At 39.9% G+C, this 121,896-nt stretch overlaps 12 protein-coding genes and 2 pseudogenes across 20 annotated transcripts; 10 read left to right on the forward strand and 4 right to left on the reverse strand.

Moving 5' to 3' along the window:
- Positions 1-1,768: 1,768 nt before the first annotated feature.
- Positions 1,769-5,719, reverse strand: LOC135596843 (RING-H2 finger protein ATL7-like). Of its 4 annotated transcripts, none has more exons than XR_010481052.1 (4): positions 4,481-5,719; positions 3,315-3,412; positions 2,109-3,035; positions 1,769-2,011 (listed from the first exon to the last, which is right to left on the reverse strand). XR_010481052.1 is itself a non-coding variant. In XM_065089051.1 (3 exons), the coding sequence occupies exons 1-3, from the start codon at positions 4,640-4,642 to the stop codon at positions 2,714-2,716; spliced, it is 582 nt and encodes a 193-aa protein (XP_064945123.1). In that variant the 5' UTR covers positions 4,643-5,719; the 3' UTR covers positions 2,046-2,713. The 4 variants fall into 4 exon arrangements, 1 of the variants encoding a protein (XP_064945123.1); XR_010481053.1 differs by lacking the exon at positions 1,769-2,011 and having other exon boundaries at positions 2,046-2,316; positions 2,426-3,035; XR_010481054.1 differs by lacking the exon at positions 1,769-2,011 and having other exon boundaries at positions 2,046-2,348; positions 2,426-3,035.
- A 4,398-nt stretch (positions 5,720-10,117) lies between these two features.
- LOC103970296 (protein DETOXIFICATION 49-like) lies at positions 10,118-11,973 on the reverse strand. Its single transcript, XM_009384016.3, has one exon. It carries the CDS (start codon positions 11,823-11,825, stop codon positions 10,218-10,220), a length of 1,608 nt encoding a protein of 535 aa, XP_009382291.2. The 5' UTR covers positions 11,826-11,973; the 3' UTR covers positions 10,118-10,217.
- A 3,541-nt stretch (positions 11,974-15,514) lies between these two features.
- On the forward strand, positions 15,515-23,755 carry LOC135596844 (COP9 signalosome complex subunit 1-like). The gene is made up of 6 exons (XM_065089052.1): positions 15,515-16,096; positions 17,037-17,357; positions 18,701-18,817; positions 18,919-19,004; positions 22,974-23,208; positions 23,375-23,755. Exons 1-6 carry the CDS (start codon positions 15,518-15,520, stop codon positions 23,549-23,551), a joined length of 1,515 nt encoding a protein of 504 aa, XP_064945124.1. The 5' UTR covers positions 15,515-15,517; the 3' UTR covers positions 23,552-23,755.
- A 1,254-nt stretch (positions 23,756-25,009) lies between these two features.
- Positions 25,010-27,810, forward strand: LOC108951733 (uncharacterized). Its single transcript, XM_065088593.1, has 3 exons — positions 25,010-25,448; positions 26,967-27,351; positions 27,442-27,810. Exons 1-3 carry the CDS (start codon positions 25,180-25,182, stop codon positions 27,535-27,537), a joined length of 750 nt encoding a protein of 249 aa, XP_064944665.1. The 5' UTR covers positions 25,010-25,179; the 3' UTR covers positions 27,538-27,810.
- A 2,232-nt stretch (positions 27,811-30,042) lies between these two features.
- On the forward strand, positions 30,043-32,672 carry LOC103970298 (protein IQ-DOMAIN 22-like). The gene is made up of 4 exons (XM_009384020.3): positions 30,043-30,626; positions 31,323-31,517; positions 31,615-31,692; positions 31,770-32,672. The coding sequence occupies exons 1-4, from the start codon at positions 30,192-30,194 to the stop codon at positions 32,457-32,459; spliced, it is 1,398 nt and encodes a 465-aa protein (XP_009382295.2). The 5' UTR covers positions 30,043-30,191; the 3' UTR covers positions 32,460-32,672.
- A 204-nt stretch (positions 32,673-32,876) lies between these two features.
- On the forward strand, positions 32,877-37,717 carry LOC135596845 (probable pectin methyltransferase QUA3; annotated as a pseudogene). Its single transcript, XR_010481055.1, has 7 exons — positions 32,877-33,316; positions 34,353-34,557; positions 34,643-34,853; positions 34,951-35,211; positions 35,332-35,703; positions 35,994-36,086; positions 37,231-37,717. The product of XR_010481055.1 is annotated as a probable pectin methyltransferase QUA3 (transcript).
- A 6,931-nt stretch (positions 37,718-44,648) lies between these two features.
- On the forward strand, positions 44,649-49,901 carry LOC135596846 (homeobox-leucine zipper protein ROC5-like). The gene is made up of 10 exons (XM_065089054.1): positions 44,649-44,698; positions 44,816-45,551; positions 45,628-45,848; positions 45,928-46,045; positions 46,142-46,846; positions 46,938-47,039; positions 47,138-47,353; positions 48,110-48,278; positions 48,368-48,738; positions 49,198-49,901. Exons 2-10 carry the CDS (start codon positions 45,384-45,386, stop codon positions 49,534-49,536), a joined length of 2,409 nt encoding a protein of 802 aa, XP_064945126.1. The 5' UTR covers positions 44,649-44,698; positions 44,816-45,383; the 3' UTR covers positions 49,537-49,901.
- Positions 49,902-53,175: 3,274 nt separating this feature from the next.
- LOC103970301 (E3 ubiquitin-protein ligase At1g12760) lies at positions 53,176-59,587 on the forward strand. The gene is made up of 5 exons (XM_009384023.3): positions 53,176-53,850; positions 56,405-56,524; positions 56,616-56,748; positions 58,020-58,181; positions 59,198-59,587. The coding sequence occupies exons 1-5, from the start codon at positions 53,315-53,317 to the stop codon at positions 59,369-59,371; spliced, it is 1,125 nt and encodes a 374-aa protein (XP_009382298.2). The 5' UTR covers positions 53,176-53,314; the 3' UTR covers positions 59,372-59,587.
- A 254-nt stretch (positions 59,588-59,841) lies between these two features.
- LOC135596847 (protein unc-13 homolog) lies at positions 59,842-85,951 on the forward strand. Of its 3 annotated transcripts, none has more exons than XM_065089055.1 (26): positions 59,842-60,093; positions 60,181-60,245; positions 62,083-62,350; positions 62,523-62,589; positions 62,697-62,838; positions 64,311-64,478; positions 64,562-64,660; positions 64,836-65,036; positions 65,136-65,237; positions 66,926-67,153; positions 68,011-68,094; positions 69,946-70,032; positions 70,113-70,295; positions 70,405-70,560; positions 71,172-71,264; positions 72,259-72,330; positions 76,430-76,547; positions 79,392-79,564; positions 81,256-81,322; positions 82,235-82,369; positions 82,833-82,939; positions 83,091-83,168; positions 83,237-83,332; positions 83,924-84,019; positions 84,093-84,276; positions 85,542-85,951. In XM_065089055.1, the coding sequence occupies exons 1-26, from the start codon at positions 59,940-59,942 to the stop codon at positions 85,709-85,711; spliced, it is 3,393 nt and encodes a 1,130-aa protein (XP_064945127.1). In that variant the 5' UTR covers positions 59,842-59,939; the 3' UTR covers positions 85,712-85,951. The 3 variants fall into 3 exon arrangements, with proteins under 3 accessions (XP_064945127.1, XP_064945128.1, XP_064945129.1); XM_065089056.1 differs by having other exon boundaries at positions 70,408-70,560; XM_065089057.1 differs by lacking the exon at positions 59,842-60,093 and having other exon boundaries at positions 60,193-60,250.
- Positions 85,952-86,143: 192 nt separating this feature from the next.
- LOC135596848 (mitochondrial inner membrane protein OXA1-like) lies at positions 86,144-93,454 on the reverse strand. Its single transcript, XM_065089059.1, has 9 exons — positions 92,802-93,454; positions 92,586-92,676; positions 90,572-90,613; positions 90,312-90,370; positions 88,432-88,507; positions 88,140-88,271; positions 87,741-87,848; positions 86,762-86,816; positions 86,144-86,662 (listed from the first exon to the last, which is right to left on the reverse strand). Exons 1-9 carry the CDS (start codon positions 93,263-93,265, stop codon positions 86,409-86,411), a joined length of 1,281 nt encoding a protein of 426 aa, XP_064945131.1. The 5' UTR covers positions 93,266-93,454; the 3' UTR covers positions 86,144-86,408.
- An 8,771-nt stretch (positions 93,455-102,225) lies between these two features.
- Positions 102,226-104,640, forward strand: LOC135596849 (short-chain dehydrogenase TIC 32 B, chloroplastic-like). Its single transcript, XM_065089060.1, has 8 exons — positions 102,226-102,612; positions 102,681-102,912; positions 103,015-103,094; positions 103,171-103,327; positions 103,425-103,506; positions 103,634-103,721; positions 103,796-103,842; positions 103,920-104,640. Exons 1-8 carry the CDS (start codon positions 102,489-102,491, stop codon positions 104,145-104,147), a joined length of 1,038 nt encoding a protein of 345 aa, XP_064945132.1. The 5' UTR covers positions 102,226-102,488; the 3' UTR covers positions 104,148-104,640.
- A 2,738-nt stretch (positions 104,641-107,378) lies between these two features.
- Positions 107,379-109,577, forward strand: LOC135596850 (laccase-6-like). 2 transcript variants are annotated; one of them, XM_065089062.1, is made up of 5 exons: positions 107,379-107,510; positions 107,614-107,765; positions 107,847-108,091; positions 108,162-108,290; positions 108,357-109,577. In XM_065089062.1, exons 1-5 carry the CDS (start codon positions 107,391-107,393, stop codon positions 109,415-109,417), a joined length of 1,707 nt encoding a protein of 568 aa, XP_064945134.1. In that variant the 5' UTR covers positions 107,379-107,390; the 3' UTR covers positions 109,418-109,577. The 2 variants fall into 2 exon arrangements, with proteins under 2 accessions (XP_064945134.1, XP_064945133.1); XM_065089061.1 differs by having other exon boundaries at positions 108,162-109,564.
- LOC135596852 (uncharacterized) lies at positions 107,643-115,206 on the reverse strand (annotated as a pseudogene).
- A 3,902-nt stretch (positions 115,207-119,108) lies between these two features.
- Positions 119,109-121,164, forward strand: LOC135596853 (dof zinc finger protein 1-like). Of its 2 annotated transcripts, XM_065089064.1 has the most exons (3): positions 119,109-119,344; positions 119,860-120,020; positions 120,102-121,164. In XM_065089064.1, the coding sequence occupies exons 1-3, from the start codon at positions 119,321-119,323 to the stop codon at positions 120,820-120,822; spliced, it is 906 nt and encodes a 301-aa protein (XP_064945136.1). In that variant the 5' UTR covers positions 119,109-119,320; the 3' UTR covers positions 120,823-121,164. The 2 variants fall into 2 exon arrangements, with proteins under 2 accessions (XP_064945136.1, XP_064945135.1); XM_065089063.1 differs by having other exon boundaries at positions 119,860-121,164.
- Positions 121,165-121,896: the final 732 nt, after the last annotated feature.

Below are 121,896 nucleotides of genomic sequence, written 5' to 3' on the forward strand. Positions count from 1 at the left end.
ATGTTTTTATTTTTTTGAAATATGTACTTTAATTTTTAATTATTTTTTATATTTTGATTATGATTATATATATATATATATATATATATATATATATATTAAGGACTATAGTTAAATGGCCGTTGGTTGTCGACGGGTACCGTCAACTTCCGATGGTCAAGCGATTGATCACCTCGATGTGAGGTCTGATCTTAACGTGCTTCCCATTTGAGCTGTCTCCAGCGCGTTCCTCAGACACAGCGGTAGGACAATTGAGACACGGCGCGGTCAATAATACCAGAGAGAGAGAATATTTCAGATCACTTAATCCATAATAATAATAATAATAAATAAATAAAATAAAATAAAATAAAATAAAAAAATAAATAATAATAATAACAGGAGTTCATAACGAGAATGGGAATGGAATTTTTGTTAGTTCCAGAACTGCCCCATCAGTAGCAACTGTAGGGGATGATGCGTGTTTGGTGAGATGAGACTCGCGGAACTCCACATCGGATGTGCCGCTGATCTTGAGGTGGCTGCTTGCGAGTTACCACCCGGTTTCCAGGTGAGACGCAGGCGGCCGAACAGTGGTTACAGCGACGGCTGCTCGGCTCGCACTAGCCTGGCTGGCCGTCAACTGCGCTCCCACGCTTTGCTTTGCGCATGGAGAGGTAGCCGGGAACCTCACATCGTCACGTCATGCAGGAACACTAAAAAGGAGTCTCTCTTCGTCCCCCCCCACACGAACGGAGATGAGCGCTTCCGATCGATCCCTTTCCCCCGATCGCTTGATGTCTTTGATAGCGAATAAGATTTTCAAAACGAGGAAATTTCGCTGATAGGAACATTTTTACATGTATAAATAAATATTATATTTAACTAATTTAAAATGTATTTTATTATTATATTTCAATTTATCATTGTATCAAAGTTAAGTAATCATTGATAATATTGATATTTTATAGATAATCAATAATAATACTTTCCTCTTTTTTCGTTTTCATTAGATTGAAATAAAAGTCGAATACGCCACAACTGAAGTTGAAATCAATTGGGTCACAAATTTGCTAAAGGAACTCAACGTCAGCTCCATTTGTACTCCTACAATATATTGTAATAATGTTAGAGCTATCTACTTATACGTCAATTCAGTATTCTACGAGATCAAGTTGTCGGACATCAACTATGTGTTTCCCTTGTACATACGACTGATCAACTCATTCACAAAACTTCTCGCTCGCAAAATCTTACTGAACAGTTGAAAAAAATCCTCTCTTCTAGCACTATTAGATGAAAGAGAGAGAGACCGCACCAACGAAGATGGTCAAAAGGTGATGTGGCAACTTAGTTATTCTTTTAATTTTATTTTTTAAATAAAAACAACGAGTTGTTTTCTATAATATTTCAATAAAATTTTGTTGCTTCTAAGATGAAATTTTTGTTTCCTACGAGTTGTTTTTTATAATTGATATATGAGTGCATGGTTAAAGGAATGGGACATGTTTTACTATCATTATAATTATAATCATCAAATTACGGTGAATTATAATTAGTGGGGTTTACTATCAGTGCTGTCATGTTTAATTATATTTGTGGATATCTCAATTGGGTTGCACATGAGTTAACCAATAACTCAATTTTGAGCACAATCTAGAATAATAGGCTTTTCTATAGATTTCTCCAAAACAGTGTTCTTAACCTACAAGATTTAATGGATTATATTTTTATTTTTCTTTAAAAAAACTCAATAATATGAGGTAGACCAAACCTGGATGTTAAAATAAAAATGCACAATAATATGAAAATTCATGTGGTGATGTACAAATACAAAACAATTTGTATTGGAAAATATGATATAACAACTTTGTCATCATAAGCCCTTACTAAATTTTCCAGATCTATGCATTTCTGCAAGCTTTCTTCCTGTAGTACTGGTTAAACAATGATGATAACAAAAGCTTGTTGGTGAAGTACTGTACATCATGTCACCTGTGTTCATCTGGAAGGCCAACTTCGATAGATTCCACTATAATAAAAGAACCACATGCTTCAACGCATAGGAACATGAATTGATTGGGTGGGATACATCATTGGCATTCCAACAAAAGGACATCGGTAAGTACCTGTCGAAACATTCAGAATGTCTGATATGAGACTCATTACTCACCAACAGGCATAAGTAATTGTTATCTCATGCGATAATGCATCGATCACTCTTCCTGAACGACATGGTTCATCAACAACTGAACACTTGAAGAAATGAAGTTCTTCCGCGATGCCTCCAATCGTCGTCTAACGGATGCAGCTGAACGCGCCAAGAATTTGGACCACCTAAATTGGTTCTTCAGATAAGCATTAGACCACTGAAAAAACAAAGATATAAAACAAAGGAATGACTGTAAACAATTTCAAAGTAATGTACATAACATAAACTCGAAACCTTTGCGGACTGCACAGTTGCTCATCAGCATTTTGTAATTTCCACCTTCCCATGAAAAGAACGAGTGTACCAATAAATTTATTCTGCTTAGGATTTCAGCAGAACCTCAACATATTTTATCTCACAAATGGATTCGGCCACAGGTCACATTAACCATAAAGATGGCATCTGTTGTCTCTGTAGATGAAAAAATCTGCTGAAATGAAAAAAATTTCGATGAACAAACACTGGGATTCACATATGTGAGCCTTGATTCCCATCACGACCATGTCCTAGGTGCTCAGTCCTCTATGGAACTTCAATTGCCATGGATTCAGATTGATGGATCTCATCGTAATTCTCAATGCGTTCTGAATGTTGTCCACTGGGAAGTGACCATCGGTTGTACTGATCACCAGAAACCTCATGGTTGCCCTCGGTTTGGTCTTCATGTAAGGAGGATGCAGCATGGTTTGCCTCAAGAGACTCATTTAGTGGCAATCGACAAATTGGACAAGTAGTTTGTTTCTGCAGCCAGAGATCTATACAAACTAGATGGAAGTTATGATGACAAGATGGCATGACACGCAGAACCTCTTTCTCCTTGTATTCACCTAAGCAAATTGAGCACCTGATGGAAAAGCAAAACGGTATCAAGGTGTTGGCACAACTTTTCACTCTTCCTCCTTGAGAGGAGAATAGACAAGATTCGATAAAGTAAAATATTCTCAACTAATCCTGCAATTCTTTATGTTACGAGAAATGTAAGAAGGGTTGACCAACTTGTTTCATAACAAAGACAGCAAAACACAGGCCTAAGCATGAAGAGATTTGTTAGGTGTTAAAGTAGTATGTTAAGGCAGATCGAGATATCTAAATAAAGGGAACCAACATTTGCTAAGAGACTTACTGGGCATCTTCTCCGGAAGAAAAAGCTTCACACTTGTACTTCATGGTAGGAATAGCAGCAACAAGAACAGGTTCCAAGCCACTGATTGTGTGCTCTGACTGTTGGCATATTAGTGTCTCGATGGTTATATTGTGAAAATAACTAAGTCAACGGACATGAAAAAGAAAATCCACTTTTTAGTAAAACCCTAAATGTGTATGGGTCTTTGTAAAACATAATTACACGTAACAATTCCTTCTGGTTAAAATCAGAATCATCCTTAATTTCAAAAGCGGATGCAAATCGAGTTGCACCAATAGAAAAAAAAAAACCCACCATTTTTCAGTTTTATTAGTAGCCAGTGCCATCTTCTTTTTTCTTCTTTGCATAAATGTTAAAGCGAGTGTAAAGTTTAGTTGTTATCTTCAGAACTAGTTTGACATTTATCCTATCCTTAAGTGCTTCAGTCTCCCGAGAAAGTAACTAGAAAGCAAATAAAGTTTTAGTTTCTAAATATCTGTGGCATGAAGAATAAAGAAAATTTGGCAGAACTAACTTCCCCGATAACACGATATAGTGTTGACCTCAATCACCAACAGGAAATCCAAGATTAGGTAATGGCAAAAGCTCTCCTACTTTGCAGGTCACATTAAATGACATAAGTAAAACCCTCAATTTTTGCATTAAAAAACATAATTGCAAAAGTTGCAAGAGCAAGGAAGCCACAAGTTTCAGCAGTGTATCTAATGAAATGGTGTGATATATAAAAACAATAACATTATAATTGAAAATAACACAATTTTGTTTTTTTTTTTTTTTGTTGCCCTCCTATTTCTCTCCGGTGAAATTGTTCCCCAAGACTAAAATACAAATTGTTACTTAAAATGCACAATTCGGCCAAACTACTTATTGTGAATCAAGTATCAAAATCACCCATCTCTACAGCTATGAGGAAATCGATCTTCATGTGAATCTATTATCGAAATCTTCTTCTTAGATAGCATATGTCAAACAGCTAATGTTCACTCGTCCTGTGTATTATTTATGCTTTTGTTCCTTTATCTTGCTTCGCTACAGAAAGCGACTACTGACAAAACTAAGCTGCTAGCACTACCAAATATGAGATCTTTTCACCCGCCATTTCAATGTTGGAGAAGAGCCTTTTACTCCGGCGAGGAGCGCCTCACCTGGTAAACCTCGGAGCGGAGCTCGAGGTCCAACGGGGTGGCGCGGGAGTCGGTGGAGCGGATGCAGCGGCAGAGGAGGCGGGTACACACGAACACGATGAAGGTGGCACTCATCCCGAACCCGATCACCGTGGTCACCAGGTTCAACCCCGACCCCAACATCGTTTCCTCCTCCTCCACTCCCGCCACCTCTCTACCGGTGTAGCCGAGACCCTCTACCTCCGCTCTGCTCACAGTCCTTTCTCCACCACTGCAGCCGCCACCACCACGGCGAAGACACGCTTGGGGTGCGATCAAAAGCACGCATCTCGGGCTGGAGGGTTAGCTTCGGGGATGCCGAAGAAGGAAAACAGCGACGACAGAGACGGGAGAGAAAACGTGGGGGCGTTGCCTCGTGCCGTGTCATTCCCCCTCACCCATGCCTGCGGCCGATAGCACCCACCGGTGGGCCCAGAACACGAGGACCGTTAGTAGTGCGTCGTGATTGACGCCACTGTAGATCTGGCGACATTGCATGGGGCCCATGGTACGAGTGTCGCCCCAGAGGGGTCGCTGTTGGCGTGGGCCACACACAGGAGTAGACTTGTGATACATGGGAGGATCTGTGCCTGAACAGAAAAGGCGAGGAGATCGATCCCTCGAAAAAGGTTCGGATAGGGCCATTTTGCCCTCCCGCGAATCGTCAAACCTGCCTTGCCATAATGGGATGCCACAATCATGTTTCGCCAGTTTTATAGAGACGATACAGTGGTAGATGGCACGTTTTGGGGAGACGATGGAATTGGCTGAGTACGCGATTGCCATTGCCATTGCCATGGTATGACCACACATGGAACCACATCGAAGAGGCATTTCATCGAACGACTTATGCTCCTTGCTGATTCCCTCACACCGATCTTTTGCTTGCTACGCATAGCAGGGAACAGAACAATAGCAAAGGGTGACAATCAAGATCACAACAATGATCACATTCTCAACTGACCTTAAGAAGCAGTAGGCGATAGTAACTCAAAGATGTCATCATTCTTCGTCTTCTTCTTCCTCTCCTCGCGGCGCAGCAGCTCGCCGTCCACCAACGCCGTCGTCGTCTGTCGTCCGCAGCGCAGCCGGAGGTGCGCGAGGGTGGCGTTCTAGAAGAGATCCGGTCGCTGGCCTCACATGCCACCGGTGCCAACGAAAGCAAAGAAGGATGCTTCAGAAAACAGTTAGTTTTAGGATGCTTCAGAAAACAGTTAGTTTTAGGATGCTTCAGAAAAAAAATTCTAAAAATCTTGTAAATACCCCTCAAATATCTCTCTCTCTCTCTCTCTCTCTCTCTTTTTCTACGCTTTTAATTAAGTAATCATATAGTAAATAGATATCACACGCCTTTTGAAAATTTGATCGTGACAACTTAAAAAAATCAAGACATTGAGTTGGACATCACAAACATTTTCACGGTATACTTCAAGAATATTCGAAATCGAGTATTTCATTCATAAGTAACTTTTTCTTCTATTAAGCAAGTTATTTCATTCATAAGTAATGAAAGACAATAAGCAAAAAGTTTAAAAGATTTTCAAGGGATATTCCTATTTGATGGAATTCTATATATGAATTACTTAAAGAATCTTTTGAAAATAAAAATTATTATGCACTTTTATTATAAATAATGTTACGTAGGTTTATTTATATCCCTAGCATTGGAATGTATGCGAAAGAATTTAAAGTATTTTAAAAGTATTTAATAAATGCAACATATACTTTATACGGTGTTTATTGTCCTACTACTCATATTTTAAAATTATTTATATTAATATTATTGGTACATTAGACGAATATAAACATGATGATGATTTACAAATGATGATAATGGCTATGAAATTAGAATAAAATTATTTTCTTAAAATTCCATCGATTTATTTAGTTGTATGTGTTTTTTATCCTCATATTGTGTGTGTATGTGTGTGAGATGTAACTTGAAAGTAGATATATTAAATGTTTTATTATGCATTATAAAAATTATTTTATTTATTACTCTTGTAGTTTATATACTCTAGCTTTTAAATATGTCTAAACCATTAATTCTAAGTTACCATAGAATTTAAAATAACCTAATATTAAAGTTTTTGTATATTTATTAATGATCTATATTCTAATTTTGTTACCCTTATACAGAATTGGCCCCTCAAATTTGGGTTAGGTTCATAACTTTGACTCGATCAAGATACGGTCAACTTTTATTGCATTTAAGGGATGGGTTTGATTAGGGTGTATGCCTTGGGTTCAATTAGGATGAGGTCGGGTTCAAGTCAAGTTTGAGTCAACTAGGTGCAAGTTAATCCAGCAAAATTGCACTGATTTGGCTGAGATCAGTCAAGTGTGATCCACTCAAATTCTATGCAGATTGCCATGCAACCTACTATGTCAGCAGTTATGCTGATGTGGTAGGGTCAATGCTAACGTGGCAAATTCTATAGTTGGCCACAATGCAACCTGTTGTGTCGACATTCACAGCACAACGCAACGCTGACGTGGCTCTAATTAGCATTGATGTGGCAGTGGTCAATGCTGATATGCCAGTGGCCAACACTGATGTGGCAATGCAGATTTTGTGTACATTATAGCGTTGGTCTGTTGTGTGAATGGTCACCATTGACCTGACACAACTCGACGATGATGTGGCGAGGTCGATGCTGATGTGGTAGATTATCTAGGTTATACAGCAGCTTATTATCTTAGAAGGCAGCGTTGACGTGGTAAATTATGTGGATAGCTGACATGACAATCGATTCCAATTCAATATATTATTATTATTATTTATTTTACATGAAATAATGATAAAATATCAATATTTAAATTTATCTATCATGGTGAGTAAGGGAGACTCGACGGACTTAGCCCACACGATTTTACGAGGAATTGTCTGCTTTGGATGATGAGGATCAAGCCCACACGGTTTTGCCATTTCGAAGCCTAAGGTTAGGGAAGATCCGACGGACTTATTAACTCTTGATTCCCATACTCCTTAATTAATGTGGGAGTAAATGACCTTACCAACATTCAGATGTAACGTGTGAAATCAATATATGAGATGTGATAATAAAATTAACTATACGAAAGAATACAATGCCTATCTTGATCCTTTCGTCGTTGTCCTCTTGTCTTCTAGTGAAACCCTCCCAAAGACTTATTGATCTCTGTCTCCTTCACCACATACGTGATGTCAATTTCACCATATTCTAATGTAATCATCACCGCCTCTACAAATAAATCAATTGTCGATAATACAATCTTAGTACAATCGATTGTTATGCCCCTTTAATTAAATAAAGAGGTCACTTTTATAACATCATCCTCCCTTTACTACGTATAAGTAAAATGAAAAGATTTCTTCTTTACTTGTAATGACACGACTGCTAAACTTGTTCTTGCTAAGTATTTTATCTGGTTTCGTATGTATGCACAGGTGTTTCTTACACCACGCAGAATATTCTGAAAGCATATCTTCCGTCGAATTGCTAGCATTCTTATCCCAGCATTGACTTTCCAAGGTTGGATTCATCGTCTCTATTCCATCTCGTTGACAATGGAATGATTAGGTTGAAAGAAATGAACGCTTTGAAACGCCTGACAGGTAGTCAGCTCTTAAATTGCTCTGAAAAATGAATGTCAACGCCCTTCAGCTGTGTGGAATCTAAGCATGTCAGCGGCACCAATTCAGTGTCCAGCTCATGCTCCCTTAAGGACACCGTGGACCAGTCCCTCTTTGTCTTGATTAGAATTCCACTCCAATCGAGACACAGGAGTTGGATTAACCTTCCCTCGTGCAATTTATCGTCTTCTCATTCATGTACATGCTGCCGTTGACGATGTACTGCTTGCGTATTTGATTCAATCAGGATCGGGTAAGCTCTTAATTAAATGCTCGTTGGAGCTACGCATGACAGCCAGATTTCTTTAGCAGCAAAGCTCTTCCTGATAGGAAGCAGATGGATTGCTTTAGACGAGGCTTTGGCGACGGGATTACGGCGCAATCCGGGCGTTGACTGCTGCCGAAATGAGAGCCAAGCGGAGGATATCAGGGAAGTTTGCCTGTCGCCGCTGCAACAAGATGCTTTCTTTCTACTTCTGCTTGTTAAAAGGATCGCAGTGATCCTTTGACCACGCTGCATCGGCTTTGACATGAGAACGTCAACGCCCGCCGTCGGATCTATATCGAAGCATTTCTTCGTCGACATCGATCCATCTTCTCCATGGTTGATTCGGATGGGGTGTCGTCTGTTACGTTACAACGAGCTCGCCCGCGTATTTGTTGCAAGTGTGAATCATGACGTCCCGGAAGAGCACATTAGATTTGGTGACTACGAAAAGGAGACGCCGCGAATCGCTTCAGCGATGGATGTGACTTCGCGTTCGAGATTCCGCGACGGAATAAGGTTTAGAATTCGTTTCGAAGGAGTTGACTTTGCATCCGATTGGCAAGACGATTGACTTGTCTTCGTTATATTTAAGTCGGGTTGACTGGATGCTTCATGATGGCTGCTGTCGCACTAACTCCTGCCCTTTGGAGGTCTGGAATGCCATCTTCATTGCGAGGGTGTGTAGGTTACTGCTACTGCAAACGAGTTCGATCCTATTCGTACGGTTGGTCGTAAACAAATCAGGAATGGATGTCAACGTTGTTGCATGGCAAGTACTAATTAGCTTGATGGAAGCCACGCATCAACGAGGAGGCAATGAAAGATAGAGAGCTGATGAGGGTGATAATTACGATAAGACTTGTCTGACACCCGCTGACGCCCTGCGTTTCTGCCAGGCTGACAGCACGTGGCTAACACGGGCCATAACGCCGACCTAGGCCCATTAACGACCGCTCAGACTCGATTCCTCACGACACGCCAACAGCGATGTTAGACGTCATCAGAAGGTACGATCCTGCCCCCTGCGAGCAGGCACGTCAGGTAACACCAAACTCACATATAAATACCCTTGCATCCTAAACGGAAAGGAAGGACAGAAAAAAACACTTCTTCTTCTGAAACCCCCTCCACTATCAACTAACTTGATCGTCGAAGGGGTCGGGCCGAGCACCCCAACCTGACCTTTGTGCAGGTGCGAAGCCGAGGGTCCCTGCCGGACGCGCAGACGAGGAGTTCCTCCCCGGAGGAAACGGTGATCCCATCCCAATCGAGCCATCGCACCAGACTGACCTCGCGGGCTCGAGGAACGCCCCGGAGAGATCCCCATCTTCCGGATTCGAACCGAGCCGCGTCGACCCCGAGACCACGACCCCAAGTTGTTTACACTAACAAGAGCCGCTGTGCCCATCGTCTTATATCCTCGTGGGTTACGACGTCAAATGGTAGAGATGGTTGACGGGGTCTGCACCCAACTCAATGTCAAATCAATCACGACAACGACTCGAAGCCGGATCAGATGAAACAGCAGAAAGTTCCATGAACCGTTCAGATCGTTGGGACCCACAACTTCCAGGAAGATTCCAGCCATTGGTCGACCGGGTCAATGAGTCAAACCACGAAGGCCGGTGGACCGAGTCGTCGACGCTGCCGGCTCTCCTGGAATACTTGTGGACATCAGAAAACGAACGAGAGATTGTAGAATCGCAAAGTCATAACACAATTCATGCGTGATTTCTTTCCTTTTTATTTTTTGTTAATTACAAAAAGAAAAAGACCAAACGGAGAAATAATAAAAAGGGCAAAGGAAAGCGATGATTTTTCAAGTTTGTCGGAACTCATTGCTCAATCTTTACACAGACAACCAAAGTATCGGCCTCGTCTCCTTCTGTTGCATTGATGGTCTTTGGCAATGCTTCTTTGTCAGCCTCGTCGATGGCTGCTCCGGTGAGCTGCTGCGCCCGCTTGGCCTGGGAGTCCCAATCGGTTCTCTGGATGACGACCAGCATTAGCACGACGCAGGTCGCCTGCGCCGAAAGCAGCCCGAGCCAGAGGCCCTTGAAGTCCAGTAGCGTCCAGAAAGCGAGTCCGACGGCCACCGGCATGCCCACGACGTAGAATGAGCCCAAGTTTATGTTGGCGCCGAGCTTCGGCCGGGCCGTTCCTCTCAGCACCCCGCACCCGGTGGTCTGCGGGCAGTTTCCGAACTCGCACATACCGAGGATCGGTAACACCGACGCGGTGAGCTCGAAGATGGCTGGGTCGCCGGTGAACATCCTCGCCCACATGTGGCGCACGGAGAAAGCGAACCCGAAGGCGAGGAGGCCGAGCACGAAGCTACACGACAGTCCGACGGTGGCAGCTCGTTGGGCACGGTCAGGGCTGTTCGCGCCGAGCTCGTTGCTGACGCGAGTCGATACGCCAAAGCTCAGCGACGATGGGAAGATGTAGATGAGCGAGGTGGTCTGGATCAGGATGCCCATGGAAGCAACAGTGGCCTCCGGGTTTAAGAGAAGGCCACATAGAATGATCATGATCTCGTACCACCACCACTCCAAGCACACCGAGATGCAGCTTGGGACGGCGAGATGCAGAAGCGACCTCCATTCTTTGAAGCACTCGGAACTGAAGCTTAGTCCACCGGTGCTGCGGTGGATGCCGGAGAAGCAGATGTAAACGATAAGGAATAGTACGACGTTGAAGTTAAACCAAACAGAGGCCAAGGCCACGCCGCGGACGCCAAGGTGGAGAACTGAGACCAAGAGGTAGTTGATGGGAAGGTGGAAGACGACGGCTAGCCCAGCACACAGAGTCAACGGGAGCGTGATAGATTGGGTCCTGAGGTAAATGCGGAGAGGGTGAAGAAACGACAGGAAGATGAGATCGGGAAGGCAGGCGTGGAGGTAAGAGCTTGCAGCGGCGGCAAGAGCCGGTTGTTGACCGGCTAAGAGGAGCAGAGGGCGGATGTAGTACCATAGGAGGGCGATGGGGACGGAGGCAGCGAGGAGAAGGAGAACGGTTCGGTGGAGGGCGAGACCGACGAGGTGGTGTCGGCGCGCACCGACGGCCTGGCCGCAGATGGGCTCCATGCCCATGGCCAGACCAGAGAGGACCGAGTAGCCAGTGATGTTGGCGAAACCGATGGCGAGGGAGCCACCGGCGAGGGCGAGGTCGCCGAGCCGGCCGAGGAAGAGCATGGAAACCATGGAACGACAATAGAGAAGAAGACCGGTTAAGGCCATGGGCAGCGCGAGGCTCAGGGTGGAAGATAACTCTACAAACGCCAAGGACGCCGAACGGAGAGGCTTCCGCGTCCCGACGGGTACTGCCGGCGCCACCTCCGATTGTCTCTTGGCCGGCTGCTTCTCAGCCACGACGAAGGGGGCGGTGAGGAGCCCCTGGGGATCGTGGTGGTGGTCGCATTGGCATGGCTCAGCCTTGCACATGGTGTTCTTCTTGTTACAAAGAACAAGAACAAGAAGAAGGAAGAAGAAGAAGAGAGGATATCCGGTTAAAAATAAGCGGGAGTAGGAAGGCTTTGTCAGGCTCTATGTCAAATGTTTGTCGTGAGACGGGAGGCCGCACGCACAGCCAACTCACTAATTCGAATCATAGAATGAACAGACGAGGGTGAGCAGTGGGAGTTTATATAGGCGAAGGGTATTCCCTTTGACTTCCTTTTAAAACCCTTTTCCCCGTAATGGTGTGCGCACGCTGCTTCGCTTCCTTTGCTTTAACAGGCGATCTCTCTATCCTAATATTTGACTCGTTGGGAGCAACTATTCTATCCGCTGACTTTTGGAGAGACTTTTCTTCTCTTGCTGTAATAAACCCCAGCACGTTACACCCTCACCGAGGTTTGCTCGACTTCCACGTTTCGGTGTTCTTCTTGAGGCGGATTCGAAGTATTAGCTCTTCCTCGCAAACCTCTCGGACGGTTTATGCGTATCATTATAGTTGTTCTTCATCGGTAGATTTTTCTGCTCTTGCTGTGTTGATGGAACAGTTAAACTTTGACTAGCCAATCCAAATGGGCTGCACCGGGATCAAGTTGTGCTGCATTATGAAGACCATTTCCTTCCGACGGAAACAGCGCCCAGACCCCATTTTTGTCGTCAAGCTTTTGTTCAAGGTCTGCGAGAAATCATTCTGCCGCATCAACGACCGACTTCTCGATCGCAACGCGTGCCGACTTCACTTGCGTCGGTCTTAACGCAGTCTTGTACACCGAACGACGGTCCGAAGAGGTAAACATAGAAGGTGACGGCGATCGCTCTTGGTCGTTCGAGTCAGTAGAAACTTCGAGTTGGGTCAAATCTGTCCGTCTCAGAGAACTACGCTTCGACGATGCTGCAGCGGCATCGATAGGATCTGTTTTACTAAATCAGCGGTATAGTGGAGAAATATACTGTATTTGTGGGGAAGATAATTGAAAGAACGAAGAACGAAGCCATAAAGGCAAAAAAAAAAATATATTTCAATTAATTTGATACGATATCTATTTATACATATTGAAAGAGATGGTTTTTCTTAACGGAGCAGCGAGATTTCCTCGCAGTTAGATTTTACGGTGTCCGATGGCTTCATTTAAAGCATTTTGTTGGAGGGCGTTACATGAATAGTTTACTGATGCCAATATGGAAAGATTTTTTGTTTTGGGGGCGTATGCAACGTACATATATCCAAGTATCTAACTTGGTTCGGGTTGCTCATCCACCTTCCACGAGCTCAATCCGCAGGAGGTTCTGATTGAAATCAAACGGATGCTTAAATGTGGAGTCGAATTAGAATTGGGTCCGCCCAGTTATATGTTGGAGGTTGCAAAAGGAAGGCCGCATTCACATAACAATGACAATGACCACGACAAATGTGCATGATATATGCTTTGTGTTGCGGTAAACAACTTTGAGCCGTGGTCTCGGGGTCGACGCGGCTCGGTTCAGGTCTGGATGGCGAGATCCTCCCGGTGCGGCCCTCGGGCTCGCCGAGGTAGTCGGCTGTGGCAGTTCGATCAGGATGGGGTCGGTCGTCTCCGTCGGAGGGGGCTCCTTGGCTGGAGACGCGCTTCGTCTGCAGTCCTGCACACAGGTCGGGTCGGGGGGCACGACCTGACCCCTCCGACGATCCAGTCAGCAGATGGTGGAGGGGATGGAAAGAAGAAGAGGAGTTTGAGGTGTCTCCCTTGTCTGTTCTCTCTGTCCCCCGTCCGGTCCGTCCCTCCTCCATCATCTCGTTGAGAGTGCGAGGGTATTTATAGGGAAGCTTGCCGTGGTTTTGATGTGCCTGCCCGTGGGAGCAGGATCGTACATCTAATGGCGTCTGACATTGTCGTTGGCGTTGCATGAAGAACCGAGCTGCCGCAGGGCATGGGCGTGCCTCGGTCGTCGTTCTCCTCTGCCTCAGTCAAGCATGTTGGGTCAGACAACGTTGAAGTCGTTGTCTATGAGCGGGTGACGTTATCGTACATCGCGTCGATATTATTGTTCTTTTTGAACAGAGTGTCGTCCAGGCGTGACTGACGTCGCGGCGCGTCATGTCGCCATTATTACCGTCATCACTTTGCACGAGGTCATTTAGTCTCTCTATTGTGAGATGGTCCAGCTCAGCCTAATCGCGGTTGGTAAAGATGTGTTCGGCTAAGGGTACATGAGCTCGTTAATCCACAAAACTCCTCTCTCTCTAGCTTCGAAGGGTTCTACAGGAAGAAGGTTCTCATCTCCTTTACTCTACTGTACATCGATCCTTACACTTCTCGGGTTTCTTTTCTACGTTGATCCCGACCGTCACAGGAGCATCGATGGCCCGTCCTCTCCAGGCATCCCCTTTGTCGACGCGTTGGAGGTCCTGAAACGACAGCTCTGTGCTTGTCTGCGGGAACATGAGCACCATCGAGAGAGCTCGGCCCCGTCCTCGCCAGGCATCCCCTTTGTCGACGCGTTGGAGGTCTTGCATCGAAGCTCCGTGCTTGTCTGCGGGGAGAAGCTCTGTTTTGCTGAAGAACAGGGCTTTCGATATGCTCCAGGTTCATGTTCTTTCTTCCCTTAATCGGTCGATTGGTTCCGATTAGGTTTTCGAATATGCGCTTCTATGATCCTTTTGACTTCCTCGTGTTAAGAATTATTTTTTGAATATATCTCTCGATAACTAAAATCTAATAGTCATTCGTTCGGTCGATCATTGGTGCAATCGGTCGTGAGGAATTATCTACTTTGGACGATAAGCATATCCGTATGGTTTTATCCTTTCGGAACATGTTAACTCTAAAAGACGTCTGTCTCTAAGAATTGGGGAGACCTAACGGACTTACGAGTCATTTGTTCACACACTCAATTAATGTGGAACCAAAGGGTAATAATTAACATGTCATCTACAAATAGTAAGAGAATATATAAATTTTTTAAAAAATATAATCTATAAAATATAAATTTCAGAAATATATCTCATATTATTTAACACTATTTTGCATCTAAGGTTGGTTTCATGCCCATGACTTTTGCAAACCAAGTAGAATTATAACATGTGAGATTAACCACACTATCATAATATATGATAATAGCATCACCATCAAATACAACTTTTTTTTTTCTTTATTATGTTCTTTTGATTGTTTCATTTTTAATATACTACATTTTCTTTTTAGTGCTCTAATTTACCACAATGATACATTTCATTCTTGATGTGGATTTGGATCTTCCTCTTGAGTTGCCATGATTTTTAGAATTATGAGAGTTTCTAGTGCATATCTTTATTAGAAAAAGATTATATATAAAGTCATGAAAGTACCAAAATAACAAACATCATAAATTTTCTTTTATGTGAATCAAACAAGATGTAATTTGATACCAAATACATTATAAATCATTCAATAATATAAGTCAATTAGATTAGTGATAGAATATTAAGTAATCTATATGTTTGTTCTATGATTCTAAATGCATATCTTTGTAATTCCATCTACTTACTAGTAGAGAGACTCAAATACAAAAGAACAGTGCAAAGATGATTGCACATCGCCATCGATCGCTAGCAAAACGGGTCAGAGAAATCCAAAGATGATTTCTATTGATTATTTTCCGAGTTAATTTTTCTAGGAAATTGAACCAAAACGACTTTAATCATCTGTATCTCACGACTATTGATGCAATGGTTGCGCTGTGGATACCGTATCCGACGGTCGATTAAGCTTGACCGCTCGAGGGAGCAAAAGCTTCGATCGCAGCACCCGGCGATTCTGCTAGGGTTTCGTGAAGCAATCCTGTCCTGGAATTCGAGAAGAAGGGTGAAAACGAGGGAAGAGACGATGGACGAGGGCGTCGTCGTCGGGGCACCGATGGGCCACGAGGCGATGTGCTCCAACGGCGGCGCCGTGGACGAACCACGCCGGCCGCCGACTTCCAGGGCGGGCAAGGGGGCCGCGGGCGGCGAGCTGATGGACGTGGAGGCCTATGCCGCGCTATACACCGGCCGGACCAAGGTGGCCCGGCTGCTCTTCATCGCGGAGCGGTGTGGCAACGAGGCCATGCAGCTGGAGGCCCTCCGCATGGCCCACGACGAGATCAAGAAAGGGGAGGACTCCCACCTCCACCGTGAGGTAACGGCCAAGATCGGCGGCAGGCTCGGCCCGCGCTATGCCCTCGATCAGTCCTGGGCGGACACCGTCGATCGCCGCGCCGAGGTCCGGAAGGAGAAGCTCGAGAACGAACTCAATGGCTACAAGGTGCCGTCCGCCTCTTCCTATTCTTGTTGCCGTTGGTGTTGATTACAACTTCCGATCCATTGCTTTGCTTGTGACTCCTCCGTACTCCTCACAACCATTGTAATTGGGCTTTTAGGGTTCATTAATCTAGGTGGTTCTTAGGGATTGACCATCATATATTTGGTTTAAGGAATACGATGGCAGTCGGAAACACGTCATAAAATCTTTTGAGCGAATTATTATTATTCATTATTCATTATTATTATTATTATTATTATTATTATTATTATTATTTTGTGTCGATCTGTTTGGTTCTTCTTTTGATATAAAAATCTTTCTGGCCTCAAAAGTTCTCAGCACACATCCTGAATCCTTCGTAGTACTAGTAAAAATTGAGACTTGCGATGATCATAGATTCAGCTGAGGGTACTTGGAGAGCTTAGGCTTTAATTTCTTTTATTAGAACCTTTACTCATATCATTTCTGATTGATGCATTTCCTCTTTCCACGTCTAACATTATAGTGCAGTGTTGTCACTATATTTATCTAACTGAAAATTGGTATCCTATGTCCAAGTATGTTCAGTGATTCTCAAACCCTCTGTTAGCTTTTTAGTTTGGTAACTTGATCATGATAAATTTGCCTTCTTCAAACTGTCCTTTGCTAATGTTGATACTTATTCAACAGGTTTCTTGGAAAGGTTTACTGCTCATTTTTCTCCCCTTAATGCATATGCATACTAGGGCAGTTCTTTATAATAATAATAATAATAATTATTATTATTATTATTATTATTCATTTCCTTGTGGTGTGGGAAAGTAAGAATCTTTATGTATGAAAGCATTGTTAGATTTTTTTTCGATGAAGGTTGTGCCTCTTATAAGCTTATGCACCACTTCATAATCTTTTGCCTTTGTTTCTTCCCTGATTGTTAAGTATCTTCATGGGCTTTCATGTGCAGACTAATTTGATCAAAGAAAGCATCAGAATGGGGTACAATGATTTAGCAGATTTTTTCTATGATCATGGCCAACTTGGTGATGCCTTGAAGAATTATGTTCGTACTCGGGACTATTGCACTACCTCAAAACACTTAATCCACATGTGTTTGAGTGTTATTCTTGTCAGCATTGAATTGGGCCAATTCATGCATGTCTCCAATTATGCCAGTAAAGCAGAGCAAACACCAGAACAACTGGACCTTGTAACCCATTCAAAATTGCGATGTGCTGCAGGGTTGGCTTACTTGGAAACAAAAAAATATAAGCTTGCAGCTCGGAAGGTTAGTTTATTGCAATATTACATATTTTATGCGTTATTATTAGTGTCACATATATATTTTTTTTCAATTACGGTTTTATGGAACTGTGGCAGCATGTCAGATGACTTTCTGGTACTGTCATTGGAAATTTTACTGATTCTTGGATTTTCAAAGGATTATTGTGTTGATATATTTATGATCCTTATTTCTACATTTACTGTCTGCAAAATGCAGATGTGAATGTCATATAATACAAGATTTTAAAGGATTATTGTGTTAATATATTTATGATCCTTATTTCTACCTTTACTGTCGACAAAATGCAGATGCAAATGTGATATAAAGTATATATTATAATAGTTATAAGCTATTTTTGAACTTGATTTTCAGATGAACATTTTGTTTGGTTGACTATATCAAATTTAACACCGCTAATACCGGTCTGAAGCCCGGATTAAAAAGGTGAAGGGTTGCGTTAGGTCATTGACAATCAACGTAAAACTATGTCAGATCCCATTAACATGAATTTTAACCGACTTCAGTATAGAGCTAGGTCGTCACCCAGAGGTGAAGTGAGGCACCTTCACCACCTAGGTGTCCCAAATTACAAATGATGGGTTAGGAGGATGCTCGAAAGTGGCCAATTTTACAGATCTCAGTGGCGGCAAAAGATCCATATAGCCGACTCGAAATAGTTGGGACTTACGGCTTTGTTGTTGTTGTTGTTGTTGTTGACTAAATCAAATTAAAAAAACTGAAAAATGTTCAAGAGATCATTAATAATAATACTCATTCCACAAAGTAATATTTTTATCTGTGCATATTTCTATTGGTTCATATTTCATACGATTGGTACGATGATTTCTTTTCTTGTATGCTTAAAACAATATTCAAAGATTGGGATGATCTTTTGGTCTAGTTTTTGTGGGAACAAATTATGGTATTCTCTCCCGGTGTAATGATTAAATTTAATTATCCTGTCACAAATTCTAAAATATACTAGAGGGTTGTTTTGCCAACCCATATGTCAACTCTCTTCAGCATCTTGAAATGAATGGATCCTGAAATGAATGGTGTTGATACAACAATAATGACAAAGTCCCAACTATTGGTGGTCAGCTAAATAAATCTTTTTTTCATTTTAAGATATGAAAAGGATATCCTTAGTTATCTAAGTCAAAGAGTATTTAAATCTTTATTCAATAATTATGACAACCCTTCAAAAAGCTAACATTGTGTTTTTGGCTTATCCATGCATACTGTTCATTGTACATTAGTACCAACTCATAGGATCATTTGTTGCTTGTTCGGCCCACTTTTTTGTTCTTTTACTTTCTGATTGATGGTTTTGGTGAATTATTCAGTTTTTGGAAACAGGGCCTGAACTAGGCAATAACTATACAGACATGATAGCACCACAAGATGTTGCTATATACGGTGGACTTTGTGCACTTGCTTCTTTTGATCGAACAGAGCTGAAGGTGTCTACTTGATTCTTTTTAGTTTTTATGATAATTATTTTTGCTTCCTACATGCAATCCATTGAGTATTAACAAAGTACTTTATTTCCTTCCTTTGCCAGAACAAAGTCATTGACAACATTAACTTCAGAAATTTTTTAGAGTTGGTGCCTGAAGTCAGAGAACTTATTAATGATTTCTATGCAAGGTGAGATTGGGCTTTACAAGTTTTTTATTTCTCATATTAAAAAGCTATTCCTTTCATGTTAAGCCATCCCGCATGGTCTTGCTTGTGTTCCAGCTTCATGCTCATAGTTTAACTAATTCTTCTTTTTTATGAGGCTTCTAAACAGTTCAATAACCATCTTTCGTCTCATTCTCAAGTTAATTTTTAGTTCCTTTAAGGTTCTTTTGATAAGTCAAGGGTTGCCATACATAAAAAAATGCATTAAGCTTTGACAAGCCATTATCTTGCTTTTCTGGACTCTGAAATCAGACTGAAAATATGAAACCAAAATTACAAAGATCACTTTTAAGTCACAGAAAAATAGAAAAGTAGATTGAGTTTGGTATCTATATCCTAATAATCCTAACATGTGGGTCACTGTAGAAATCCTAAACTTACTCCCTATGTGCATAAAGTAGCCTTGTTATCATATGCAAGTACTGCGTATAGCCTTTGGTTAATAGCAAGTTTTCTTTTGGTTGTTTTCTTGTAATCTAGTTGCAGATTGTTTCCTTGCTAAGCCAGTTCCTTGAAAAATGTATACGATATCAAGTTAATTTCTACTGGCAGATGGGTTAAGAAATATGTCTTTTAGTTGTGCTGATAAGGTTCATGCTGACTATAAATTACTGATGTTAGGTGTTAAATGATAGTCGCTCATTGTCCATATTTCTTTCATTAGGACATGGGAATTAATAGTTTGTGCCGGACCCAACACAAAACAAATGAGGATCAAAAGAAAATACAAATTGGACTTTGGTAGAACTACTCCTTGCTACACAAATTAGGGACTTTATTTGTTATCGATCCAACTTTGGGTTATTAAAGTAAGGTGGAGGCAAAAGGAAAAAGCACCAAGGAGATAGTTTATGTTGTTGATAGGATGACCGAAAGTCTGCTGGTAGCCATGAAGTGTTTCTTTATGAATGTTTATAGTAGAAAAAAATGATATCGAGGTGTCGCCCAAAAAAAAAAACTCCTGTGAGGATTGAAGAGGTGGGTCATGCTGACTATAAATTACTGACATTAGGTGTTAAACGATAGTTGCTATTTTGTCCATATTTCTTTCATTAGGACATGGAAATTAATAGTTTGTGCCGGACCCAACACAAAACAAATGAGGATCAAAAGAAAATACAAATAGGACTTTGGCAGAACTACTCCTCACTACACAAATTAGGGACTTTATTTGTTATTGACCCAACTTTGGGTTATTAAAGTAAGGTGGAGGCAAAAGGACAAAGCACCAAGGAGATTGTTTATGTTGTTGATAGGATGACCGAGAGTCTGAATGTTTATAGTAGAAAAAAATGATATCGAGGTGTTGCCCAAAAAAAAAAAAACTCCTGTGAGGATTGAAGAGGTGTACTAAATTCTACTAAACTTTGTGATCCTGAGCACCAAAGGACTGTTGGGATTTGTCGCAAATTGATTACTTGTTTACCAATAGATAAAAGTGTTCTTGTAAGGCAGGTTTGCAGAGATCGGATAGAGGCAAGTTGATCCTCTTCCTATACAGGTTTAGTTTGTTCATGAGAGTCATTGGGATTCTGATCAAGTAACTTAAGTAAATTTCTTGCAGTCTCTTCCTGTAGTTCTTTCCTTTGTTATTTTCTATTGCTCGTTGATTTTCTTGCCCTCATGTTTGTGGTGCCACGAGTTAATCCAATTCCACTACTAGCTATCAAGCTGTTTTTCCTCCCTATTTTTTTGTTTGTTTGTTTTTTTTTTGCGAAGGGTAAGTGGCTAAGGCGGGATTCGAGCCCGGGACCTTGCAATATACTATTAAAGTCTTTTACCGGTTAAATTAGCTGACACTTTCAGCTATTAAGCAGTAGTTGTATGATGCAACAAGAAAATATATTGAAAATGAAATGCAAAGGCAAAGAACCTGGATAGTAAAAGGATGTTGAAGCTGGCATATAATAGGAAATAGCAAAGTATATCATACTGGTTTAGTGGACTTTCATAAGATTTTGGACTCCACAATAGAAAATCTATAATTGTGAGGAGGCAACAAGTATGGATGTTTGATAAAAAGTGGCACCTAGAACAATTAGATCACCACCTTAAGAGGGGGCAGCCACATAAATGTCTCTGCTAGGTTCCCGAAGATTTCTCTTAGCAATCATTACCAAGGTGGGCATGTAGGCAAGTGGACATCTCCTATATTGTTTGTCTAATCCAGTTGTTTAATCTTAAAATTGGAGCAATTTTTCATTAGTAACCTATGAATCAATTCATTTCATACGAGCCAACTTCAACTATAAGGTGAAGTGAACAGAGGGTGAACAAGAAAGGAAAGGATGCATCAGCTCTGGACCAAGCGAAAAATAACCCACTTTCAAAACCCTACTAAAGAACAGAGGATACTCCTTGTTCACTTTCTTTTTCTTTTTTAACTACATCGAATAAATTTAAGCTTGATTTAGTGGATGGAATGTGATGCATATTATTTCTTTGACTTTTTTTTATTGTTTATAAGTTTTACATTTCTAGAAATTCTTAGATTGCTTTAGTATATAAGAAGTTGCTTAGACAATCACAAAGCTCTAGACGCTGCAGATGAGGACACCATGATTGGTCTCTTGTACTACAAGAAAACTTAGACATAGTTCTCAAATCAACAACGGAATCCAAACCGGCTATGGATGATATGTTTTGGATCAAAGGATTTGTTGGGTCGGATAGCGAGGATCAGAATTGGTTCACAAATCATTTAAATAAAAATATAAGTTATAAAAAATATTAAAACGTTATAAAAATACTAAGCAAAATTGAGAAAAATAAAATGCTATGTTTAGGAACTTGTTTTGCCTTCATATTTCATAAGATATCTGACTTCAAACAGAAAACATGTGAAACTGAAATGTAAAAGATAAAAAATATTTGAAAGATAATGTCAGAAATAATGAATAATAATTTATTAGAAACTAACTCGTAGTGCCCATAACTTATTCATCCATAGTTTTGAAGATAATGATGGATCAAATGCTTCTCTAATCACGATCCATATTAAGTGTTTGACAATATAAGAAGCTCTAATTTCCATACGGGTGTTGGGGAATGCAAAGATATATAAAGGAAATTTGATATTTGAAGAGATGTCCATGAGATATAGGATAATTCTTGAACCCCGTTACATTTTGAAGCCAAAGTGCAAAAGTTCAAAAATTGTTGAAAAGTTAACCATAATAATTAATGAGTAAATAATTCATTAAAAAATCACTTGTACTGAATAACTATATATATATATATATATAGTATAAAAGACATATAACTTACCCATCCATAGTTTTGAAGATTCACATCTCTGATGCTTAACTAACAATACTTTAAATATTATTATCCCTACTAGGTGTTGGACAATACAAGAAACTGTAATGTAGTGTTGGGGAATGCAAAGATACGTAAAGAAAATATATTATTGAAGCTCATAAGAATTGGGATGATTCTTGAATTCTCTTTAAATTTCCCTACTCGTGGCGACATATTTTTCTTGAGTGGTTATCATATAGGTTAGTATAAGTTCTTTGCGACTGAGAGATGTATTTGAAGTGTTCTTTATTTTTTTGTCATATTTTAAGTAGGATTTTATCAGATGATTGAGTTGTTTTCTTTGACAAACTCCTATGTGTATGACAAGCACATGTGTGAGCGGAAGAGACAAAAAAGGGAATTAAACATAGCTGAGGCGACTTTTGCATGTAAAGATTTCTAGCTAAGTTGCATGGCATCTTTGCAAGATGTAGAATCTCTTGATAACATACGGTTAAAGTTAGCATATCTATACTTTTCCGGCAAGTTATATATATAGTGGTGGATTGCTTTAAAATTGCATAGATTGTCATTTCATCGGATGACTTTATTTCCATCTTCATGAAGTTCTAAACTGCTAGTTCTGGACGAACTGTTTCTTGTTCTCATTCTGAGCACAATGTTCCATTGCAGCCGCTACGCCTCATGCCTGGAGTACCTTGAGAAGCTCAAACCAAATTTATTATTGGATATCCATTTGCATGATCATGTTGAAACACTTTACACTGAGATTCGTCACAAAGCCATTATTCAATATACACATCCATTCATTTCTGTTGATCTGCACATGATGGCCGGTGCCTTCAAAACTAATGTTGCTGGGTTAGAGAAAGAACTCAAAGCCTTGATTACTGATAACCAAATTCAAGTAAGATCCCTTCCCCCCCCTTTTTTTTTCCCTGGTCGAGACTAAATGTGTACGGGAAAGAAATGCTTGCAAAATTTATGATTTTTATAGTTAAAGAAGATATTCAAACTAATACCTTCTTTCCAGTCAGACATCATTATTTCTTTGTCGTATGGTTTGGCTGCAGGCTCGAATAGATTCCCATAACAAAATTCTCTATGCAAGGCACGCTGATCAAAGAAATGCCACCTTCCAGCGCGCCCTACAAACTGGCGTCGAGTTTGAGAGAGATGTAAGGGCCGTGTTGGTCAGAGCCAATCTGATCAAACAAGAAAGCATCCTAAAGGCAGCAAAGAAACCATGAAACTGAGACGCGAACCCATTAGTGGAGTCTTTAGATGTACACCTCCTGTGGATGGATTACTCTGTTTTTTTTTTTTTCTTTTTTGTGGCATTGTACTGTCAAGTCTTTGGTCGATATCGGGGCATTGACATGTATTTTGTTACGGTGGTGGTTGTGCATACTTTAACGATGATCGTTAAACACGTACCGACACATCACTATATATATATTTTTGTTTCTAAGAAGAAAAAGATTATTTATTATTTAATAGAACAAAAATAATCATGTCCCAAAATATCATTCAAAGGAATAACTTGCTGTCAAAACACTTTAAACTTGCTAAACTCTCTTGTCATGTTCACTAGTCAATCAGCAATTATGTTTTCTTCTCTATAGGTTTAAAAGGTATGGACAATTGAGTAATCAACAAAACTTACCAGGGAGGATCACATTGACCATTGATAATGTTAATTAAGCACTTGGAATCAAATTCCACCAAAATCCATTGCACGTTAGCCGCCCTCTTCGACTCCCTTTAGAATAAATACTTCATAGCATAAAATAAAATGATCCAATAAATTCAGCCTCCACTTTATACGAAAGACATAAGACAAAACAATTTCAATATCTAGTCTCTACGAGCTATCAGTTTCCGGGAGAGGACGGTGCCAAAAGCTTCCACCCGAAATTTTAGCTCTTAGGAATGATAGGTCGCTTGCAGCCACTCGTCACAGTATTCGGCAGTGGCAGAGGCAGACTTCATTAGCTGTTCGATAATCTTACCGGAATCGGGTGACATAAATTTAGCGGTGGAGAGAAAGCTTCGCCAACATAGATAGGATGGTTGTACTTCCTTCCACGGTGGTTTCCGGTGAATGCCGAGGTAACCCGAGATGAGGCCAGTGAGTGTGTGGACGGGGGAAGATGTTACCTTTTGTTGGTAAGCTTCCACAAGTGCCAGGGCGCAATTCCCCACGGCTGCCTCGTTGAAAGGGAGCCGTATGTGGACGAACCCCGTGGAAGGTCGAAGCGAAGAAAGAGTCACTTCGGGAAGCGCGCAGCCACCCCTTCGTCCCGTAGTTGGGTCTACGGCTGCCACCTATATCCCTGTCCGGACTTGGTCACACCACATCTGAGTCCATTTCAAAGGAACTTGATATATATAGGAATAAGCTCTTCAATTCTTCTTCCTTCTCAATCTCATCATACAAAGGTTTTAATATATGTCTCCGTCATCTGTTCTTGCAGTCATACAATATGTCCGTTTATTATTTTCCACGAGCTCTGCGGGCGGTAATAGGCTGTCGATCCCCCCCACCCCCCATAATAAAAGAAGTGGACTGACAGGCCGTCGTGTCGGCCAAGCATTGGCGGCGTTGTAAAGCTGTTTCCCCCAGCCACTTTGTAACACCTTAAACACCGACCGGCAAGATAATAATATTACGGCGTCGACGTAAGGCATCGGGACGAGAAAAAGGAGCGAGGATGAAAACTTGGGTCTCCGGGATTTCGAAAGACGTGTGTGCTTCAAACGACAAAGACAGATGGCACGACGAAGCAGCAGAGCCGGCGCCATTCTGATCACGTCTCATGCTGTCTTTATGTTCCAAGACATACCGCCGCCTCGGAGCTCCTGAACGAACTCATCCATGGGTGGCTCCATGGAGGACTTGGTGAAGAGGTTCCATGACCTGGAGGTGAGCCAGGCGAACCTGAGGGATCAGCTGCAGTGGATGCTTGGGGAAGGAAGTGAAGGTCATGGCCATGGGATGCGACGAAGGGAAGATGGCGATGCCGATGCCGATGCCGATCCGTTTCTTCCAGGCAACTTCGCCCACGGTCGCTACCGCAGCGTCCTCCAACACGTCGGCCACGCCCTGCACATCTTTCGCCCCCACACTGGCGAAATCATCTTCTGGTCCGTTGCTCTCTCTCATATATACTCTACCCTGTTTTAAGGGTGTTTATTATCAGTTCCAGACGAGAAGAAGACTTCTGATGTATTGTGTGTTTGGTCCTATGGGTGTTAAGACTGGAATTGCCTGCTTATTTGACTGAACTACTTTCTTCTTCCTACCTTCGGTATCCTCTCATGTTCGTAGTCTCAAGCTAAGCAATAGTTATCCTCCCCACGTCTATATCACATTCGGGAACAAGGCTTCCCAGGACAAGAGCTGACACTAGTGATTTTGAGGAGGGACGAAGCAATCCCATCTGGGGATGGGATGCCCTCAGATGGGTGTAGTTGTCTTCATGATTATTATGAGATGCTGATGAACCATCTCACCCAAGTAGGAAATCATAATTGTGACTCAGCTTCAAATTTATTATTCTAATATCCTAGAGGATAAAAAAAATTAGAATTTGATTCTCTAAGGTTTGGTAGGAAAAATATGAGGATTATTTTGAATACACTTGCCTTGGGTGTTCTCTAATATTTATTTCTAAAAAGGATAAGAGAAAAGGTCTAAATTCTTTTGGTTTTAGGATTTACCTAAGAGGATATATAAATAAATTTAAATTAAAAATCTTGAAATTTATCTCGTATAATCAATAATTTATTTTTTTTTCATAAATATAAATAGGGTAAGTTGATATATTTTTATATTTGTTGATCTCTACATTTATCTTTTAGTTTTGGTTTTATTTTTCTCCTAACAAAATTTATATTATGTTTTATCATTATAAAAAAAAGATTTTTGGTCCTCGTGATGATGATGACTAAGAATTGTCAAAACAATTTATTACAAGAATGAATAGAAAAAAAAATTATTTGTGTTGATATTATACAGGTGGGTGCTTTTTTCTCTCATTAAACTAAACCATTAGGAATTCAAAGGTGAATCCATGGAGTTAGAAACAAAATTCAGTTTTGTGAAGAAAAATTACTGTTAATTTATTGTCGGGATTTAAAGACGAACTTCTTAAAGATTGATGTGTTTTTGTACTACTTTGACAAAAAAAAAATTTAGATGTAACGGGTCAGGTCAATATGATTGAAACATTTGTGTATAGAATTATTCGAACTGTCTCCAAGGTGAAAATATTGAGCTCTCGATGTGCGAACTATATAAAGATCGATGTTCGGAGCGATTTTTCGATCTGATACCTCCAACGTCTAGATAAAAAAAATAACCTCTTAATTATGTGAAGAATGAGCTTTTATATATAGTAACTTAGGGATTAAATGTTTTATAGAATATTATTGGTATATTTTATAGAATATTATTACAACTTAATATTATTAGATTGGTAAGGGTGGAGACAACTAAATATTTATTTTAGACTCGTGTTGGATAAATCGATAAAGAACAATTTTTGCGTCTACGATGATGATTGATCGATAATATTCTCCATTTTCACCCAACAACTTAAACTCGGATTTTGATTCCCTTTAGCTGGTCGTAGAATTAAGAGTTTCTTCTCCCATGAACAGGAATCAATCAGCGGAAAATCTATATGGATGGTTGGAGGATGAAGCCCTCGGCAAAAGGGTCGGAGATTTGCTGATGAACGAAGAAAAAATTCCATACCTGGGAAAGATCATGGACCGACTGCACCGAGGCCAGTCATGGTCGGGTCAGCTTGCCTTCGTGAAGAAGTCAGGCGAGATGTTCATGGCGATGGTGACCAAGAGCCCACTGTACGAAGACGACGATTTCGTCGGCGTAATCACCGTCTCAAGCGACGCCGCGTTGCTCGACGAAAACTGCTCGGAGATGCTGCGTGGAAACCAAGATCAAGCTCATGGTCCGGCAAGAACGTGCAAGCGAGTCCGGTGGCGGCGGCCGCCTCCCATCGCGTCGTCCGTCTCCAATCTGGTGCAGATTTCTTCGAATTGCTTGTGCTTCTTCTTCTTCTTCTTCTTCTTTAGCTCTCTGTCCTTCTCATTGCCGACATCGATCAAACAGGCCTCGAAGGTCTTCTCGCGGAACCGCGCGTGCGGTGACAATGAGCTCGACGAGAGTTGCCAAGTTGGCGATGAGAGCGGAAAGAAGGAATTGTAAGTAAGTTGCAAGCTCCATTTCCTGCCCCTTCTCGAAGGTGTTACGTGCAAGCAGTCATTACACAGAATTCGAATGCTTACAGGCACCGGAAAGAGTTCTAATAATGCATGCGCGGAAGAGGGGCATTGAGGACAACTCCTAAAAGCTTGCAGAGATGTGATGCGCTTCACTCGGTGCAGACAAGTAGTAGTTTTGCGTTGTTCCCTGTTATCATCGCCTGTAAACATGAGCGTCGACGTTGTTGTATCACTATAAGCCGGACTTTTTGCTATCTCTTTTGGTGATTTCTTTTGACTTGGTGTAAAGAGTGACAGCAGGCTGCACAGGTCAACTCCAAACTTGGAGTTCAGAGAAAGGAGAACAATGTGAAACGCAATTCATCGAACACCTCTGTTGCTACTATACTCGACTTCCCTCCAAAACATAATGCAATTTCAAGGATGTTGATAGCGAAAGTAATGATGTAAGCGTTACACTACTGACTCATCCAGTCTAGGATTGTCACTTAGGCGATGACGTATGCGGAAGAACCTGTGCCCCTCCCATGCGGTCGTCGACAGGAGCACAACCCACCGGTCCTTGCCCATCAAGGTCTCTGAGAAGGTCGCACGAGCCAGTCGAATTATGCATTAATCTCTCATACCAAAGCACATCCCTCATTTTCTCTTTTTTGGGTCACTTGTCGCGAGTGACCTGTCCTTGATTATAGAAAGGCTCGTAGGTCCGATGGCAAAGGGCATTAATTCGAGGTGGCGCAGCCCAGTTCTCATTTTTCCTCTTTCAGGACGTTTAGTGCAGGGAACCATCCCCTGTCATCCCAAACATGCTTCAACCCTAACAAATGGTACCCTCGCAATCGTTCTTCCCTAACGTCACCCACAGAGGTGTACCCATCAATCGTCGATATAAATGAGCCCCTGGAGGACGTAAGAGGCACCTTGATCAGTCGTTGGCCTCACTCTATTGGTCGCTTATGTATAAAAGTCAGCCCCCAAAGCCTAAACGGAGAGACTTCTCTATCATGTTTCATCTCCCAATTAACTTTACTATCGAGGGGTCGGTCGAGAATATCCCCTCGACAACCACCATTTGTGCAAGGACATCGACGAGGCTAAGGTGCACCTTGAGATGACACCAAATCTACCTCTAGCAAATAAGCAACACCACAGGATCACTGTTAGTCGGGTTTGCTCCAACCTCCTCTCGTGACCCCCCATGGACCCCTAGGACAAGCTTACGCCTTCGAAACTGAATGAAGCCGTGTGGACCCGACGATCAACGTTATCAAGGCAACAATATACGTAACAAAACATTCTCCTTTGTCAGCAACCTGCTCACCCTATCGTCGTCGCTGAGGCTCCCACCATATTTTGCTGTTAATCGTCATCCTCTAACATGTTTCTTATTGCCGATTGTCGCCTAAGCCTATGCTCTCTATCATCCAATTGATCCTGACAATAAAATGCACGATCTAAATAGTGCGATCATCAAATACGAAGCAAAATAACGTCGAAGGAGAATGAGAGATCGAAGATGCCCTCCTCATGGTTGGACAGCAAGGAGTGAGAAGATGACAGTGAACCACTTGCGGAAGAGTCTTATTGTTAGAGGCAGAGGCAAAAATGGAGCCGTAGGGATAGATCTTGATGATAGAAACAATAAGATTGTGACCCATCAAGATTGTGTATCCTAGTTGAGGAGGAGGAAGAAGAGTACAAGGGTAAAAAAAAAAAAAAAGGAGAGAAATAAGATATTTCAAATATTTGAAAATTTTAAAATAAGATTGTAAATAGTAAAGAGGGGTTATATATATATATATAGAGTAAAGCACTTCATCCTCTTTTCACCCCTTAATATAGTTTTAAGGCACTACTACTTTGGCAAAAAAAAAAAAGACACCTCTCGTCCTTCCGTCGTCGATCTGCGTCCGGGCAGTCACCGACGCAACTGGCCGTCAGTTCGACGAGGAGGGACCGAGACAAACACACCATCTCCCCACCATTCACTGCCCTTCTCTCCATCGAAAGATGCGTCCTTTTATATCCAGAAGGGGAAGAAGAAGCAGAACAAAAGCGAATAGCCAATAAGATGCTCGCCTCTCCCCACCCACCCACGCCTTTCCCTCCCTGCCATCAGCACCAAAGTTGCGTAGTCCCATAACCGGAAGAAGCTGCACGAATGCAAAGCGTTAATGAGACGCTCGACTTCACGCATGCATGCAGAGGGCGAAGCCTCAGATCACAGATCCAACGGCAGGTGAAGCCACTGTCGTCACTGTAGAGTCTGCTCACGTGAAGCCGAAGGCGTGGAAGATGAGCAGCACCGAGTGGTACGGCCAACACAGCGGCCGAGGGGGTGGTGGTGGAAGAAGGGCCATTCCAGTACTTTCACATGGGAACGCTTTCAATATGGGTTTTGGAACCACCACGACCACAACAACAGAGAGAGAGAGAGAGAGGGGGTCATATAAGTGCGAGTCATGACACGCTTCGTCGCCTTACACTCCTAGTCTTCTTTTCCTTCTCTTCCAAGCCTTATTGTTTGCTTGGCTTTCTCCTTTGCTCCTTGGTAGACCTTCTCTTAGATTACAGCGGGCATGAGGGCCGTAACCGGAGGGCTCGACTCACCACGACCGGCGGGCCGGCGGTGAGTGTATGGGGCGAACCGCGAGGTGGCTCCGGGGGCTCCTTCCCAGGAAGAAGGCTGATCCCCGCGAGCCACCGCTGGAACAGAAGGATAAACGGAGATGGGGCTTCGTGAAGTCGTTCCGCGAGAAAGAGCTACGGAGGGGAGAACCGCCTCCGCCGACGCCGCTGGAGGCGTCGCCGGCGGTCTCCGAGGAGCGGAAGGGGTCGTACAGGGAGACACCGAGGTCGTACGTCATGGTGGCCGAGGGGCGGCAGAACGAGCGGGCCGTCGCGGTCGCAGCAGCGACCGCGGCAGCGGCGAAGGCCACCATGGCCGCGGCGCAGGCGGTGGCCGTGGTGGCAAGGTTGACGAGCAGCCGGCTGACTGTGGTGGGGCTCGCAGGCGGAAAGCGGGAGGAGTGGGCGGCGGTCAAGATCCAGTCTGCACTGCGGGGTTATCTGGTTAGCTATCCTTCTCCCCTTCTTTTCCTCCCCTCCTCTGTCGTCATCAATCACAGATTGCAGCAAGTTACTGAAAGCTTCAATTGAGAACGTTTCCCAACAATTGGAACTTCAGAAAATTTTCCTTCTTCCAGAAAGTTAGAAATTTGATACAATTCTACGAGAAAATTATCTTCTTTTTCATATCATTTTTCTTCACCTTCTTCCTCAACGTGTTATCTGTTCAAGTATATATATGAACTAATATGAATCGAGCTAACGATTCATATTTTATGCCTTGTCCTCCTTAAAAGAGGATTCTTTTGGCCTCTGCCTTTCCCATTCCTTTCTTTGTTGTTGTTCCCATCAATTACTTCCTCTCTTTCTCTCTCTTGGTTCATTGATGGTGCTCCGTCATCTTAGCTGTTGCATTAATAGTAGCATGTCGCAGCGGTAATGGCTACCACCACACTTGGATTCATAGCCTCCCTTTCTTCTTCTCTCATTCTTTGGTGGTTTGTGCTTTTGCTTTTGTTCGGTTCCTATGAAGTGTCCACATGTAGAAGGGTTGTTCTCGTGTTAGACATGGTCACTCAACGCCATGAATTCCATGGACCACATATCGAGAATTCCCTTAACCTTCCGTCGTCCACTTTCATTTAGTTCATCGTTTTCTCTGTTTAGTGAGGAGTTGTTGATGGTATTGGTATTATGAAGGCAAGGAGAGCGCTGAGAGCGTTAAGAGGGCTGGTGAAGCTCCAGGCTTTGGTGAGAGGCAACATCGTTAGGAAACAGGCTGCACAGACTCTGCGGTGCATGGAGGCACTGGTGAGAGTCCAGGCTCGAGCTCGTGCCTGCCGAGCCCTTCGCTCCGAGAGGAGCAGCGCTGACAAGTGCCCTCCTCCACGTGCTGTATGTCTTCTCGCTTATCTCTTCGTGTACTTTCATTCACGTCAGGAAACCGAAACCTCATTTCCTGTTGATCATTCCATCACGTTTCTTGCGTTAGGGACCTCCGACTCCCGAGAAATATGAACGAACTGTTCGAGCAAATGCTTCAAATTCTGATAGGTCTTGCGCTCTCAAGGTAACTCTCAGTTGTGCTTCTTGAAGACTAGTGAAGGGGCTGCGGGAATCATCGCTTCATGCTGCTTTCTTCTGCAGAGAAACCCCTCGAACAACGCCGGAAACATCGCTGCATGGAACATGTTCCATCGATGGATGGAGGAAAGGTATTGGAACAGCCGAGAAGCCGCCGCCAAAAAAGCAGGAAGCTCTGCATCGATGGATGACGAGAGGAGTTCTAAGATCCTGGAAGTAGAAGACCCTGCGAAGACACAACTCACTCACGAGAGGAACAACCACCATCAGTGCGCTTGCTCCACCTTGACCCCGGATCGAAAGAGCCATAGCTTTACCGCAGTTCAAGACTCACCATTAAAGGACTTCTCAACCCTTCAACAGTCAGTTCGTAGCCCACCCTCCGTCGCCATGCAGCGATGCCTGAGCTCCATGAGGTTCCCTTTCGAGTCCGTGGACTTCGGTGCAAGCCCACAGTTCCTCTACACCTCATCCCGACGCGGAGACGCGCGGAAGGGTTGCTTCACGCCATCGAAGAACGAGTGCGCTCGGAGCCTGTTCGATGGATCCGCAGACTACCCGAACTACATGGCGAACACGGAATCTTCCAGAGCGAAAGCGCGGTCTCAGAGCGCGCCAAAGCAGAGGCCTGAGAACGAGAAGTCCGGCTCCGGCTCACTCCAGAGGTCATCAGCTCTGCACGCCAAGCTCGCGAACAGCGCTTACGCAGGAGCGGGCAGGTTGGATAGCTTGGGGATGCCCCTAGGAATCTGATGATGAGCTTAAACCGTGGGTGTGTTCTTAGGGGGTTAACTTCGTCTTCCTTTTGGTGTCTGATGAGATCAGGCCAGCGATGTAATGTTTAGCTTTGTGTCTTGTACTCTGTGTGGGCTTATATTAATGGTAAGTTGTGCTGATAAGTCAATCGAGTCAAAGAACAAACTTTGTAGGCGCCATGATGGAGAATTGACTGGCGTTGGTGGGTGACTGCCGGCTGCACTACGTTATCTACATGGGTGGCTCAACCACGTTGTGTGGGACGCACCTGCATACGCACGTGACAGGATGTCGCATGTGCACGTGCATTCCATGCTCGGTTCGTTCTTTGCGTGTCTCGATTTCCACCCTACTTGGCTATTTCTTCGGGCCGGGTTCGATCGGATCGTGTATCCGATAGGCTCCGGCGGGGGAATGGCCCACGTGAACGTCCCGCAGGGCCGGCGTTGGCCGGGGAGGCCGCGGTGGGGGGTCCTCGACCTCGTATCCGCCGCCTTATTCACCGCTGTCTTCGTCCTACTCGTGCTCATCGTCACCTCCCTTGGCGATTCCCTCGCCGCTTCCGGCCGCCGCGCCCTTGCCCGCTCCGCCGCCGGTTCCCGCCAGCGAGAGCGCATCGTCGCCCTCCTCGACTCCCCGACTGCGTCCCCTTTCGCTATCGACTCCTGCCCGGCCGAGGAGGTCGACAACATGCCGTGCGAGGATCCCCGCCGCAACAACCAACTCAGCAGGGAGATGAACTTCTACCGCGAGCGGCATTGTCCGCTGCCGGGGGAGACGCCGCTCTGCCTCGTGCCCCCGCCCAAAGGGTACCGGATTCCGGTTCGGTTCCGTGGCCGGAGAGCCTCCACAAGGTACCTTCGCCCTTTACTTCTGATTCCTCTACTTCGTTGCTTGCTGATGTTGAGAATTATTGTGTTCGTTGACTGTTATAATTCGGATCTGGTGATTGAGGATACCTATGGAAAATTGATGTCAGTAAAGCATCCGTCGACAGCTAGCTGTTTAGTGGAGTGTATCAGAGAGAGACATATATTAAGATCTTTGGAATGGAATTCTATGAGATGATGTTATTTTCTTTCCTATTTACATGTAGAAATTAGTTTATGATTGAATTTTAGCCTATTTTGCCTACCTTAGCGAGCAGTATCTCCATGTCGCCCATATTAACATCAAAGAGTTCGATTAAAGTTCTCAATTAGATGAACTAACCATATTTCTTGCTAATCATCAAGCAAATCATCTCTCTAGGTGCATTTACAATTATTTTCTCCCAGGAGAGCCATGGCTGTCACCCAGATTGTAGTTGTGAATCCATGCTAGCCAGGAATATGTGGTCGAAATTGCCCCTGAAATGTTGACAATGCTAAAAGGAAAAAAGAGAAAGATTAACTGTTGATAAGAAAATCGGAAGTTTTCGCAGTTTTATGGTAATTAATGTCAACTATTTGTTGAATTGCTGCATGAACCACATCTGCCAGGTGACTTCATTTCTGAGATAGTTGTAGATATGCCAACTATGAATCGGAAGGTGCAGTAGTAAATATGTCATGAGATGACTTCTTGAACAAATATTGACCAAAGACAGCTTCAACACATTAGGTTTTCAGTGGTTATGATAATCTTTTAGGGGAAGAAAGAAAAAGGTGTTGCTTGATCAAGATCTGTGCAAGAAGCCCATGTGCCATTATGGCTATATACTCATTGAACGGTGTTTCCAAAACTGTGAAGATTTTGTTGAAATTGAGTGGTTGTGATATGGTCACTGAGAAGAAATCTCAAGAATGCTAAAAGAGGTCAAAATTGTTGCATGAAACTTGTCTGGTTTTGACGATGCCTCACAATCTATCTGATCAGGAATAATACGTGTGATTTCTAATATGCATGCAGATATGGCATGATAACATGCCATATAATAAAATTGCAGAGAGGAAAGGTCATCAGGGCTGGATGAAGGAAGAGGGGCCATACTTCAATTTTTCCAGGTGGTGGTACTATGTTCCCAGATGGGGCCATAAATTACATCGAAAAGCTTGGCCAGTTTATCCCTTTAAACAAAGGCCTTGTGAGGACCGCTCTGGATATGGGATGTGGGGCAGGAGATTATCACTCTTGAAGTTATGAATCTCCTTCTAGTGTGCTTTTTTTCCTGTCAGAATTTAGCTTGAAACTTCATGTAGGTGGCCAGCTTTGGAGGCTTCCTGCTCAAGGAGGATATCATGACACTTTCATTTGCTCCCAGGGATTCGCATAAATCTCAAATTCAATTCGCATTAGAAAGAGGGATTCCTGCATTTGTAGCCATGCTGGGCACCCGGCGACTGCCATTTCCTGCATCTTCGTTTGACCTTGTTCATTGTTCTCGATGCTTGATTCCCTTTACTGTTCACTGTGAGATTTCTTGTTTTCATGTTTTTTTATTCAATTGCTTGGACCCACAATTTAGAGTTCTAATTCATCTAAGTCTATTTAATCTAATGGAATGTAGATGGAACTTATCTTGTTGAAGTGGATCGTTTACTTCGACCAGAAGGATATCTAGTAATATCTGGTCCACCTGTGCAATGGACTAATCAGGACAAGGAGTGGGCTGATCTCCAGGCGATGGTTCATGCCTTATGTTACAAGCTTATTACTGTGGATGGTAACACAGCAATCTGGAAGAAGCCTTCTGGTGCTTCTTGTCTCCCTAACCTAAACAATTTTAGGCTTGATCGCTGCAGTGACAATGATGACCAAATGAAGCATGGTAAACTTTATGAGAAGTTTCTTCTTCATCTATATAGAGTAACCCATAGGCAGATTTCCTGCTGCTGATCACCTTTAAAATATAAATTGCATATTACTTATTGGCAACTTTTTCTTCTAGGTATTTTAAATTAAGGAAGTGCATCACTAAAGTCCCTCTTTCAGAAGAAATATCTATTGGTGCCATCCCTGAATGGCCACAGAGGCTGTCCAAAACTCCTGCAAGGGTCTCATTAATGAAAAATGGGATTGATATGTTTGAGGCTGACACACAACTTTGGGCAAGAAGAGTTGTATACTATAAGAAATCCCTTGGTGTGGAGCTAGGGAATCCACGCATACACAATGTTATGGATATGAATGCGTTTATTGGAGGCTTTGCAGCAGCATTAAGTTCTGATCCAGTATGGGTCATGAATGCCGTACCTGCTCAAAATCTGCTAACTCTTGATATTATTTATGATAGAGGTATTATTGGATTATATCATGACTGGTAAGCTTTCAAGACACTGATACCCTGCCCCAGTAAATTGTATCAATATTTCTTCAATTAATATCAGAGTTTATATCCCAATAATTTTTCTTAGATGAACTAGCAATGTTGGCATGGAACATTTACATGGACAGGAATTTGTCGATTAAGAGTTCAAGCTTTCTTACTTTTAGCTTCTCTTCTTGGAAATCCTCTTCGTTTTTGGCATTGTCATGAACTGATGATATATTGAGCACATCAGTCTAATGTCCACATTTGGAGTGTTAATAATGTTATATTTGTGATGATAGGTGTGAGGCTTTCTCTACTTACCCGAGAACCTATGATCTCATTCATGTGGCAGGAATTAACTCCTTGATAAGAGATACATCTGACAACGACAGGTATGTGGTGATTATCTTAATATTTAGTAATATTTACTACAAGTTGATGGACTTGAATTATCGGACACTGAAGAACTCATCCATCATTGCCGTAACTCACAACTCACCAGCTGGAGTTTTTGAGCTTCGCACTATCTATTTATTACTAGGTTGTAAAGAGGCTTAATATAATCTGATCGAATCAGACCTGATTCTGGATGGAGCAAGTTAAGCAGACGGATTCCTGAAGGATACCTATCTGGTAACCAAGGTCATGGATACAGATTCGTGTGATTACTTTAGTGTTTGGTCCAGATGTCTACCTTTTTCTCAAGACAGATAACTGGATCTGATAAACTTGAATAGGAAATAGAAACAAGGATCTTGACATTTTTCCCTTTGCTCAAGTTGGTATGCACTTGCAAACATACTCTAGACTGTTCCAAATCATGGAGCATGTGTGTCTAGGCATGAAGTTTGACAAAAATTATTAAGTCTGATTAAACTATCGGTATTTATTCACTTTTTTTAGTAAATCATAACATTCTAAATTCACTTTGACGTAGAACTTCGTTATGTACCCCCCATCTTTTGCTATTTGTTAAGAATGAATAATTGTGCTAATATCATATTTTTACTACTATCTGTTTAGAATAAATAAAAAGATACTTCATATGGCTATGTTAATGATGCTCATATCCTTGTTTATATTCATTGATTAATAATGATCTAGATACCAATACTTTCATGTTCCTCTTGATGTCTGCCAAAACGACTCTGGCAATTGAAATTTAGACTCACTCATTTTTATAATTTGAACATTTTTATGACAAGAAAACATCTATACGAAGTTCTAGAATATTGGAAGTTCATCCTTTTTTTTTCTTTTTTTGCATGAACCGAATGGTCAATGGCCAGCATGGCTGCCCTTTTGTACTTTGATGTATGGTTTGCATTTTGGAATTTCAGTAGTAATTCTTGTATCCGTTTTCCAAAATCAAGTTGCACAGCAGTATTAAACAATAAATATGAACATTATTTTTGGGTGTAATGCTATTTCGCATCTCCAATAGCACCATTAAACAACAAATGGTAATTTCGGTTTTCCGAACCCTGTCTAAGTTTAATGACCATGACTCGTTGTATTGTTATTCACTCGTCACAGGTGTAGCCTGGTCGATCTGATGGTGGAGATGGACCGCATGTTGCGGCCACAAGGAACTGCTGTGGTGCGGGACACACCAGAAGTCATAGACAGAGTAGCACGCATCGCCCATGTGATCCGGTGGACAATTCAGGTGCACAAGAGTGAGCCAGAATCAGGTGATAGCGAGAAAATTCTTGTGGCAACCAAAACATTTTGGATGTTGCCTGCAACCTCCCATTGACATGCTGAATTGTTGGGGGTTTTTTTTTTTCCTTTGTTTTATTTTGTGTCGGTGAGAATGAAAAATCAACTGTATCAGTAGGGCCCTAAGGAAACGTGATTAGATCAGTTAGATCCTATTTTTATTATATCCATACTATATGATGATCCAAGTAGCAATTCAAATTATATTCATTTTTTCCCCTTCAATTTCAAGGGATTGTCATTATGCAAGTTGTCAAACTTGTTTCGGTTAAAGTGTAATTACCCAGTTTGCATTGGACAATTTGTTCTTCCTTATTGTTCATCCACCATATCATGTTTGCAATAATAGCATGTTGATAACATTTTGAAGATTACTTCGATGGTGTCATCTAAATTTTGAAAGTTTAGATTAAAAAAAAGAGAGGATAAGAGATTATGATCTAAATTATGGTATGCAATTTCGAATAGTATCGTCCGATATGGGTGATACATACCGGTCCGACGGTATACCGGTACGTGGATCGTCCGTTACCAGACGGAACGTGCTACAGTAAGAGGAAGAAATATTTAAAATCATTCGGTACGTCTTGGTGTATCGCTCGGTATGTCCTAGTGTACCAAGCGGTACATGGTATCGTACCGTACCGAGCCAATCTCGAAACATCGATACAGTACGGTATTACATCATTTTAGACTCGATTGACCCTCAAACTTTTTCACTTAGATTTATTATGATGTCATGTATTAACCAAACTGGTCAGATAATCGACTTATTAACTCGATAAACTTGAACTGTTGATTTAAATTTTCTTAAATCCAAGTCAATAATAATAGTATTTTTATTAATTAATCTAATTGATCTTTGATATAGGAGTGAAAATGAGGAGTGAAGAGGAGCCGCCATTGGAATTGGATTCAACTCATCTTCCTCCTCGTTTTGTCTTGAGGTAGACTTATTTTTCTGTCCACGTCGAGCTCCTCGATCGGATCACTGTAAGCTTATCCATCCACCCCACCTCCCCACTTGGGGCCAATTCGATTCCTTTGCACATCCATCGCAGAAACGCCTTCTTCCTCGAAGCAAGCTTCGGTGGCTGCACGTCATGGAAAATGGTCAGATCCTGCAAACGCACACACTAACTACGACGGTCAGCGGCTCTGCATGCAATGCAATGGCTTCCATGACTGCTGTGCTTTCCTGTGGACGGAGGCACGCAATGTTACCGTGTGGAATACACTTCGAGTTGGGATTCACATTCTTTCTCATTTCCCTTTTAAGCCAATTGAATGGATGATGATGTGGTTGATGCCGAGGGGTAACATAGAATGAGTTTTGAAAGACAGTTAATTATTTAAATGAGTTTTTCGGATAAAAAATGAACGAACTTACGGTAATACTTTAATAAGATCAAAAAATAGTTCATCATCAAATTTAAAATCACAAAAAGATACAGAAAGTTCACCACCTAAATTTTATTACAGAATTGAAAAATAAAAGACTCACCATTCAAGTAAGCATCCAAGAGATACAGAATTTAAGAGAGAACTCCAACAGAGTTTTTCTAAAACCCCTTCCAACTCCTAAACACCAAAATAAGTATTAGTGCATGAAACAATCCTTTATGTATAGAAAATTTTAAAATTATGCATTTTACAACCGGTAACCAACTTCTTTAGTGTATTCTTTAGTCATGAAGAAAAGTATATTGAAACAAATATAACTTTATATAAGGAAATACTAATTAACTGTCATATTTGAATAGGCTGAGTTGAAAACTATGAGACAACATTGTGAACTGAAAAAAATATCATAGTTTTGGCAAGGTCTATATTAACAAGTTATAGTAAATTAGGCATTCCCGTGTATCGTTAACTAATTTATAATGGATGGTTTGAGTCGATCTTTATCGTCAATACGTGTAACATAGAGGATTCGATTCGATCTATTTTTCTAAATTATTATTATTATTATTATTATTTGGAGATATGTCCTAAAGTTAGAATTGAAGTTCTCTTGTATCAATATATATATATATATATATATATATATATGTTGATTTCTACAAAATTTTAATTCAATTCGTGAGGTAAAAAGGATTGAAAAAAGTTTAATCTATATAATATTCCTGAAGATGCTTTTATTTCATATTATTTGTATATGAGCTCTTATGACTTTCATGATGTGTCAATTTCCATCATAGATAGAGCATTTATATGCATGAGAATACTAAGTTGTTTAGGTTTGACCATCTAAATTGGTTTGACGTCGTCCATTTTGACTAAATGTGTGAAATCATTAATTACGTTTGAACAATGAATCCTCATTAATTGCGTACTTTTGAACAAAGATTTATATGAAAAGTGTCATTTGGCGTCAATGATGATATAATTCATCTTTATAAAATATTTATCATTTTTTAATTCATAGACAATTTAATCATATAATTATATTTCGACCACTCATTTCTACAAAAAGAAATCCTCGCAAAGCAACAAAATTCTTTTAAGCTATTTGTGATTATTATATCACAATCAATATCAGTATATTTATATAATTACAAAATAGATCCAAAATAGCATTTCACATTGACATCATACGAGTCCAAAATAAAGAGGGTTCTAAATAATAATAATATTTTTCCTTATTCATGTCCACGAAAGACTATTTGTTGGGATCCAAAAAAAACAATAGCCCCATAAGTACCATATCTTAATGCATATAAAAATATAATTATAAATACTTTTCATAATTAATTTAGCAAAACATATCAAATGTCAAATTATTCCTATTATTTTTTTTATCAAATACCATAAGCTTGATAGTCATTTTAGAGTAAACAAGATAATAATTATACCGAATAGTATATCAAAATCAATATCATATTCATGTAATTATCGGTTATTCATAATCTAAATAAATATAGTTAACATACATGTATAAATTCATAATAAATATAATTATGACTATTAGTACATATCAAAAATATATTTATAGTAATCCTAACGGCTATTATCATGTTGTATTCTTATGAAAGGATGATGGATCGCTAGTCATGCATCAGGTCTCAAATATATTTCGAAAACTAATATTTGAATAAATTTTTTTTTTTATCTTTCATTTCAAATCTAACAATTCATATAACATTTTTTATCCATTTTTAATTTATTATATATCTTTAATATTTCGATTTTTATATTTTAAAAAATTATATTAACATCATTATAATTATAAAATTAAAATATCTAGATCTATTTACTCTGACATCATTCGTTTTATTAATAAAAATACAAGACTATCCGCTAAATTCTCTCTCTTTCTCTTATGTTACATTTTCTATTTTTGTTTCCTTTGTTTTTTTATATAATAGCGAAGCATTAAGTAAAAAAAAAAATTCTTTTGTAATTTAGTCCTTCTAAAAACTTCTTTCACAAATAAGCCCTTAAAAAAATTATAACCATTAAATAATATGATTTCGTCGACCAACACGACATTTGACTAAATTTCCATCATGTCAAATCGTTTATATTTCATTAAATAATAATAATAATAATAATAATAATAATAATAATAATAATAATAATAATAATCCATGTCCACGTAGTATTTACAGCGACAAATTATTAATATTTCCCCATTAACTCGCATGAACTATGAGCGGAGTGGTTCAAACATCTGTGTAGGTGATTCCGACGGATGATCAAAACAGTAGTGGCATAATGCAAAAAAATGTCACCACAAATGTTCTTTTAGATGCCAAAGGAAAAATATGGAGCTCCGACAACGAGTTCATCAGAAAGTGATGTGAGAGTCGACTCCTTGGTCGAGTCCACCGACTTGTAGCTCGAAATTTCTTTTGACTTGAAAGCCTTCCACGACAAGAGTTGATTAGTTGCCGATGAGGACTGACAAAATTCCGTGGGTTTGACTTTTGTTCTTCTTTTCTTTTCTTTTGAATTTGTTCTTTAAGACCTTCTCAATTATCCAAAGCATGTAAACGTGACTCTCTTCTTATTTGTGCTTTTATAAACAGCTACGATGGGTTTTGCTCTTATATCTTTGGTTAGACTGATCTAAAATATGTATGTAGCTGACCATTAAGTGTTGTGGGACAAACGTGGATGATGGTCGCGTTGACTTCTACTAGCAATTAATTAATTACAAGTAAAATTAGATTGTTATGTGAGAAGAACAAATTAGTTTTTAATCATCGAGGAACTTAGATTATACATTACACTGCCCATATTGTAGCACGTGAGACTTGGTTGAGTAATTTTTTTCTACTTGAGTTTTCTTCTCGTACTTTAATATTAGATCGATTTTGATACCATATGATCTAATGAGTTAATTGATCTATTGACTTTGTTGAACTTAAACTATTAGTTCAAAATATTTAGGTTAAAATTAATAATATTATACTTATCAAATTCTTATAAATGAAGAGTCTTAGTCTATATTTTTAAGTGAGGCTAAAATCAATTAGTTATGTGATGAGTTTCGAGCTAATTATATATTATCTCTGATAATTAACTATTTGCACTCTAAAAAATTATATTGAGATCTCTATAGTTACAAAATTGAAACATTGAATTCCTTATACAGGATTAAAAAAGATATTTTGTTAGAGCAATAAGATTAAATATTTCACCTTCGTAAGTATAAGAATCTCAATATAACATTTGAAAGTATAACGATCGAAATACTAAAGGTAATTAATTACATGAATAATCTATAATTAGTTCATGAGTTTCAAATATATTTTTTTCTTCACCGTTTCAAAATTAGATTGTTATGTGAAAAGAACAAATGACTTTTAGATATTTTATTATTATTATTATTGTTAGTTTTTAATCATCGAGAAACTTAGATTATACATTACATTGCCCATTTTGCATCACGTAATTTTTTTCTACTTGAGTTTTCTTCTAGTAATTTAATATCAGATCGATTTTGATATCTATAATCACGATATGATCTAATGGGATAAATGATCTATTCACTTCGTTGAGTTTAAACTATTAGTTCAAAATATCTAGGTTAAAATTAATAATATTATACTTATCAAATTCTTAAAAATTAAGAGTCTTAGTCTATTTTTTTTAAGTGAGACTAAAATTAATTAGTTATGTGATGAGTTTCGAGCTAATTACATATTATCTCCGATAATTAACTATTTTTAATGGTCTTTGTACTCTCAAAAATTACATTGAGATATCTATAGTTACGAAATTAAAATATTAAAATCCTTATACAGGATTAAAAAGATAATTTGTTGGAGCAACAAGATTAAATATTTCACCTTCGTAAGTATAAGAATCTCAATATAACATTTGAAATTATAACGATCGAAATACTAAAGGTAATTAATTATATAAATAATCTATAATTAGTTCATGAGTTTCAAATACATGATATTTTTTCACCGTTAATCCTTTTCTCGTGGCAAATGGTGAAGACATGTGATCGATCGAATCGATAAAAATAATTTATAAGATAAATGTTTGAAACTCTTGAGAGATAAATTAGTGATAAAAGCAACAACAAAAAAAATGTAATGTTTGATAAGATAAAACGTAGATAGAAAGATCACTCGCTCTTTTCTAAGGTGATGTAAGTAAGTCGAAGGCTCCACGAGGAGGAACGTTAGCTATTAGTCACATTCCAATTGAAGTTGCACTTCCTTGCCCGATCTACCTTGCATTTAAGGAGAGCTACTCCGATGGAGACGACAAGACCCATACGTTCCACCTTCCGACCTCATCCAAGGTTTTGGTTACCAAGGAAAGATTCAAGTTTGCTACACAATCAATCTTCACGAAATTTAATCTGTCAACAACAATTTGTATAGATTTCGTCTTTGAACTCGATTCAAGTTTGTGTTTTTTAATATCTAAAATATTAGTCTTATGGCTTATTATTGAGATATCATTTTGAAATATCATTCGATATATATATTTTGATTAATTGATCATTTATTTTACGATCATATTTAGTCATAAATAATTAAATAATTTAACTAAAATATTAATAGAATAAATGTTTACTCTCTATTAAGACTCATATGACGATCATATCGAGGTAGCTAATGGTTGGATCAATGGTTGAGTCACGTAGACCTCGTTCTAGTATTTCAAATGTTTTACTTTTCATTAAAAAAAATTATGTTAAAAATTATATTCGATCTTAGTCTTTGTGTCATGTCATAGTTGACTTCTTGCTAGCGACTTAGTAAGAGTGAATTTTAATTCACATAGTTTGTCATAAATATAAATTATAAATAAATAAATAATAAATTAAGTATTTATATGGTGATCGCAGTGGTAATTGCTTTAGGCCACAATGATCAAAAATAGCTAATGAATTCTCAAAAAAAAAAAAATCTTATATATATATATTATATTTATAAAAAAATATCTCTTTGAGAAGACAAGTGAAATAATAACAATCAAATCCGTATGCATAAAATTTTTATTGTTAGTTATAATATTTTAAAATATACTTATACCATTTTTTTAAAATATTTTTATCAAAACACTATAAGTCGATTAAAAAAACTTAAAATATGATAAAAATATAATAGAATTTCAAATAAGAATCCTTATTGATTTAAAAACGAAAATTATTAAATATAAATATTTTTTACATCTCTAAAATAAAAATATGTCCATAGAATTCGTTCCATTACAAACAAATAATAACAAATTTTAAGTATTTATACGGTAATTTCTGTGGCGGTTGCTTCGGACAATGACGATGAAATAGAAGATAAGGGATTCTGAGGCGACGGTTGGATACCCTGCGATCGCGCATGCGATGGGAATCCTCCACCGTTGATCCGTGCACCGACCGTGGATCTCCGCCCTAATCCCCCCGTCCAATCATTTACCACCCTCGGAACGGTCTTCTTCCCCGTCCAATCTCCGCATCACACTCGTCTGATTGAGATCAGACGGTGGAAATTATTTGGACGCGTTCCTGACTCGACGCTGTTCGTTCTTTTTTTTCTGCTGCTGCTCGCTTCTTCGTTCTGCTCGATCGCTTTCTTGGTTGCTTTGAGCAGATAAGAGTGGGGGTGGGGGTCCCTCCCGCTATTGGCTGCCATTTCCATGAGCCCTGCGAGTGTTTGGATGCTATTTTACTGCAGGGGGATAAAAGGGAGGAGAGAAGGGAAGAGGAGGACGGAAGGGGTGGGGAGTGGGGGGGGGGGGGGAGGGTGGTGGGGGGAAGAGAGGTGTGCGGAAAAAAGGTTGCCCCTCGCACCGAGGTGCCAGTTTTGATGTGAAGGTGTGGACTTTTTGTTCTTATCTTTTACGAGAACGACGGAGGCGACGGTCAACCGATCTGCTGATCTCGCGTTTTCCTTCTTCTCTGAGATGCTCTCCTTTTTCTTTCATTTCTTAGGCCTCGGAGTTTCCGCATATAAAGATGCGTCTCCCCTCTGTGGTATCCTCGCCTCGCCCACTTCACACCGTCGTCCACCGTTTCTGAGCTTGTAAAGCTTCGATCTTCGGGGAAAGCCATGCAGTAGTGAGAAGCGGAGATTTGTTTTCTTGTTCTGTGCCTTTCTTTTCCCTGTGTTCTTTATTCTGTCGGGGTCGGTTTGACGGTGTAGGAAAGGGGAAGGGAGAGGGAGAGAGAACGAGGCGCTAGCGATCTTTGCTTGGCTTCCTTCTCTTTCTTTCTGCCCTTTGATTAGGTGACGGAGAGGGAGTTGGAGGCATACATAGTTCATACCACGGTCTATGCTTTTGCCTCCACTGGCCTGTCTTTCCATCTTTCTTTACTTAATCATTTTTTCGTTTCTCCTTTTTTCCTTTTTCTTTGTTGTGGAGATACTGTTAAACGCCTCGCATAGATCGAGTAAAGTTGTGCACTCATTAGATCTGGTGCTGCCGTCACTGCTCCTCGGAGGAAGGGAAGGCGCCGTTGAACGGAAAGAAGCGACGTTGAAAAGACGGGGAGATCTTTGATGACTTTTGGGGGTTTGTTCGACGACGGTTCCGGAGGCCGCGTTGCCCGTCTGGTCGCCGACATAGCGTACGGAGGCACCGCCGACTCCGTGTCGCACCCACGGCGCCTTGTTTCGCCTTCGCTCCACGAGTCGATGTTCGCCTCCCCTGGCCTCTCCCTCGCCCTGGTAACCCATCGTTTCCCCTCCCGTTCTTTCTTTTCCGCTTTCACCTTTTCTGAGCGACTTTGGTTCCTTCGCGCAGCAAACCAACTTGGGGGCGCACGGGGAACGGAACTTGGCTCGTGTCGGAGGAGTTGGAGGAGAGCTGGATTCGGTTCGTCGGAGCAAGGAAGATGAGAACGAGAGTAGAGCGGGCAGTGATAACTTTGAAGGTGGATCTGGAGACGATCTGGAACAGGAGCATCCTCGCAAGAGGAAGAGATACCACCGCCACACCCCTCAGCAGATCCAAGAACTGGAAGCGTAAGGGATCTGTTCGCATCCTAATATCACTCGCTCATTTCCCAAACCAAAGCTGCTTACTTTGGTTCCCTATGTCCAGTCTCTTCAAGGAATGCCCTCATCCGGATGATAAGCAAAGGATGGAGCTCAGCAATCGGCTTTGCTTGGAGGCCCGCCAGGTCAAGTTCTGGTTTCAGAACCGACGAACCCAGATGAAGGTTTTTGTACTCCCTCAGTTCATCTCTTCCCTAAAAATTCGATTTTTGTTGGTCCTTTCGTCTCTTTTTGACATGCTCGCGAATCGTGGAAACCAGACCCACCTGGAACGGCACGAGAACACAATCCTTAGGCAGGAGAACGATAAGCTTAGGGCGGAGAACCTATCCATCCGGGATGCCATGAGGAACCCCATATGCTGCAACTGCGGGAGCCCCGCAGTGCTCGGCGAGATCTCCCTCGAGGAGCAGCACCTGAGAATCGAGAATGCTCGCCTCAAGGATGAGCTCGACCGTGTTTGTGCCCTCGCTGGAAAGTTCCTCGGCAAGCCTGCGTCCCCCTTGGCCAGTCCGCTCCCTCTTCCGATGCTGCCAAACTCGTCCTTGGAGCTCGCGGTCGGAACAAATGGTTTTGCCGGCCTTGGTTCGGTGGCTACGTCGACTTTGCCTCCGTTTACTGATTTCACTCCCGCGGCGTCAAGCCCCGTCGGCACCTTCGTAACTCCAGCGCAGGTGGTTGGCGCCGGAGCCACTGGTGCGGTGGACAAGGCGCAGGAGAGGTTTGTATTTTTGGAGCTTGCACTCGCTGCCATGGATGAACTGGTGAAGATGGCCCAGATGGAGGAGCCACTCTGGATTCCGGGCTTGGAAGCCGGTAGCGACGCGTTAAACTACGACGAGTATTACCGGTGCTTTTCCGGGTGCATCGGGGCAAGGCCTACCGGCTTCGTGTCGGAGGCCACGAGGGAGACGGCCGTGATCGTCATCAATAGCCCGGCTCTCGTCGAGACCCTCATGGATGCGGTAATCTCTATTCTACTCACGGTCACTGGATACGAACAGCGAGCCCATTCCTTATCGATTCATATCTAATTCATATTCGATTCACGACCAGGCTCGATGGGCAGATATGTTCCCTTCTGTGATCGCTAGAACGACGACCACCGACGTGATATCCAGCGGCATGGGCGGGACTAGAAATGGTGCTCTCCAGCTGGTGAGTTCATATTGGCCTGCATGCGACCATTTCCGATCATCTGGTTTCAGCCATTTACGTATATCCGTAACCATGCTTGTTCTCTTGATGCCCATCAGATGCAGGCGGAGCTTCAAGTTCTCTCTCCCCTGGTTCCTGTCCGAGATGTCAGTTTCCTTAGGTTCTGCAAGCATCTAAGCGAGGGCGCTTGGGCCGTGGTCGACGTCTCCGTCGATGGCGTCAGAGACAACCGACCTGCTCCACCTGCTACCGTGAAATGCCGCAGGCTTCCTTCTGGGTGCGTGGTGCAGGACATGTCCAATGGCTATTCTAAGGTAATAGAAACCCCATCGTTGATGGAGATTTAGAACCTCGTAATTTGGCCTGAATGATACCTTATGTTTCCATATATTAGTTTATAGTGGTCGAGGCCTGATCTCGTGCTCCCAAATCGGGTTTCCATGAGTCACACACGTCCATCCACGCTTATTTCTCGTGTTTCCTTCTCGAGAAGTTTTAGATGTTTCTTCTACCCCTCTCGAGAGCAACACACCCTCGATCGCTCAGTGTCCGCATTCAATTCGTAGGTGCCTTGTTTCTGCTTACCTATCTCGCATCTCCCAGCGACCTCGACTACTGTTTAGCTTTGTTTAATCCAAGCATGGAAGTCTCCTCTCTTGCTGCCCTCGGAATACGATCACCTAATTTTTACGTCTTGATTGGTGCCGGTGATTCTATTCCCATCTTCTATGCCCTCGGAATTCCCGTCTTGGACACCTCTCTTTGTAATTTACGTTATCCCTGCCTCTCAACACCGTCCTTGCTTGATCAGTAATCAAACACATGGGTATTATAGCCCATGGAATTCCATTATAGGGTTTAGTGATGAACGCATCCGTAAGCCCTAGTTTGCAGTCTCAACTATCCATGTTGGGAAGAGAGACCATAAGCTGTGCCTACCAGTGGTAAGGTGCACTGGCACCCATGGGGCATGGTGATATACAGGTCCAGCTGGTGAGACTGGGGGCGATATGGCAGAGAGACAATTCGACAAGAGGTATTAATGAGCTAACGACGAGGGTGGTGCGCAGGTCACGTGGGTCGAGCATTCTGAGTATGACGAGGCCACAGTGCACCCGCTGTACCGCCCGCTGCTGCGCTCCGGCTCGGCCCTCGGCGCCCGCCGCTGGGTCGCGTCCCTCCAGCGCCAGTCCCTCGCCGTCCTCGTACCCCCATCCCTCTCTCCCGGTGGTGATTCCAGTAAGTCTTTATGTGAATTGGTGAATGCCATAGCGGCTGTTGCCGTTCGTAGCATAAGTGCTCGGATTGCTGACGGGATGCCATGGCAGCGATAACGCCGAGCGGGCGGCGGAGCATGCTGAAGCTGGCGCAGCGGATGACCGACAACTTCTGCGCCGGAGTATGCGCGTCATCGGCTCGCGAGTGGAGCAAGCTGGGCGGCGCGATCAACATCGGGGAGGACGTGCGGGTGATGACGAGGCAAAGCGTGGCCGACCCCGGCGTGCCGCCGGGGGTGGTGCTCAGTGCCGCCACCTCGGTCTGGCTCCCGGCCTCCCCGCAGCGCCTGTTCGACTTCCTCCGCAACGAGCAGCTCCGGAGCCAGTGGGACATCCTCTCCAACGGCGGGCCCATGCAGGAGATTGCGCACATCGCCAAGGGCCAGAACACCGGCAACGCCGTCTCCCTCCTCCGTGCCAGCGTCAGTATCCTCTATCCTGTCTCAACACACCACCATGGCCCTTTAGCATACAACTCCTATTTACTGGTACTCATTACTAGGCTAGACAGTAACTTCACATGCATTCCTCATCAAGATCATCAAGGTCAACCGTGCTCACTGTCGAGAATCTTAAAGTAAATTTTCTGGGTAGTCGTCTCTGGTGGCACCCACCTGTCTGCCCAAGCATGGCTGTTTTCTTTCCTCTGCATACACATGCAGCGGTGGCAGTAGACTTCGCATGTGACCAGGTGCGATGGCCATCGATACGACTGTAGCGTAGCCGTGTTTTCTTAGATCTGACGTCTTGTTGACGTTTGACCTCTGTAGATGCCCTCGGTCACACTCAACTCGTATTTTGAACATACGTACTCGTCCTGATCGATACATTTGTTGTGATTTGAAGCAATGTGATCTTCAAGCACGGTAGTTTATCTGCAGGCGGCGAACGCAACCCAGAGCAGCATGCTGATACTGCAGGAGACCTGCACGGACGCGTCGGGGTCGCTGGTGGTGTACGCCCCGGTGGATATACCAGCCATGCACCTCGTCATGAGCGGCGGTGACTCTGCCTACGTCTCGCTCCTCCCCTCCGGCTTCGCCATCCTCCCGGACGGCGGGACGCACAAGGCTCCGGGATCGCTGCTGACGGTGGCCTTTCAGATCCTGGTCAACAGTCAGCCGACGGCGAAGCTGACGGTGGAGTCGGTGGAGACCGTCAACAACCTCATCTCGTGCACCGTTCAGAAGATAAAGGCGGCACTCCACTGCGAGACTTGAGAGGACGGAGATCGAAGTGCGACGAGGGGGGGGGGGGGGGGGGAGAGTGTCATGGCTGTGGATTGAGTCAAGAACGAACCGCGCGAATAAAGAACCTTTGCTAAGTGATAAGGAATAATGGCCGACTGCAAACCTTGTACGCAGTCCATCATCCTCATCACCGAGCAACGGTGGTGGTTCGGGTATTGACTCTCTCTCTCTAAATGCCGCCGCTCGATCCCAGCCAGAGTTAATGTCGTGTCAGGTTGCAGCGTTCTCTTCTTTTCCTGTTTGCATTTGATTCACCTGTAGAGGACAACGTAATCTTCTTCCCTGTATGCAAGTAGACAAATGCGTATGTATTGTTGAGTAGTCTTTTTTGCTGACTTTGTTATTTACTTCTTTTAAGTTTGATTTTAGCATATATATTATGAGCTTTTATAAGATTTTTTTTTTTTTGATTTGATCAAAACACCCTTACTGGAATCGTAAAAAGATGATAATTATTTTTTGACTAGGTTTGATTTGATTTTGTAAGGATTGAATTATATTTTTGATATATCGATTCAATTAAATTTTAATTGCAATTTAATTTAATTGAATCTTAGAATGTCTCTTGATTTATTTAAATTATCTCTCATCTTCTTCTCTCACTCTATTGCTTTATTCTCCCCTCTCATTGGCTTCCTCTAGCTCACTACTTTCTTCTTCCTTCACCTCTTCCTCTTCATCCTCTTTCTTCTCCACCTTTCACTTCCTCCTCGTCCTTCTCCTTTATGGCCATCTCTTCTTCCCACCCCGTAGCCTCCTCTTCCAACCCCTTGGCTTTTTCGTTCTTGACCTTTACCTCCTCTCTCTTTTTCTCATCATCTTCTCCTTTTTCTATTTTTTCCTTCTATTTCGTCGCCATCTCTTCTTCTCACAGTTTATCTATTTTTTGATTAGTTATTACATTCATTTATAAAATATTTTAAATATATATATTAAGTTTTATATAAAATTATCTTAAATTATTCAAATAATTACTATTTTCATTCATAAAATATATTAAAATCTATATTAATTTTTTTATAAAATTATTTTTAATCAATTATAAATTAGAAACATGTCATGATAGTTCTGGGTAGGTTTACAAGTAGTGTTCGATCAGTTAGATTTACAATGAATTAAGTGGATGCTTAGATTTACAATGAAAAATGATACTCTGAATCATCTATAATAAAATATACGATCAACCAACATTTATCGAATTTGAAAAAGGGTAATAAAAAATGATCTAATCCTCTTTTTTCTCGAACCGAGAGATTCATGAATCGAGATCTTGATGTATATAGATACAGATGGTCCAATAAGAGCAAGAATTTTCAGGAATATTTGGAATATTTCGTTTTTAAACAAAAAAAACTGTTTACAAGTAGTGTTTGATCAGTTACGTATTCGATTGATTAGTCCGAGGCTATCGACAAATAAAATTTATCTATGTCACTTCGTTTCTTTTTGTCCAAGTCACTTCCCTTTTTCTTTGTAAGTATTGGGAATATCTCTATTCATAGGTCCAAGGTAAGGGCTAATATGATGTATATAGATACAAATGGTCCAATGAGAGCAAGAATTTTCAGGAACATTTGGAACATTTCGTTTTTTAACAGAAAAACCGTTTACAAGCAGTGTTCAATTAGTTACATATTAATCAATATTCGATTGATTGGTCCGAGGCTATCGACAAACAAAATTTGTCTAAGTTACTTTGTTTCTTTTTGTCCAAGTCACTTTCCCTTTTCTTTGTTAGTATTGGGAATATCCCCATTCATAACGTCCGAGATAAGGGCTAATATGATATTTAAAAAAATTAATCATAAAAAAATATTAAACCTATTATCATCTCATCCTATTAGCTTTGGACAAGTTTAGACAGATTTAATGAAAATTTACTAAGATATACTCATTATAAGTTCAACTCAAAATAGTTTATTTAAAAAATTATTTACGCTAAAATTATTAAAAAAAATTAAAAAATAATATTAATAATGTGTTATTAGTTCCAGAGAAGTTCGGATTGACTTGATAAAAATATCTTGGTTATACTCGCTTGTAAATTTAACAAAGTTCGACATGATCTATTTTGATCGAATTTGACCTGAACCATGATGCCCAAATCAGATCGAATCAGCTCATGAATTTATAATTTGGAATAGTTTGATTCAACGGTATCATCGAGATTAAAAAAAAAACTGGTGACACTTGATAAATAATTAAAAGATTTAACACAAATATTTCACCTTATAAATATTTAAAATTCAAGCTACTTAGTCGTTAATATGGTCGATTTATTGGAGGCGTGATCCTGCGTCGTTAAATAGACATCGTTAACTCAAGTAGAAATATATTTCCTTCACTGCACAAAGGTGACCTCTCCGGTCATGTCTTCGTGAGAAGGGGACGCTGAAATGGTGGTTCAACTCATCGGCCTGTGAAGAGGAAGCTGGGATATTTACCAGCTTTTTATGACAACCATAATGCGGTAAATTCTAGCAATGAATGTGATCAATTAAGAGGGCACGATATTTGATGGACGATGATGTTGGCACTTATACATACTGTTCGTGTCTCTTTACGTGATCGAGGAGTCAGCACGGTTATGGTCGATTCCAGATACACAAGGTTGCTTGGTCTAGCGCTTGGGTCTCAGAAGTTGGCCTTGGCTGTCCCATGTCCAGTGTGACCTTTTATCTCAAAATCCTCGATGCGCAGGGTCTCCCGCATTGTCGCTCGAGCGTTGGGTCAGGTTTGAGCCTTGTCTCCCGAGGGCGACCTTTCTTAGCGGGTGGCTTGTTTCTTTGTGGTTGGACTCCTATACACAAGTCGAGGTCGGGAGAGGGATTTTCCGACTCGATCCCTCCGAAGTTTAAATTAGTTTTCGGTTGAATGAGCATAAGTAGAATGCTTGAGCGGAGAAAAACTTGCCTCATGTTGGCCAGGTAATAGGTTTTTATGCTTACCCACGGGGGTTGGCTGCCCCTAGCCTCTTAATGGCCGTCGACCTCTTAAGCGACGAACTCATACCTTTCGTGCTGACACTAGCTATCCTACATGGCATCGTACCCAAGCAACACTGTCCTTGCCTTTATGAGGCAGAGTTGTACTTGAGCAGTGTCAGTCCACTCTTTGCGACGTCGTACCCGAGCGACACCATCCCAACTTCTGTAAGGCGACGTCGTACTCGAGCGGTGCGGTCGTCACACCCGAGCGATGCCGCCGTTACACCTGAGCGATGTCATTCCACTCTTTGCGGGGTGACATCGTACCCGAGCGACATCGCCGTCACACTCATTGACTTCAAAGCTTTTCATCGGTGTTGATGTGGCTGTGGATGGTTGCCTAGGGGCATGCTACCGAATTGTGCCCTATCTCTTACAGATTTACTCTATAATATTTTATTTATAGTTCAGCTGTCTCTATTTCTTAACAGACACATATAATTTGATATATTTATTATATAAAAATATATTTGTTATTTGAGGGCGTGTCAACAGTTGAGCTACGGGCTGGACCTGTACAGGCCCAAGTCGAGTCCGGGAAAAGCCGTTCTGGTGACTCGCGACTCACACTTCTTATAAGTTGACGGGTCACGTGTCAAATGTTCATTGCTGCTGGACCTCCATTCCCTCGATCGAAATCGGAAAGCTGTCGTCTCTTTCATTTGCCTAGGGTTTCGATGCGGGGATCGCCATGACTGGAAGCGATCGGATCGGTCGGGGCTAGTGCAAGGACAAGGGTTTTCGCCTCTTGGATATCGGGAATGGCGACGACGAGGCCTCCGGGTCCCGGCGGGGACGCCAGCGTTGACCCTGCGCCACTCCTCGTTGCCCCCAACGGCGGCCGCCGGACCGGGAGGGGTCCTGGTTTCTTACGTGCAGCCCGATTCCTCCACGGGGCGAGCAGCCGGCACGTGATGAGGGAGCCGTCGATGATGGTGCGAGAGACGGCGGCGGAGCATCTGGAGGAGCGGCAGAGCGACTGGGCCTACTCCAAGCCCGTGGTGTTTCTTGATATCCTGTGGAACCTGGCGTTCGTGGGCGTGGCTTTCGGGGTGCTGATTTTGAGTCGGGATGAGAGGCCCTCGATGCCTCTTCGGCTCTGGATCGTGGGGTATGCCCTGCAGTGCGTGCTGCATATGGTCTGTGTTTGCATCGAATACCGACGAAGGCACCCACTCGCGGGGCCTCTTCTGGATGAGGAAGAGGGTGGGAGTGGAAGGAGCTCCGCCTCAAATTCACCGAGGGAGGTGGGAGAAGCTATGGACGATGAGCAGGGTCAGGACGAAGATGGTACTAGGTGAGAGGCTTAAAGTCTTGCTTCTACTATGATGCTATCAAAATATCACTGATTTCCCCCTTGTTATCCACATGGATTCGACATATAATACTACAGCGATTTTTATCGATTTTGAATGAATGATGTGCTTGTTTCATGTTTGTGTTACCTTTCTGCGTGATGTACATGAACCGGTTACCTTTCTGCATGATGTAGATGAGCTGCATTTCTGGATGTCTTTCAGTATGTTAAATTTCCTTTACATGATAGATCTGGAGATTGTTTGGCAGACTTATATTATGTGAATCGACAAGAGTAACTGGTCAGAAATGATGGCATCTCCAACTTAAAAATCTGGCAATTGGGTAACCTTTGACAATAAAGGATCATTTTGATCTTGAAACTAAGGTCTTCTGTTGTGGTTTTTATCCTTTTATGTGAGCGTTACTTTTGAAAAATCAATATCGGTAAACTCAAAAGCTTTAAATGAGGGAAATATACCTTATGTGTCAGAAAATTGGGAAAATATGCATCCTCCAAATCTCTGTTTATGATAAAATGGTATATTCTGTATAGGGAGTCTGCATTCTCCGAATTATTTTTGTTGATAGCTCACTGGAAATTACTGTATTGGAAGGGTGCAAAGTATTGTCTAGGAAGTATGCAAAGTTCTGTATGTAGATTAAGTATGCATATGTAGATAAAGCTTTGAATAGCTATTAGCAAAAAATATTCAAGCAAGCTTAGTTTCTAGTCTTCTAAGCTAAGGAAGCCAGGGCATTGTAGAAGTTGTCAGGGTAAGAATTGGTGGAGGAGTATTAACATGGGTCAGTTTGATTCAGTCTAGGGATTGTCTGGCAACTTTGCACTGTGCAGAACAGTGAACTTGTTGCGCCAAGCAGGTTTTATGCTCAGGTTCTGTGTGGATACAGTAATCCTACGTGCATTACATGGTATCTATTTGGTGAGAGAGCATGGCATTCCTTGGATATTTCCATTCTGGGGTTCTTATAAATGCATTTTATTGACCATCCAGATAGATGAATCGATTGAGCTTCTTGAAAATTGATAGAGTTCAGTGCTGCTAAGATGATGATACTAGGGTTGAGAATATTAAGATGGTTGTGGGTAGCGTAAAAAGGAAACGATTGGCATCGTGATGAAGTTACTATTCACTGTGTCAAAGGAAGACATGCAAGAAGTTATCCAGTGCAATACCTGTGTATCTTGGTGGTTCTGAGATTAGGTACAGAATTATCACAAGTAACCTAAGGAAACCTTGGCAAACATTGATTGGTATAGATTCACACAACTTTTAGATGAATGATTGAATAGTTTCTTGGAAAATGAAGGCCTTGGATCAGGAGTCTGGTGTGTTCCGAGGAGTGGTCCTTTAGGATAGATTGTCTTTTTTCATCAATATTTCTAAGCTTATGAAGATACCATGAAACTACTCACGGAAGTATAATTGACTCGTGGAAAGGTTTGGATAAAGTTCGATTGTAATAGATGTTTGGATAAGAGCTAAATTCTAATAGGTTCAAGGTTGCAGAAATCTATTCTGTAAATTGTGAAGATTTAGAGTATTACTTAAGGTTAGAAGTGCAAGTATCAGTTGAGGTTAGAAGTGCATATCTTGACATCATGGTACTAAGTGGTGTAAATAATGCATTGATGCCAAATTGCACGACCAGTTTGTCCCACTAGCACCTTCATAGTTGACTTGCTTTATCTTTTGTGAAATTGTTGCAAGTATGCGGAAATATAAGTAATTTGTATTGTTAATTTGTGGTTTACATCAATAAATTTGCTAAATCAGCTAGGCAAAAATAGAGGATTTATTGTGTTTACGTGTTTGCAAAATCATTAATAGTGGACACTTACATAATCGTTACTTTGGATATTGGGTTTATGAAATACTAGCCATGTGAGTATTCTCTTTTTTTTTTTAAATTTTGGTCATACACCATCTTTTCTTGTTGGCTGATGTTCCCTAGCACAAATTCTGTGATGTACTTTGCCTATTTTGAATGGTGGTTGGGATGTATTGAAATCATGGAAAAATACCCTTGTAGATAGAACGGCATCACTAGGTGTATCTGACCCCATTATGCCCAAACTGATGGGAAACTCAAGTGTTATCTGCCTTTATCAACAATTTTGTTTCTGTCATTACTTGTGGAATTTGCCTCTAACTAATTTTAATAAATTGTTTCTACTATAACATGCCACTTCCTGTATGCTGGAATTGCAAATATAGACGTCATGTGCTTCAATTTAGCTTTCCCTCTTGTATGCACAGGGCAAATTTTCATACAAGCTTGATACCAGTCCTGGAAAGGGCAAGGATCATATTTATGAATAAATATATGTTTACCCTGTGTGGGTTCTTTGTCTTTCAATGCTTAACCTTTGTAGCCTATTGAGGTATAAGACAGTTTTATTATTGTATGCCTTTCAATACTTAACCTTTGTATCCCACTGAGATATAAGATATTTTTATTTATGTATGTATTTTTATCATGGATACCATGCTTGCTTCTTGATCCTATCATCTGTTACCCTTTTTTGGCAGTTTTGTAAAGAATTTGGAATCTGCAAACACTATGTTCTCATTCATATGGTGGATTATTGGATTCTACTGGGTATCTGCTGGAGGCCAAGCACTGACCCATGATGCACCTCAACTTTACTGGTTTTGCTAAGAAATAGATCAACTGTTTCTTTTGGCTTCTCAATTTGAAACTCTAGTATCAAATGAGTTTTAACATTTCCTTTTTTTGCAGGCTGTGTATAATTTTCCTAGCATTTGATGTGTTCTTTGTTGTTTTCTGCGTCGCTTTGGCATGTGTGATTGGGATAGCTGTTTGTTGTTGTCTGCCTTGCATCATTGCTATTTTGTATGCTGTTGCTGATCAGGTTTGCCTCCTTGACTGTTAGTGTCTGTTGTAGCTGCAGCCTTATTCTTGATGAATTTGTCAATTTAAGCAATTTTTAGACATAAATTCTATATAGTTACCAAAATGATTTCATCTGTTACCAATCTGAGGATTGAGAAATGTAGGTGTCAAGACTTGCTGGAGCTCTTTTGGGTAGTTTACTGTTACGTTGATTTTTATATAGTGTTGCCATTTGCTCTTGAAATTGATGTGAAGGTCATCAATATTGGTTCTAAGTGGGTGTTTATTAAAGATGCCATAGAAATCTTTCTCTAGCTAAAATGTATTCTGGAGCTGATCTAGTAGAATTCCAGGTGCCAGCACTATCTAGTACAGCCTTTCTGGGTAATATCATCTCTTCCTCGTGCACTATCAGTTATTCTTGTTGGATTCTTTGTAGATTCAGTGAGGGACTCTCCATCTTATAATAATTTTGCCTTTTTATGGATACCTTTTAAGTTATTATTCAAGCTTTCTTTCATGGTGACTGCCAGACTCCTTTTACATGGTTTTTTTTAAAAATGCCATTTTGTGTAGGTAAATTCCTTGCTTTATGGTGACCTTTTGCTAAAAACATTATTGATAATTAGTGCTATTATGATAATTGTCACCCATGCGTTTGGAAATTAGTTGTTTAGATGTCTGCCTTCATTTGTGGTACAAGCAGATTTTTGTAGTTGTATATAGCATGGTATGCAATTTCGAATGGAACCGCTCGGTATGGGTGGTACGTACCGGTCTAACGGCATATCGGTATGCGGACTGCCCATTACCGGATGGATCATGCTACAGTAATACACTGTAACAGTGCTACAGTGCTATAGTAAGAGGAAATCATTCGGTAAGCCCTGGTGTACCGTTCGTTACGCCTTAGTGTACCGCTCGGTATGCCGGTACCGTACCGTACCGAGCCAACCTTGAAACACCGGTATGGTACTGTATTACATACCTTGGTATATAGAATGTATGGAGATATTTGTTTATCTTGATCCCATCAATTCAGGTCTTATATCAAGGATTAATATTCTTTATTCTGTGTCTATTTTGGTGACTTCTACAGTTTTGCGTGGTATTTATGTGCATGCGTTATAATGGCATGGTGCCTGGATTATATAAGTTGGCATGAGAAACAATAATTCAATATGCCACATGTGGTTTTGGTGTGAGCAAGTATTGTGGTAGTATGGCACATTAATACATGAATCTTTATAGTGTCTAATATACGATGCATTCTTTTAACTTGCAAAACAGGAAGGAGCATCTGAAGAAGACATAAGCCAACTTTCAAAGTACAAATTTTGTAAAATTGGAGATTCTGAAAAACTTGATGAGTTATCAAGCTCTTTTGGTGGAATTATGAGAGAGTGTGGCAGTGATCCAGCTGTGGAGCGTGTTCTTCCAGCAGAGGATGCTGTAAGCTTTCTAGTCTATGCTTAACTTTTTTTGTTTACCTCCATTTTAACTTTATGGTTGACTACATTTTGACAACCAAGAACACGTAGCAAGTAAAATTCTCTAAGTCATTTAGCATGGTGAGAGTTGAAAGTTTTAAAGAGTACTTCCTGGTGAAATTTCTTGAACATCTTGATTTACTGTTTCTGTATTATCTGGTGTTTTCTCTACCCTATTTCTCATAGTTAAAACTCTGGTGAATTACTACTCTTTCCACTGTCAATAACATAAACATGTAAAAGTCATTGTGTCTGTGACTCAAACATGTCATATCTCACTGTTTTCTGACAACTATTATTTTGTTTCATTGGTATGAGGAGAATTTAGTCATGTAGCACACACTTTACAAATGTCATAATTCCATTATTATTCTTGTTCTTTTGATGTTCCTTGTCGGTGTAGTTCTAGATGGTGCCAGGACAACTTGCATTTTTTGTATTTTCTATTTAACTTAATTTTTTGGTGCAGGAAACTTAAATAGTTGAACCATCCTGGTTAATATAACTATGCTCCATTTCTTTATGTCCTTCATTTAAAATGCCAACAAATATTTTCACAGCATTGCTAACCATAAAATAAAATTTACAAGTTAAGCTAAAGACATGTTGCTCTTGGAGAGGTGGGGATGTCGACCTGTCTTTTTTATTCAGTAACTAAATTTGAGAAATTTCCCTAGGGAAGAGAAATTATCATATTCTTCTGAAGCAGTTTGTAGGTTTCACCACAATTTTGTGCTATCATCTTGAATAGCCCAGACAATGTTTCAATTTGATTTGAGTGCCTATCTCCAAGCAGTATCATTATTTCAGGACATTTTAGTTATCTTAAACATAGTCATATTTCGAGTAAAAGTGCGAGATTGTTGTTAAACCACATTAAAAATGTTATAGTTGGTTTCCTTTTCTTAATGCTACATATAGGTGCGGTGCTGCATTTGCCTGTTCCACCTTGTTTCAGATGTCTGTTCTACCTTGCAGGCGTGCTGCATTTGCCTTTCTCCCTACGACGATGGTGTCGAGCTGCGAGAACTTCCATGCGGTCACCATTTCCATTGCGGCTGCATAGACAAATGGCTGCGCATAAATGCGACTTGTCCGCTCTGCAAATTCAATATCGCGAAAAGCAATAACCACGGAAGGGAGGAGGTGTAGATGATGCCTGCCCACAAGATGCTTTAGCACGTACTTGTATCTTGCAATTCGGAGTGGTTAGGAGTTAAACGTGTGTGATTCAATGGGGGAGATAGTAGAAAACTTGTTTCATGTATCTTTTGCTGTGTGATTCAGCGATGTTTTGGCTAATGTGTGAGCGATCTATATTGTTCTGTCAATAGTATACTATAATTGATGGTGGCGCATGGTTTATCATGATATATTGTTCGTGGTGCATTGGCCTTTTCGTTTTCTTTTCGACTGAACCGGCGGTGTCCCGGTCTGATTTGATCCGGTCGGGTTGGGGGGAAGGGGTAATAAATATTGGTTATTTCCAAAGCTCGTCTTTTCCTTCTCTACAACTGATAGGTTAGAGATATAGGAGAAGGAATTAAAAAAAAAACAAAAATAATATGAAGCATCGCTCTGTACGTGTAAATAGGGAGAAAAAGCGGGCCTTGTTTTAGTTGTCGCCTCCGATAAAAAAGCGGCCCCTCCCCGAGAATCTAGGTCCAGAGGAGAAGGGCATTTATCTGAGCGCTTGACGACTCCTCGCATCCATCGGCAGATGGAATCCTCTCTACTACTGCAGCGGTATCGAAGCGATCGCCGCAAGCTCCTTGAGTTCCTCGTCTCAACGAATCACCTACGGGCTCCGGCGCTAGCCTCCCTCGACTTGGATACGATTAGCGCCGACTATGTTCTTGAATGCATACAATCCGGTGCTGTTCAGCTGAGCTTTCTTTTCTTCGTTCTTTAATGTCGCCGCTTTCGTTCCGGTTGTTGAAGTCTCTTTGGCGTGATTGTAGGTGGAGACTTTGATCCTTCCGAAGCTTCTAGGAGGTACCGGGAAGGGTTGGATTACCCGATCATGGTAAGGTGCTGTATATGGTTTTCTTGCATTCTATACGATCTTTGGCTTTTTGTTCTATTCATGATTTTGCGTTGCATTCTTCAGATATGGTTGTATGGATCCTGCGATTATAAACTTTCTCTTTGTGTACCTCGCGTTACAGAATGACGTTTGGTCAACTGTTAAGCCCAGAAGTGATTTATCCTTCTATGTCCATCCACTTATTTTTCGAGTTCTTGGTTTATGTTTGATAACCCGATCATGGTAACGGAGTTATATGTGTCGAGACGGGTTGGGTTCGATAAGATTCTTGGCTTTAACTTCTTTTATGGTTTTGCGTCACTTTCTTGAAATATTGGTGTGTGAATAGTGTGATTAAAGATTCTTTTGTACCCTGGATTACACCTTGATGCTTGGTCAAGGATTTTCTGTAGTGTGGTTTGAGATAGCTCACTAGGGGCAAAAGTTATTGACCCTTCTGTCCATCTGCTCATGCTTCTAGTGCTTGGTATTTGTTCCATTGTCCGATCATGGTAAGGGTGCTATACATGTGGAGATGGATAGCTGTTTTCTTGGGTTTTATATGATTCTTCGCTGTTTGCTCTATTCATGATGTTGCATTACTTTCTTGGAACATGGCTGCATAGATGGTCAAGGATTTTCTGTAGTGCGATTAGAGATAGCTTGCTAGGCGCATGGTATATTTTGGATAACCCAGTTGTGTGGAAGGACGTGATCTATGTGGAGACAGATAGCTGTTATTTTGGGTTTTATGACTCTTGGCTTTTAGCTCTGTCCATTATTTTGTATCACTTTGTTAGAATGTGGCTGTTCTGATACTTCAATTAAGATTTTCTTCTTGTTTCATACCTGGATTTCACCATGACTCTCAGTCAAGAATTTTCTGTAGTGTGAGATAGCCCACGCTAGGCACAAAATAATTTACTCTTCCATGGTCATCCACTTTTGCTTCAAGTTCTTGGTGTCTGTTAGATTATTGGACCCTGATAAGGATGTTATATGTGTCGAGATGGATAACATGTTTCTTGTGTTCTACATGATTCATGGCTTTTAGCTTCAATCACAATTTCACAATATATTCCTGAACACGGCTGCATGAATACCATGATTAAGAATTTTCTTTTGTTTCTGTGAGTTACACAACGATGATTGGTTAAGAATTTTATGTAGTGCAACTAGACATAGCTACTTACACACAAAGTAATCAACCTTTCTATGTATATCCACGTTTGGAATCTTTTTATCATTTTCTCATCCAAAAATCGGTGGCTTGTTCCCTTTTTGTGTCATATTATTGTTGTCGTCCAAGCAGTTGGAGTATTAGGGGGAGGATAAAACTACACCTAGAAGGCTAATTGGCTATTTATAAGAGCTATTGCTTTTGAAGAACATGCATAATAAGAGAATATCAGTTTGTGTATAGGCTTTAGTTGTTTATTAGGGATCTTTTAGCTGAGAGCTGGCAGGTACTGCTGGTGGTTCATGCTTTATTGCCACTTGAAGTGACATGGCAAACATTCACAGTATAGTATTCTTTTCTGTATATGTCAACCTATCAATTCCACATGGTAAAATCTGTGATGCATTAATAAATTGTTCTTGGTGATGATTGAAAAATTTAATTTCACTTCTCCCAGTGTGGTTGATACCCATTAGTTTCCTTTCTTCTACATTTTTTGCACTATTTGGAACTTTTTTTTTCTCTTTTATGGAGCCTAGTGTGCTACTTGTCTGAGATGTTTTCTTGTTGAAATGATGCATGCATGTAATCCTAGTTTGTTATTAACTACAGAAGATCTTTTGTGAACTTTGATGTGAATATGTTGTTTTTTCGCAGATAAACTTGTCATCAGGAAGATTTTATTTTCTTCTCTCAAGACCAGAATTATCTGGATCTCCTCCTGTGCGAATTGCACCTCAGGTTGAGATGAAAACTTCTACTAGCCATCCTTCATCTTCAGCAGGGAAACTTGACAATTTAATTGGTAAAGGAACTGGGAAGTGTCAAATTGAGAATGCTGCTGATACATCTGCGTTAAATTTACCTTCCCAACCAGCAAAAGATGCAAAAGCCCTCTCTTTAGGTTTACCCTCAATCACTGCAGGTATATATACATCATAATTCACACTTGATTGATGCAATAAATACTTGTCTATGCATCAGCGGTGGTTGTTCCATTTCTGCAGCATATACTTTGTATATACCTTGTAAATTTCGGTAACCATATTCTATTTGTGGTCCCATTGAGCTGATCATTAGTTTTAGGGACCTTGAAGGGTTGTCTGATGATGATATACAACAAACAGCGTACGAGGTGCTTCTTGCTTCATTTGTACTTTCTCGGTAATCTCTATCTCTAAATTTACCAGGCTATATAACTTGTGTCTTCTGCCCATTTTGTTTTCTCCTGTACCCTTCTTCACTTTGATATAAACTTCTTGCAAACTCAGGAGAGAAGCAGACCTTTTCCAGGATGAGAAGAATGGGAAAAATTTTAGAGCTTCAAGTGAACAGGCTACTAACGAAGAGCTCGGTTCAGTAACAGAAGATTGCAATTATTCCATGTTGGAAGTAGTTCGTGTCCAATTGGAGGCAAGATTTGAATTTTTTTCCTTTCAGAGATCATCCATTACATGTGTGCACTAATAAGGAATATATTTATCCAACTTCCTAGGTGATTTTGTATTGTCTATTTAGTTGATTTCAGGTAAGACTTCACATAATTTGTTGTTTCTCTACATTCTATCAGATATTCAACTCACTTTTGTGTACAAGTTCCTACGACATATTGGTTAATATGTATATGGCCTCTATTTTCTACTTTATAGCAAAATTTAAGTGATTTAGAACTTAATAGTTCTTATCTTACAAGCACATATTTTCTGGCACTTATATTCTTTTGTTTTTTCATTGCATAGTTAATAAATCATGAACTCAATGTTTGTAGTTGAACTTGAGGTGAAGCCTAGGTCAGTATTAGGGTCTTTTTTTATGACCTAGTTGTCAAAGTTTGAGTGATAAAAACGGCCTATTCAAACTTGACCCGCTCGTGATCCATTGGTCGTGCCTTATGTATTGGGTCACATCTAGTGCTAGCAGAGAAACTTCTGAATTGAGCTGATTGTTAAAAATCAAGATGTTGGATATGCATTATATACAGTTGTTAAAAATATATTGATAGGTTATAGTGTTATACCGTTATAGTAATCTTCCAAATAAAAAGAAATCCACTGTAATTGACGTCGTTGAATTTGTCACAACAAAAAATAAATATTTACACTCTTTGGTGAACATTGCACTATGATTTTGTCCTTACAAAGAAATGTTGGCCCTCTCCATCTACAAAACTATGATAAAATATTCACAAAAAAGAGGGTTCAGAACTTGCCACCTTTATCTCTAACGACAAGCTGTCTTAACCATCCAACAACTACACTAACCTTTTTGTCTATAAAGCTGGCTCTAAATAATCAATTTGCCAGATTAATACCACCGTAATCAGTGGAAGCTAGGTTTTCAGATAAGTTTCTTTAAATACACTTTGATTTTTGACTATTCTGGGGCATTAATAAGAATGAAATATACTGTTTCCAAAAATAAAGCGTGTACCCAGTGCAGAAGGCTCCTACCAATGCAAGGTCTGGAGAGGGTCAATGTACGTAGCCTTACCTTTAAATTATTTTTTAAAATTTTCTTATTTAGTTTTCATTATCAACTTGGTTTGTACTTTGGTTTCTGATAGCAGAATTGAGTTGATATGGTTCTACTATATTTTCTTTTATGGTTGAAATTTTGGTTGACATGTATTTTTCTCCTAGTCCAATCTATATCTAGAAAATGATAACGAGTGGTCTAGCTCCTCAACTTGAAATTCCCCACCTTGGATTGGTTTTGAAATTGCTATACTTTTGCTTGTGGTAACAATAAGACTTCCACAAGGGGAGCCAGCATTCACCTTTTGCCTTTCTGGACATGTCAGATAATAACAAGTCCATTGCTTTCACATTTAAATAACTACTCTCTGCTTTGCAAACTGTGAATGTAATTTAATTTTAATCCCCTAGATCTCTGAAGCAATCAGTGCACTGACTAAGAAAGGGTTGAGGAACTTCACTTTGAAGATGATGCACAAACAAGCTGATGTCCCTCGGATAACTTTGCAGCTCTTAAGTGTCGTATGCAGTTCTGATTTTCCTAATGAAAGGTCATATGTGCGATGGCAGAAGAGACAGGTGGCCACAAAATCATGGCTTGATCGAATTTGCCTTGCATATTGATTCTTACGCTTTCTCTTATTTTTTATTTATTTTGACAGGCAAATATCCTAGAAGAACTTCTCCTGCGTTCTATTAGCTCCATATCTGTTACACCTGCAAAACTGAGCAACCTTATCTCAAACCTTAGAAACACTGAGGCAAGAGCTTGTTCAATTACAATGTAATTCATAGGTTTTATAAGTTATGACATGAGTTCTTGCTTGACTTTTTAGAATTCATGGACTTGTTATAAGTAAATTGCTACTCATATATTTGACCCAAATTATGGGTTTATTTTCTTAACTCCTATTTCGATTCATGTTGTGGTCACAGGAGTGGATTTCTACAGACAGGCTTGCTGAGACTTTAAAAGCTCTCAGAAATTATGCTTCTGAATTGTCAAGCATGCCTGGAAAGTTTGGGATTCCACATGAAACCTTATATTGGACAGAAAGTTATCATTTTAACATCAAATTGTATGAGAGGTTACTCTCTAGTGTTTTTGATGTTCTTGAAGATGGTCAGCTTTTACAGGTGTGTAAGTTTGATCTAATTGATGCAAATATATGTTGATTAAATTAAAGAGAGCTAGATTGCTTGTCAACGTAATGCTCTTTTCTGAATTTACTCTAGGAAGCCGAAGAAATTCTAGCATTTCTCAGGTTGACGTGGCCCATATTAGGCATTACTGAAAAAATCCATGATGCGTTATTTGCTTGGGTGCTTTTCGTACAGGTACTTATCATATCTTGAGTAGTATGGCTACAAGCTGATACTGAGTATTCTAGATCGAGTTGACAATGTGGTTGAAAATTGGAACTGTGAATAGTTTTCTTTTCATATGGTGCTAAATTTTACAACATATTGACAGAACTAGCAACAAGATAAATGAGCAACAGATATTTAGTCAATTTTAGTGGACTTGGTTTAACTTAATTCACAAAAATGAAATCTAATCACAACAAAATTCTTGAGTTATTTATCTTACTTATTACTGATTCTGGACATTCTGTTGATTGATAAGTTTGATCAGGATAACAATGTCTTTAGTATGGAGTCCTGGTAATTAGTACTCATGCAACATATAAGTGTGTGGCTATGCATATTTCACAATTTTGTTAGGTTTTTTCCAATGCTATATTCTGAGGCCTAATTTGTAGTTGCCTGATTTTGTTCGGTACTTGATCCTAAACATTTGTGTGTTCATGATATTATCTTTCTATATGCTTAGGAAATTATGATTTTATGCTATTATGTTCAAATTTTCACCTTGTAGTTTCACATATTTTTTCACATATTCTTGTGGTGAAGTCAGAATTAGTATTAATAATGAAGTAGGACGCATGTTAATTTGCATCGATGCATGACTATTCAACTGAAACACCTTCAGGGATTTGACAATGTTTTTTTTGTTTTGTGCAGAGTGGAAATTAAGAAAAATATTATGGTAATAACACATGTCATGTTTGTAAACTTATAGAAGGGAACATATGGAAATAAAAGTTCTCATAAATTTGTTTGGATGTTTCTCCTAATGAACTTTAATTTTACATATAGGTTCATCTGTAGTTGTGAATCTTTAGTTTAGATCTCATAAACATATGAAATGATCAATTAACTATAGATAACAAATAAGATTTCTTAAAGTTGGACAAAATTGGTTTTCAGGTTTTGCATGTTTTCATGGTAGGAACATCTTTTTGTTATTAAGGATGTTATGCGACTAGTAGTTAATGGAAAACTTGAGTTGGTTGTGTGTTGTGATATGCAAAAGCAGATTCAAGCAAATGAAAGTGAATCTTCAAGGATTAATAGCATCTAAAACTGAACCTTAGAATAACAGTAGCGCCTAAGAGAATGTGACTGGTGGAGAACAAAGATACTATTGAGTAGCTCAATGAAGAGTGGTCATTATAGTAGAGGTTGGTTGGGACTTGGGAGTGACGGCCTTGGAAAACTTTAATTGGCATTTTGGAAGACTTTGGTTGGTCTAGATTTGTTAACCAATGCCCGAAATTGACCCTAGGGAACAAGTCAAAGCTCATTGCCTTTGGTTGTAGTTCAATTAGGTATTGTCAACCACAATCCATCAATGATGTGTTAGTTTATCAGGTCCACCTATTTATGCATGCTGTTGCATCCATATCCATAATGCTGTTCGTGAAATTAGGTGCATTTTCAGTTTCTTCCAGTGAAAATGAAGTCTTTGATCATATTCATTTAAAATGTGACTTCTTTCTTAATGTGGTCTATTATTTGACTTGGAATTAACTTCTGTAGATGCATATCTGACAGTCTTTATAAGCAGTACATGGTTGCTAAAAGATGTAGTTCTCGGAACAAATACCTAATTTTATCTTTGTCAACTTTACTAGTTTACTGGACCATTGTCTAATAAGAAGTGTTTTTTTCCCTCATTGTAGTTTGTTCAGACGGGTGAGTTAAAACTTCTGAAACTCACAGTTGTCGAGTTACACAAAGCACTATCATGTGAAGATGGTGACATGATGGGACAGTATACAAGCAGTCTCAGTTGTTCAGTTGTAGCATCTGGTGGTAGAAGGGTTTTGAACTTGGTCGATTCTGTTATCTTTAATATCAATATGTGGTGTTGTAATCAACTAGAGGACTATCATCTGCATTTTAATCAGGTTATTTTTCCTTGAATATATATTCTATGCACAAGTAGCTTGATAATTTCTGCTTACGTTTAGGTATGATAAAGTTTGATGAGCAAAACCATAACTACTTGATGACTGTACTCCAATTTATCTTAAAGAATGCCAATCACTTTAGAAGCTTTGCAGAGGCTATTCAACATAACAGTGTTTTCAAAGATGTGCATGTTGTAGTTTAGGATCAATGAAACACTATGGGAGTTATGGCTATTTGGTCTTCGCATACCAAGCCTTGGAAGTTATTGGGATTTATTTTTTTAACCAATCACTCTGATAGAAGTTAGAGGAAGGCTATTTTGGATTTTCCCCTTTCTTTTAAAGTGCAGCATACTGTCATCAAATTGAGCTTTAAAGAAGTTATTTTCCTGAATATTATAAGTTGTTAAATGCAAGATATGCAATACTGTATCGTACCGGTGTTTCAAGATTGACTCGGTACGGTATGGTACCGGCATACCGAGCAGTACACCAGGGCTGACCGAGCGATTTCCTCCTACTGCAGCATTGTAGCACTGCTACAGTATATTACTGTAGCAATATAGCACGTTTCGTCCGGTAGTGGGCGGTTCGCGTACCGGTATGCCGTTGGACTGGTACATACCGCCCGTACCGGGCGGTACCATTCGAAATTTCATACCATGGTTAAATGTAGTTTTTAATTCAATTTTCATGTTTACAAGAAGAATGAGCTGCTATTTGCCTCTTTGACTATGTGGTGTAATCGATTATGTAGATAAGTAATGTACAATCAACTGATCTGTATTTAGTTGTGGAAGATTCCTAGTATTGGAGGATTTATTTACTAATTTGCTGTTGTCTTCTTTAAATAGGATAATTGTTCTACTTTTCAAGATTTGCTGGCATTGGCATGTCTTACCGGATCAAGTTTTCCTTATGAATGTGCAGAAATCAAGGTCAGTAATCAATACACTTCTTCCAGTTCCAGAAGATCTTTTCTGGTACTATACTTTTGTAATGTGTTTGGTAACTTTTCACCAAGTTTAGCAAACCTGCATTAGCGTCTATTTCAAGAATCTATTATAAGAACTTTGTCAGAGATTCAAATCTTGGTCCAGTGCCAATACCAATTGGCAACCTGACTGGTCTGGATCAACGTACAAAACACATAGTATGGAATGGTAACCCCTTGGGCCAGAGGGAAACAGGGAGAAAGCATGGGAGTAGGAGGATAAGGAGAAGAGTTGACGAGGAAGAAGAGGAGAAGGAAATGAGGATCCTGATTGGGAGACAATAGCAACACTGTGATGAAGAGGAAAAAACTGCTCGTACGTCTGCTGACCACCAATGGGACGCAGAGTGCTTAAAACCAGTGGTCTGGTTCGATTTGTTATTTAATGCTTTTATTTTTTTTTTCGCATTGCCTGATACACTAGGGCTTGTGAGTGTTTTATCTCTGCTGCTTTCATGCTTCATCGATGATATATCTCCTCCTCTTCTTTCATTGTTGCTTCTTCCGTTTCCTCCATCCCCTCGACCCTCTTCCTCCTCTTCCTCCTTCCTCTTTGTTCTCGCCCCAAGCAAATTGGTACTGTGATATGTTCCTGCATATCGACATGTACATCGGAACGGACCAGATCCATATGGAACCAGCCATGGGCTAGCATAGGTCTGGAAACCTTGTTTATATCTGTATAATTTAGTTAGAGAACCACATTTGCTCTGGAGCCTTGTGCTCTAGGCTGTATAGTGATAAGCATGCTTAGTCCATATCGCTCGAGTAGAGGAACTAAGGCCTTATAAGAGCCAAAGGTGACACCTCCCTTAGAGGCGCCTTTCGGTGTCCACCTCTAAAGGATAAAAACACGTAGGACCCACCCAGAGCTGACAATTCATCGCGAACCTACATTCTCGCACTAATAAAGACAAATGATGACTTATCAGATGATGCCCACCATGAGGCCAAAGGCCTCAACTCTCATACAGGCACTGATAAGCACGTTTAGTTCCACGTTGGTTGAGGAGTAGGGGAATCAATGCCTCGTACGAGCCAAAGGTGACTCCTCTACTAGAGGCGCCTTTCGGGATTCACGTCGTGTGGGAGCCACCCAAATTGACTAGTCCTTGTTAGCCCATATGCTTATACAGATGAAGGTAAATGATAACTTATAATATAGTATCCTCTTCTGAATTTGTATGGGTATCATTATTGATCTTTATGTGTACCATCACCACTCTTGTAACATACAAAGCTCTTTGGCATTGCAACAGGGAGCATTTTTTAAGGACCTTATTAGTTAATAACATTTTGTTACATCAAGAATCATGGTTCACCTTTTGGTCCATACTGATGTACGAACCAGCTGTTGGTATGGTACATACTGACACATGGTATATGGGTGTGTACCGATGTACCACCCGTATCGTTCCCCTATTAGACCGATATGTACTGCCCGTATCGAGTGGTACGTCACGGTATGGTAAACCTTGCCAGGAAGAAAACTGAACGTGCTTTTTATTTAGAATCTAATGGAATTCTACAAACAAACTATTCAAATGGGAACCAATTGGGAACAGTGTGATGAACAGATTCTGGCAAGTGGATATGCTTACAAGTAGTGTCAAACAATTGGTATTTTTAGTGACACAAAGTGTGTCAAAAGTCCCATAAATCAATGGCTTATAAATACATTTTTTTTTTCTGCCTCGTATAATATTTTGCCTATATTGAGACTTCTCATGTTAATAGTCATTCAATTCAAAACTTGTCATGTCAGTTGACTACATCAGTATTTGTTCAATTACAGCACGTCAGGCCTATGGCTAAAAACCTTGCTGCATCAAAGTTGGCCCATATGTTTGTTGAGAAGTCAATTGGAGCTGCATATAGACGGGTAATTTCTGTCATTTCAAGTTTTCCATCATGTTTCCAACAAAGATTCGGATACAAACTTTGTATTCTTTGTAAGTCTAGGTCCTCAACTTTTTGGATGCAGAAAATTTGGAAAAGGATCATTCTCTTGTCATGCTAGCAAACAAGTTTAAGGCAGTTGCTGAGAAAGAGTACACTCTATTTAGTCCTGTTTTATGCCAGCAATATCCTGAAGCTGGGATAGTTGCTGCTGTTCTTCTGCACCAGTTATATGGGAAACACCTGGTATGTTATATGAATGGAGGTTCACTATTCGAATGTTACATAATTTATAAACCACATTATTTAGTATTTACACTAGTTGTCTAAATAATCCTATTTTTTCCATGTCTAGAAGCCATTCCTGGAAGTGGTCTCACATCTTTCAGAAAGCACCATCAAAGTGCTTGCAGCATCAAATAGTTTGGAGTCTTATCTGACTTATATACTGCATTCTGCATATGGAGAAAAAAAGAGATCTCCAACAGCCAACTATATACATCCTTATCAGGTTTAAAATTAATTTCTCAGATTTTAGGTAGCTTGAGTGGTAAAAATATCCAGGTTAAAGTTCATCAGCTAGTCAAATTATTTGGTTAAAAACTTTTTAACATTTTCCCATTAGATTTTCTCATTATTTATCACGAAAACAATTACAGAAGTTTTGGACTTACACTAGTTTCTTTCTTTCACAAACTATTTGTGTTGTTTAGGCAAGCATTCACTTAAATACTAAAACTATTAGGGCTACTTATGGAAAGAAAACAAATTCTTCTTACAACATCGTTCTATTTTGATAGAAAAGTTACTCTTCCTCGATCACTATTTGCCCATAAACATTTTGAAGAATGCTTAAAATTTTAAATTTACTTTTGAAGATTTTGTAAGTATGATCAAAGATTTCCATATTGCATACCAAAACCATACTGGTCTTCTGATGAAATAGTATGGTACTGTACTGTAGCTTCCTAGTGCCATAATGCTTATCCTTGGACTTAGACATCTGTAAACATGCATGTGTACACTAATGTTTTTCCTAATCGACAAAGTTGATGTGAAGCTAATTATTAATTTTCCTAATTGACAAAGTTGATGTGAAGCTAATTATATTTGTCTTTACAGATTAAATCTTTCTGTTCTCCACTTATTGTTCACTGGGTGCAAACTCAACAAAATAACATCTTGGAATGGACACAACGTGCCATTAACATAGAGGTATTGACTGTTATATCTGGTTTGAGAAACCATGCTTCATATCTTCTAGCTTTCTTACAATTTTTTCTTTGAATGAGGTATTGACTGTTGTGAACTTCTTATAATTTTGTGAGTTTTGGCTGCGTTATACCAACATGATATTACCACATGGGTTCTTTCAGTGACTTGTTGCTTTCAAGTGCTATTCTATGTAGATAAGCTCAACATGTTCTGGTATGGGAACTGGACAAAACCATATAGATTTTATAAGACAATAATGGATAGGACATGCATCAAGTGATCTGATCAAAGACGAACCTGGGGAACAATATGGTGAATCATGCATATATAGATAAAGAAAATACATTGACATAGGGCTAGTATCCTACAGGTGGGTTCAGGCCATAATCGAATCACATCCTAATGGAAGATTCGCTCCTGCAAACATGATCTATGATGTTTGAAAAGCTTAAGAATTTTAAATCATATATTTTTTACACTCTTAAAACTTAAATAGTTCCACTTGATAAGGTATACTGAGTTTATGATGATTTTTGGTTTTCTTCTTTGTTTTCTCTCTTCTTTTGGGTGGGTATGGCCCACCCATTGAGTTTATTTGTCACCTCCTGATGGACTAATCTTTGTTTATTTTTTATATATAATCAGCAGCAAGTTTGTCAAGAGAATATAATGTGTGTTATGAATTTTACACTGTTTTAGAATTTGCTAGTTGTCTTTCAAATGAGCTTAAGATTGGTTTAGAACTGGGACATATTGAAAATGGCATGCATCTGTGTTCCGGCAACAACCTTCACAAAGTAGTCTTTCCTAAGTTTGGGAAAACATTTTTTCATAGTTTACTGGAGCAATCTAAAATGGGAATGCTACTTAACTCTTCAATTGTTTTGTAATAGATGATTTGGTAAACAATGAGCTATGTACGACCATGATTACTTCTCCTTAGTGATTTATTTCTTCATGCAGTTTAAATAAGCACATTATATGATTTATATAGGATTGGGAGCCTTTATCAAATCAACAAAGACAAGCTGCATCAATAATTGAAGTTTTTCGAATAATTGAGGAGGTTTGAATCTGCTTATCAGATTGTATTCTTGTATTTAATGCATTTTGATGCATGCTGGTTCATCTTTTGAGTAGTGAATATGATGCAATCTAATATGTAGTCATGTAGATGTTGAAATTCTAACCAAATCCTGATATCTCATTAATCATTATTCTTCTTGATACATTTAGGATATGTTGTATGAGTATCGTTTTTTTTCCTCCAAAAACTTGATATAATTGGAACTGCTGTTTGGATACTTTGATCATATTTATTATATATATTTTTTGTCTCTCTTGTGACTTGTCAGCTAGGGGAGTGGTGGGTTGATCTTATTTGCAATTTGACATCATTTTTCTGTGATGTGGATTAAATAAAATTAATTGCATGAGAATGCTACTTTTTTCATCTTAAGTAAATTTTCGTGTTTGGACACACAACGGTGCAAAGTAACATCTTGATGAATGGATTTGGTTGCTTTTGCCATTACTTCCATCATTTGTTGTGACTTATAACTACCTGTTTCTCGAAGTAGCTAATTGGGTGATGTGTAAATATATATTTATGATGGTAATGATGACATATTTATTCTTTTATGTCAATATTTTTCGTATTGGGTGTTTAAATATTGTTGAATCAACATGTGGAAATGGCATATGTGTTTCATTGACTTCCATTCTATCTTTTTAGAAAACTGTCTAAGATCTAAAACTTTAATGAGTTTAATCACAATTATTGAACTCATAGAAACCCATTATTGACAATGAAAATCTGACTTTGTAGAGAACAGCTACTAGCATAACAACTCCTCACTTGCCCGTTGTGTCAAAACAACATTCTAGTCATGAATTATTAATTTGAATTACTGGTTATAGCCACATTGTACTCGTTCTGCCAAGTCCAAACTCTACAAGTACTTTCACTAATGTTATTCTTTTGTTTGTTATCCTTTATTTTATGTTTATGGTCTGGTGTTTGTTACACAATATTTCTGCAACCATTCTATGTTGGACTTGTCTTTTTATCATCATAATTAAAACCAATAATTTATTCACTAAAAAATTCATTTGATGAAAGAAAGTGATCAAGTTGAAACTATTCATATTCACCATACATACTCATGCTCAAATATGGCTGGCATGGACATGCAATCTGCATGGCACATTACAGTCACATTCTGATGTAGACATGCTGTGATTATGAGAAAATTGAAATAGAGAGCGATGAGGATCACTTACTTTAAGAAAAATGCTTATTTCCACTGATGGATTTCTCTGGAGGCATGAAAGAATGCAGTTGAAGCTGAGAATTTACAGGATGTCGACTCCAGGGTTGAAGGGGGAATGAAATAATAACCTAACTCGGTGACGTTCAAAGGTAGTCATGAGAAGAAATGACAAAATTGAAATAGAAAGAGAATTAGAAAAGTGGTTGACTTATCTTAAGAAAAATGCTGGTATCTCGATCAATGGATTGAACTGATAGTAGGTTAGTGTGCAGCTAAGTTGAGGGTGTGAAGAATGTGGAGTCCAGGGTAAGGGGAAACAAGATCTAACCCTAACTCGTAAATATAAAAAGCAGCATCTCACTGTTGTTTTGGTTAGTCTGGCGGTTTATATTTGTAGATTGATATGATTAGGTACTTGGCTTTTATTGTCCTGGTACTCCTGAAACTTTAATTCTTGGTCAAGATGATTGAAATTGTTATCTGATTAAACCAACTTTCGCTGTACCGCCTACAATGGCATGATACAGGCAGTACGTACTGTTTGTTTATGTTTATGCATGCAGGCCTTTGTAAACCAGTCATTTCTTTTTCTAATTTGGGCAGCTAAAGATCCATTGAATGACTAATTTTGAGATTTGTGATAATCTTGTGACTAATATACTGCTAGAATTGTTTCGTACTTGCTTCATAGTTACTTTTTTGGCTTTTGTACTTGCACATATTGGTATGATTTATATTGTTCTTATTCCTTCTTTTATGCTATGTGAGAAATTGAGTAGTCATTTCTATTTGTCCGATCATTGGTTGCTTAGATATGAATTAATGAGCTGTACTAACCCATCGTAACGAGTGTTGCATAGACATAGACATAGTCATGAGATCCTCATATGGACTCATATCAAAGAGTCCAATTCTCAAAAAAATACAAAAACAGAGATGTGGGGATAACTTACTATTGTTTCAAAATATATATGATAAATACATTGTAGTGTTGTGAGAATATAAAACATTGAAAGTTAAAACAAATAAGAAATTATAGAATCATATAAAAATTGAATTCTTGTATTCTTATGACATTTGACATCACAATAGTTCTATCTATGAAGGTATTAGATATGGGACATTGATACTGCATGATACATTTCAAACTTAAAAACATTCATGAAAGGAGAACACTTTAATGAATTATTCATTTCAATGAAGTTTGGCTTTTGATTATAGTTTCAGAATATGTAGTTATATTATCATGATTCACAATCAGTTATTAGTAATTAACTAGCATCTCAAATATATTCATGGAAATTACTTATTTTTTGTTTCGTAGATGTTAAGGACATAGAGAAAATAACAAGAGTTTATGATGAACTTGGTATTATTCTGTAAATTTCATTAAATGTTCATAAAAAAGCTTACCTAGTGCATGAGGTTTCTGCCAATACAGAACCTAGGGAAGGTCAGCATACTCAGGTCTCAGCCTTCCACTTATAGACAAAGAAGCTGTTTTGGCTGCTCAAATCCCGGTAACTAATTTGCAAAGATTAATCTTACGATGACATTAAGGTCCAACCATTATCAATTGTTGATGCTAGATACAAAAATATGTAAGCAGTCAATGTAATCATACTAAAATAAAAAAAAATAATGTTCAAGTAAAATTTGCTCGTGGGTGCCAATATAAGTGTCCATGTAATATAAATAAAAACAAAAAGTACAAGAAATTAGGGAGACGAAGCATTTTGTAGGGAATAATATGACAATGGAACTTTAGTTACTGCAGACTTAACAATTTTATTTGACCTGAATCTGTATAGTGGATCCAAGCAACTGTCCTAAAGTGTGTAGCATGGGAGCATCTTTGATAATGTGTTAGCACAGAATGCTCATGCAGATGCCATGCTAGTTGGTGTTGGTTCTCCGGGCTGACCAGTGTTATGTGGTGTTGCGCTTAGCATAGCTAGTACACACCATTCACCAACATAGTTACTCACCAACATGCCCAACTCCTAATCAATGATCCAATCAACTAATCCATGTGGTCATTGAATTTGTGTATATGAAATAGAAAGTCAATTGATGGTTGGCGTTCTTACTCAGCAACACAATCCATGTTATGCATCAACTATAACATGTGGTACCTGATCACTTGGTGTCACTAAGTGTTGCAGCTTATTTCAGCATTTGATTCATGCAAATAAAATCTAAAAGTCATGGCTAATGGAACTTTGTGAACCAATTAAGAGTATATGTAACTTGTAATTTACCATTTTGAATCATACTATTGTCTTGAAATATCTTCCACGTTTTAAAAAGCTTTAACAAATGCTTTTCATGCGATAAATGTATCCAGGCCGACCTGTGTTATGTGGCGTAGCACTTGGCGTATCTAGTACTCACCATTCACCAACATAGCTACTCACCAACATGCAACTCCTAATCAATGATCCAATCAACTAATCCATGTGGTCATTGAATTTGTGCATATGAAATAGAAAGTCAATTGGTGGTTGGCGTTCTTCCTCAGCAACACATGCAATCCATGTTATGCATCAACTATAACATGTGGTACCTGATCACCTGGTATCACTTAGTGTTGCAGCTTATTTCAGCATTTGATTCATGCAAATAAAATCTAAAATTCATGGCTAATGGAATTTTGTGAACCAATAAGAGTATCTGTAACTTGTAATTTACCATTTTGAATCATACTATTGTCTTGAAATATCTTCCATGTTTTAAAACGCTTTAACAAATGCTTTTCATGCAATAAATGTATCCAGGCGGATGCTTAATTTGATTTTGTCTTGTCTTTACTGAACTATATACAAGCTATATATTGTTTCCGTGCTCTCCGCTGACTGCTTAAGACAGTAATTTAAGTTCATAAATGTGCAGATTGTTGATCAGTTTTTTAACTTGAACCTTCCAATGGATATTATCCATTTACGATCCTTGCTCATCGGAATAAGGCAGAGTCTTGAAGCTTATCTGCTGCACATAATCAATCAGCAAGGTATGAATCATGAGATAGAGGCTCTTTGTTTTATACTTATAAATATAATCACTTTATAAATGTTTGATTCATCAAGTCCAAATTGTCATAGCCAAGGTACTCTAGTGTGGAGCAAACTTACTCTGACTGCATAGAATTACATGTTTGTCTACTTATTCTGCAGCCCTGACATTTGACCTTTTTTGTATTTTGTTCTGTGTTTATGAGCGTGAGTTGAATAGGAAGAAGCGTACATCAACATATATATTTTGTTACATTATTGTAACTGGATTGACTCTGAAGTTTCAAATCAAAAGCAATTTGAATCCATCCGTTCAGTTATTTTTGAGATGCTATATCATGTCTTTACTGCTTACAAATTTCATCTTCTCTTTAAATTACAATTGTGAGGTACTTGTCTGGTTGATACCCAAAGGTGCTGACTTCAGTGCCTAAGCAAATGCTTGCTAAGAGATCAACCATGTACTTGGAATTGTTAACAAAATATCACACAGGCCATTGCAGACAAAGATGGCAAAGACTGGAAATTCTTTACATGGCCCAACAACATCACACAAACTTTTTTTGTTGCACTTATATTAATTTGTATAATAGTTTTCTGAGCATGTTGACATGACTAAAACTATAAACAAATCTGGGTTCAGGCATAGTTATCAGAACTGGACCAGACTAGACCCTCGGCCTGTCTGGTTTAAAAATTGGATCAGAAGTGATCAACAGTCAGACGCGACCAAGTTCAATCAGTTGGTTTTCTGTGAAGTGTGAACCAAAAGAATCAGCCAGTCCAACTGAAATCAGCAAGTTCTGGAGTGCCCTTAAAATGAGCAAAAACCCTTTTCTGTGCTACTTGCAAATCATTAGTCCAGGGATACATTCAGAATGTTAACAATAAAAAAAATATCTGTATTGGAGTCTCAAGACCAATAAATTCCTAGGTTTGTCTTGTACCTTGTGAAAATCATAACTCCTGTTTATAATTTTTTTTTCAGGACTTATTATTAATTTTGTATTATTTTATTTTATTTTATTTATTAATATTTTATTAAACATTCAGTCCAGTGATTTAAATAGGTGCTCGAGCGCTCGCTCAGGCGCCCGGACGAGGCGAGGCCCGAGTGCCTCATATGAGGACTAGGTGGTGCGCTTCAGTGAGGTGCCGCCTGGGCGCTCGCCCGAGCCCAAGCGTCGGGCACTTCGAGCTAGTGCTCGATTCATATAAGGCAACTGGGCGCCTAGGTGGTTTGGTTTAATAGCAATTAGTTGGTTCGATTGAACCAACTAACGTAGTTCCTTACCTCAAAAGCTACCCTTTACGCATGACTCCGACTCCCTAAGCCAACCCTCGCATGCGTTTTCTCCTGCTGCCTTCACCGCCAATGCTTTCTCCCACTGCCTCCGCTGCTGACGCTTTCTGTCATTGCCTTCGCCGCAGACGTAGCGAACCGAGTCTTTCTCCCGCTGCTTCCGTTGTTGTCCTCCGCCTCCACTGATGTCCTTAGATTCCGCTGTTGTTGCCTACTGTTATCTTAAACTAATCATCCGTTGTTGTTACTTCTCACTGCTGCATCTCTTCCGACTTTTCACTATCGGTTTCACTCGGTGACATTTTTTATACTTTTTTTTAAAATAATCATATTTATTAATTATATTATATATTTTTTATATTTTAATATTTTAGAGCGTTTCACTTCGCTCAGGTGAGCGCTTAGCACCTCAGGCGTTTTGGGACCTTGTCGCTTAGCGTTTTTTAAATCATTGATTCTGTCCGACCAATTGATCCACCATATGACTAATGACCCAATGTTCCAAGGCTTGGCTGATCACTGCATAGTTCAGTTCCGAAAACTATGGATTCTAGTTTATGAGCACCATTCTTGACCATGAATTGGTCGAAGACATTGCTGCATAGGGTACCAAAAAATAAAATTTTCCGGAGGTCAATATTGCTGCTGGATGGTCCCCAGACAATTAAAAAATATCAGTGTAACAATTAAAACAAGGTCGCAGTTGCCAACCTTATGGGAGTCTTAGAAATCCATACCAGACTACCAGTCAATGGATGACATAGTAGCATAGTGTAGTTATGAAGTTCTGCATGAAAACCATAGAAAATGTCCCAGGGCATCACAAAATATGGCAGGGAATGTCCTACTCTAAAACCAAATTGTTAGGACTTGGTCCTTCTAAATAGAGTTTTTTCCAGTTTGAGAAGGAAAAAGGTTTTCCAAGGATTCAAACTAAGAAGAATATAAAATTTTTGTTATTTGATAAAAATAACAGAAATAAGCAACGTTCAACAGTTAAGAGCTCTAAGAAGTCTTACAGTGCTTATTAATAGGCTATTTACTGATCCAAACTTCTAAAAGTATTAAACTAGACATTTCACAGAATACCCCGCAAGTATTGGTGTCCTGTTTTTGCTGTTGTCTGGCTGCTGCCATCCCCTTTGAATTGCAGGAAGGCTGTCGTCTGACCCCTGTTCAGCTTGGATCCTGATAGGGTGTCCTGGTCAAAACTGGACTTGTAGTCTCTATGACTGAGGCATGCAATTACCAACCAGTTTAAAATTGCTACTGGTCCAGTTTTGGCCTGCTTCTGGTTGAGACCAGATTGATGGAATTACAAGATCCATTGTTAGGACCAGCTGATTCGTTCCAGCCATAGATGAGGTGGTTGATCATGGCTAGCTATAGGTTCATTGGCTACCCTGTAACATTTACATTTTCCCAGGCACTTAACCTGGTACACACGGTATATCATCTACAACTTGCATTATCTGCTGCATCTATAAAGCTTAACAATTTGCAATATACTTCTTGACGTAATACCTTCTTGATATTGCAGTTGATAAGAGTCTGTTATACCCTACTCCCCCAGCCTTGACGCGCTATGAGGAATCTGCGAATCCCTTCACAAAGAAAAAACCGGTGGAACGTTTGATGTTGGAGGACAAAACAATGAATCAACTTAATGATTTGACATTGCCAAAGCTATGTGTTAAACTCAACACTCTCCATGTAAGTTCTGTTTTTTTCTTTGTTCACTAGAATACAGCATTTTTGGGCTTATATAATCAGTGAAGTGTGTTTTCCTTTTCTTAAATAATCAGTGATCGTGTATGTTGGTCCTATATATTGGATGATTGAATTTTGTTTAATCATATTCTTGCCAAAAGAGCCCTTTATGCATAGTTACTGGGATATAAATAAATGCATGTTGGGATGGAGCATTTGACAGACATTTACCCTTAATTGTAGAAACCAATTGCAATTGGCAATTTTTATTTATTTTACCATATTCAAGCTGAGCTCAGGTTGTTGAAGAGTGATGTACAATGCGAACATGTGGTTGAGCTCAGGTCCTGCTTTGTCTTGAAATATTGCATCTTCATATTTGATGGTTGTTTCTCCTAAAAAAATGTAATGTCAGACCTCTACCAAGAAAAAAGTATGGACGACCTACTTGGACCATTATCCAAGGTGTAATTTCTTCCTTGATACTTTAAAGGAACAGTATGACAAGAAAAAGGGTAAAACATAATGATAACCTTGGGTTGTCGGAGAGGAAATGAAGTTATAATGCGTATCAACATGAATTTTCTTTTCCAAGTCACCTATACCCCTAGTTTAGATCACTAAACACATATGAGGGGCCCATGTTTTCCTAATTGATATATTCATGTATACAAGCAGTGAGAGTCATGGTAATGCAATTTGACAATTGAGGTGCTCTATTTTTGGTGATCATTGCCAATTCTTGATGCAACTTCCAAGCCAAATTCATTGATAGAGAACACAACATATTTTTGCAAAAGCTAGAATAGTCAAAGTACTCAAGTGTAAAATAAGATTTCTTACCTATCGAATGTCAAAGTTTGGGGGTATGCCAAGTTATTGGATATTTACTGCTATGCGTTTTTTATACATAAAAATTGATGGCATCATGTTACGAGGATAGTAAGGTTCGAAATCGGTCAGAATTGACTGGATTATCAACTACGAGCCAATTTGTCACTAACAATAAGAGAGGAGAGAGTATAAAAAGGTCAATGACTGCTGTAGTGGCAACCTTAGGTTCGAAAGGAGTTCGAGAAAGAGAGGGAAAAAGATGTGACTAGGACTATGGATGTGAGGGGATATGATTCTTGTTGCATTCATCACAACCGTCGCATTTGCTAATTGTTGCCATTGTTGTAATGTTCCTTGTTCATAGCTGTTCAAGACAAATAAAAAGGTGCTGAACAGAATAGTTCATTCATTGAAAAGAAGAGAGATCTTGTGATATCCAAGATTAATTTCAAATCTTGTGTGAGCTCTTTTCAAATTAAATTATTTTCTTTGTTTGTCTTTGCATTATGCTACACTTTATTTGCATGGTGATTAGAGGGTCAACTACTTAGATGACAACCTTAGGATTCAAAGAAAGCAGAGAAAGAAAAGAAATAAAATGTGAGTAGAATAAAAAGTGTGGATTTTATTAAAACACTCTACATCAAAGAAAGTGTGGAAACTTTATATCAAACTTGAAATGTTTCTTCAATTTACAGTGGCATTTTTTGGTTTTCCATAATAAGGAGAGGGATATAACATATGATATGGAACATTAGAAAAAGGTAGTTCTTTTATCAGCATGTATTCCTGGTTTTCATGTTCACCTGACAACTTTGTTGCAAACACTTTTCTTATAGTATATTTTATTGGTAATGCAGTATTTAAGGGAACAACTTGACACATTAGAAGATGCTATAAAACATTCTTGGGTCCTCCTACAGACAGGTAACTATCTTGAGGTCACCCCTTTTTACATTTTCTTTCTCTAAATACAATTCTATTTGAGCATGATGGGTGTGAAATGCTAGCAAAAAATAAAATTGTATTTGTGAATATTAATAAACAAATCAAGTGATGCAGAACAGAGTAGGAAAGTAGAGAGAAAGAGGAGAAGAAAAAGAAAGAGAAGTGTGAGATAAGAGAGGAGAGCAAGAGATCGGATAAGATGCAATTCTTTTCATTCAAATCTGAAGTCATTCATTCATTGACAGTCTCTACTATTTATAGGGGTTTATTTGCCTTAGTATAATTAATGAAGACAATGATTTTCAAGAGTAATCTCCTATGGAATTAGTATGTCGTGTGAAAATTCAAAATATAACTTCTTGGATACCTAAATAGTAAATGAGTGCCTTAATACAAGAGTTCACTTGATACAAAAGGAGTTCCTAGAACGATCAAAAGACTCTTCAATCTTCAACACAACTCTTAGAATTTTTAGGCCAACTAATAGATGACTTTTTGTTGATTTCTTTACCTAGAATAAACTTTTTTGAAATCCTTTGTAAGGTAAATGATTCTCCATCATCAAGACTTCAGAAACTCAATGTTGGCATGCCTGGCTAAACTATAATAGCTTGTTCTTTCTTTTTGTGTCGTCAAATTTTAAATATCATAGTAGGAAAGGTAATTATTGTAACTGATTGAGAAGGTTGTGGGCTTGTGATGAAAATGATTTCACCTATAATGTAATTGTCTTGCAAAATTGCGAGGTGATTTTCATTTTTTTGTGCCTACTTGTCTTCTTATCTTAATGTTATTCTCTATGCATTTTTTTTTTTGGCATAATAATTCATTAGTAGCTCATCATCTTTCTACATCTTAGTCTTGTTAGACATTTTAACATATCTGATACAGATGATGGTCAAATATTTGACGTTGCTAAAGATGATCTACCTACATCTAGTGGCACTGTTGAAGAATTGTTTACAATTTTTGATGATATTAGAAGACGTGCAGTATGTGCAAGTGATATGATTGTGGATTTCGTTGGTAAGTAACTTTTGTATGAATCTATCATAAGTTCCATGCCAATATCTCTATAATATTATATATTTTTTAATAAATTCTGCATTAGTTTACTTTCTCGTGAACCAATATGAGCAATCTTTTTCAGGAAGGGGTAAAAAAAAGTGCATGGATGGACTTGAACTAATTCTATGACTCATTTGATCATGTGAAACTACAAGTTGGTAAAGAAATGAAACATAAAACTGGGCTTTATAACAGCAATGATTGAGGTACATAATCAGTGTTAGTGTTAGAAACAGGGATTTCTAGATAAGAGGCACTCTTTTTCAATACATGGGATTGTATTGATGATTTAGTCATTTCAATGTCATAAGTGAATTGATGACTTTATACGATGTGAATATGTAATGATGCTTAACTTGTTGGTTGGATTATATAGATAGTTATTAGATGCTACCAAGCACTCAATTTTGACAATTTGTAGGAGCAAGGGCGATATTTTGGGACTTGAGGAATTCCATGATATTCTCCTTGTATCAGGGAAGTGTTGAAAATGCTCGCTTTGAAATATTCATTCCAATGCTTGATGAAGTAAGTCAAGAATCTGAAACACTCGTCACATTTATGTGTTTTCCTTAAGTCTCAGCTTTTGATAATCCATACCAAAATAGTTCAGGACCATTCTCATTATCGTCTATCATTTCAATAGCTTAGTCATTAACTGTCTCTGGTTTCCATACAGGTTCTTGACACTGTGTGTGATTTAATTGTTGATTCACTCAGGGACCAAGTTGTTTCAAGCATTTTCGAAGCAACAATGGTACTTCATTGTGTAAGAGCACTGGTTTTTCAATAGTCTTTCTCTTGCCTAACCTTCTCACTGAATAGGATGGATATATATGGGTGATGTTGGATGGAGGTCCAGCCCGTGTTTTCTCTGAGAGTGATGCAACCATGATGCAGCAGGACTTGAATGATTTGAAGGTAAATGTTTTATTGCATTTAGTTTAGTGTTCTAGCATGTCAGGTGAAAAGGGTAAAAGTTTAAGGCTCTTTTCTTTTCCAATTTCTTATTTAGGTGAAAGCAGGCAATGCATTTTCATGGCATGCTGCTGTACAAATTAGTTAGTATGGTTGGTGCTGTCAACTAGTATGGTACAGCACCAGAGGGACAAAAAGGAGTGTGTACTTGGCGAAGGGGGGAGATTGAAGAAATTTTTCTTAGGAGAGTTTTTTTTTATAGATGGACAAGAAATTCCTAGAAATAGAAATCCTGGATATTCAGAATCTATTAGTCCACAAAAGAGATTGGAACATTTGTTTAGCTTACTATAAATATGTATCTGTGCATGGTGCCCTTATGGATAAATTATGCATACCATCAGGACTTGGAACCTTTACTTTCTTTACTTTGAATATGTAATATCAACTTACTACCAATTTTCGTGTAATCAGATTTAATCTTTGCAGAGCTTTCTTGTCCATCCTATCAGTTTCCTGAGCAACTAGGATCTCAGATTCATGCATCTTATTCTCTTATTTAATTATATACTCAAGAGGATATCTGTCTCCTAGGATCTTTTTGTGGCCAATGGCCAAGGACTACGTCAAGATGTGGTTGAGAAGGAAGCAAGATTAGGTGAAGAAATCTTAGATTTGTATGCCATGAAGGTTTGTTATTTTCTCTGGTGGTTTATTAATATAATCATTAAATATGTGTATAATATTTTCTTTTGAATTTTAGGCTGAGACCATTATTGACATGTTGATAAGTGCAAGTCAACAAATTCCTAATCATCTTGAAATTAAGAAGCCCGGAAGAAGATCTGCAACTGATGTTGACACTTTACTCCGAGTTTTATGTCATAAAAAGGACAAATATGCCTCAAAATTTCTAAAAATTCAATATCAGCTTCCCAAGTCTTCAGGTGATTTTGTAAGCTTTCAATCAAATTGCTAACATTCATTGTTGTGTCAGATTTTATGCTTAGTCTACATGGAATAACTGTGCAGTTTTTAAGTTTTAGTATTCACAACCTTATCCATGCTACTGGAAAAAATTACCGCTTTATCTAGTACTTTTACCCTTATCTACTCTAATGGAAGCAAATTCAGTAGTAATATTTAGTGGTTATTAATATTTTAGTACATTTGATATTTGACTACGTATTAGACTAATATCATGTATCAGTGAGTGCTCTGAAATCTGTTGGAAACATACAATATCAGATCAGATTGTTCCTTACATTATATTAGAGTTCTATAGTGTTATGTAAGAGTTGTTGCTTATTGTGTTATGTAAGTGTTGCCATAATAAGTATCAGATTTAGTCAATCTGTCATTTTGAAGTAGGAAATTATCTATTTGATTATTTGTTGGCCGTACACTGGAACTCTTTATTCATGGATTTGAGAAAAAGAAAAGCAATAGTAAAGTTGTAGGTATAATGATAATTGGATATGGATCTACAAGTTTGAGGTTTCCTGATTGCATACAGGATTAGTCTCTGGAAATGTTAGTGATAGTCTTTGTTTTAGTGCTGTCATATCGCAACAATTAAATTCAATTAGTTCAAAGCATCTCTTAACAACAGTAATAGGCTAAAAACATATATATATATATATATATATATATATATATATATATATATATATATATATATATATATATATATATGTCTCGGTAGTGTTTCATTAGATTATTGCTGTACATTGCCTTAGATAAATTTCATAACTAGCACGCTCGTGCAGGCTACATGTATATGGAGCTAAAGAGAGAACCATCCCATGGATGAGCATTTTTTTTATAATCTGCTGCCTTGATATTTGGTTGCGGGTGTATGGATGGAAGTTCAAGAAAATTTTGAATATAGTATGTGATATAAAAACATGCTGGCATCATCCCTTTAAAGGTCATTGAATTGTTGATGATGTTCTTGTTGATGACAACCGGTGGAAGGATAACTGATATGTTGCCCCTGCCACTGCCCTATGAGTCCAGAAGTGATAAGCTAGCTACTTGGAAGATCTAATGTAGGATGGGAGGATTTGCAACGATGTAGCCATATTCAATACCCACTTATTGGTTTATGCTATGTCGCCGCCATCTTTTATTTGAATGCCTGAGCTATATAAGTAATCGTATCTGTTGTTTGGCTGTTGGTCTGAGCTTATGTAACACCCACTCTTTGCAGATTACGAGGACACGACTGGAAAGGTGCCGCCGTCAAAAAACCCCCTTCTATCAGATATGCTTAGAAGAAAGAGCTCGATTAACTGGACCAAAAAGGGCCAAAGAAGCTTTAAGATCGTCAAGAACAAATTTCAGGAAGCTACCTCAGAAATCGGGCGACCACCTCGGTGAACTCTTTCTCTCTCTGTCACTGTTGTAACTTGTAGCAAGTACGTCAGCGGAATTGTATGCTACAGGTCGTTGGACCATTTTTGAACCTTATACTATATATATATATATATATATATATATATATATATATATATATATATATATATATAGAGAGAGAGAGAGAGAGAGAGAGAGATAATTCTGATTGTTTCTATCATACAGATAATTCAACATTTTATATCCGTAATTATACTTTGAACACCGATGGGTGTTAATAATGTGTGTAAAATAATTAGTCACTTTTTTGCCATATCAAAGATGAACTAGAAACTTATTTTAAAATGCAAATTTCTTCTTGCTATGACATAAATCATAACAAAATCAGTAAGGTGGGCCTGTTTATGATTTACCTGAAACAAAAAAACAAAAAATTGTCAATCCTAGACAAAACAGTGAGAATAAACTCCAAATAGCTGTTTTCAAACAAATTTTTTTAACTCGAGGCACATTCAAAAATTCAATCTCATGTCAACAATGTGACAGTAGATTATTAAGCCCTGTATAGTTTGCATGATGGATGCCGGAAAATTTCTCCGTTACTAAAAAGAGAGATTTCCGTGAACTAAAATTGTCGATCGATTTCATAAGGCATACACTCCATTGACTATAACACCTGTATAAATAATGGTTTGCAATGCTGGAAATATCTCCATTCCCTCTACCTTTTCTTAGGTTTATTTCTAGCTTTGACCGTCTTTTCCAGGTTTCTGATCCGCTGGCTGACAACAGAAGATGATGATACCCTTCTCAAAGGCATTTTAGACTCAGATTCCTTAGCTGGTAGCGGAGAGGCCGCCGGCACAATCAGCTTGGATGCACCAAAGAAAGATACGCCCGGTTGAGATGCAGGGGTGGGTGGCGGAACCATATCAGGAAGATCCAAAAATTTCCTCACTGGAGGGTGTCTAATCACTGTCAACAAGTCGAAAAATTATATTTATGAGGGCTATGCTACCAAACCATAAAAACAAAGCTACAGGAGAAGGCTCGTCTTTAGATATTATAACTCACCAAAACCATACATAAGAGAGAAAAGGTTTGATGTGATCCAGTAACAGAAGATAGCCTGGAAATTTCAAAATGGTAATCAGCACATACATGTGAAGCAGCCAAAGCATCCACATTGGAACATTACACTACACTACATGGATAACCAAAATGAGTCTCAGCATCCTACATTTACCAAAGCAAAAAAGAACGTTTTGACCATAATTACTGCACTAATTAGAGTGACTTTCCACCATATTCATAATTACAATAAAAAGGATGGAATCATGGGATCATCATAAACAGGAGATAAGATAAGATATATATATATATATATATATATATATCAAAGCATCAAATGCTAGGAGATAAGATATGTCACCCTGAGTAAGTATGCTATTGTTTCACCAAATTTTATGAAAATATTGTGAAATCTTACTTTAATATCAAAACTAATATATAATTATTTTCTCCACAATAATTCAGTAACTTTAGCTTTTCGACAATAATGCCTCCTTCAGTTGATGTGTTTGTCTAAGTAGATGCATCAATCAGCCATCTCAAATTCAAAGTGTAGAGTTGCTTTTCCTTATTCTACTGAAAATTTTATCAATTGAGGCTGCAAGAGAAAATGTAAATTTCATTGATTTATAAAGCCTTTTTCTTGATAAATTCAAGTGTAGGATCTGTGAGAGGCTTACGTCAAGGCCAATTATCTTTTGCCTAGCAGGTAGGTGTCACGATTGAAGGAAAAAGAAACAGATTCTCAATTTCACAAGCAAACTTAATGGACATGTCATCACCCATCTCTCAATAACTTAATATGAAAATGACTTGAAGTAGCCTACAACTGACGCATGCCATATAATGATGCATAGAACATCAAAGTTTGTTCTATAACAAAGAAACCTGCATCCGGAAATTGTACCTCGAAATAAAATACCATAGTTGTAGGCACACAATACTGCTTCTAAAAGATTTAAGGGTTCAAATATTTTAATACCTTTGGGAAATGGGCAGTAAACGGGACAGTCATAAGCGCAAGAACTCTGGAGAAGTTCTTCATCGTTTTTGCCATAGGATTTCCTTCCATTCCTTCTTGCAGGTTAAACTGAACAGATAGAAGTTATCTCAGTGCCGACACTGGTATAAAGAAAAGAAGAACTAAAGCAAATGTTCTACTCAAATTCGATTTATATTAATGTCCAGAAGAGGCAAATCAGTGCAGCATGAGAAAAATTATACACAATAAAAATAAAATACTTCCAGGTGTTGTTAGAAACAATCATGACATTGGTGAAAGATTTGGGATTCAAGTTATCCAGTTATTATAAAATTGAGTTATCTACTAATATACTTTTCCATGTAATGACAAACTTTATCTGTAGTTTAGGAAGGTTACCTCCACAGTCGCCAAGAAGGTTAACGCTGTTAAAGCTGGAAGGATGTACTGAGGATCAGGCGTTGTCAAATCGGTAAACCAAAATGCCCCACCCCCTTTAAAAGATGGAACTTTCTCAACCATATTTGAGATCTAAAAGAAAAACATATCAAATTATCTGTGAGTAGACAATCATTTACAGCTTATTTTGCATGTTTGAATTTTAAAGCTTTGATGTGACCATGGTCAAGTACATATCAATTAGTTATCACAAGAAAGAAAAAACTTCCTAAGACAAGGTCAACAGACTTACAGCGAAAAAGAAACTGATGAAAACTGGCCCTTGGATAAAAAGTCCCTTTAACGGAGTGAATGGAGTAACCCCATATCTAGAATCACCAACCAAAAGCAGACATGAGTAACCAATTAGATACGTTGACAGATAAATAGAAATTTTGCTTGCTCTTAAATAAACTGAAGTTGATCAGAAAAAACTGCAGGCAAACAGAATGAAGATTTCCACATACTGAATATGCATGAGGAACCAGCCATAGTACTACAGGAATTAACATGGAACTTTCTCACACTTTATACAGTCCCGCCACCCACAGGACATCAACTTTATTTTGAACTGTGGCTAAACTATAGCATAACCTTCAGTTCCAGGACTTATACTTCATGTGTATTACATATTTTAACAAAATCAATATACAGACATAAGAAATAGAACACAAAAGATGAGCTGTAAGAGCACAAAGGGATCGGATATATTTGTGGTACAAATCCTGCTCTGCTATTGACCTTGTTTTAAAAGGTTAAATTCTGCAAAGTGCCTCCTAATTGACACTTTTGGACTCTTTTTCCCACTGATATACCTATTCATGTATCCAATACATTTCCATGAGCCAGACGCTCACTACAATCTTCTAAGTTTTTAAAGTCCCATCTGTTATAATTTTCAAATGTAATATTAAACACATTTTTCCCACATGTCCCATCATAGAAGTCTATTTATTTACATTCCGAAGGATTAGGAGGGGGGAAGAAGGAACGCACCGGTGTACCATTGGAACGGTATATCATGAGTGGTATCCCAGCTGAACCTTGGTCAAAAGAAAAAAATATATATATAAACACAACTGGACCCAACATCTGGTCTGGGCTAGTATATCACTGTGTTCGCATATCTACCTGAGCCAACAATGCGTATTCATGTCATAACCCAACCAACACAAGAGTGTGCAATGAAACTACAAACCCTGACCAGTCATCTGCAAAAACAGACAGTAAACTGCCATCATCAATCTAAACATTTGCCATCATTGACCTAGACCAATCATCACCAACACATGCCTTGCATCAGCCTTCTTTTTCTTTTTCTCTTTTCCCCTTCACAGCAGTATCCATTAACCACCACATCTAAGCCATGAACATATCTCGAAACCACGTGGGCAATTCAGATCACAATCAACACTTTCCTAGTAGAAAGATCTGATGTATTCTGATGGACCACATGTAGGCTGATCTGTCATGTTATCAGATCCAGAAAAGAAAATTTAGTAGCTAGATCCTATTCAAATTGATCAAATCTGAACAAAACAAAATTTGTTTATATGCCTCCCTGCAACATGCAACCAGGTCTCAGGTCCGTTGGTTACTAAGAACAGCAAGTTGAAGTGGCCATAGTGGCCACCACCACCAATTGGTCACATGTATCTCCCTTTCTTACTGCACTCGTGTTTTTTCTTCTCCTGTTTCAGTATCAAGTTGTTAAACCAAGTTCAAGTTAGTCAACCACAACTTGTCATGTATTTAGATCAGAACCCAGTTACCTACATAGGTGGTCAGGTTCAGCCCACATACTCCTTGTTACCGGACTGGCAGACCCAGTGCCACCATTATGCATATATGTTTAATATCTGACTAACACAAGAATATTTTTATCAAAGAATAATTACATCATTCAACTATCATTATCCTTTTTACGTTTTGCTAGCATGTTAAAATTTTCACTGTAATCACAAAGTTTTTGTTGGTGCATTTCATTAGACTAAAAAAACGGACCTTTTATTCAAAAGCACAATATATATAATTTATCCAAACTAGGCTCATGTCTAGGTAGAGAACCTCTCCTATAGCAGCGAAACCAAAGACAGATTAAGTGATGACAAAATTGAACTGACAAAAGCATACTTCTGGAACAATGCCTTCATTTGTTTTTGACCCTCCTGCACAGATTTGGGATCCATTGTCTGCAGCAGATAATGAAATATCATTGCATGACAGAAAAAGGATATATTAAAAAAAGAAGAAAAGGTGGCAGCAGCTGCATTTGAGCACAAGTATTTATCATATATAAGTCAGGGATGATTAAACAATAATCATGCTGCAGAAGATTCAAAATATGGTTATCTGGTTTAAGCAGTCAATCCATGTTCAGGAGTAGAACGTACATCCATTTGTTTCTTAAGTTCTTCCATTTCAGGTCTCATCATCTGCATGGGAAAAAAATGCAGGTTTAGAAAATGTCTTTCGTGTTTTTAGTGACCACAAAGCAACAAGCTCTGCAAAAATTATAAACACATGATACGAGAAACATAAGTACAAAATAAAACAAATAATCCTTGTTTAAAACATAAGGAATGTTATCAAAACATTAGTGCACTAAAACAAAGAAAATATTTAAATAATAAAATAATAAAAGAATTATTCCTCCACCTCAACCACTGCTGCCAAAAGAAATGCAGAAAGACCAATTTGGAAATTCTTAAGATGAAGTCAATTTTCATATACAATAAATATAGAGAGAACAAAGATATACAGTGTCATTGGACCAAGCATTTCACTGTCATTTCACTTGCGTGTGTTATCAATTGAAACATTTCTGAAGAGCTAATTGCTTGTGATCTAATCTATTGCCTCTATGTCAATTCAAGTTGTACATAATTAGGATGTCTGAAATGCACTAAACTAGTTATGATGTGCCTATTTCACTAACTTTCTAGCAGTTTCAGAAACATCATGTCTTTAAATTATATTGAAACAAAAATATCATGTTATAGAGGTTTTCTTGCATATTACCCCTGGATCCTCACAAATTTATAGAATAAGCCCTCCCATTTGCCTATTTATATCCAAATCAGAAAAAAAGACCATGGAAATGTATTAAAAGCCGTAGTCACTGCTGTGCATGAAGATGAACTGAATACCCCACAATTATTCCAATCAGCTCAATGCTTAGACGATGAGGAGATTAGCTACCATTAAGAGTCAAAAGTTGTATCATGCTATCAATGGACATAATATGTAGGGTTTAGAGATGACTGGTGCTCTATTAAAGTAGTGAAGGTAGTTGATGAGGTGTTAACAAAGCGAAGGTGAGCATCACGCAGAAATGTTTATGGTTGATGCTATTTATTCACAGTTGAGTGCTTATACACTTCGCAAGTCTATATTATGCTGACACTTTATCTATAAAAAATCACACAATGTCATGGTTCTGTTTGTCATCTTCGGTGCCCATGATCCAACAGTTCCAGAGACAATAAACTTTAACTCCAAAACTATATCATTTGATTTCTTCGTTAACATTTCTTGGAACCCACCAAGACATATAAGTTCATTTGTTTACAGGACAAATTCTTAAAAACAAAAAGAAACCAACAGTAGCAGTAGCAGTCCTCTGCTCAATATACATGTAGGCATATATTGTTGTAATCCAACCATGTGGCAATGAAAAACCTACAGCTTACAGGGACTCCTTCCAGTTGTTCCCCACCCTCTTATTCTCCAAGGGCTACTACACAATAACAACAAGAAGCCATAAGATCTCCGATAGTTGGGCAAACTAGATTCTACTGCCTACAAGCTTCGTAGAGGTTAATATCACTAATAACCCAGAACCATCAAGTCTTTCCACATTAATATTACCAAAATTTTCTTATATCTGAATCTATGGCTTCTTCCACTAAATGACTCCAATTGACTCTCATCTAATAAATGCATCTATAGATCACCTTTGGACATATTCATACCACCTAAAATGATTTTCCCTTGTGTTATCGACAATCATAGAAATCTCTAATTATTCAAGAATGTAAAGATTTCTTAGCCTTTTTTTTCTAGTTTTGAGATATCTTTTAAGGTGGCAAATTTACCACAAATTTATTTCAGAATTTCACATTGTTTAAGTCAAATATAACCCATATATCTTGGTAAAATCAGAATTCCTCTGCCTCACAATTAGGTCAAAGAGTACCAAGAAAACAAAACTTAACTGCAAAAATTAATTCAACAATAAGCTGATGAAGCAAAATGAGTACAATTGATCAACTTTGGGATGTCAATTAACCATCAAAATAATCTGAGCAGAATTATAACATACCACACTGATCTCTGAAGCTCATTATTGAAATTAGCAGAGAACAATGAGCCAAAAAATTAAAGCAATGACAAGTTGCAACTCACGCTAAGCTTCACCGTCGATTTCATTTGATTCAATAGAAGTGGGATGGTAGCCCCTCTAATCAAAACAGTCGTCAAAGCAATAGAAGCCCACCTGAGATCCAAAAAAAAGGGAAAAACATTGAAATTTGATAATATTACCCCTCCACGCCCTCCTCCAAAGCGTCTGAGCGCCTTATGGTTGGTTATTATCAACCTAAGATGGGCGAAAGACCTAACCAGTTCAGACCGCTGAAAGTATGAACACTGTCAATCAAATGCTGGAGAGCAGCCACAGGTAGGAACGAGTCAACCGCCGCAGCTGCCACCTCTCCAGGAAAAGGAGCTGGAGGCGCCGCAGCTGCCACGGTAGCAGTTTCCACAGTGCTGCCCGACAAAACCTCCGAGACATCCTTGATGTAGTCGATCTCGTTCGATCCCTCAGCACTCGAGGAGTAGCTCCGAAGGAGGCAAGGGTCAAGGCCCAAAGGGAGGGAGAAGCCGAGGCTTCTGCGGCCGCCGAACCCAGAGAAAGATGGGGCAAAGGAGGAAGGGCGGGGGAGGGATGGCGTTGGGGACAAAGGCGGCCGATTTGGGGGTTCGGTGGATTCACGGTCGTCGCGGAGGATGTGGGCGAAGGACGGGTGGAGGCGGCGGGTGAGATGGGTGAAATTAGAGGTGAGGCTTCTCCGACCGCAAGCCATTCCGGAAGACGAACAGAGAGGTGGAGGAAAGATCTGGGGTTTAGGGTTTAGGGTTTAGGGTTTTGGGCGGGACGACGGAGGACGAAAGAAGGAAGAAGGGGGGGAGGGGGCGTGGCGTTGGTGCTTTCTCTGTATTTTATCGCACTCTCTTCTCCGATCGCATCAGCGACGGCGCAGATACCTGCGACTCTTTTTGACCTTCAGCCGGTCTCCGGAGGAAATAGGTTGAGCGAACCGGAATTATTTGACTCTGGCCGGACCTGGACCGGATTAATTCAATTGAACCGAACAAATTAAATAATTGTCTTCATCCAACAAGATTTCTCACTATCAGCTGGAAAAACAAGAAATGTAAACATATACAGAAAGCAATGTACATGACTGTTGCCCAGTGCGAAAACAAGAAAAGGAATGTACCGAGTGATGTATTATGATCCAATGTTGCCACCGAAGGGTTGGAGGTTTATGTGACTATAAAAATTATAATATATTATTATTAGGTAAAAAAATTTAATATCAAAATCTAAAATCTATCTACAAACGTACTATTGTCGAATCACTATAGTGATATTAATATGGAAGGAGAATTAATTATTTTTTTCTCTCTACCTATCTTTTACAAGACAATAATGATCAATGAATTTAAGGACAAATGGGATATGAGAGAAGATCTACGATCTTTCATTGATTAGTTTATATGATTAAAGAAAAATAAGATAATATATATAATCTCTAAATTATGTTGTGTGTCTATATATTTGTGGTTTCATGCATTCATTTATTCAATTATGTGTAGTCTCAATGATCTCCTATCTATTTATAATCAAGAGAAGAGGATGTGAAATAAGTAATTAAGAGATTCCTTTCCATCAAAGTTATCCTTTCAGGGATCCTATCATAATTAGACTTTTTTTTCTATTGGCCGATAACCATAATCAAAATTCAATCATATCCATAATATATCTTACATAATCTAATATTTTTTCACTTTGTCTATTAATTAGTAAGATACAAAAAGTTTAAAATTTAAAATAAATAAAATAAATTTTATTTACAAATAATTTTAACCAATTGGATTTTGAATTTTAAAAATTATTTATACACGCATAAATTTAAAAAAAATAGACCAATATGTCTAATAAATATAATAATATAATATTCAGTCTAACTAGTAATATGAGTCATAACAATTATATGTAATCAATGTTATACTTCATTCTATATACTATAACACTATTAGTTTTTCCTGATATAATCTAAAATTACTTATGTAATTTATCTTGTCAAGATAATCATATTATCATATTCAACTATACATACAAAAATATGAATCGAATAGCAGAAATAAATAACTTTAAATATGTAAGTAAGAATATCAATTATAATGTTTACTCAATGTATCATCATATCTTTTATGGGTTGCTCATAAACTCAATCATATCTTAATTGCTCATAAATTCATAAACTCAATCATAACAACTAATCAAGAATATCAATTATAATGTCTACAAATTGAATGGATATAGTGAAACTCAAGTTATTAATTGGTATTAGCTATTTATAGATTATTTTCTTTAACTATCAAGTACTTTATACCATAGTACATAGAACTGCAATAGTACTTATCAATCTTAGAGAAGAAAACTACTATCATATGTCATAAAGTATTTTTAATGACTTAGCAAATGAGTTTGACCATACTAAGTCCTAATATAAAATTTTATAATCATAAAGCTTTATTAGTTGCCTCAAAGCATACCATAAAATCAGCTTCTATTATTAACAATATAATAATATACTACTTTATATTTTTTTTCTTCCAAATTACCCCTCCAATTAATATAGATATAAATTGTAAAGTGAAATTCTTATTATCGAGATATTTACAAAATCAGCACATGAAAAAATCATTATTTCAAGTTGATTTAATTTTATATACGTGAGCATATAATTCTTCGTCTCTTCTATATATCTTATTACTTTCTTTGCAGTCTTTTAGTATTTTCATTCTCAGGTAACTATAATATATACCTAGTATTTCAACTACAAAACTGATATCTAATCTGACATAGGCTTAAGTATATAATATACTTCCAATCACGCATACATAAAGAACATTTTTCTATCTGATTCTTTTCCAAGTTATTTTTAAAAACACTTATTTTGATTGAAATTTTTTACTTTTATCATTTGTTGAATAAAGTTATATACTAAATCTCTCCAAAACTCAATTAATATATCCTTTCAGATAGAGTCATAATAATTTTTGAGATATATTCTTAAATATCTCAATACTAATAATATAAAATGTCTGATTCATATCAACCATCTTAAAATTCTTGGTGAGAAATTTTTTAGTTTACTACAATAAACCAAGATCACTATTATAAGACAAAATATTATTCACATATAAGACTAATATAATAAACTTGCTCATACTAATCTTCAGATATAAATACTAATCAATATTATTTTTCTTAAATTTGAAGGAAGTAATAATATCAAAAAAATTTATATACTATTGTATAGAAGCTTGTTTAAGGTCATAAATAAAATTTTAAAATGTATATATATATATATATATATCAAAATTTATGTTTCTTTTATTTTCTATAGGAATCGTTTAGGTTAATACATATAAATCTAGATCCTTAATAAAAAAAACTTATTTTTTATATCTTTATAATGTGATTCAAAATTATACTAAGTCATTAATATGATGATGATTCTTAATGAGTTCATTTAAAAAAAATAGAGAAGACATCTCTTTATGATTGATGCATTCTTTATTAGTAAAATTTTTTGGTACAAGTCTGGTTTTTATATCATTCAATATTGTTCTTTGAGTCATATTTATATAATAGACTTTTTTATAATTATTAGGTAATTCGACGAGTTCTCAAACATCATTCTGCCCATTAATTTCAACTCTTTTTTATTACATCATATAATTATTACTTTTAATAACTTGTGAAAATAACGAGAGATCCTTAATTTTTATGTCATAATATGATTCTTGTAGATGTATCACATAATAATAAAAAATAATATATCTTTTTTCTCTTTGAGATATTCTCAAAACCATCAACTGTGGTTATTCTACAAGATCATTAACAATAATATCAATATTATGTGCGAGTGTACTAATGTTATTTTGTTGTTTATATTTATTAAATAATTTAATAATTTGAGTAAGAATAATATCAGGAGTATGTATCTCCTTAATATCAAAATTAAAATTTGAGATTTTCACTCTCATTAATTTGTTATTTTTTAGGAATCTTGCATTCTCAGATTTAGCTATCCTCGTACTATGATTAGGGTAAGAAAATATATATCGCTTTGAATTTTTTAGATAAATAATAAAATATCTAAAAATAGTCCTTGAATCTATTTTTTTTAATATGATTGAAAAGCCTTATTTTTGTAAGACAATCTTAAATATATAAATATCTCAAGTTAAGTTTTCTATCAGTCCATAATTCAAAAAAAGTTGATAAAATTGATTTACTAGAAACCATATTCAATATATATATATATATAATCATTCTTCTTAGAGCTTCTTGTCACATTAATTTGTGTATAGAAGAATAACTTATTATACTTCTAATCATATCCATAAGAATATAATTTCACCTTTAAGTAATCATATTCTACTATGACACATCTGGTAAATTATATTAAGCATAAATATTATACTTTTCTAGGAATTTAGCAAAAGAACTATAATTATAATCGGATTTATCATAACTATCATAAAATTTATTACTTTTATCATAATTTTAACTTTTCTTATCTAATTATCTTTTGACTTCATTTATATAGGAAACTTTTCTAGGAATCTTCGTAGACTATCATATAGAATTGAAAGGTTAACTTTTATTTAATCATATTAAGTTTACGACCATTAAGAGATAAATAATATTCTAATAATTCTAGATAAAAACAAAATAATTTGTTTAATTAAAATTATTTATTTTTGCTTTCCTATTTCATTTATGTTTATGCATATAATAGTTGAATGTAATAATATGATTATCTTAACAAGATAAATAACAAGGGTTTTTATGAACTACATTAAGAAAGACTAATAATGTTATGGTGGAGTATGATATTTGATAACATATAACTGATATGATTTGTATTAGCAGTTGGACTTAATGTAGTAGTATTGTGTTTATTGGACTTACTAACTTATTTTTAAATTTATGGCTATATATAAAATGCATTTCAAACTTTTTCAAAATCTAATAAGATAAAAAAAATTTAAACAAAATTTATTTTTATTTATTTTAATTTTAAATTTTTTTATATGTTTACTAATTAATGGGTAAGTGGAAGAATGTTAAACTATGTTGCCCTATATAATTAGGTAAGATATATTATAGATCTAATTAGATTATGATGATGATTATCAATCAAAAAAAGAAAGTTCGATTTATTAGGAGATAAAGAGATTCTCTTAATTACTTACCCTAGATCATTTGCTTCGCTTATAAATGACAAGATCTTCTCTTTATCTCTCTTTAGTCCTGTGAGATTACAAATCTTTTGTCATCTCCTTTTATTTGTAATCTATTGATCATAGTGGCCATGTGAAAAATAAGAAGAGAGAAAAATGTGAATCTAATTCTCCTTATAAATTGATATCACTATAATTTTCAAACCCAAGAACGTAATGCCGTAGATCATATAAATATTTTTTTAAATGATATTAAAAGGTACGCATCGTAAATTTGATATATTGTTATTTAATTTCAAGACATTAAAGTTTTTCGTATAATAATAACATATAATAATTTTTTATTCGTACGTCTTGTCATTCCTCTCGTACTTTTTTGTTGGCTCAAGATCGTCATAAACTAAGATGTGATCAACGCATACATTCCGAACCCAACCAAGAACCAAATAATAGGAGGAATAAAAATGACTTGGACAATAGATTAGTGGGAGAAAGAACATAAACCTCGATCATTGATAGGGCCATTCCCCTCGACTTGAGAGTAATGATCTGCAAATGGAGCTACCGTTGCAAGTCCTTTCAGATGACGATGATGGGGACGCCCGACCAAAACGGGGACGAGAGCTTCTCGTTCCCCCTGAATAATCCACTGCTACTGCTTGGAGCGAGAGTCGTCATTGTTGCTCTGATGGTAGTGGGAGCCGGAGACAACCCAAAGAAAGAAAAGAACCTACATAAGATCAAGAATGAAGAATCTGGATAGGGCTCAGTGGGTTCAATACGTATACGTTCTGCCACTAAAGATAAAAATGATGAGAATAACATGACTCGATGTTTGTTTTGTATTTAATGCTTTAATAAAAACAAATTTTGGATGAACACAAGATGAAGCAGATCCTTCGGCCCCCCATGACAAATGGGCCTCGAGGATGATGGTGATCAGTATAGAGCTTGACAGCAACTTCGTTTACAGGCCACTTGTTCATGGTCCGGGTCAGAACAGCCTCTCTCTATCTATCTAATTGCAAGTATTTTCTGCAAAACGTATAGTTACGTTAATGTCTTTCCTCCATCATTATCACTGTGACTCTCCACTGCTTCCATGGAGGCTTCGGGGGAAAAGAGTTCCATCTGTTGTTGACCCAATGATGCACCTCATAGTTTATGCATGGGCGGTGGAGTGGTTCTAGGATCGCACAAGGCTGCGAATCTTCCTCACAACTCTGCCATGCTACTACTATGTGGGACATGAACCTTTGACTCGTCAATTGCCTTACAAGAGTGAACGACACATGCCTTCACATCCTGCATCGATCAGTACATTCGGTGATGGATGGTAGGAGGAAAGGGAGGGATTGACGCAAAGATGTTGCACCAGTGGGATCTGGCCAGATTGGGACCGTGTAGGTGCATGTGTTCACCCACTACGTGATCCACCAAAGCCTAATAAAGAATTAGATATGCCGAAAGCATAATCTCTACTCGATCACAAACCAATACGAGATCCAAATACTACTTACTATGTAGCTTCCTATGACCACAAGCAATGTCCATCCTAAAAGGCACAGGGCAGTGCAAGTACGCAGCCGATGATGGGCTTAAAGTCTTCTGAGTAAAGATCCTTGGCCTTGAAACACGAGGAAGAAACAAAGATCCTGTCTTTCTAAGAAACAAAGAAATAGACATTAGCTTAATCTATATAATAGAAAACCATAAATTTTTGTTTATCCTCCTCTCGCCCTTGATGAATCAAACAAGAGGATGACCAACTGCGATTCATGTATAGTGTCAGCGTGCAGTGGAAAATAATGAGGCACCAAGGCATGTCATGTGAACCCTGTCCTTGTTTTTGGGGCTCCATACAAGTAAAACAAGTCGAGCAATCATTGAACAGCGACACCCATCAGCACATAGATTAGAATCTAGCTTTCGTCATTAAAAGATACGGCTCGTGGATTCGGTCCATCTCTGCATTAAAAAATGGTCAAATGAGTTTGGTGACACCGATGCCTCCTGAGATGGACGTGGGGGATACAAACAAAGTGCGAGGCTAAACTACGATATCAAGGTTGGGTTAACCAGATCACTCGCAGCATCCTACCAAAAGCATCTTCGTAAAATGACAACCAAGGGTGAGACAAAAGTTTCTGCGGACTGTAAGGTTGCAGTCTCTAAGTTGTCTTCGTATAAACATCGGAGCTCCATCAGCATTCGTCCAAGACTTTTGCCCACTCCCTAACCCTAGTATGAGTGACTAGAGTACAATAATGACGACGAATTCAAGGGATCGAGGACATGTCACAGATTCTTGATGGTGGTAGCGAAGCGTTGTTGTCAGGTAATCAGATGACACGGTCAGATGATACGTACATTGGGGTGGCAATCCCTCGAGGTGGTCGCCGTCACTTTCTCCCACACCATCAACGACCGTGCGGGAAGAAGGTTAAAAAGTCTACGTAGCCCAACACAACAAAAGGAAGCTGTAACAGTGACCACGGAAAGCCGCAGTAATAAATCATCTTATATGTTGCTCCAAGTCTGAGCTCCGAGGCTTCTATTTTTATCCAAGATACTCCTACTGATGGATGAAGCTAAGCTCACCCACCACGTTGTTGTGGGAAGAAGAATAAAGTGACGAGAGCCACATTCATGCATGGGGTCATTAAAGAGTTGTTTCAGGAGAAGGGGAAGAACATGGCAATGCTCCCCACGGGAGACCTCGATCTTGTTGCCGAGAGACAACTTGCAACCTACCAATCCATTTTGTTTGACGAGTTTTTAGTATAAGATGGTGAAAATTGTGTAGTAAGACTTTGCTCGCTAATTCCAAAACTTGAATTGACCCGTCTGCCACAACCCCTTTGACTACAACGCTTCCTGACCTTATCGGCCTATTCAATCTCTCTTTTCTGACCCATAGACCTCGACCACTGTTCCCTACCACGTTGCTGCCTGTTCTCGGTAGAAACCAGGAAGAACTTTATAGCAGAGGATAAGAATAGAGGCTCACTGGCGTCTAGGGTTAGGTCTGGCGTGGAGCCCTCCGCCCTCCCTACACCAGACGGCCCGTGTGCCTCCGGTCGTGTCCACATCGTGGAGGAGGAGACTGCACCTCAGAGGAAGAATCTACACGGCCTTGGACGTCCATCGTACGCGTCCAAAGCCGCCGATACCACCAGGAAATACCAGGGTGGGATGGATTGTCAAGGTGAAGTGGCGGATGTGATCGCCAACTGCTAACCCACGGCCGTACCGGGAGTGCGGCATGACATGCCGTAGAGAGGGGCCGGAGAGAGCGACCATCGATGAATCGTGTTGCTTTTGGCGGTGTACCTCGGCCAGGTCAGGCTCATTCTTTGCTCGTGTGTGGAGCCCCGCTGCTTGGTTGCAGGCAATCCTAGATGTTGATAGGGGTTTTGAGTATGCGAACCTTATTTCTTAGGGTTATCGAGGAAGTCAAGGTGTTATTACTCCGGGGAAGACCGCATGGCTCCATCGGAGACACTGCCTTCCCCATTGCATGTGGAGTCGTCGTGATTTAGATGAGATCTCGTGCTGTGGTTTGCCAATAATTGTCCTTACAACTACATGTTAGGGGACACCGAGGGATCGAGCAGTGCTCTCTAACCACAAAAATCTCTCACGGCTAGTCCCTATATGAGGTCCATGAGCCACCTCATCCTTCTATACACCTTTCCATCCTCACCCAATCAGCGTCAACTTTCCACAATCTTTGTCAGACTCTGCATTTTGCTTCCTGCAATAAATTCTATTGCTAATTCTACGATACCAACGTAAAGTTGGTAGAAAGAGCACATCACATTCATGACAAGTTGCATATCATATCATCCTCTTTATCACTGATGCGGGGGCATCTATTTAAGCCGTGGTCTCGGAGCCGTCGCGGCTCGGTTCGGGGGTCCGAATATCGGGGATCTCGGGCGGCGTCCCTCGGGGTCTCCCGACGGCCGAGCACGGTGGTTCGGGTCGGGAGGTCGGGTCGGGAGGTTGGGTCGGGAGAAAGCTCTGCCGCAACGCCGGGAAGAGGCGACACCGTCTCGCACCTGCACACAGGTAGGGCCGGGAGCTCGGCCCGACCCCTCCGACGCTCAAGTTAGCGATGGGGAGAGGGTTTTGGAGGAAGAGATGCCTCCATACAAGTGTTGTGTGTGAGTTCGTCCTCCCCCGTTCGTATAGAACTCTGGGGTATTTATAGATGAGTTTGATGTTACCTGATGTGGCTGCCTGCAGGAGGCAGGCTGATAGCGTCTGACATGGGGTTGGCATGGCGTGAAGAACCAAACTTGAGTTAGGTGTTAATGCGTCTCGACCAGTGTTCCGGCTCGGTTAACCGAGTACAGTTACGCCGATCGAGGCATGAGACGTCGGCTGACGTCATAGTGTGTCACATCGTTATTTTTACCCTTATCAATCACATATCCTTCATTTTTCATCCCGATATATTAGATTATTCACTGTGCCCGTTATTAACCTCGAAACTCCCCGTTATATACTAAAACCGTTTTATAGTCTCCGTTCATTTCCCCGCTTCAGTATAAATGTGGAGCGGCGCCTTTCCCCTTGTATCTGACACTCGAACGAGGCGTAGCTCGTTCCAAAAAGCAAAAGCTCCTCTCTCTCTCTCTCTCTCTTTCTCCCTCGACTCCCTTTTCACCTCAATCAAACCCTTGTGACTTTTTAAGGTGAACCCGAAGGAAATCGACACACGACAGAGGAAGGAAGAATTGAATCGGAACGCAAATGTTCGAGACGGTAAAGTACCTGATCGGATCCACCGGCGCCAGCGGCTTCGGCTCCAAATCCACCGGCGAGGATGTCACGGCCGCGGCCCCTGAGCTCGGCTCCATCACGGCAATCATCACCGGTTGGTAAATCCATTTGATCGACAGAAAGAAATAGGAACTGTGCTGATCCATGTCTTACGATGCGCAGGGGCAACGTCGGGGATCGGGGCGGAGACGGCGCGAGTGCTGGCGATGCGGGGGGCGAGGCTGGTGCTGCCGGCGAGGAGCCTGAAGGCAGCGGAAGAGACGAGGGCCCGGATTACGGGGGAGTTCCCCGGGGCGGAGATCATCGTGCTACCCCTCGACCTCAGCTCCCTCTCCTCCGTCCGATGCTTCGTCTTTCGCTTCCTCGCCCTCAACCTCCCCCTCAACCTCCTCATGTACGCCACCTTTTAACATCTCTTCCCCCAATCTTGTTTTCACCTCCCCCTCTAATCTCTCTCTGTGTATGAGATTTCAAAAACTAACGGTGAATTTAACAGAAACAACGCCGGGAAATTCTCCTACGAGCACGCCGTCTCCGAGGACGGCGTCGAGATGACCTTCGCCACCAACTACTTAGGTCTTCATCCAGCTTATTATTATTATTATTATTATTATTATTATTATTATTATTTGGTGGTAAAACTTTGTTTTAGGGCACTTCTTGCTCACCAAGCTGCTACTAAATAAAATGGCGGAAACGGCGAGGGAGACGGGGATCGAAGGTCGCATCGTCAACGTCTCGTCGAGCATCCACGGGTGGTTCTTCGGCGACTGCCTCGGTTATCTCGACCTGATGACCCGCAAGAAAGCGTAAGCTTAACTAATTCCATTAATTCTTCCTTTTTCTCTCGATCGAATTCACATATTCTTGAAAGGCCACAGAGATCTTTATTTTGTTGGTGTGCAGACCTTACGATGCCACGCGAGCCTACGCACTGTCGAAGCTCGCGAACGTCCTCCACACGAGAGAGCTGACCCAAAGACTCGAGGTTCTTCTCCGCCGTCTGACCCATAAACCTCTGCCCATCACATGCACGCGTGCCCCATTCCGATGCCCATCTTCTTATTACTATCCTTATTATTAACTGGCGTCGGTTTCTTTAATCTTGTCCTCAGCAAATGGACGGCAATGTGACGGCCAACTGCGTCCATCCCGGCATCGTTCGCACTCGACTCACCCGCGACCGGGAAGGCCTCGTCACAGGTCTTCCTCTGCCCTGCACACTTGTAAGACCTTTGATCTCTTACTCGATCTGAAATCTTCGCTACCGATGGCAGATCTGGCCTTCTTCCTTGCGTCCAAGCTCCTCAAAACCATCCCTCAGGTGAGTGCGCCCGCCCAACTCTCGCACGTGGTCGTGGCGAGAAAACAGAACTAAGGAGTTCGTCTGGCGCATCGCAGGCAGCAGCGACGACGTGTTACGTGGCGACGCACCCGCGGTTGGAAGGCGTGTCGGGGAAGTACTTCGCGGACTGCAACGAGGTGTCGCCGTCGTCGTCGGCGTCTAGCCCGCACGAGGCCGCCCGGCTGTGGCACGCCTCGGAGGCCATGACGGCCCCGAGGCCCGACCGTACCTGGTTCGGGCCCGAACCGCCGCTCTCCTCGGACAAACCGCACGATGAGATGTGACGCAACGCATCGAGAGAGAACCATATGCATAGTTGACCTACAAACGAACAACCGAGAGAGAGAGAGAGAGAGAGAGAGAGAGAGAGGATAGGCGAGGGAGAAGGATACGGAAAAGAGTACCGCGGGACAGCAGCAGCGTAGGTGTGCTACAGGAGTCGGATCATAGGAGGAACAGCCGGCCGTACGTGCAGTGGCGGTTCCATAGAATAAATAGGTAGCTTCTTTGCATCATGGCGGTATTATTATGTATACACATATAACAATATAAAAATGTAGTTTAATAGACAGATAAAAAGAAGGATGAATAGTAGTGTTATATGGGTTAGTATATTAGAAAGGGTTATGATACACCTATCATAAACTTACGAAAGATATCAGAGGTGTGTGTCGCCCTTTTAGGTATGGTTACTTTTCCCAAGAACATATGGTCCTCCAACTTCTTTCTTTTTCGTCCTTTTCTTCTTTAATGATTTCTCTTTTTTCCCTTTTTATATCGATTGAGAAAGAAAATTTCTATCCAGTTATGGCTTGCAGTCAGAGGTATTAATATTTTCATGTCTCACGCCCTATATGATATATAAATGATGAAAAAGAAGAAGAAGAAAAGTGCTCCCAACGCAAAGTTGATTGATGTCTGGTCCATCGATGGTAGGCATGTCTTTTATCAGATATGTGGCATCTCTTAACGCCTTCTTTATCGAGTCACGAGATCATTTTGGACCACATTCACATCATTCTCATGAAACTCCACATCATGCTTTCCACTTCTTTTCTGGAGGACGGAGGACGATAACAGAGACATATATATGGCACGCACTGTAGGGTCTGATACCGTTTAATTCTGTTAGGACTATCACTGTTCCATCGCTTTTTCAGCACTTACTTAATTCTGGTTCATATCCTTTTTTATATATAAAATTAATAAAAAACAAGTCCGTTTAATTCATTGAAACGATCAATATCAATTTTATTTTGAAAGAAAAAAAAATCATGTTTTTTGTTTCTCTATCATTTTTGCACCTCATGGATAATACCTATGAACAACTTATATTGGGTCATAATAATTTGTACTTTCATTTTGCTTAAAAGATGTTTGGAGGAGAATTTTTTTAAAAAAATTAATTAAAATTATAAATAAAGATTTAAAAACTCTAAATGTAACTAAATATATGATTTTTTTTACAGTAAAAGTGTAACATCCCATTAGTCCTACATCCGAAGTGGGCAATGTGTATGATTGACTTATATGAGTTTGATGAGTGTATTATATTAACTCCTGCTTAAGTATTTTGGTTCGTGGTTGAAGGATTAAAATGGAGTTATTAGTCAGTCGACTCATCAGACTCGGATCGTAACATCTGGTATCAGAGCCATTTACTATACATATCATTATTGAAATATGTATAAGAATTTATTTTAGTTTTTCCTTCTCTCTCATTGGATCATTAAAAGTAAGTTCATATCATCAAAATTAACTAATTTATCAATAAAATAGTATCTACCTTCAAATAAGTTAAGAAAATATACAAACAAGAACGAGAACATAAATGTTATCAATAAAAACACAACCAAAAGCAAATTGGACGTGTGACAAAAGCACAATATCGAGACATGAGTATAAGACCAAATGATATTAAATATTTTATTTATTGTACAATAAAAAAAAAGGGTCTAGATAAAAGAAATACCACATCTTATACAATGCATTAAGGACATACCAAAATACGTTTTGTCGTTGATGGCTCGTGCTTAGGTGGATCATGTTAGATTCCAAAAATTCGGCAACAAGAATTTTCTTTATAGTCATTTGAAGAAATTAATCTAGTTTCTTTTTTTTCTTGGACAATAATTTTAAAGGCTTATCCAAACCCTTTCTGCCTTTTTTTTCCTTCATGTCACTACTAATCATTATATTATATTATATATATATATATATATAATTCAATTTATATAATATTGCAAGATTAGTATCATAACTTAATTTGATGTGATAATTGATCTATTAATTTGATGGGCATGAATTATCATCCAAAATACTTTAAATTAAAATTAATAATATTAATCCAATATATATTTAGATTAATAATAATATGTTCCATCAAGTTCTTATAAGTGAATTTAATTTAGAATGCTGATGACATGTTAGTCATGTACTTTTTCTTTTTTTTTTATTGATCCCTCTACTATAGGGGGGGGGACTGAGACAGATCTATTCTGGAAGAGAACTATTAGCAGGGAGTAGTGCACCAAAGCTGGCCATTAGCTCTCATCAACATGGGTTTTATGCTAACTGCTCATTTGACAACTCGTGTCATGTGGAAGACATAAAACAGAGCTGTAATGCTAACCAATAGTCTTCCTCTAATTATGTGTGTTGAAGAACCAAATAAACTGATAGTGACAGCTAATTCTTCATTAAGAATTTAGATTTAGATAGATCTTGAGTAACAACAACTCCTAATGTTACCTTCGTTTGTCCTCTTTGGCTCGTCAGATCTTTTACTACAGAACTGGAAGATTTCTGGTTGTATAATACAATCGATCAAATCGAATTAGTGGCCTCCTAGTAGTTTAGTTGCAGCATGCAAAAGAATGAGCAGAGAGGGGTGTGTTTCAAGTCAGATTCAACATCATTTGAGACCTCATGATTTAGAAGCAAGATTAATCTTCTCTCTAATATTTTAATGTTAATTGTTAGAAGCATAGGATTAGCTACATAAAGGGAAGAAATATAGTTCATGAGCTACAATTAATGTGATTATTTTAATCAATCACTCATGCTTTGAGCTGTTGCAGGCCATATGTATCACATTCTGCATCATAATGCATTCATTATAGAAGTCCCGAAACTTCTCTTGAGATCTAAAAAGTTTGCATCATGAAGTATGGAATCGGAGCTTCTTGCTTGGAGGTGCAGTTGGAATTTTTTGATGCTACTGAGTCAATGGCTGTGACCTGTGCCACTTTGTATGTGTTCAACTGGTGTTATAGTATTATTATTCCTGGGGGCCAATAGGAGGGGGGGAGAAAGCCACCAAAAAAGCTCATAGAATAATGATCTCCATGGCACTACAGCTCTTCCTGACAGACTTATAATTGAGGGACAACGTGCATGAGGCTTGCACTCTCAGTGACCCACCTCTTGCCAGAGCTCGTACAGAGCATCTCTGCTCTCATGCACATCTGTGAGCAGTAGGAGAAGGTCGCTTTCCCTGCTCCTTCAAGTCCATTGCAACCCCAGAGATGGCTTGGTCTTCCTGTCTTCTTCTATGGCTGAGTTTGTTGCTGTCGTACTACGTCCCTCTCAGCTTCGCCCGCGCGTATTGGCCTGTGGGAGCTTCCACCAGCTTCTACCACTTCAAGGTCTCACTCTCTCTCTCTCTCTCTCTCTCTCTCTCTCTCTCTCTCTCTGTTGCATTCATTGCAAGCTGCTTGTAAAGAGATCTAATATGTTATTGTCGCGAAGGTTCAAACCCTAAGAGTTACCAAGCTGTGTAAGACGAATGACATCGTCACCGTCAACGGCAAGTTTCCAGGACCGGTGATTTATGCGCAGGAAGACGACCGGGTCATCGTCAGGGTCACCAACCAGACCCCTCACAACATCACCATTCACTGGTAATCCTTCTTCCTTTGACGGTACATCGTCTTCTCTCCTCTTCTCAGCCTCATATTGTTTTGGTGGTATTCTTGTTCCAGGCATGGAGTGAGGCAGAGGCTGTCGTGCTGGGCGGACGGGCCGTCGTACATCACGCAGTGCCCCATCCAGGCCGGCCGAAGCTACACCTACGAGTTCACCTTGGTGCAGCAGAAGGGCACGCTCCTGTGGCACGCCCACGTCTCATGGCTCCGCGCCACCGTCCACGGAGCCATCGTCGTCTACCCCAAGACCGGCGTCCCCTATCCCTTCCCCCACCCCTACGAGGAGCACAGCTTGGTCTTCGGTAACGTCTTCCCTGATCCTTGAGTTGAATTCTCGAGGCCAGTTGGTGATGATCCCACGATTGGTGACAGCGGAGTACTGGCACAAGGACGTGCTGCAGCTCGAGGAGGATGTCATGTCGAGCGGCGGCGGAGCTCCGCCGGCGGATGCGTACCTCATCAATGGCAGCCCCGGGCCGCTCTACAACTGCTCGGCCACTGGTAAAACTCCTCTGAGCTGGCGTCTAACTGAAGATAACAACTTGATCGGGTTCCACCTCTCTGCAGACGTCTACGAGATCCCCGTGGTTCCCGGTAAGACCTACCTGCTGCGGCTGGTAAGCGCGTCCCTCAACACGGAGCACTTCTTCGCCATCGCCGACCACCGGATGACCATCGTCGAGGCCGACGGCGAGTACACTAAGCCTCTCACGGTCGAAAGCCTCATGATAGCGCCGGGGCAGACCATCAACGTCCTCGTACAGGCGGACCAGCCCATCGACACCTACGACATGGCCCTGGCACCCTTCATGTCCGCCCATAACGTCCCCTTCCAGAACACCCCCGCCGTCGCGCACTTCCGCTACTCCGGAGCCGGCCCCGCAGCCCCGAGTCGCCCGGCCGAGTTCCCGGCCTTCAACGACAGCCTCACCGTCGACTTCGCACTGAACAACCTGCGAAGCCTGAACGACACCGGCGTTCCCCTCGTCGTCGACGCCAACCTGCTCTTCACCATCGGGTTGACCGTGGAGCAGTGCCACTCGTCCCACCCGAACGCGAGCTGCCAGGGGCCCAACGGCGGCGTCTTAGCTGCGGTCATGAACAACATCGCCTTCGTCGAGCCGATGGTTTCGCTGCTGCAAGCCTACTACGACAACATGAACGGCTACTACACCGAGGACTTCCCCGGAGTGCCACTGAAGAACTACGACTTCGTCGATGGCGCGCCCAACGACACCCAGTCGTTGAACGGGACGAGGGTGAAGGTGCTGGAGTTCGGGAGCAGGGTGCAGCTGGTGTTGCAGAACACAGGGACCGTGGGCACCGAGAACCACCCCGTCCATCTGCATGGCCACAGCTTCCACGTCGTCGGCCACGGGACCGGCAACTACAACCCGATGACGGCGAAGCTCAACCTGGTCGATCCGCCATACATGAACACAATCGGCGTCCCCGCCGGAGGATGGGCCGCGATCCGGTTCGTCGCCGACAATCCAGGTGTTTGGTTCGTGCATTGCCACCTCGAGGTGCACGCGAGCTGGGGGCTGGCCATGGCGTTCGTCGTGAAGGACGGAAATGGTACCATGGAGTCGCTTCCTCATCCCCCAGCGGATCTGCCAAGGTGCTGAGCCACGAATTCGACAGATGTAAAGATGTTGCACATGTTGGCATAAATTTATTTGCAGAAATAGCTGTTCTGCATGTTAGTGAAGAATACTTATTGGACATGTACTGATAAGAGGGAAACAGAGGTAAGATAGAAACCGCACCGGTAAGGTGGCTGAGATTGTCGTCGTCTTCACTTCTCTTCCTTCCTTTTTTTGTTCTTGATCGATCTGCTTCTACTTTTCTTCTAATCATCTGCTGGAAGAATATACAATGTTAGTCTAATAGATCTACCAATAGATGAGAACATAGTTGAACTTTATCTAGACATGCAACATCTTTCATGATCTAACAGAAAGGGTTTAATTCACTCTTGCCGGAGCACAAACAACCACCTAACAACACGCTGGAGAATCTATTTAGGAAAAGCTCACGGCTCACAGATGCATCTGAGAAATCCATCACAAACATTTGGCATCACCACGTTAAGAAATCAACCACTTTTAAGGACAAAAAATGAACATCTAAATTTCGATAAATGAAAGAATTCAGTAATAATTAAATAAAATTTGTTTATCAAACAGTAACATCTACTCCCGACTGCCTCAAGATCTTACCTGAATTGCATAGTTCCGTAAGGATGTGAACCTCCTGCACTTGCTATGATCTGTTGATCCAGCCACGATATTTTGAGGACCTCCAGCACATACATACAGTAAGGCTCCGCAACATTTTGGCAGGAACAATGAGCATGTGATCCCGCACAAAGATCGCCAGATGATTCAGCTGCATCAACTTTGTCAGTCACTCGGTTTTGGTCGAAAAGGTGTGCCACATTACATCGACCATTTCGATGGTGAAATTAGTCATATATGTACAGGCAAACGAAAATTCTGATAGGATCTGATCCATCCATCACATCCAGCAGTTAATATTACCTGACCCAGACATGGGAGGTGTTCTGGCAAGATGTCTTCAAGAACTTGTACCGGGATTTGGACACGCTAGATGCAACACAATTTGAGGGAAGTTTCTCCTCTGGCCATGTTGCTGAGCTCTTTGGCAGAAGCTCTGAGAAGAAATCATGGCTCAGCGTAAAACTCCCAGATGGTGATAAATACAGTACCCTGTATTTATCACCATCTGAATCTTGTAAATGACATTTAGATTCATTCTCTGTGACTCCAGATTGGTCACCGTTAACTTGTTGCGAATGGAAAACGTCAGAGGTCATAGATATCCGATAACTGGATTCCAAACCATGCCAAGGTATTGCAATGGAAGCATTGGTGGAGAAGAAACGCTCACAAGACCATATGCTCTTAACATGGTTGGACATACGGATGTCATGGCTAACATGGCTCCAGACAGAGACATTGCAATCCTCACTGGCAGAGATGATATGCTGGCCATCTGCAGTAAAAGATGCAGATATCTGACTTCTGGTATAAAAACCTGAAATAGAAATTGACATATGTGAGAACTGATGGACAAAAATCATGGAAATAGGTTAACGTGACAAAGAGGATACCCCTGTATTTGGTGACCAAGTCAACACCATCAAATATTCAAATATGTGAGTCTGCAGAAGTGACCATCAATTTTTGAGGATCCCTTGGGCAAAACTGGAGGTGAAACAAAACCAAAGTGCAGAAATGAGAAACTAGAAGAGAGCACATAAGAACTTTTACCAATTGTGAAGAATTGATGTTCCGTGGAAGCTACCTGAAATCCAGTTATCTGATTTTTAAGAGACTTTTTTTTGCCTTGAAAGGAGATCTGAGCTTCTATTTGAAGATGATTATCTGTCACAAGGATAATGGGAGCAGTAAGTGACCTCATACAAAGTGCTTTAAATATGTAAAGAACATCACTGTACATCAATTAAACAAGAGTCTGTAAGAAAAAGGAAAAAAGAACATAGTGCCAATAATAGTAGTATTAGCACAACTTTGAATATGTGTGAAACTAGGAAGCAGTCTATTCCAAAGACAAATCTCATATTCCTTGTTTGGTGAAGAACCTTGTAATAATGGTAATTCTTTATCTCAAAAAGATAAAAGCACAGAGAAATGTGCAGAAATATACTACATCCAATTTTAACATAGTAAATGCAAAACCAGCAAAATAGGTGTTGGAAATAATTTTAGTGACCAAATATTTGTTAGCAGATTGTATTGGGTAAACAGATAAAGTCAGGACAATTGCAGCCAGAAGTATTGATCGGTCCAGATGGAATGCGATAAAAAAAGGTAACTAATAATGTAGGAGATGCAAGAAGAGATTTTTACAGAAGACGAAATGGAGCAAATGAAACAAGATGGTCAAGAACTTGTGGCCAGGATTCACCAAAGTGGTTACATCCATTAAAAAGCCAAAGTCATATGTTTGTCTTTGCAAGACAAATGACCACATTTTCAGGCACGATAGACTTCTTGGAAGACATGCTACGCTAAATACACACATGCAACAATCTGAATAATTGTTTACAGAAGACCAGATGAATCAAGATGCTCAAGAACTTGTAGCCAGATATTCACCAAAGTGATTACATCCATTAAAAGTCGTGTTTGTCGTTGAAAGATAAATGACTGCATTTTCAGGCAGGATGGCCGTCTCGAAAGATATGCTACACTAAATACACACACATAATAACAATCCAAACAATTGTTTTCATTGATGATGTGTTTAAAGTTCAATGTCCCGAACATATTAAGGTTCCACTACCAAGAATATACATCTTCATCTGAAATTTGTGAGGCTTTCCAAATTACAAATATGTGTAACCATTGGAGCTGCAGTAGAAGAAAGTCCTTTACCATATAACTTGAGATATACCCATGTTCAGATGGCATAATCAATAAAACATAAATTGTAACCAAAGGTTGCCAAAACAACCAAATTAGGTTCCTGCTAGAACTATAACTATCAGGTTGAAATATTCTAACAACAACAGCAACAAGCCAGAATATTTCGACAAGCTGAAATATTCTAACATATAACAAAAATAATAAGATAGGATCCAAGTATCGCTCATGCAATGATATGCAAAATGCAAACAAAATAATTTTTATATTTGTTAACAGGTTAACATTTACCTGGTGCATCATAAAAACAACAACCACCCATCAGGGTCCCTACAACCACTCCCTGTAAGAACCAAGAAATATTACTAAATAGATTTTCTTGAACATCGATATTCAAAAATGATCACTAGCTGAAGTGACTAACATATACCTTCCCATTGGGGCGGAAACAAACTGCAGTGACTATTTCCGTAATATCAACCCAATCCACAACTTGACCTCTTGAAATATTCCAAATACGAACTTTCCCATCTATAGATCCACTTACGAAGTAATTCTCGTCAATAGGATTATATTGAACACATGTCACTGCATTATTTATTTGACAATAAAGCAGAATAAATCACAATGACTACAACAAAAGGATTGACAAAAAAAATACACAAACATATTTTAACAAGCAACCACCATAGTTGATATGGGAGAAAACTTTGAGGCAGCTACCAGATCCAACTTGCCATAGGCGAACAGTTTTGTCCTTGGAAGATGACAATAGATGCTGCATGCAAATAACTTAATTCTTGGGATGCTTGAAAGCAAAAGTGAGAAATGTAAGCTTAAAAGAGAGCTGTTAAAGATGGTTGCACACCTTATCCGATGACCATGAAAGATCCAGCACATCTGCGTCATGCCCATGGAACGCATGCAGTGGTTTCTCAGATAACCGAAAAACATCAGGGGGGATAACAACACAAGCAGAATCCACACTTCTCCTCATATCCCTGGAATTGAACGTGTTCTTCTTATCAGCATGCACTGGAGTTAATTCAGCACTATGATTCACTGTGAAGTATATGCAAGAAGGATCATCGTCAGGGATGCTAATTTCATTTGTCCTTTCACAAACCATGATATGCCACACACGCACAATCCCTTCTGCACCTCCACTAGCTAAATACTGATCATCAGGGTTAAACTTCATGGTGAAGATCGCACCATCATGTGCTTTAATATCTTGCATTTTGTAGACTGCAGAGAATTCCTTGGACCGCTTCCCACAAGGCTTAACGTTCACTCTCCCAGACCCAGCAATACCACTCTTATCGCTGTCATGAAAAGATGAATTACTCTCCTCACCTTGCCTATCCACAATGCAAGCAACAGCACCCAGTTTCCTCAGCCAACCAGGTCTCTTCCTCCTCACTGTAACTGTCAGACTTGCTTGAAGCTTTATCTTCTCGAAGCATGAGCTGCTGGTATAAAGATGATGGACCCGAACTTCCCTTGAATTCATCAAATGATACAATATGATTTGAACCAACTTTAGGAGGACTTACGAATCTATCATCCAAATTCTTGATTCTGTACACCAAGCACTCTTCCAAGGCCTCGTTGCAGGATGGGTGCTCATCCTCTGAAGACCCGCTGGAGATTGAATACTTGTTATCTATATCAAAGCCTCTCATCACAGACCAAGAACTCGACATGATCCCATCAGTATCTGTCTGTATCTCATCATCGACCTGCGTTTGTCCACCCGGATCAGAGGAACTCAGAAACGAGCTGTTCATGAGATCTATGCCTATCCATCTCATGAACCTATATCGGCGTTCCCTCGCGCCATCGGAACTCGTAATCCAGACATCGCACAGGGGACCTATCAACCCTTGGCTAACGAACTGATCTTCCAGCAAGAAATCATCCTTTGTTGGGCTGCCCAGACACGAATCGAACACGGACAAGACGTCTTCCCGCGACTCGAAGAACAGATCCTCCTCTTCTTCCTGAAATATGAAACTTAGAGCCACAATTCCTCATTTCAAAACCATGAAAAGGAAACGGATATCATCTCAAGAAAAGAAAAACATCAATGCAATTATAAACTAGTAAACACGACCTTCATTCCCTCGGCTGCGGAATCAGTTAAGGGGAGATAAACAAAGCTCCACAATCACCATAGAATCAGCAACTAGGGTTGCTTCGATTGCGACACTGATCATAAGTAGCAACCAAAGGGAATGAATCGTGACGCCCGGTGCTTCGTTATAGTAAACTAAGATTTCATTGATTGAAACGGAAATACGGACTTTTCCAACCCGTGAGAAAACCTCATTCCCCAACCAAGAAGACTCCTAAGCCCTAATCTCGCCAGGGAATGATAGGGATCAAGATTCGATTTTGATGAATAGGAAACATGAATTTAGACGAAAAGAACAAATTTAGACCCAAAATAGACAATCCACCACAACATTCCACGTACGACGCCGAATGGAACAGGAGCACCTCACCTGGACGCCCATCGGGTTCGGAGAACACCCGTCAGCCATATTCCGCAGCAATCCCGGCTCTCCGATTCCCTCCCTTCCCTCGTCCCCGACCCAGGTAGGGGACTAAAAATTCGATTTCCAGCAATTAAAAATAAAAAAATCGATATTGGAGGAAAGAAAAGAGAGGGGGGCGGGGGGGCTCGAGTTCGGAGCTCGCGCGGCGGGAAGAACAAGGTTGGGAGTGTTTCGTGTGTACCCTCCTCCTCCACGTTCGCTCACACTCGCTCTCCGTCCGATGTATGTTATCTCGATTCGCCGTCCATTCTCCTCCGCGTGGGTACTGCTACGTCCTATTTCATCCTTCTCTCCACCTCCCGCTGCTGCCGCTGCCTTCCCTCTCCCTCTTTCTTTATCTGCGGCCCGCTGCTGCTGCTAGTGCCAAAATCCGATCCCATTTCCTCTCTCGCTCGACCAAAAGACGGAAATCGCCTGCGGCCAAATGCCTTCTTGCAGAAATGCCCTACCGGCATCGATGGAACCACGTATCAGCTGCTTTAAAGTTAAGCATAACTTATATAATCTTGATTAAGAGCTTAAGCCCCTTTTAAACCCGATGGATAAACACGAATATTTACAGACACGTATACCACTATTGATCCCTGAACGCGAGGCTCACACGTGGTCGGCGTCCACCGATAGAAATCTCACGCTTTTAAGATGCCGCACGAATCTTGACAGGTGCCACTTGCGATCCATGTAGGCACGTTCCAAGGTCCCATGGGAGCATCCCAGACGTCCATCGAAGTCTTTGTACGCACTCGATGATGACAGCAGATGCCACGTCTGGTAATTTCAAATTAGATAATCTTGATTAAGTTCTTAATCCAATTTTAAAGGTAATGGATAAACACACACAAATATTGACAGAAACGTATTCCACAATCCACTATTGCTCGCTAAACGTGAGACTCACACGTGGTCGGCGTCCACGAATCTTGACAGATGCCACTTGGGAGCATCCTACCCGTTCATCGAAGTCACTGCACGCGCTCTCGATGATGACATTCATCGAGATCGTGCGCGAATCGTAAAGCAATTGCCACGTCGATGACCGAGGACGTAGGGCCGAACGGTAATTACAGGGAGAGGTTTAGACTCGGATGTCACAACGTAGGGGGGAAGGGGCGAGTGAAGCTTAGCTTGGAGAGGACGCCTGTGTCCGTGAGATGGTGAACAGGACAGCGTCCCAACCACCGTCCATTTCCTTCTTTGAGGTGGTCGGTCGCAGCCAATTCACGAAGTGAGCTATGATCGGGTTAGCCCAATCCGCTCGACTTTGTTTTGGTGAGCCCGCCACCATGAGAGCATTGCTCAACGAAAGAAGAGAGGCACCAATATGTCCCTCGATAGTAACTTGTTCTCTCTCATCTCTGTGCAACCGGCACAAAGGAAGGCTACGTATTGGGTCAATCAATCTACAGAACACTGAAGAACCTCATGATTCGAGTGAGCCAAGCAGTAGGAAACGTGACAGTGGAATGGAGGATCCAAGATGGATACGCTGTCGGTCCTACACTTCCTTTCTTGGGCAACAACGTACCGTAGCTAACAAGTTGTGAGATGCTTTCCTTGTTTTAATCATCTCTTCTGGTTCTCAGGTATTTTTCTCAGTCAAAAGAAAGAAGAGAAAGGCTGTTAGCTTCAGCATTTAATGATCCACTCAATGACTTCTTCGGAACAGCCGATGATGTCAAGGCGAACAAAGCGCAATGACAACTTCAACGTTGAGGTGCAGTCGGCTGACCATTTCAATTCCCTGCCGCATTTCTTCGCATCCTTAACTGCTTCAACGAAAACAATTATGGTGCTCACGTAGTTTGCCCATCGTGATGCCTTTTGGGCGAGGTAACCTTGAAGTGGTGGGTGCTGTGAGAAGGGACGCCGTGCGCAGGGGTGAGGAGAGGATGGGCTGTTCATGGCTTCTCATCTGCAAAGGGGACAGGGATGGGGAGGCTGAGTTTGACTTTGTGTCCATTCTTTTTCCACACTATCAAATCTAACAAGGATTTGGTTGGACTTGGAATCCGCCAGCCACCAGTGGAGGAACAAAATCCAGATAAAGTTTGGCCTCACAATGTGGCTTGATTTTTGAGGTTCGCATTCCGGCTTTTACGGATTCGGTGGTGGAAAACACTTGAACGAGAAAATACACCTGTTCGTATCCACACATACGGCTGTGGGACCATGATAAAAATTCTGTACTTTATTATACGAAATAGTCACCTTTAAAGTACTCAAAGGACTTGAATCTCTCTCTCTCTCTCTCCCCCCCTCTTTTTCTGTGCGATGGACAGTGTCAAAAGAATCAGATTTGGTTCTCACAAGTATGCTTTGGTGATGCTGTAGTTGAGAATTCAAAGAGTTCTACCTGACGCACTTGGAGATAGGAAACTAAAAAGAGAATATAACGAAAAGAGAGTGAATTCTTATAAAAAATAACTGACAAATTGTAACTCCAAGTTTTAAAAAATTTTGTAAAGTGTTTCATTTTTTTTTAATAACTATTTTACCTTTGGCTCCCTCTGTATCTGTCGTTATCGTTGCCTTCATCTCCACCTCTCATCTCCTCTCGTCTGTTTTATCGGATTTGTTGTCACCTCTATCTTTATCTCTATGCAATAAGTGACGATGACGACCTCATCAGACCCTCCCCTTCACGACGATCGTCGTCGTAGTGCCCCTCTTTCGTTATGTGAGAATCATCATTGTCTCCTTAGACCCTACTGAATCCTCTCCTGCATGTGAGGGTCACAGATGAGGATGATAAGGATGATCATGCACCCTCCTTCATCATGCGAGGGTGAGATAGGTTCGACAAGATAAAACAGAGGGGAGGTAGTGGCAATGATGAGTCCAATAGAGATACGAGTATATTGGTATTTTCAACGAAATTTTTTTAAAGATATTTTTTCAGATTTCATCCAAAAAATAAAAGACTTAATCAAAGAAAAAAATACTTTAAACAATATCATTTCATACATGTATATAGAAAATGAGAGAATCTATAATAAAAGACAAATATATAGTTTACCTGATTTAACACTTTTTGTACGTCGAAGAAAAATATCTCATTCGGACTACTAACTATTTGTTTGTAGATGTGTTGTGTTGTTCATTGCACCAAAACGAGAGGAGATCAGACAAGAAGAGCAACCAAACCCAGCAATGTGGCCTGTGGTCGATGACCATTTCCTTTGGTGGAGGATCACCGAGTCACGGATGCACCAAACCCATCCACTAAGTCCCAAATGGAGGTACAACCAACGCCATGGAAGACGAGAACAACAGCAGCTAGCACGAGAGCACTAAGGAATCGGATTGACAGTGGCGGATCTTGTGACGTCTGTGGAGTTGCCATTTTGCTTGGTCTGCAACCATTAGAGTAAAGTCTCAACCTCTGCTAATAGTCTTCTTGCTAAACTCAACTCAGTGTCCATCGTATTTAACTATGAATTAGACAAAGAAACGTGCACGAGTCATTTCATGACTTGCGCGATAACTGTTCGCTATTTTGTCAGAGAGAACACGAGAATAAGAAGACCAACTTGGAGATCAGTACCTTTAAGATTTGGTAATTAAGATGTCTTTGTCCCTTCACGTAATTTAGTTAATTGAGCCATCTCCTTTCTACAATAGCTTTTAGATCATTAATAATTAACATAAAATTATATCAAATCTAATGAAGATTCTATTAACATTGTAAAACCAAGATGACTAAGATTATAGAACGTCTTATGTGTAGGATACCTTTAAGGTTAAAAATAAAATAAAATAAAATAAAATAAAATAATTATATGACGATCAATACTTTTATAATTCTGAAAAGTAATAATTAAAATTTTGTACATATAATTTATGTTATTGAGATCAAAATATTGAGATTGACGTATGGAATTATTATAAAAATAAAAAAATATTTTATTCATGAATAATTAGGGTATCGATTCGATAGAGAAGAAATAAATGATGATCTAAGAAAATTAATAAAAAAAATATTAATATATTGTTAAGTTTAGGATGGTGACAAAAAATCTGATTGATCCCAAATAGTTAGGACTTATACATTTATTATTATTATTGCTAAAAAATTATAAATATTATTAATATAATATAAAATTTTAATATCAACCAGCCCAATTATTCTTTTTCTTTGTCAATACAATTCCGGGCGGACCCATGTGTCACGTGGATGGGCATGCCACGTCATCACGCACACATATGCAACAACGTGTCGTACGACCTTCCCTAGTCGCTGGTACACCATTGGCAAAAGTGTGGTAGAATCACACACAGCGATCTGGAAAATTTTGACATTATAATAGCAGCCAAAGAATATCATACACGACTTTGAACAATAGAAATGGTTTCCTTTCTCTGCCACTCTCTCTCTCTCTCTAAAAGCTACGGAAGACAGCACCACCACATCACCATTCCACTGCCGCAGCTGCTTTGCCGACTCTTCTAAGTATTCCTTGTCTCGAGACACCTGCTGCTTTCTCTTCTTCTCGTCGTCCCTCTTTGGCTTCCTTCTGGATACTGCTCCTCGGCCCGGGCCTTGTGAAGCTTTCCCTGCATGGATACTGCTCCGTGGCATCAGGTAAGATCCATGAGCTCGAGATCTGGTTGTGCTGCACCTCGGTTTTGATTTTATGTTGCCTGGTGCGGATCTTGGAGGACACGGGTGATTGTGGATCTTTGTGTTGGAAGCTTGGAACTCTTTCAGAGATCTTTTATGGTGCATCCTCTCCTTTGCTCGTCTTTTCCTTTGGCTTTTAGCTTTCAATTCTCTCGTGCTTCCCGTCTTTAATCCTTGAAAGCAGCAAATCACTTTCTTTTCCTACTTTTCCTTCTCTCTCTCTCTCTCTCTCTAGCTTGTGCAATAAAGCAGTGACATGATAAGGGTTGTTTTGCTTTGATCTTGTTGATGCATAAAGAGCATCTGATCTCTCTTTTCATCGTTCTTTTGCTTTGGTCCCTTTCGTCTTTTTCTTTGCCTACAAGCTTCTGTTTGATGTGTCTGTTCTTTGGAAATCTTATATATCTGTGGTAAGTATGTGTCATCCTTGGATAGCTGCGCCTAAATTTTTCTTATGGGGATGTGGGTGTTGTCAGGACATAGGGCTGGTGAAGTCGACGGAGATGGTGGCCTCCTCCTCCTCCTCCACCGTCACCACCACCACCGCCACTGCGAGCAGTACTTTCAGCGCAGCCAGGCCTCAGGTGACGGAGAGGAGGATCAGGCCGCAGAAGGAGCAGGCTCTCCACTGTCCCAGGTGCAACTCCACCAACACCAAGTTCTGCTACTACAACAACTACAGCCTCACTCAGCCACGGTACTTCTGCAAGACCTGCAGGAGGTATTGGACCGATGGCGGGTCCCTCAGAAACGTCCCCGTGGGTGGTGGCTCAAGAAAGAACAAGCGGCCCTCCCTCTCCTCCGCCGCCGCCACCACCAGCGCCACCTCCGCTACCACCTCTTCCACCGCTGCGACCTCCTCTATAGTATCAAACCCCAAGAAGCTACCAATCGACCTCATCCCCCCTCGCGTTTCCCTCTCTGCTTCTCAGAAGTTCCATGACGGACAAGACCTCAACCTGGCTTTCCCCCACCACGGACTCCCTGAGTTCAACGGCTTCCCCGGTTTGGAGAGCAGTACCATCAACAGCAACAGTAGCGGTACTGGTAACTGCAGCAACCCATGCAATGCTGTTGGTGCTCTCTCTGCCATGGAGCTACTGAGGAGTGGCATGACTATGAGAGGGCTCAGCCCATTCGTCACGATGCCACTGCCGGAATACCCGACCGGGTTTGAGTTACAGGAATTCAGAGCTCCTGCACTTAACTTCCCGATGGAAGCTATTGCCGGAGGCGAAGGAAGAGAAGGGAGCAGTGGTGGGTATGGGGCTCTGCAGGGGGTGCAGGAGAGCGCCGGTGGAAGGCTGTTGTTCCCCTTTGAAGATGTGAAGCCAGTGGTCCACACTAGCACCGCTGCTGAGTTCGAGAACAGTCGGGGCCATGGTGGCCATCCTCCTGGTTTCTGGAACGGGATGATAGGTGGAGGCGGCTCATGGTAGAAGAAGCATCCCGTGATCTCAACGAAGAAATAGAAAGGCCAAAAAAGAGTGCGTGTTTATTTATTTGGTTTGATTTCAGATGATGGTGTTGAATGACTCTGTCTGGAATTTGCTCGGGACCAACAGAAGGCAAGCGGACGCATGCATGCAGTTCCTTCTCCTCCGTTTCTTTCCATCACTAGCTTTTCCTTCTCCTACAGTCTCCAGTTTATGTGATTCTCATCACCATGGACATGTGAAGCTTCTTTTTAGGTTGGCTTCAACAGGGTGTGTGATCAAAAGAATTTTCTGTCCTATGATATCACCTTTTGCTTGTACAAGAAGTCATAAGAATTTGCATCAGAGTATTGACCAAGAGTGGAACAAAGGGGAAGACAACCATCTCCACGATATGCACTTCTATTTTTCTGGCTATTTTTTATCTGTCATTTTTCTTTGCCATCTGCACCAGCTCTGAGATGTCATGTCTCATCATCCCAACCGAGATTCTTCCAGCTATGAAACCACTAAGAGCAGCTTAGAGAGAAGGAATAAGTAGGTATAGTACTTTCCCTTCACATGGATTATATATATATACTCGTGTTTGGTTATTTAGAAGTGGCAGCAAAGGCCACTGTCCTATTATTATATCGGAAAGCACATCCCCTGATTCCTGCACCCACTCACATCACACCTTCTCCATGTATGATTACCATTGCTCGTCTTCCCCCTCACAAACATTCCCCTAGGGATGTGGGCTGGAGAATGATTCCCCATTCTTTTGATGCTGACACCATTTTGGACTGCATGTTACTTAAGAATGCAGATAGATGATGACCGCCATATGAGCTTGAGAATGAGTGAAGTGTAGCACTGATGCTGCCACCATCAGAACCTCTGTTTTGTCGACTTGTCACTGACATTCCAGTCCTTCACACGATGGATTAAGTTAATCTTTCCTCTCAAACTATTGTGAGAACTATGAAGCAGCAGGGTAGGCATCGAGTAGGGCGTACCACCCACTCCATGTCACCTCGCATGATCATAATGATTTGGTTGATTTCTGGCTTGCTGCATGTGAATCCATGCCCGGTA

Source organism: Musa acuminata, chromosome BXJ1-11 (assembly GCF_036884655.1).
Source record: "Musa acuminata AAA Group cultivar baxijiao chromosome BXJ1-11, Cavendish_Baxijiao_AAA, whole genome shotgun sequence".
Lineage (NCBI taxonomy): Eukaryota > Viridiplantae > Streptophyta > Magnoliopsida > Zingiberales > Musaceae > Musa > Musa acuminata.

Coding starts and splice junctions, on each gene's coding strand:
- LOC135596843 (XM_065089051.1), bottom strand. CDS start 4,642: ATGTTGGGGTCGGGGTTGAACCTGGTGACCACGGTGATCGGGTTCGGG. Junction 3,413..4,480: donor TCCGCTCCGAGGTTTACCAG/GTGAGGCGCTCC, acceptor ATATGCCAACAG/TCAGAGCACACAATCAGTGG. Junction 3,036..3,314: donor TCTTCCGGAGAAGATGCCCA/GTAAGTCTCTTA, acceptor CTTTTCCATCAG/GTGCTCAATTTGCTTAGGTG.
- LOC103970296 (XM_009384016.3), bottom strand. CDS start 11,825: ATGTGCAAGGCTGAGCCATGCCAATGCGACCACCACCACGATCCCCAG.
- LOC135596844 (XM_065089052.1), top strand. CDS start 15,518: ATGCAATGGTTGCGCTGTGGATACCGTATCCGACGGTCGATTAAGCTT. Junction 16,097..17,036: donor ACGAACTCAATGGCTACAAG/GTGCCGTCCGCC, acceptor TTTCATGTGCAG/ACTAATTTGATCAAAGAAAG. Junction 17,358..18,700: donor ATAAGCTTGCAGCTCGGAAG/GTTAGTTTATTG, acceptor TGAATTATTCAG/TTTTTGGAAACAGGGCCTGA.
- LOC108951733 (XM_065088593.1), top strand. CDS start 25,180: ATGGGTGGCTCCATGGAGGACTTGGTGAAGAGGTTCCATGACCTGGAG. Junction 25,449..26,966: donor ACTGGCGAAATCATCTTCTG/GTCCGTTGCTCT, acceptor TCCCATGAACAG/GAATCAATCAGCGGAAAATC. Junction 27,352..27,441: donor CGTCGTCCGTCTCCAATCTG/GTGCAGATTTCT, acceptor TCGATCAAACAG/GCCTCGAAGGTCTTCTCGCG.
- LOC103970298 (XM_009384020.3), top strand. CDS start 30,192: ATGGGGCGAACCGCGAGGTGGCTCCGGGGGCTCCTTCCCAGGAAGAAG. Junction 30,627..31,322: donor CTGCACTGCGGGGTTATCTG/GTTAGCTATCCT, acceptor GGTATTATGAAG/GCAAGGAGAGCGCTGAGAGC. Junction 31,693..31,769: donor ATAGGTCTTGCGCTCTCAAG/GTAACTCTCAGT, acceptor TTTCTTCTGCAG/AGAAACCCCTCGAACAACGC.
- LOC135596846 (XM_065089054.1), top strand. CDS start 45,384: ATGACTTTTGGGGGTTTGTTCGACGACGGTTCCGGAGGCCGCGTTGCC. Junction 46,847..46,937: donor TCGAGACCCTCATGGATGCG/GTAATCTCTATT, acceptor ATTCACGACCAG/GCTCGATGGGCAGATATGTT. Junction 48,739..49,197: donor TCTCCCTCCTCCGTGCCAGC/GTCAGTATCCTC, acceptor GTTTATCTGCAG/GCGGCGAACGCAACCCAGAG.
- LOC103970301 (XM_009384023.3), top strand. CDS start 53,315: ATGGCGACGACGAGGCCTCCGGGTCCCGGCGGGGACGCCAGCGTTGAC. Junction 53,851..56,404: donor CAGGACGAAGATGGTACTAG/GTGAGAGGCTTA, acceptor CTTTTTTGGCAG/TTTTGTAAAGAATTTGGAAT. Junction 56,525..56,615: donor GATGCACCTCAACTTTACTG/GTTTTGCTAAGA, acceptor CTTTTTTTGCAG/GCTGTGTATAATTTTCCTAG.
- LOC135596847 (XM_065089055.1), top strand. CDS start 59,940: ATGGAATCCTCTCTACTACTGCAGCGGTATCGAAGCGATCGCCGCAAG. Junction 60,094..60,180: donor TCTTGAATGCATACAATCCG/GTGCTGTTCAGC, acceptor GCGTGATTGTAG/GTGGAGACTTTGATCCTTCC. Junction 70,033..70,112: donor TTGGAGCTGCATATAGACGG/GTAATTTCTGTC, acceptor TTGTAAGTCTAG/GTCCTCAACTTTTTGGATGC.
- LOC135596848 (XM_065089059.1), bottom strand. CDS start 93,265: ATGGCTTGCGGTCGGAGAAGCCTCACCTCTAATTTCACCCATCTCACC. Junction 88,508..90,311: donor ATGAAGGCATTGTTCCAGAA/GTATGCTTTTGT, acceptor TGGTGATTCTAG/ATATGGGGTTACTCCATTCA. Junction 86,817..87,740: donor TTACTGCCCATTTCCCAAAG/GTATTAAAATAT, acceptor TGAAATTTCCAG/GCTATCTTCTGTTACTGGAT.
- LOC135596849 (XM_065089060.1), top strand. CDS start 102,489: ATGTTCGAGACGGTAAAGTACCTGATCGGATCCACCGGCGCCAGCGGC. Junction 103,722..103,795: donor CCGGGAAGGCCTCGTCACAG/GTCTTCCTCTGC, acceptor TACCGATGGCAG/ATCTGGCCTTCTTCCTTGCG. Junction 103,843..103,919: donor TCCTCAAAACCATCCCTCAG/GTGAGTGCGCCC, acceptor GGCGCATCGCAG/GCAGCAGCGACGACGTGTTA.
- LOC135596850 (XM_065089061.1), top strand. CDS start 107,391: ATGGCTTGGTCTTCCTGTCTTCTTCTATGGCTGAGTTTGTTGCTGTCG. Junction 107,511..107,613: donor CCAGCTTCTACCACTTCAAG/GTCTCACTCTCT, acceptor ATTGTCGCGAAG/GTTCAAACCCTAAGAGTTAC. Junction 108,092..108,161: donor GGAGCACAGCTTGGTCTTCG/GTAACGTCTTCC, acceptor GATTGGTGACAG/CGGAGTACTGGCACAAGGAC.
- LOC135596853 (XM_065089063.1), top strand. CDS start 119,321: ATGGATACTGCTCCGTGGCATCAG. Junction 119,345..119,859: donor ATACTGCTCCGTGGCATCAG/GTAAGATCCATG, acceptor GGGTGTTGTCAG/GACATAGGGCTGGTGAAGTC.